We start from the raw sequence: 144,179 nt of genomic DNA on the forward strand, positions 1-144,179 counted from the left end.
GGAAAACTGGTCAATCACTTGTAAAAGAATGAAACTAGAACACTTTCTAACACCATACACAAAAATAAACTCAAAATGGATTAAAGATCTAAATGTAAGACCAGAAACTATAAAACTCTTAGAGGAGAACATAGGCAAAACATTCTCCGACATACATCACAGCAGGATCCTCTATGACCCACCTCCCAGAATATTGGAAATAAAAACAAAAATAAACAAATGGGACCTAATTAAACTTAAAAGCTTCTACACAACAAAGGAAACTATAAGCAAGGTGAAAAGACAGCCTTCAGAATGGGAGAAAATAATAGCAAATGAAGCAACTGACAAACAACTAATCTCAAAAATATACAAGCAACTCCTACAGCTCAATTCCAGAAAAATAAATGACCCAATCAAAAAATGGGCCAAAGAACTAAATAGACATTTCTCCATTCAGTGGATTATTATTTCATTCTTTTAGTGTCAAAAAGTTATATTTTTACTTTATAAAGATTTAAGCAGTGTGAAATGTTATTGTATTAATAAGACTGTGCGAAGTCACTCAATACTTTACACTCATTCTGAGTTATATGCCAAATATGAAACAATCAGTTTGAAAAATTATCCTAGTCTTGGACATAAGACAAGAAGATTGGGGGCACAACTTTTCAGTGTCTTTTGGGGCAAAATCTTCACAAAGATTATTAGGGTAAGGTACGGAGCTTCTCACAGGGATTCCCAGGTGGCACTAGAGGTAAAGAACCCTTGTGCCAATGTAGAAGATGTAAGAGGTGTGGGTTAGATCCCTGGGTGGGGAAGACACTTTGGAGGAGGGCATGGCAACCTACTCCAGTATTTTTGCCTTGAGTGTCCCATGAACAGAGGATCCTGGTGGGCTATAGTTCATAGGGTCCCAAAGAGTCAATCACGACTGAAGCGACCGGGCTAGATGCACCAAGTTTCTCTCACAGTTACTGTTAAATAAATGATTCAGATTGAGTGAAGCTATAATACTTTGTGAATTTGATGAATTTTTCACTAGTAATGCAAATAATTTATGCCCAATTGTACAGATAACCCAAAGTGAATGACTCTACAGGGAATTTGTCAGTTTTATATCTAATCTGGAATAATTATTCTAACTTGTTTTTTGTTATGTGACCTATAAATATACTAGTTTCTCAGTTCCTCTTGGAGTTGGTTATAGTATCTTAACAGCTATCTCTTTAATAGTGATTTAAATAAAGTATTTGTTACAAATTCACTTCATATTTGTCTGATGGTTTAAGAACTTACATTTTGGAAATCATGCTTTAACATTACTGATAGCAAAAATAGGTTTAGTCATCTATTAGCCAAAACATCAGTTAAGCTTTCTTTCACATTTAAACCAAAATTGCATAGTCATTAGAATTAGTTCACTGTCTTGATTTCTCAGAGGTATATCAATGAGGATTTACTGACAGAAAATAACTTCTGTTTTTTACTCTTTTTATTAATTTCATTTATGGAACCAAAGTTAGATGAGTATTGAGTAAAGGTAAATCTTCGTGGAATTTGACATTTTGTGTTTTAGGATGTTATCAATTGGCTGTGAACAAAGATTTATAGATATTTGGGAAATATGTAAAAAGAGGTACATATCCACATTTAATAGTTGAAAATTATAGTTTAATTATGTATTTTAGTGGATTAGTAAAACAGAGCAACATCAAAGTCAGCAGAATTAATCCTAATTAAATGCAACTGACTTTTTGAAGTTTAAGACATTAAACTCAAGATTGCATTTTGCTCTTCACACTTACATAGATACTCCCGCCTCAAGAATAAAGTATGAAATCTTTCTGGAAAATAACATCTGCAACATCAACAAAGAGAAGCATTTAAGGAACACTGGAAAATATAGGGCTTTAGAAAACTATATTAATGATTCTGTTACTACATTTTTTTTCACAGAAACTACAACTTCCAGTTTGATTAATATATGCTAAGTAAATTCTGTTAATGAAGAAACAAGTAGAAATGTGGTTTGCTACCAACAATTGTCAAAAACATTGCAACAATAAAATACTGTATATTAATTGCAGTTGTTTAGTCGCTAAGTTGTGTCTGACTCTTGCAACCCTATGGATAGTAGCCTACCAGGCTCCTCTGTCCACAGAGTTCCCCAGGCAAGAATACTGGAGTGGGTTGCCATTCCCTCCTCCAGGTGATCTTCCTGACCTTAGGATTGAACCTGCATCCTCCTGCTTAGCAAGTGGATTCTTTACCACTGAGCCACTTGGGAAATCTGTATATTGATTACCAGTGTATAAATATCTTTAGATATAAATATCTAAAGAAAATATTAACAAAACTATTTTCAATGTCTGATTTAATGTTTAAGAAAATAGAAAGCAACATTTTCAATATACATAATTTTATTCAAAATATAAGTTTGATTTGTCAAAATTAAACAGAACACTTTCACACTCTTCTTCCTTGCAATTATGCAAAATATACAACTAAGATATGGAGTGTAATAAGGATGAATTAGGTTAGTAAGCCCTTTGTAAAATACTGACAAAGAGGAAAATTCAGAGAGTATACTCTTCATATCCCATTAATATCTCCCAGCATGCTTTTTCTTTGCAAAGTTTTAGTATTTCAATTTTAATTTAGACACACATAGAGATAAGAGAGAAATAAATAGATATATAGAAATATCAAGCCTTGCTATGGGTTTGTGAATTAGAAAAAATATTTATTTGGGGCTTTTCCATATTTCTGCCTGTCAATATTTTTGTTTTACTCTCAGGAGACACTCCATGTAAACAATAAATTATTTGATGATATTTAAGAATAAAAATGTGATTTCCTTAAATAAAAATTATCCACAATTATGAGTCCAAAATCATTAATACATCTGAATTCACAACATGGCAACATGTCTTGAAATATCCAATTTATAACCTGACTCTTCACTCTTAATTTATTTTCAGGGAAAGATATAAACTTTATCATAGGTTCTTGGTTCCTTGGTTAAAAAAGTTTTAGTAACACCAAGAATGGATTTCCCTTTGTTTGGAACACAAGTATATATATACTAGTGTTACATCTCATTCATATGGAAATGTACTTTGTGCTTAATAGGAGCTTAACAAATATTTGCAGAGGAATCACAAATGTGAAAAATCTGTAGGCTCATTTCTCTGGTTCAGAATTTCCCTTTGGGTTCTTTCATCTTTTAATGGTTTCTTTTTTGTAAAACAGTATTTATATTAAGCAAACCTGGAAGAATTGTTCTCACATGGCATATAAATCCCAGGAGAGAAGATGCTGACCATCAAGTCATTTTTACCTTTGAAAGAAATTTAAAGTTCGAAAAATATTTGACAGTTTGAAGAATTCAAAGCTATAGAAGTAAAATGAGAATAGAATTTATAGAGTAGATTGATTCTGTATATTAAATATCAAATCGCCATCATTCAATACGATATCAAATTTCAGGATAATTATGAGCCCACCTGATTTTCTGGAAATTTTATCTTCAGAGAAATGGAATGATACGGTGTTATTTCATTGTTAGACATTAGGATGATTTGATTGCAGAGATGGCTTTTTAGTGTTTCCCAAGTATGCATAATAGTATCTTTTGGAAGACTTGAGTTACTCATTCTATATAGTATTATTAATTGTTTTCATAATGGGAAACTATTTTTTTAAGTTTTAAAATAATTCCCTTGAAAATGTTTATAATAACATAAACATTTCAATTTTGAAATACTTCTCTATGGCATCTATTTATGATTATTAAAATTTGTGGGTAACATTTTATTTCTTTTAATGTCTGTACCTAATTAATAGACATTAATCAAGACAGTTTTTTATCTCTTGATTATATATCCTGCTGCTAGGGAAGACAGGCTGTTACTGCAATGATTGATTATTTACAGAGGCAGACTTGATTTTAGACCACTTCACAATTTACTTTGAAGTTTATCACCAAGGTTTGTATTTAGTCTTTTTGACAACTGGCATATATTGGTGATTGTTTTATGTAACCTATTTAGCTACACATTTATGTGAAATTTAGCATTTTTTTTAGACCTTTGCTAACATGAACATAGCCAGGGAAATCATTGAATTTTGATTTGGCAATGCATTTATTTTCCTTAATAAGAAAATAGATATTACAAGCCTCTTTTAAAAACTCCTTTACAGAGGTTTTATTTTGAAATGTAAGATTGAAAACATGGTAAGAGATTAAGAAATATTTTGAGTGCCCTTTGCTAATAAAACCTACAATAAAACAGGTGGGGTTTGTTTGACTTTCATTTTATAAATGCTTTTTATCTTCTTCTTTTGTTTGTTTGCTATTCTCTAGCCTATAATTCACTTCTTCTGTCTCATAGTAAGAACTCATAATAATGGAATGTTACAAAAAGGAAAACTGTACTAAGTAAATCTTAAGTAATTTGAGATGTCATACAGGCTTTGACCTCCAAAGTAAGCAGGTCTGCTTGACTTCCAAAGAAAGATTGTCATGTTAACATAATAAAGGCATTGTCTTCACATCACAAGTATTGATATTATATACTAGGGGCCTGAGGTCAAAGAAAAATAGAATTTCTTAATTTGATCTTTGGTCACATGTTCTTTATTTCATAAGTTAAGATTTAAGAAATGGAGTGGTTGAGGAGTTTTACATCATTATAGACTCAGAAGCAAAATAGAAATTAGAAGTAATAACAATGTTTTAGAACATGCATGGTATGCACAATGGTAATACAATTCCTGGGATATGTATAGCGTTTGTATAAGGTTGGACGTGGATTTAGAATTTTGATACAGTAATACATTTGAAATAATTAGAAATCTGGATAGTAATTAAAAACATTCAGTCAATAAATTCAATAAATAACATTTAACTATGTATCAAGAACTCATTTAAATATTTGTATCAAGGATACTGAGCTTCCCTGGTGGCTCAGATGGTAAAAAATCTGCCTCACAATGCAGAAAATGTGGGTTCAATTCCTGGGACAGGAAGATTGCCTGGGAGGAAGGAATGGCTACCAATTTCAATTGCAAGGAGAATTCCATGGACAGAGGAGCCTGACAGCAGAATACAGCCCATGGGTAGCAAAGAGTCAGACACAAGTGAGCAACTAACACACACATACACACACATACACACACACACATCAAGGATACTAGAAGGCATGACTCAATTCTGTTTTTCATTTTTATTTACTCTGATTTCAAAAAGAGAATGGGCCCAGGCTCTCAAGATTGCTTTTCACCAAGAGCTCTTGAAAGCCTCAATATATGTGGACAATTGCTTAAATAAGAAGCTTAACCTGCTTGATGTCATGACTGTAAGACAACAAAATATTCAGTTTCATCACATGCAGCCCATTACATGCATTTTGTTTATATGTTATTGAATACTACTGTGTTCAAATATTCTTTTTAATTCATGTTGCTCTTCAATTAAAGGGTAGAATTTTATGTATTATAAGTTAGTATCATGCAGGAATGAATTACACTAGTACATTATCAGGGCTAGAGAAAAAAGAAAGATGATGTAAGCATTGATAGAGTGAGAAGAGAAAGGGATTATTTGGAAGCATGGGCAAGAGTGTGATCTTTGGGCCCAGGCAAACTTGAATTTGAACACTTTTCATTTCTAGGGTAAGTTACTCTTAATTCAGTTCAGTTTCTCAGTCGTGTCTGACTCTGCGACCCCATGAATTGCAGCACGCCAGGCCTCCCTATCCATCACCAACTCCCGGAGTTCACCCAGACTCACATCCATTGAGTCAGTGATGCCATCCAGCCATCTCATCCTCTGTCATCCCCTTCTCCTCCTGCCCCCAATCCCTGGTCATGTACTCTTAATTAAGTTAGTCATAATTAACTACTCTTAACTCTTAATTAAGTTACTTTTGTTGGCTTCAATTCCATCATTTAAAAGAGGAATTAATTGTTATTAGTGATTTTACCAACTTGACACTAAATAGACTTGAGAATTAGATCTTTTTTATTCTTATGGGAATACTATTGAAAAATTAAAACAATGAGGACAGTTTTGAAGCAAAAAAAAAAAAAAAAGAAACAAATAGGAAAGTAAGTATTTCCAGAAGTTTGGATTAGAAGAGAGCTTGGAAGATGACAAATCATAAAAACCATCAGGGGACTCTTACTACATCATTTCTTTTGACATATGTTACACTGCTTATAAAGCAAACAAACAAAAACCAAAATTGTTCATGATCCAAATAATGTCATAGTCCTCTTTTCTAGGCTTAGTGGTAAAGAATCTGCCTGTGGTGCAGAAGATGCAGGAGACTGGAGTTTGATCCCTGGGTTGGGAAGATCCCCTGGAGGAGAACTGGGCAACCCACTCCAGTATTCTTGCCTGGAGAATCCCATGGACAGTGGAGCCTGGTGGGCTACAGTGCATGAGTCAGACATGACTAAAGCGACTGAGCACATGTGCTTCTCTCTTAATATGTGCAATAGTATGCTGTGTGGTCTCCCAAAACCTCTAACAGGACTCTTGTGAAGCTAATTTCATTGCTAAAATATGATCTTCTACCATCTGATTTCTCTTCTTTGTCCTTTAATTTTTCTGCAAGTGATAAAAATCCTAAGAGCAGAGCAGAGTAAGACAGGTTTCTCTCCTATTTTGGAACACTTGCACTGTTAATCTGTTGGTTTTGTGCTTCAAGTCATCCTCCGAGTTCACCTACAGCTGTGAACAGTTTCACCTGAATCCTGCAAAACACAGAGATTTCCTGATTAGGTGCAGTGCAGATTTTGTTTCTGGGCGAGGGGGAAAACTGTTTTTAGTGTTATGTAGACAAGGATTTCAGGATGACCATAAGTATTTGTTCTTTTAAATGTTTAGTCAAATAAATCTGTTAATAAACATTGGAACCTTTTGAAACATTTATTTTTTTCTTTATTTCTATTTTATTTTGCCAAATTGACATTCATCTCTTTGATGTGGTATTTGTAAATTTGAGTTCTATAAACACACACTTTTATGTCTTTCATTTCGGTTTTCATAGAGTTTACCTTCTCCCATTTCATCTGTCTTTGTTATTTCCCAGGTGATATTCTGAAGATTGCATTATGTTTATTACTTTAACTTTTGTATGTCTTATCTAAATTAATGTGATATTTTGAAGTTTTGATTTGCAGTCAATTTGGTTCCTGCTCTAACTCTTTCTCTGGATATTTTATCTTTGTTCTGTACTGCACAGGTGCTAGGGTATCTTCTTAAGGATGATAGAATTAAATACATTAACTCAGTGACTTGTATAGATTAGTTAGAACAGATGTTCTTCTGTCACCACACCCTCCCAATAATGTTATTAACCCATAATTGGATAAAATTCCACTTCTTACGTCATGTTTTTTATTATCTTTTTTCTATTTTAGGCAACAGGTCTCAAAAGAAAGTCTAGTGCTTTCATATAGTATTAAAATAATTTAATAAATTCCCACAATATTTATCTTTGATATGACTACAGACAATTGGTAAATTTTAAGTGATAAACATACCTATACTCCATAAAATGTCTGTATTCTTAGAGGTAGAATGCTTTTTTCAAGCTTACATAGAAAGTCTTACAGAACTTTAATATCTCCATGGTTCTGTACATCACAATTTTCTTCTAACTAAAAATATTTTGGCAATGGAGCAAACAAAAAATATTAGGGTAAATCATGAAATCAAACCTGCTTTGTAATTATTATTCAGGACTTTGATTTGTAGAGACTAGGGGTTGTTACTAGAAAAAAATTTTGTTTGTGGGAGACCTAATTATTCCTTTTCATTCTCTTCATTGTAAAAAATTTGAGAGGATTGAATTAGGAAATGAAAGAAGACATGTTTACTCAATAATGATCATTAATATGACATTTCAGGATGAATTAGCAACTTCATGATATTTAGTGAAGGATAGAATGATTGTAACTTCAACAGATCTTGAGACATTTGTAGGAACTGACTAAAACATACATCCAGTAATACCTATTTAGGTGTTTCGTCCTCTATGTCAAGTCCTGGGTTGGCTATTAGGAGTGAATAATTAGATACTCTTATTGAACACAAACTTTATAATAAATATACATGTAAACATATATAATAAATATAATTATAAATTTGATTTTATCAATTTATGGTTTTCAGAATGCCTAGCTTTAAGTCTAACCAATTAAATTATTTAGTCATGGAAACAGTAGGTTCCTCCTGCTTTTAACTTTTTTTATCTTGCGGTGAAAAATGTGGACCCATATCACCCAGAAAGCACCATGTGTCTCCGGAGGTCATGGCATCATGGAGTTTTTAGCGCTAACTTTCTCACTCCTGGAAATTTAACGCCAAGTGTGTTTTAAGCACGTGTGGAAGGACTTTTGCACAAGAAAGTTCACCAGAAAGCCTTTGTATCTGTGAACTCTGGATGTGATCTCTGATATCCACAGCTGAGTAAGAGGAACAAGGAAGTCCAAAGGTGATATTGAACAGTCTTGGAGTTGGAGGATTGTCTGGCATCCTCTGATGATTTTCTGAGAACTGTAAATTCCTGCTGCTCTGTTAGCTAATTTCAGTATATCAGGATGGGGTTGCCTTCCCAGCAGCAGCCAACGTGATAGAAACCATATTTCCCTAAGTGCATGGGCGGTGGAATGAGCTCTGGATTAGAACCCCAGAGTATCGGCTTCTGCTGTTTCTTTTCTGGAACCTACGTCTCTTGGTGATTCCACGCACTCTTCTGATAAGCCTCCTGATACTGTGGGCTGAGGCTCTGAGGGAAAGAAATATAAACTGACAGACCAGGCATCAGTCCTGAACGAGGGGCTGCTCTCCTGAAGGGGAGTTGGCTTTACTCCAATGGGGTCAATTTACAATTAAATATCTCGTTGGTCTTTTTGAAGAATAATGACATCTGTTGTTGATGTGGTGGAGAGATATCACATACAGAGGCAGCAGAAGATGAACTACCCAAATATACTCCCTGCATTCAGTGATCTGTGAGGAGTATTTTCATGGCAACTGAAGTGGTGTCAGTGTTCACTAGTGATCCTTGTACATGGAGACGCAAGGTTTCACAACCCAATTATGGTGACTCCAGAATGCCCACTTTCAAATCGTGTAATATTATGCCCAGGGGAGATTTAATAATGTATGATGTGCAAAACATGTTTGGAAAAAGTTTATAGGACAGGTCTCTTTCATTACCAGAAGTCTGGGGCACTTTATTCTAGATATTAACAGGGGGCAGCTTTTGCAGTCCAAGGCTTCCTCCCACCCTCCCAATAAGAGATAAAATGGTGGCAGTTGTTCAGTTGCTAAATCATGATACTGCTACTGCTAAGTCACTTCAGTCGTGTCCGACTCTGTGACCCCATAGACGTCTGCCCACCAGGCTCTCCTGCCCCTGGGATTCTCCAGGCAAGATCACTGGAGTGGGTTGCCATTTCCTTCTCCAATGCATGAAAGTGAAAAAGTGAAAGTGAAGTCGCTCAGTCGTGTCCGACTCTTAGCGACCCCATGGACTGCAGCCTACCAGGCTCCTCCATCCATGGGATTTTCCAGGCAAAAGTACTGGAGTGAGGTGCCATTGCCTTCTCCAAATCATGATAGAGGTAGGCAAATAGCCCCAGGACAGGGACAGGAGATTGAAGTAAAAGCTGCTTGGTTGGCAGGAAGCTCAGGAAATTGTATGAACTGAAATAGTAGTGAGTTCAGAGTCTCGAAGTTCAGGTAGGATAGCATGGAGGATGCTGAGACCTCTGGGTTCTGACAGAGAATCTAGCTGGCCAATTAGTAGGATGTCCTGGGAAATCAAGAACGCCCTCGAGGAGGATTCTGGGAAGCTGACGTTGAGCCTCCTGAGGCGCATGCGCGAGGGTTGCTGCTACCCGACTCGGAACCAGCGCCATTTTGGCTGTGTGGCACGTGTATTCCTATCCCCGGGTTCCAGCCTAGGTGGTCCAGGCTCTGTTCTAACAGGGCATTTGTTCTGCAATTCTGCATTATTAGTTCTCTGCTTCGTCCCAGAGGAGACTCAGGTAATAGAGGGTAGAGGTGGGAAGAAGAGCTCGGACTCTTGCTGGTGGATAAGGGTGGAGCATTTCTTCTTCCTGTTTGAGTTTCTGATTTGGTTGTTGGAGGGACTTTAAATACTAACGACAGCCAGGGTCGTTGGGACCCTGCGCCAGAGAGCTTGAGAAATGCTGGCGCTTTGGGCAGGATTCCGGGATGGCACTGAGGGCTGGAATGGCACTGAGGGCCGGCCTATGCAAGGTGTTGTTTAGTCGTTACGTTGATTCAGACTGTTTTGCGACCCTTCCAAGGGACAAAAATTCTTTGCTGGACCAAACTTACTCACTTCTGAACCTCTTCTTAGACTAGCTGTGTGTTTCTTTGTAAAACCTGGTTTCCACAAGGACTCTGCTAGGTTATTTTAGCAAGATCAACTGTCCCCAAATTCCACCTGAGATCAGGTTCCTCACCCTCCACAATTCCACAGGTGGTGTCTCATTATGCTGGCTTACCTTCAGCGAGAATCTTATTTAGGTCCTTTTAGCCAGAATCCCTCTTAGCACTTCTATTTCATTAGTAATTTTTTGATCCATTTACTTGGTTGTAAATTCCTACTTGGCTGTGCAGTACTAGAAGTTGAGTACAGTCTCACAACCACTGAAATACAACTATCCCCTTGGTTTGCTGTTGTTTCTTTGCTTTTAAGCCTCTTCGCTTTTAGGAAAGACCTCCAGCAATACCAGTGTTCATTAACAGAAATTTGAAACAAATTTTTTCTTTTATGAAAACAGCAGAGTGTTGTTTGTCTTCCAGCCAATCATTTTTATAGAGGCAGCATGCCTCTATAAAATGGCCCTAGCAGCCATTTTAGATCACCCCAGTTTTTATAGGAATGCTATGTTTTCTGAAAGGAAAACCTGTATTCCACAGGAGTGGTCCTTGATTCCTATCAAGTGGTCTTGATAACTCACCAGCTTGAATGATGGCTTACTTACCATGATTTAAGAAAATCATTAAACTTTTTTCCCTTTTAACGGTGGTCAGGCATTTAAATGAGATTAGATGGCAGGTTTCTACTTTCACCTGTTGACTGCTTGAGTGCAGGCCGGTTGCTCTCAGCTGACAAGCAGCAAGTGGAGCTTGATTTTTTTGTTGTTGTTGTTGCACTTTAGTTGATTTACAATGTTTTGTTGATTTCAGGTATACTGCAAAATGATTCAGTTATACATATATTCATTCTTTTTCAGATTATTTTTTCATATAGGCTACCACAGAGTGTTGAGTAGAGTTCTCTGTATGATACTGTAGGTTATTGCTGGTTTTCTGTCTTACAAATAGTGGTGTGTGTATATTAATCCCAATCTCCTACTTTATCCCATCTCCCTGCCTCCCCCAGATTTTCTCTTTGGTAACCATAAGTTTATTTTCAATACTTGTAAGTCTGCTTCTGTTTTGGAAATAAGTTCACGTATATCTTTAAAAAAATTAGATTCCATTAATGAGTTAAAAAAGAAAAATGTGAATCTACACTCAATAAATTATAGTTTATCTTTTAGTTTTATATATGAGACTTGGTTGTGTTCTTTCAGATGAAAATGACATCTTTTAAGAAATTATATATGTCTATTGCAGTGTGGTTCAGAGTTTTCATACTTTTGTAAAGAGTTAAAATGATAAAAATAATGTCAGTTAAAGTAGAATTTAAGGCAATAGTTTAAGATCACATTGAATTAAAAAAAAATCTCTAATGAAGGACAAAACCTTATCTCTGGAAGACAATGTGTAAATAGCCCAGAATGTCTCAGATTTCTGAAGAAAAATCGACAGATTTTACTGTCTTCTATTTTTATAATGAAATCCTACAAATGTAATTATTCTGTTTTAGTATTGAGACTAATAAAAATGTGTTTTTTGAATGGATTAATGTAATGTTTGTTGGAGCAGTTTCAGGTTAACAGAAAAATTGGGGAGAAAGTGTAGATTCCCGTACTACTCCTTCACTTTCTCCACATTGTTTCTACTATTATTTACATCTTGCATTCAGTTCAGATCAGTTCAGTCCTCAGTCGTGTCCGACTCTTTGTGACCCCATGAATCGCAGCACGCCAGGCCTCCCTGTCCATCACCAACTCCCGGAGATCACTCAGACTCACGTCCATCGAGTCAGTGATGCCATACAGCCATCTCATCCTCTGTCATCCCCTTCTCCTCCTGCCCCCAATCCCTCCCAGCATCAGAGTCTTTTCCAATGAGTCAACTCTTTGCATGAGGTGGCCAAAGAACTGGAGTTTCGGCTTCAGCATCATTGCCTCCAAAGAACTCCCAGGGCTGATCTCCTTCAGAATGGACTGGTTGGATCTCCTTGAAGTCCAAGGGACTCTCAAGAGTCTTCTCCAACACCACAGTTCAAAAGCATCAATTCTTTGGCACTCAGCCTTCTTCACAGTCCAACTCTCACATCCATACATGACCACAAGAAAAACCATAGCCTTACTAGACGGAACTTTGTTGGCAAAGTAATGTCTCTGCTTTTGAATATACTATCTAGGTTGGTCATAACTTTCCTTCCAAAGAGTAAGTGTCTTTTAATTTTATGGCTGCAATCACCATCTGCAGTGATTGTGGAGCCCAGAAAAATAAAGTCTGACACTGTTTTCAATGTTTCCCCCTCTATTTCCCATGAAGTGATGGGACCAGATGCCATGATCTTCGTTTTCTGAATGTTGAGCTTTAAGCCAACTTTTTCACTTTCCACTTTCACTTTCATCAAGAGGCTTTTTTTATTTCCTCCTCACTTTGTGCCATAAGGGTGGTGTCATCTGCATATCTGAGGTTATTGATATTTCTCCCAGCAATCTTGATTCCAGCTTGCGCTTCTTCCAGCCCAGCATTTCTCATGATGTACTCTGCGTATAAGTTAAATAAACAGGGTGACAATATACAGCCTTGACGAACTCCTTTTCCTATTTGGATCCAGTCTGTTGCTCCATGTCCAGTTCTAACTGTTGCTTCCTGACCTGCATACAGATTTCTCAAGAGGCAGGTCAGGTGGTCTGGTATTCCCATCTCTTTCAGAATTTTCCACAGTTTATTGTGACCCACACAGTCAAAGGCTTTGGCATAGTCAATAAAGCAGAAATAGATGTTTTTCTGGAACTCTTGCTTTTTCGATGATCCAGCAGATGTTGGCAATTTGATCTCTGGTTCCTCTGCCTTTTCTAAAACCAGCTTGAACATCTGGAAGTTCATGGTTCACATACTGCTGAAGCCTGGCTTGGAGAATTTTGAGCATTACTTTACTAGCATGTGAGATGAGTACAATTGTGTGGTAGTTTTAGCATTCTTTGGGATTGCCTTTCTTTGGGATTGGGATGAAAACTGACTTTTTCCAGTCCTGTGGCCACTGCTGAGTTTTCCAAACTTGCTGGCATATTGAGTTCAGCACTTTCACAGCATCATCTTTCAGGATTTGAAAGAGCTCAACTGGAATTCCATCACCTCCATTAGCTTTGTTCATAGTGATGCTTTCTAAGGCCCACTTGACTTCACATTCCAGGATGTCTGGCTGTAGGTCAGTGATCAAACCATCGTGATTATCTGGGTCGTGAAGATCTTTTTTGTACAGTTCTTCTGTGTATTCTTGCCATCTCTTCTTAATATCTTCTGCTTCTGTTAGGTCCATACCATTTCTGTCCTTTATCGAGCCCATCTTTGCATGAAGTGTCCCCTTGGTATCTCTGATATTCTTAAAGAGATCTCTAGTCTTTCCCATTCTGTTGTTTTCCTCTATTTCTTTGCATTGATTGCTGAGGAAGGCTTTCTTATCTCTCCTTGCTATTCTTTGGAACTCTGCATTCAGATGCTTATATTTTTCCTTTTCTCCTTTTCTTTTCCCTTCTCTTCTTTTCACAGCTATTTGTAAGGCCTCCCCAGACAGCCATTTTGCTTTTTTGTATTTCTTTTCCATGGGAATGGTCTTAATACCTGTCTCCTGTACAATGTCATGAACCTCATTCCATAGTTCATCAGGCACTCTATCTATCAGATCTAGGCCCTTAAATCTATTTCTCACTTCCACTGTATAATCATAAGCGATTTGATTTAGGTCATACCTGAATGGTCTAGTGGTTTTCCGTACTTTTCTTCATTTCAGTGTGAATTTGGCAATAAGGAGTTCATGATCTGAGCCACAGTCAGCTCCTGGTCTTGTTTTGGTTGACTGTATAGAGCTTCTCCATCTTTGGCTGCTAAGAATATAATCAATCTGATTTCGGTGTTGACCATCTGATGATGTTAGTGTGGTACATTTGTGACAGGTGATGCACCAGTATTAATGCATGACTTTAAGTAAAGTTCATAGTTGATATCAGGATTTATCATGTTGTAATGTTTTGGTTTGGCCAATTTATTTCATGATGCATCTACCATTATGGTATGATACAGAATAATTTCACTATGCATAAAAAAAAAAAAAACAACTGTTCTCCATTGACATACCATTTCCTGTTCACCTGAACCACTGGTGATCACTGATGTTTTTTACTGTCACTATAGTCTTGCTTTTTCCAGAATGTCATATAGTGAAATTATGTTGTATGTAGCCTTTTTGGATTGCCTTCTTTCACTTACAAATATGGGCTTAAAGTTCCTTCATGGCTTTTTGTGACTTGATAATTTATTTATCTTTATTGCTGAATAACATTTGATGGAATTCAGAGCAGGCCACCTCCCAAATATGCTAAACTGGCATATTTATTATCTGAAGTGAAAATTACTTGGGAAACAACTTATAAAGAAGGACCCTGTGACCCTCCTCTCTGACCCCTGAATACTGATAATAAATCTCTCGTGTGCCAAATAACTTCCCTATACTAGGAGGAAGATACACTTCATTATGGCCAAAAAGAAGGAATTTGGGGCCAAAAAGTCTGTGTAAAAAAATTAGTTTCTTCAGAAGTCCCCAAGCCTAGATTTCTTTGTCTTGTTATCTGAAAATTTTTTGTTTGTGTGGAACATATATAAACAACCTGCTTTTATCACTTTTTAGGTTCCTTATCTCTGGGTCCTTTGTATGTACAAAGTTAAATTTGTTTGTTTTCTCCTGTTAAGTTGCCTTGTGCTCATTTAATTATTAGAGCAGCCAAAACATTTAAGAGATGTAGGGGATGATCCACACACTTCAACATATTCCATTGTAAGCATGTACCAACAACAGTGTGTTTATCCCCTTACAAGGACATCTTGGTTCCTTCTAATTTTTGTCAGTTGAGCAATAAGAGAATTGGTTCTTCCTGCTTTATATCTCTTGCAAAGAAAAATACAAATATATGCTCAACATATTATTGTTTATATTTTAAGTCTGTTATATCTTGTTGGTTTCATCTGTTGTTTCGGTTATGATATTTCAGTTGGAAGAGATACTGATTTTTTTTTTTTTTTAAAGCTGTGTGTATGTTGTGGATAAATCTCCTGTAAAAATTCAGGTGCTGGTTTATGCGTGGACATAAATTGTCACCTCACTTTAATAAATATCAAGGAACATTATTTCTGGATTGTACAGTAAATCTATGTTCAGTTGTCTATGAAACTGACAAACTTTCTTACAAAGTAGCTGGACCATTCTGCCTTCCCATCTGCAACGAATGAGAATACCAGGATTTGAGTTTGCTAGTGTTTGAGACTTTGGCCATTCTAATAGGTTTATAATAGTATTTCAATGTTGTTTTAGTTTGTAATCCATAATAATATATAATGGTAAATATTTTATTGTATGCTTATTGCCATCTATATATCTTCCTTGCTGAGCGTTTGTTTTGAACTTTGTCCATTTTAATTTTTTAAAATTCACTTTTAAGAGTTACTTGCATATTTTGAATAACATTGATGATCAGATATTTGTTTTTCAAAGATTGTCTCCCTTTCTTTGGCTTCTCTCTTCTTTTTTTTAACAGTGTCCTGTGGAACATTTTTTTTTTTAAATTTTAATGAAGTCTAATCCAAAGTGTCTAATTTTTTCTTTCATAGATTGAGCTTTTTAGGTGTTATCACTCTAAAAAATCATTACCAAAACAAGCTCACTGAGTTTAGCTTTAATCTTATTTTCTAGAAGTTTTGTAGTTTTACATTTTACTTTTATGTAGACTCACTTGATAATTCACAAGATAACCTGTTGGAATTTTGATTTAAGATTGCATTGGATCTATAGATCAGATATGGAAAAATTTGTCATGTTAATATTGTCTTTTTGTGTGTGAACCTGTTACAGCTGTGCATTTATTTAGATCATCTTTGATTTCTCTCATCAGAGCTTTCTGTTTGCCTCATATAGACATTACAAATATTTTATGAAATTTATACCTAAGTTTTTCTTCCTCTCTCTGCCCTTCCTTTCCTTCTTTCCTTTGTTTTTTGAATTTTTTAATTGGAGGAAAATTGCTTTACAACATGTTGGTTTCTTCTTTCTCCCCCCCATCCCCCACATTTTTATTTATGCTAAATGTAAATGATGTTTTGTTTTTTAAATTGGAAATTCCTACTGTTCATTGCTTGTGTATATCTCTATACAAAAGTGTTAGCTTCTTTGTATTTATAACCTGAAACTTTGCAATAATAGGTTTTGTTTGGTGTTTGTTTTCTATTAAGATTTTGTAGATAGACAATCATGTAGTCTGTGAAAAAAGACAGTTTTACTTATTCCTTCTTCTAGTTGTTCACCATTTAGTATGAGGTTAGTTATATATTTTTTAGTTGATTTTTAAATCAAGGTGGAGAAGTTCTCCCTTTGCCTAATTTCTGAGTTTGTTTATCATGAATTGAATTTGTATTTTTTTCAGATGATTCTTTTACATCTAATCCCATGACCATGTGATGTTTTCTTCTTTAGCCAGTTGATGTGATGGATTACCTTAATTGGTTTCTGAACGTGTAACCAGCTATACATAGCTGAAAAAAATCCCACTTGGAGAGATTATTTTTATAAAATAATAAATACTTTTATCATTATTTCTCCATTTTATTATTAACTTGTTGTTTGTAATATTTAAAACGTCTCGATTTTTAGTCACCAGATAAATGTGTACACATGTGTGTACCCTCTCAACAAATTTCTGACACTCTAAAATGAAAAAGAAGTAGCTAGAAGTTAATCTGTAGTATGTTAAGTGGAAGGGCAAAGCTTTCATGGTTTCTCTTTTTGAACAGTTATTTTTTTAATGTTGGAAACACTTTGAAGAATTACATATGTAGCAGCTCTTTAAAAATGAAAGTTGAAAGTGGTAGAGTCACTATATCACTGTCTCATGAGAATAATTCTATTTCCTTATGTAAAGAAGTTATTACAAAAGCAAAAATCTGGGAGGCCTTCTGAGATGTGATGATGTTACATGCTTTCCCTCACATTAGGTATTTGTCAGTCATTTACTTGCTTTGTTCTTTGCTTTCTTGAAATTGTGTTCCCTTTCTTCGTGTGCTTCTTGTAATCACAAAGGACCTGCCATCTAAGTGAATAAATAGTCCTCTCTTCCAATTGATTAATGGAAACCCAGAAATCCTGTTAGCTACTGATGAATAGTAACAGATACTTTGCATCTTGTGGCATCAGAGGATTAGAGTGGACCACTAGCTCAAAGAAACTGGACCATTTAACAAATATGCCTGCACTCAGAAGCATGCATTGTAATATTTATGGATCCTAAAAGAGATGACTAACTTTGATATATATGTATATATACTGTTATTCTGCAAAGGTTCTGTAGTGATGAAATGCCTTTGAAGAAAATTGCATAGATAAAGTCAATAAGAATACATGAAGGCCACATTTTTCCCTAGAAATGGAAGAGGGTTGTATTGAAAGCTGCACATTACTTCAGAACAACAGGAGGATGAAAACCCTGGTACACAGGATGATTGTTTAGGTGAGATTTTTTTCAAGGCTCCATGACCAACCAAAGTTTGAAGTATTCACTGTTGTCACATTCAGGCTGTTTCGTAGGAAGAAATTAAATCAATTTGAATTTTGGTTTTCTGAAATTTCGAGAGAAAATAAGCAAAAAAATAGCAAGAATCTAGCTACTTAAACTGCTTGGGAGCTGGCAGTCTCACTCACTGTTATCCTTCTCCTGCAGTTTTAGGATATTGCTATTCTCCAGTTGCTAAGTCCTATCTGACTCTTTGTGACTCCTTGGACTGTAGCCTGTCCTCCACTATCTCCCAGATTTTGCTCAAAGTCATGTCCACTGAGTCAGTGATGCTATAATAACTCACAGTATACTTATTTATAAATTAATTAGGGTAAAATGTGTTCTTAATGGAAGATATTAATCTACCTTTAGATTCAGCTGGTAATTAGTTTGAGTAAGTTAGGAAGGGTCACATGCTGTAATTCTTCACAGGCATCTTGTGAACATATTGAGTTTTCTGTAATACAAAGAATAAATCCCCTTTACTACCTTATATTATCAAATTCAGTTATAGAGATGACAGTTGATGATACATGGTTAATCCATTTGAGAGTGGCAGGCTCTTGAGTGCATTTTCTTTTTCAAAAAGGAAGTGAAAATTGTTATTTTACAACTTTGAAGGTAATTCTTAGTGGATTGTGAAATGGGATGTTGATAAATTAAGACTATGAAATATGAATACAAACACATCATTTATTCTACTGTTTATGTTAAAATAACCCATAGAATCTTATAAATCAACTTTAATAGAATGCAATTCAAAATCTCCAAAATTATGTCACTACTTGCATTTGGTTGTAACTGTAATTGCTAAGTGATCCAAGATGCTGGCGACTCCCACTGATTACTTCAGATTATTGACACAGTTTTGTTTTCCTCCCATAGTACCTAGGGCTGACTTATGAAACTGCAAGGATATTGAGGAAATAGCAATGTGCAGTTTCCAAGGCGAGGTTATAGTAGACATTGCAGTGTACACTTTTCCCTCTTATATCACTTGTTCGGTGGAAGCCAGCTGCCATGGCAGGAGGACCTCTCAATAGCACCATGGAGAAGGCCACATTGCAAAAAACTGATGTATTCTGCCAACATCAGCAGGAACAAACTTTGTAGGAAGCAGACCCTCCAGTGACAGTCAGACCCTTAAAGGACAGCACCACAGTCAATATCTTGATGTCACGTGATGAGACGCAGATAGCCAAAACTGCTTCTGATTTCCCGATCCACAGAAATAGTGAATAATAAGTATTTATTGTTTAAGCTTCTATTTTAGGGAAAAACTTGTTGAGCAGTAATAGAAAACTAATAGCAGTCTGTTAGTGAATAATTCCATGAGAATGATAGTAAACTGGGACTTCACTCTATATGTGTGAACTAGCTAATTATTGATTTGTTAAATTTTGTTGACATTTTTCTAAAATGTGTATGCTGACCACGTTCTATGATAATGTGAGGAGCATTTGGTCCATGCTTAGTGCTTTGTCATAGGTGTACGTAGCCTAAATGGCCTAAAGACACTGGGGCTCAATCCACTTAACAGTATTGCTTTTCTGTTGCTGATAGTTTACTGAGATACCCTTGTTTTCTTACTGTGTGAAACATTTTGTTTGGTACGTTTTGGTACCCGAACAATACTGTTTTACTCTTTTAGAGGAAGCCATATGTGTTATTTATTCATTGTATTCTTTGCTGACTCTCCATGATTAATATATACATTTTTCTTTCCCTAGAAATGAAATTATGTGTATTTTACAGTCCCATTCCTATTTAACTATTCATTAAATTGTAACTTCCTTATTAAAATCAAAGGCAGGCAATCATTATTATCCATGTAACATAGTAGCCAGCCTGTACTGACATTTGATAAGCATTGTGATAATGTTAAAAGTTTAACATTATCTATACAGCAGACATGATGTTTACATTCATTGCTCATGTAACACTCATAGTAGCCTCCTATTCAGCATTGAGTGTGTGTTTTTATTCCACTTTTAGAGATAAGGAAGCTTGAGTTTCTACCTAGTACACATTGACCAGAATTACTTGACCAGTACAGAGGAAACAGGAGTTCCTCTTAGCCATAAATTATGTTCCAAAGCTGTTTTTTCAGAAATACGAAAACTGGGGATGTTAAAAATTCTTTATTTTGAAATTTAGACATCATTTTTTGCCAGGTTTCTATGCCTAATGAAATCTGCTTTCTGAAAATTTTTCATTTGTTCCTTCATTCTTTACATGTTCATCCAGTGCCTATTATATGGCATGTTTTGCATTGGCTTCTGGAAATAGTCAGCAAGAAAAGAAATGATCTGACTTTGTGGAGCTCATAATTTATTAGAGAAGAGCTTTTAATCAAGAAAATACACAAGTATAGAAGTGTAGTTAATTATTTTAGTGCTTGAAAAGGGATGTGTAGTCCTAAGTGAGTGTATATACCCAGGAGTTTTGTCCAAGATGTAGCATCAGACAAGGCTGAACTTAGAACTAATAAATGAGTTAGTGTTGTCCATTCAAAGGGAAGATGGAAGTATTTTCTGGCAGAGAGAACATTGAGTGTAAAATGTCTAAAGATCAGATCTGATCAGACTGGGGAAAGAGGAGGGAGCTTTGTTTATTTTGGTTTATTAAATCTTGCCAAACACACACACACACACCCCCTTGGAACTACAGTCCTCCAAGGAGATTTTTCTAAAGTTCATTATAAATAGCGTGCGAAACAATAGTGATGTAGATAGAGTAGTGGGAAGGCCAGTTTCATAGTACAGAAAAAAAAAAAAAAGCTGAGATTAGAGAACACCAGAAATTACACCTTTTGAAAAAAAAATCTAACTCCACAAATTTCTCCTGGAGAATGTTTGACAGATTGTGGCCAACTATTAAAGATGTCTTATTTTTAAAGAATTATCATGTTCAAAAATAAAAGGGAAATGCATTTAATTAAGAACATGTTATATTTTAATACTTAACATCTAAAAACACTTTTTAGGCAAATATATTTTAAAAGACATGAAAAGGTGTGGATTTTAGAGTTTTAACTGAGAAGTTAAAATTTTTACTGGCTCTAAACATCCAGTTAGAGCCAAAATAATTTGGAAATGTCACATATTGTGTTTAATAGTTTTGTTAACTGCTGCCAGCATCTCAGGTATATTTGACCTATTTAAATCATAAGTGATCACTCATGAATGGTGCCACAAGTAGGTACTAGTAGGGCTAGATGTGAATTGTCAGTTAGCAAGAAAACTAGAAAATATAAAAAGCTAAGCAACTGAAATATGAAACAAACTAAAATTAAGTCAAATAAATCTTGAAAATAGATCTCCTACAAGAAGAACACAGTTTACAGACAAGGAACTGCTCCTATGAAAATTTAATTTAAAAACCAGAAGATAGCTCTGCTTCTCTTTAGAGCCATTATCACCCATCAAGAGTGTTAATGATATCCTGAGATCCATGTGTCAGCATAGATCATAAGCATAACTTATGATGATATGATGAACACAAGGACCATTTCAGCCTATAATATCAAGAGTGTTCAGCAGATATGGTGCTTTTATTATGGGATATTTTCATAAAGAAGGAAATTGAAACAGCTTTAATAGGAAACAAATCAATTGCAGAAAGAGATACATCATGCTCAATGAATCTTAAATAATGATCATAATATTTATTCAGTACAATCATTTTTAGCATCTTTCTACATTCACTGACTGGCACGTTTGAAAGGTACAATCTTTAAATTATATATTTTAATCCAGGCGACTTTATCAAGCTTTTGTATTTTCTTTCTGAGAACATATCACATTATTTATGATGCTTCTGTAAATAAAAAGTCAAATGATTACTAAAAAAATTAAAAACAATCAAACAAAATAAACCACATTGTGTTCTGCAAAAAATTGAATAAAGATATGTCTTAAGTGCCTATTATAATTCATCACTGAGAAATATGCAGAATATTTGGACCCAGTTAGAAAATTAAAATATTCAAAGTATTCTAAAGTAAATCAATCCAAAATAACCTTGAAGATATTACACATTAAGAAGACAAATTATAACAAATTTAAGAGATAAATGAAAATATTCTCCAGTCATAGTTCTTAGAACTTTAATATTAAATGCAGAATAACTAAATAAAAAGAAGAAACAAAGATATTTATATTGCAATGATTTTTTATTTAATAGCAAGAAAATTTAGTATTAATGCTTGTATAGTATCAATATTTAAGATACAGTAAATTACTTTTGCTTTACATGTGTGGCTTAACTATTTGTGGCTGAAAATTATCATATTCTCTGTTTACTGCTTGTAGATCACTTGAAGTAATACCTATCCTACAGGAGAAGACTCTTGAGAGTCCCTTGGACTGCAAGGAGATCCAACCAGTCCATTCTAAAGGAGATCAGTCCTGGGTGTTCTTTGGAAGGAATGATGCTAGAGCTGCAACTCCAGTACTTTGGCCACCTCATGCAAAGAGTTGACTCATTGGAAAGGATTCTGATGCTGGGTGGGATTGGGGGCAGGAAGAGAAGGGGATGACAGAGGATGAGATGGCTGGATGGCATCACCGATTCTATGGACGTGAGTCTGAGTGAATTCCGGGAGTTGGTGATGGATAGGGAGGCCTAGCGTGCTGCAATTCATGGGGTCACTAAGAGTCGGACAGGACTGAACTGAACATTTTATTCAGTCTCTTAAAACTTGTTTTTTTTCTCAGTTTTGTCTCCATAAATTTTGTCAATAATTGTATCCTGCTGCTGCTAAGTTGCTTCAGTTGTGTCTGACTCTGTGCGACCCCTTAGATGGCAGTCCACCAGGCTCCCCTGTCCCTGGGATTCTCCAGGCAAGAACACTGGAGTGGGTTGCCATTTCCTTCTCCAATGCATGAAAGTGAAAAGTGAAAGTGAAGTCGCTCAGTCGTGTCCGACTCTCAGCTACCCCATGGACTGCAGCCTACCAGGCTCCTCTGTCCATGACATTTTCCAGGGGAGAGTACTGGAGTGGGTTGCCATTGCCTTCTCCCAATGATTGTATGACCTCTCACTAACTCTGATCTTAGCACATCAGTGAATAATAACTTTAAGAGTAACTTTAATAATTTCTGGGATATTTTTCTTTATTTTAAATGTTTTACATCTTTTCATGGAGGGCAGATGTGCCATCAGAAATATAGAATGCTTAATTAAAGCATAGATCTGCTTAAACTGCATTTTTCCACTGACATCTTTGTTCAAATGGGCAAATCTGAATCAAACATTTAAAAAGAACTTCAATTAAACCACTTTCTCAAAATTTTCTTACTTTGTATCTTTAGATTATTTTGTAGTTTTTACAAAACTAGTTTATAAATAAAACAACCCTGGATGTGATTGCTGTCTTCAGAAATACTCTATGATCTTTAGCAAGCAGTCAATATAATAATTTGAAGGTAATATGCTAATAAATCAAAACCCTTAATGTTTTTAACGTGGGAAGGTAAATGCTATAATATGACCAGAATATAATATAATAAATATGATTTCTCAAATTTTTAATAACTAATGTATCACTATTTTTAATCAATTGACCAAATCAACAATTCTCTTCTAAAATCTAGACAATAAGTCACATCATCAAACAACATAAGAATTTTATAGAAAGGAGTAAAATTACAGATAATTTTGTTTTCTGGTGTTGTCTTGTATGTATGTGCATGCTGGGTCACTTCAGTCATGTCTGAGTCTTTGCAACCTTATGGACTGTAGCCCAACAGGCTCCTCTGACCATGGGATTCTCCAGGCAAGAATATCGGAGTAAGTTGCCATGCCTTCCTCTTGGAGATTTTCCCAACCCAGGAATCAAACTCATGTCTCTTACATCTCCTATATTGTCAGGTGGGTTCTTTACCATTAGTACCACCTATTGTCTTCAAGTCAGTCATTCAGTCATGTTTGACTCTTTGCGACCCCATGGACTGCACAAATTTAACAGATACAAATTGGTATATGTATTTGTATCACCAACTCCCAGAGCTTGCTCAGACTCATGTCCATTGAGTTGGTGATGCCATCCAACTATCTCATCCTCTGTTGTACCCTTCTCCTCCTTCCTTCAATCTTTCCCAGGGTCAGGGTCTTTTTCAGTGAGTCAGTTCTTTTCATCAGGTGGTTTTAGATCGCCATAATCAAGGTGCTACAATTTTTAGGTAAGGTAGCTTAGTTTTCTATAAATGGCTTTATCATTGTAAATTTCCATCAGTAGTGGATGTGTTTGAATTTCTCACTGTCTTCATCAACTCTTGTAACCTTTGTTATTTTTTCTTTTTGATGATTGCCATTCAGACAAGTTTGAGCTGATAGCTCATAGTGGTTTGTAATTTGAATTTCCTTGCTGATTTGCGATATTGAGCACACTTTGCTATACACGTCGGCCATTTGTACATCTTCTTTGGAGAAATGTGTATCCAAGTCCTTAGCCCATTTTTAAATCAATTTCTTTCCTTATATAGTTTTGAAATTAACCCCTTATAAGATGTATGATTTGCAACTATTTTATCCCATTCTATGGGTTGTCTTTTCATTTGTTTGTTTCCTTTGCTTGCAGAAGCTTTCTAGTTTGATAGAAAAGGAACTTTTCTATTATTTGCTTTTGTTCACTGTGTTTTTGGCATTAGTACTATGAGATCATTGCAAAGACCAATGCATATAGCTTTTATACTGCATATTCTTCTAGGAGTCCTACAGTTCCAGGACTTACCTTAATGTTTTTAATTTATTACACATTGATTTCCTTGTATAATGTAAGATAAAGTGTTCAATTTACATATATATATTTTTGAATCTAGATATATAGTTTTCCTACCACTAATGTACAAGTTTCTAAAAAACTAAACATGGAGCTACCATATATTTCAGGAATCCAACTTTTGGATATTTATCCAGAAGTATTGAAATCAGGATTTTGGAAAAAAATATTAGTGCCTCCATATTCATTGAAGCAATGTTCATAATGGTCAGTATGTGGAAGCAGCATAACTGTCCATGACAGAAGAAAGGGCAGAAGGAAACATAATACACATGCACGATGGAATATTCTTCAGTTTTTAAAAAAGTAAATCATGCAACGTGCTACAACATGGATGAATCATGAGTATATTATAAGGGAAATAAGCCAGTCACGAAATACAGTGCTCTATGATTACATTTATATGAGGTTTCTAAAACAGTCAAACTAATAGAAACAAAGCAGAGAGCAGAATGGTGGTTGCTAGGGGTTGGAGGAAGGGGGAAATTGGGAGATGCTAATCAAGAGGTGTAGTGTTTTAGTTATGCAAGATGGATAAGTCCTAGAGATCTATCATACAGTATTTTGGTTATAGTTAACAATATTTTATAATAGTTAAAATAATCTGTGAAGAGGATAAATTTCATGTTAAGTGTTCTCTCTATAATAATTTTTAATGAACTAATTAAATTCCCAGAGAATATTTACAATTGTCAAATAATTAGGTTTTGAAGTATAGAATATACATGGTAACAGGAGCAAATTTCTATTCCTGTCACTCTTTGCAAAGTGTCAGTGGTAGTATCAGATTAATATTTCCTAGTAAATTAGGAAATGTGGACTCAGTGAATAAAGAATATGTAGATTATAGAATTTCAACAGTGATGATGTTCCAAAGAAAAAAGTTTTCTCAAAGAGTTGTTGAAGCTTGACAAAGAACAAAAAGTACCAAATTATGAATATATATTTGAGTTCCTATCATGTATATGCTGGTGCTGCTGCTGCTGCTAAGTCACTTCAGTTGTGTCCAACTCTGTGCCACCCCATAGACGGCAACTCACCAGGCCTCCCTGTCTCTGGGATTCTACAGGCAAGAACACTGGAGTGGGTTGCCGTTTCCTTCTCTAATGCATGAAAGTGAAAAGTGAAAATGAAGTCACTCAGTTGTGTCTGACTCTAGTGACCCCATGGACTGCAGCCTACCAGGCTCCTCCATCCATGGGATTTTTTCCAGGCAAAAGTACTGGAGTGGGGTGCCATTGCCTTCTCTGCCTACCATGTATATACTCCTCTTTAAATGTGGAAACATTGGGAAGTGTAAAATACACCTCTCGACATCAAAGACTTTGCAATCTAGAAACACAGAGGTTGGATAATAACAAGAAAGATAAACAACTATGTAAGGCAATGTATTTTAATGGTGTCTAATGAAGATTAGTGAGATTATGAACAAAGCTAGTGGAGGTGATGGAATTCCAGTTGAGCTATTTCAAATCCTGTAAGATGATGCTGGGAAAGTGCTGCGCTCAAAATGCCAGAAAATTTGGAAAACTCAACAGTGGCCACAGGACTGGAAAGGTCAGTTTTCATTCCAATCCCAAAGAAAGGCAATGCCAAAGAATGCTCAAACTACCGCACAGTTGCAGTCATCTCACATGCTAGTAAAGTAATGCTCAAAATTCTCCAAGCCAGGCTTGGCAGTACGTGAAAGGTGAACTTGCAGATGTGCAAGCTGGTTTTAGAAAAGGCAGAGGAACCAGAGATCAAATTGCCAACATCTGCTGGATCATGGAAAAAGCAAGAGAGTTCCAGAAAAACATCTATTTCTCCTTTATTGACTATACCAGCCTTTGACTGTGTGGATCACAATAAACTGTGGAAAATTCTGAAAGATATGGGAATAACAGACCACCTGACCTGCCTCTTAAGAAACCTATATGCAAGTCAGGAAGCAACAGTCAGAACTGGACATGGAACAACAGACTGGATCCAAATAGGAAAAGGAGTACATCAAGGCTGTATACTGTGACTCTGCTTATTTAAATTTTTATGCGGAGTCAATCATGAGAAATGCTGAGCTGGAAGAAGCACAAGCAGGAATCAAGATTGCTGGGAGAAATCTCAATAACCTCAGATATGCAGATGACACCACCCTTATGGCAGAAAGTAAAGAGGAACTAGAAAGCCTCTTGATGAAAGTGAAAGAGGAGAGGGAAGAAGTTGGCTTAAAGCTCAACTTTTAGAAAATGAAGATCATAGCATCTGGTCCCATCACTTCATGGGGAATAGATGGGGAAACGGTGGAAACAGTGTCAGACTTTATTTTGGGGGGCTCCAAAATCACTGCAGATGGTGATTGCAGCCATGAAATTAAAAGACGCTTACTCCTTGGAAGAAAAGTTATGACCAACCTAGATAGCGTATTGAAAAGCAGAGACATTACTTTGCCAACAAAGGTCCGTCTAGTCAAAGCTATGGTTTTTGCAGTGGTCATGTATGGATGTGAAAATTGGACTGTGAAGAAAGTTGAGCACCAAAGAATTGATGCTTTTGAACTGTGGTGTTGGAGAAGACTCTTGAGAGTCCCTTGGACTGCAAGGAGATCCAACCAGTCCATTCTAAAGGAGATCAGTCCTGGGTGTTCTTTGGAAGGAATGATGCTAGAGCTGAAACTCCAATAGTTTGGCCACCTCATGCGAAGAGTTGACTTATTGGAAAGGACTCTTATGCTGGGAGGGATTGGGCACAGTAGGAAGAGGGGAGGACAGAAGATGAGATGGCTGGATGGCATCACCGACTCAATGGACGTGAGTCTGAGTGAACTCCGGGAGTTGGTGATGGACAGGGAGGCCTGGCGTGCTGCAATTCATGGGGTCTCAAATAGTCGGACACAACTGAGTGACTGAACTGAACTGACCTTCTGAGTTTCTGATAATTTAATATTAATCATTAATCTGTTTATTAGTTTAAGTTTTGAGAAATGTAGAAAAGATTGGATTGACTGCTTAAACATATGTATTCTAATTTTAAATCTATTAATGATCAAAAAGTGATTGGGAAATTTTGTAATCCTGAAGTTTTGAAAGACAATATAGACTAATTGCTCATGTAAAATTGATCATAGCTAGTTATGTATTTTGGACGGTGTACTAAGTCTCTATAATAAAATGAAATGCTATTGGAAGAATATACCTTGTTATTTTTTAAACATTTTGTACCCCCTAATGCCTCAACCTATAGTTTGCACTCAGTAAAGTGAATAGGACTTGTTGAACTAGTATACTTAAAGTACACTTTTAAATTAAACTACCATAACCTTGGCTATACTTCAGTGTCAGTAAATGCCTACATAAAAATAAATTCTCTTTCATTAAATACTCTTCTTATTTCCAGAAAATTTTAAACTAAGTATATTCTATGATCAACTGGCCTTACTGCTGTATAAAGACATGTTCCTTTTGAAACAAACTGTTGCACTGTATTTATTGTCTCAGATTAGTCATGATCTGAAGGTACATTAGAAGGATCCTAGGTTCTTAATAGAATCCAGGTCATTCTAGTTTAAAAGAAATTACTTGAATGTAAGTTGGTGTTGAAATTCAGCTCAGGAACCCCAACTCTTGCTGGGGTGATGACTTAGCCATCATCCCAGCAGCCTCTCCCAGGCTTTCTTTTCACTCATATTGGATGCATAGAGTTACAGGTACCCAGGAGAGAATAGCTTCAATATTATATGTGAGGAATATCTCAAGAAGTGAGTAAATGCACAGTCATACACTTATCTTATTATCAGTAGTGGTAATATAACCATTTGACACCATCGCAAGTACACATTCTTAAGTACTCAATACCTCAGTCACTGTTGATCAACCAGCATCTTTAAAGTGAAAAAGAAATGAAAAATCCTCTCTAGACAAATATAATAGCAATCTAATAGTGAGTGAGAAAGTGTCACTTAAGTGAAATGTGAGACAAGTTAGCTTGCACTAAATGTATATGTTACCTAAGAGTTTTGCTTTGATTTAAAAATTAAAAAGAATAAAGATATATTAAATCTTGTTTTTTTAATCACAGCACTGGTTATAGTCAAAATGGCAGTTTCTTTATAAGGTCCTCTCCAATTATGAGGTATAATTTTAATATTTTTTAATATTAGATTAGAATGTTCTTTGCTATTTTATAAAAATTTATAATATTATTTTCAGTGTAAATATTCTAGGGATACAGTGTGTTTCTTGTACAAAAAATGTGTTTCTTGTGTTTTATAAATATTAATTGTCCTTGGATAAATATACAATTTGCCTTTTACCACTCAGTATTTCTAGATACTCTTTTCTTAAACTAACCAGATATCTTGACAAAGCTATTTAGAAAAAGTATGATTCATTTGAAAATCTTCACTGGCTAATTATCTCTTTGTTTATACTTTCTTTCTTGCCAACCTTCTTTTATGTTTATAGCATATTCGACTTGATAAGAGGAGATCAAACATAACAGTCAATGACAGTTTTATTAGCAGCTAAGTTTTTGTCTTTGTTATAAAACTGATGCTGTGCACTAAAATTAAGTCTGAGGGAATAGATTCAATTAATGCAAAAATGTTATTTCTTGTCAAAATAATGAAAGATTGTAAATTCCTTTTATTCTAACAATCACTTACTATCAATTGTTAGCCCCCTTATGTTATACAGTTTAAACATCCAGTGAATTACAGTTTTGTTCCAAATAATGATTTTTTGAAAAGATAATTTAAAAATCTCTAGAATTCCATAAAATTGACTGCAAATAACCCTCTCATCATTTTTCCTGAGACTTTCTATATAATATAAACAGTTAACTATTGTCTTTTTATTTTATATTTTTAATTTTCTCATCTTTAATTAGTATTGTCATAACAGACAAATGAAGTATCCTTCAGAATCTGCAGCCTCTTTGAATTACATACATGTTTCTTCCCAGCTAAAACACATACTGTATCCATCTAATCTTTCTAAACAATAATTGTTCTCCAAAGAAGAGCCACATGTATCTTCACATATCAGTTAATAACCTCTCTTCTTGTAATTGAGTCACAAAAGGTTGAGTCTTTTACAATTTTTGAGAGCTCCAACAATTAAATGTTTTTATTTTTATTCTGTTTGATGTTTTATTGCTGTAACTATGTGTGACTCATGCACTAGAGAAAAGGGTAATGTGCTTCTGAAACGGCTAAATGCCCCACAGTGAAACACTGGTCCTATATCAATTCATCTTTCCTTTGACTTTAATACTAATTACACAATTATGTTATTTTACTAAAAAGGCCAGAGGAAAAAGACTGATAATCAGAGAAGTTAATTTTCAAGTGAAAAGGTCAAGGTCATGTGTAATTATTTTCCTTTAGAATTCTGTTCCTCTAGGGTTAAAAAAAAAGTATTAGGAAAAAATCAGCTAAAGAAACTCAGATACAATGTACCCCTTTAAATCTGGAATTTTGCAGAGAAGAGTAGTAGCAGTAGAGAAAAGGCAGTACTAATTTTGACAAAGGCAACAGGAAATGGTTTGGTGAACTATGACCCTATAGTAAAACTGAAGTCTAACCACATCCGGATATGTTATGAGATATGGATTTGAACATTACCTCATCCTGAATTCTTTAGGCACCCATGGTAATCTGTTTTTGCACCTGTGAACTGCATAAATAAAATTTTGAAAATTTATTATTTTACCTGTTTTTATACTTTAACACTTGTAGACCTCCCTTGGAGTTCAGTTGGGAAAGAATCTGCCTGCAATACAGGAGACCCAGGTTTGATTCCTGGGTTGGGAAGGTCCCCTGGAGAAGGAAATGGCAACCCACTCCAGTATTCTTGCCTGGAAAATCTCATGGACAGAGTAGCCTGGGGGCTACAGTCCATCGGGTCGTAAGAGTCGGACATGACTTAGCGACTAGACCACCACCACCATAACCACCATACATTAACACATACATGCATGTGCATTATTGCTAGTTGCTTCATTTTGTAATAATTATTTCCTAGAAGTGCTGAAATTAACATTTTACCCTATACTGGCACTATGAGTCTACATTCCTTATTTTGTTGAATTCTTTTTCCATGATTATATAACCCATTATGAGAGCTGGGAAGAAAATAATTTTCTGTGATTTAGAAATTGGTTATGTCCAGGCATTTTGGTATTATGTGCATCAATGGCTCATAGCACCAGTGCAGATACTTTTTCTTTTGGAGAGCACATGCCTTCTTAATTCACTACATTTAGCATTCTTGAGATGTGACATTTTTTCTTCATACTACTCTCATATATTTCTCATATTCCTTCCAAATTGTGAATATATTGCCTGGTTTCTATCTGAATATAGACAAAAGAGATGAATCATAAACATATTTACTGTATGATTCCAGCTGAAACTAAAAGACACAAAATTGTACTTAAACAACATGTCATTTAAAAGGCATTCACTAATTTAAAATCATGATAAGTTGAAAAATTGTGTTGGCTTTTCCTTCTGAATAAAAAAAGACTTACTACATATTTTTATTTCGATTTTCTTTCCAAACTTTGTGTATTTTGATGTTTCTGTCAGAATATGGTAAGTAACTACATTTCTTACAGGTATATTTAATACTGAACCCTGTTGATGCATGGTTGATGATGGTAAAGAATTTTATGTATACACTGACTCTATCAGATAATTTAGAAAATGCATAGCTTTTAGAAAGTCATTTGAAAAGTAAGCTCTGGTTCCTTATTCTTCAGTATTGTATTTCAGTGGACTTGGGAGGAAAATTTAAACTTCTAAAAATTTCTAAACTTCTAAAGACTTTCTTTTTCTGTATTTGCAACTCAGAAATTTGTGTTCTACCTATATACATGTATCTCAAAGTCAGTGAACCATAGAGAGACAATGTTAGGCAAGACTCAAAACTAATTTCTTGCAATATAATATTAAAAACTGAAATTTTAAAGCAACTCTGTTTTACTTTTAATCATCCATACATACAATGCTTTACTCATGTGATCAACATAGTCTTTCATAGACCGTTCCAGCTTCCGGTAGTGGCCAGCAATCGGATTTCGTAGACAGTAGATGCATGTATCATTGCACTTTCTGCCTCTGTAGTCATGTAGTGTTTTTTTTTTTTTTTTAAATGTGTGTGCTCTGTATACCTGTGCACAGCCTTATTGTAAGAAAATTAGTTCCTGGATTTAGAACTTACCCTAAAATTCAGTATGAACTCAACCAATTACCCCAGCAAAGATTCTGTTCCCAAATACAGTCATAATCTGATGTTCTATGTGGACATGAATTTTGGAGGACACTATTCAGTCTTCCACAATATTCATGACAGTATTTCTTCAAAATGGTAGATATAATTTTAGTTTAAATTATATGGAAATTATTAAACAAGTAGAATATATTATTATTTGCATATACATTAAATATAAATTTTGTATGCTATATAAAATGTTTCATGTTTAAATATGTATGTTAATACATAATATTTAATGTTAAAATATATGTTTAAATATTATATATGTTAAAATATAAATCAAAATATTTTTGCTTTACTTTTTACGATAAAGATATAGAAGCCAAAAGACCGTTATTAAAAATACATTTAATTTGTTCACTTTAAATTCTATTTTATATGATTTGTTGGGGGAAATTATCCAACTGATATAAATTATATTTCTTTCTAAGAGCTGTATTACTTTTACCAATTTTTTTTTATTGCTATTCAGTTCATTTCAGTTCAGTCTCTCAGTCATGTCTGACTCTTGGCAACCCCATGAATCGCAGCACGCCAGGCCTCCCTGTCCATCACCATCTCCCAGAATATTCACTCAAACACACGTCCATCGAGTCAGTGATGCCATCCAGCCATCTCATCCTCTGTTGTCCCCTCTTCCTCCTGTTCCCAGTCCCTCCCAGCATCAGAGTCTTTTCTAATGAGTCAACTCTTTGCATGAGGTGGGCAAAGTACTGGAGTTTCAGCTTTAGCATCATTCCTTCCAAAGAACACCCAGGGCTGATCTCCTTTAGAATGGACTGGTTGGATCTCCTTGCAGTCCAAGGGACTCTCAAGAGTCTTCTCCAACACCACAGTTCAAAAGCATCAATTCTTTGACGCTCAGCTTTCTTCATAATCCAACTCTCACATCCCTACATGACCACTGGAAAACCCATAGCCTTGACTAGATGGACCTTTGTTGGCAGAGTAATGTCTCTGCTTTTTAATATACTATCTAGGTTGGTCATAACTTTGCTTCCAAAGAGTAAGCGTCTTTTAATTTCATGGCTGCAGTCACCATCTGAAGTGATTTTGGAGCCCCCAAAAATAAAGTCTGACACTGTTTCCACTGTTTCCCCATCTATTTCCCATGAAGTGGTGGGACCGGATGCCATAATCTTCGTTTTCTGAAAGTTGAGCTTTAAACCAACTTTTTCCCTCTCCTCTTTCACTTTCATCAAGAGGCTTTCTAGTTCCTCTTCACTTTCTGCCATAAAGGTGGTGTCATCTGCATATCTGAGGTCATTGATATTTCTCCCAGCAATCTTGATTCCAGCTTGTGCTTCTTCCAGCCCAGCGTTTCTCATGATGTACTCTGCATAGAAGTTAAATATTGCTATTAAGAATTAGTAAACCATTTTGATTTAAGAGCGTAGATCCTGGTGCTCAGAAAATCTCAGGTGAATCTAGGGTCTACCATTTTCCAAATGTGTGTTTTTGTCTCCATTCAATATGGCAATATTAACATTTCCTAATTCATAATGTTATTATGTAGATCAAATTATGAAATCAAAAAGAAATCTAAACGGCATTAGGAAATACATATTACAAATGAAAACCAAGCTTTGCATCCTGAAGCTAGTTTTTTTTTAATTATTAATTACCTACATGGTCAAATTAATAATTAGGCAAATTTTTTTTCTGTGTTCTCATCTGTATCATTAACATGATGTTGAAAGTTTGTATTCGGATGTAGATTCATTGTTGAAACTGAAACACTTCAATAGTGTTTGAAATACACATACTTCCCAATACATTTATTTTGAAGTTGAAATGTAAACAAACATATGGAGACTTCAGACCTCGCAAAACCAAAGGTTATATTTATATTGATGATAGGCTTATGGTATGATTAGAAGCTAAACAAACATTCAACACTAAAATAATAAGTGTGATGAACGAGTACAATGTTTGCAGCTGTGAACAATGTAATATTTGCCTCAGTCAACTGAAATGGTAATCACATTTTAAAATGTTTATATAAATTTATGAGAAGAAGCATGATGGTAGAAGCAGGAATTTTTCAAGTAAGAGAAATCTGAACTTGACCACTACTGTGTGGGTAGTTCTGAGCAATTTAACATTCTGAGCTTCATTGGCTTTATAGTTAAAATAAGGATAATACTGTTACTTGCAGGTCAAAAATGAGAGTATGTACAGAGCACCTGCTACTTGGTACAGATGTCTGGTAGGCAAACACTAAACTATAGCTATCTTTATCATTTATGTAAACTCCCAGGTGTAATACAACCCTCATAAAGGACAGTGCTAAGAAGAGTATTGCTAAACTCACTTTTTTACATTCATATTGAACACTCTTGTAGCTATAGGAAGTTCAGACCCAGTGATACTAACCTTTATAATTTGATGTTTTACTCTCATATATTATTTTCTCTTAAACATGAGGTAATATGTTAATAGCACTCAAGGGTTAAATATAAAGACTGAATTATAAAGAAGGCAACAATCCATTTTAAATTCTGTATGATTTAAAAAACCCAAATTTGTTATTTCAACAAATGAGCATTTGCATGCAAAAAAAAAATCTAAATTCAAACCTCATACCTTTCACATAATTTTACTCAAAATGGAAATGGATCATGGACATTAATATAATGTATAAAGCAAAAACTCTTAGGTAATGTGGAAGAAAATCTAGGTGACCTTGACTATGGTAATGATTTCATAGATACCATGAAAAGCATAATCTGTAAAAGAAATAAATAAGCTGGATTTCATTGAAATTAAAAATGTATGCTCTGTGAACTACACTGTCAAGAGAGTGAGAAAACAAGTCATTGACTAGGAAAACTATTTGCAAAAGATACATTTGATAAGCATCTGTTATCCAAAACACAAAAGAACTCTTAAAACTCAATAATAACGAAACAGACCACATGATTAAAAAAAAATAAAGGGCTGAAAAGCTTAACAAACACTTCATTAAGGAAGATATACAGATGGTAAAACAGCACATGAAAAAGTGGTGCAAATCATATGTCATTAGGAATGTAAGTTAAAACAACAATGGGATACCACTACACATCTGTTAGAATTCTTAAAATCTGGAACACTAACAATACATGCTGGTGAGGATGTGGAGTAACAGAAATTCCTGTTCCTTGCTGGAGGAACTCCAAAGTGGTACAGCCATTTGGAAGACAGTTCAGTATTACAAAGCTACACACACTCCTGTGGTCTGAGATTTCTTCTCTTTAGTATTACCCGAATGAGTCAAAGGTGGCACTACTGGTAAAGGACCTACGTTCCAATGCAGGAGATGTAGGAGACTGGAGTTTGATCCCTGGGTCCAGAAGATCCCCTAGAGAAGGGAATGGCAATCTACTCCAGTGTTCTTGCCTGAAGAATGTCACGGACAGAAGCTAGAGTCTGTGGGTTTGCAAAGAGTTGGATACAACTGAGCAACTAACAAATGAGTCAGAAACCTCTGTCTACATGAAAACTGGGCACAGATGTTATAACTTTTTTATTCATAATTTCCCAAACGTGGAAGCAACCATAATGTCCTTCAGTAGGTGAATGGGTAAATAAACTGCAGTACATCCAGAAAACTGAGTGTTATTAAGTGCTATAAAGAAATGAGAAACAGCAACATTCTGTAAAGCATTATCCTTCAATAAAAACAAATTAGAAAAGAAATGAAGAATCAAGCCATGAAAAAGTATGAAAGTTTTAAATACATATTACTAAGTGAAAGAAATCCATCTGAAAAGGATACATACTGTATGATTTCAACTATATGAAACTCTGGAAAAGGCAAAACTCTGAAAGTAGTTAAAAGATCATTTGTTGCCAGAGAAGGATGAACAGATAGAGCCAAGAGGATTTATATGGGAGTGAAAACATTCTGTATAATACCATAATAGTGACTATATATCACTGTACATTTCTCAGGAACCATAGGATGTACACCATCTACAGGGAATCCTAATGTAAACTGTGGTGTTTGGCTGATAAAAATGTTTTAATGTAGATTAATCAATTATAATAACTGTACCACTCTGGTAGAAAATGTTTACAGTGGTGGTGGCTGGGTTTTGTGGGATCAGTGGGTATATGGGAACTCTGCATTTTTGGATCTGAACTTAAAACTGCTTTAAGGAAAATTTACTTGAAAAATATAATCCTTAGTATTATAAAACTATTTTTCTAGGATTCAGATAATGAATTCATTGAAATAATGATCTTTATCATAAAGTACTAGTGGTAATGAACCTGCTTGCCAGTGCTGGAGACATAAGAGACACGGGTTCGATCTCTGGGTGGGGAGGATTCCCCTGGAGGAAGGCATGGCAACCCCACTCCAGTATTCTTGCCTGGAGAATCCCATGGATAGAAGAGCCTGGGGGGATATAGTACATAGGGATGCAAATAGTTGAATACGATTGAAGAGACTTAACATGCACGCAGGTAGATGTAGTTACTTCACGTAGAGGTCTTAGAAAATGAAATAGTGAAAATATCGGATACCATAATCTCTAACAACACTTAAATTACATACTGTTTGTATAGGACTTAAAGTTTTAAATCAATGAACTATGAGAACTATATATTTTGTATTATTTTGTCAATGTTTGATTCTCAGAATTATGAAAGAAATTAAATGATTAATTATATTTGAAAACATAAAGAATATTAATAGTAATTCTGAATTTAAAAGTATGGCTTCAGCAGTATGTGAACCGTGAACTTCCTGATGTTCAAGCTTGTTTTAGAAAAGGCAGAGGAACCAGAGATCAAATTGCCAACATCCGCTGGATTATGGAAAAAGCAAGAGAGTTCCAGAAAAACATCTATTTCTGCTTTCTTGACTATGCCAAAGCCTTTGACTGTGTGGATCACAATGAACTGTGGAAAATTCTGAAAGAGGTGGGAATACCAGACCACCTGATCTGCCTCTTGAGAAATTTGTATGCAGGTTAGGAAGCAACAGTTAGAACTGGACATGGAACAACAGACTGGTTCCAAATAGGAAAAGGAGTTCGTCAAGGCTGTATACTGTCACCCTGCTTATTTAACTTATATGCAGAGTACATCATGAGAAACGCTGGACTGGAAGAAACACAAGCTGGAATCAAGATTGCTGGGAGAAATCTCTTATTGAGGTTATTCCTCAGATATGCAGATGACACCACCCTTATGGCAGAAAGTGAAGAGGAACTCAAAAGCCTCTTGATGAAAGTGAAAGTGGAAAGTGAAAAAGTTGGCTTAAAGCTCAACATTCAGAAAACGAAGATCATGGCATCTGGTCCCATCACTTCATGGGAAATAGATGGGGAAACAGTGGAAACAGTGTCAGACTTTATTTTTCTGAGCTCCAAAATCACTGCGATGGTGACTGCAGCCATGAAATTAAAAGACGCTTACTCCTTGGAAGGAAAGTTATGACCAACCTAGATAGCATATTCAAAAGCAGAGACATTACTTTGCCAACAAAGGTCCGTCTAGTCAAGGCTATGGTTTTTCCTGTGGTCATGTATGGATGTGAGAGTTGGACCGTGAAGAAGGCTGAGCGCCAAAGAATTGATGCTTTGGAACTGTGGTGTTGGAGAAGACTCTTGAGAGTCCCTTGGACTGCAAGGAGATCCAACCAGTCCATTCTAAAGGAGATCAGCCCTGGGATTTCTTTGGAAGGAATGATGCTAAAGCTGAAACTCCAGTACTTTGGCCACCTCATGCGAAGAGTTGACTCATTGGAAAAGACCCTGATGTTGGGAGGGATTGAGGGCAGGAGGAGAAGGGGACGACAGAGGATGAGATGGCTGGATGGCATCACTGACTCGATGGACATGAGTCTCAGTGAACTCTGGGAGTTGGTGATGGACAGGGAGGCCTGGTGTGCTGTGATTCTTGGGGTCGCAAAGAGTCGGACAGGACTGAGTGACTGATCTGATCTGATCTGAATGAGTTTCTGCCTGCCACATGTTTGTGTTGTCCAATTAGTATTGTTGTCCAGTATGCCATGAGTATTCAGTAATTTTCTAGCTGTATTGTCAATGTGTTTTTATAACATTTTGAATAATTTAGAATTATATAACCTGTGTCTAAAATTACTCAAACTTACATCTTTTCTTCCATGAAGTGTTAAGTGTGCCCTACCTAAACACAGAAACAGAAAAATGTACGAAGGGAAGACATACATTTCTGTGATTCTCTATAGCCTGTAAATAACGTAAGGCAAAATTTTAATTCATGTATTTGTAAAATGAAAAAATTAGATAAACTATAGATATTTATCTTGTGCTGATACATGGAATTGTGTTTCCTGCATCATAATGAAATGTCTTCAAATATATATTTCCTAAACCAAAATACTTTAGAAGTCTAGGAATGGGCCCATGGCATATCCATGAAAGCCTTCATTGAGGAAATCGTGTATAGCATTTAAACTGATCTTATCCTTCTATAGTCATTGTTCCTCTGAAATTTATTGTTCCTTTTCAGATACTACCATATATCAATATATTAATTTTTAACAGTATGAGTCATGAAAACATAGTAATGGAGACTTGTATATCCTTAGAGTAGTCATAATACCAAGTAAAAGGATAAAAATACACTTAACATCCACTCACTAATTATAAAATCATCACTGATAACACCACAAATTTAAAATCAGGCATGTTCATCTTGGCAACAGAATGATTCATTTTGTATATAATACTTGTTCAAGAACTTTATAACATCAAATATGATGACATGACAATTAAATTCCTGGAGATTTTATATGAAAAAATTAACTCAAAATACCGTACTAATTTACTAGTAATTTTCTCACTGGTAGTGCCTTCATGATGCAAGAGGCAATACTTATTTGCGGAACTTCAGGTTTTCTGCTTTCCATGTTTCAAATTTCTGAAATAAAAGTTCTCTACTTCAAGTTTGTAATTTTAAATCATTTTACTTGGAAATGCATCATGTATGTATGTGTGTGCAGTTTGTTGTTTTGAATTGTTCAATTTGTATTCACTAATTTACTGAAGAACATTCACTAACAGCAGTATTTGTCTGTTTGTTTATACTCTCAGCGCAGCTACATCTGACCATCTCCCCTTTTCTATGTACATAATAGATGTGCGTGTAATAAATAAGTTCAATTTTTAAAAAGATAGATGTGTTCTATAAAAGAAATAATGGAATATATTTCCATATAAAACAAATTTGTTAATGTAATTTTAATGATATAGTTATCTTTTATAAGTTGATAATAAACAACAGTTCTATATTTTATTTATTGTAGTTATAAATCTCAGGGAATATTTGGACAAATATCTGTATTTCAGTTTGTATGGAATTGAAAAGGCACAAAGATAACTATATTTTTAATCACTTGTCTTCTCTTCATCAAAGAGATCATTCTTGACTTGGCTGCCCGGATATAGGGTCACTTCTTGTAATTGGCCTTCCGGGGTAGCTCAAACAGTAAACAATCTCTCTGCAATGCGGGAGACCTGGGTTCGATCCCTGGGTGAGGAAGATCCCCTGGGGAAGGGCATGTCACCCACTCTAGTACTCTTGCATGGAGAATTCCATAAACAGGGAAGCCTGATGGGCTACAGTCCATGGTTGCAAAGAGTTGGACACGATAAAGTGACTAACACTTTGACTTCTTTTAATTGTCTCCTTTCTTATTATAAAATAGTGTCCATTTATGATATCCCACCTTCTCAAGAAGAAAACTGTGGCCACTCATATTTGACATAAAAGTGTTCAGGGAAAAGAAATAGAGAAGAATCTTTAAATTCATTTTAAAACCATTTCCCAATTACCAGGAGATCCAAACTTCTCTTTCTAAATGGTCAGCGTTTTCTGCACATGCATAACTCTTTTCATGTAGAGAACAGCTTCTGCTAAAGATAATTATGTGGAAAGTCTTATAAATGGGAAATACTGTGATCTTCCCTTCGATATGTATTTGCTTATGTTAAAGAAAACAGTTTATTGTCCAACAACTTTGAAATGTATTTACTATTATTCTTTTAAAAATACCTTCAATTATACATCTACTAGGTATCATAGAATAATATTATGAATAAATTATATGATGTTGAGACTATTTACCCATCATCTACCTATTTATTAGTTTTCCAAAAATCTCTGTATGTAGTCATTTATAAAAGGTGCTTCCCCTATGGCTCAGTGATAAAGAATCTGCCTGCAGTGCAGGAGACACAGGTTCTATCCCTGGCAACCCACTCCAATATTGTTGCCTAGAAAATGCCGTGGACAGAGGAGCTTGGTGGACTACAGTCCATAGGGTCGCAAAGAGCTGGACATGACTGCAGTGACTTAAATACTAACAGCACGCATATATAAATGTATAATTACTTACATATACATAAATATATATATCAGTATATTAAAATATGCTTTTTAATGACCAGGGGATAGCCATATCACTTTTTTCAATCCTGGTTTGAAACTTAAGCCTTTTAAAGTAATTGGATCAGGCAGCTTAAAGGCCACTAAGATGATCCATTTAGTTATTATTTGATTAGGAAGGAAAAATGTCCCTCTGTGGTTTAAGATTGATTCAAGAGGGAGAATCAGAGTTACTGATATATTCCTTTTTTATATGTTATGATTATCATCCTAGTATGGAGATCAATGGAAGATATTTGAAGAACACTCTTCAATTCCCAGTAAGTATTTTAATGGTAATTGTGTGAAAATAATTCATTAATACAGATTCATACAATTTATGTATAACAGATTGACAGAATCGAAAAGATTTGATCCAGTATGATTATACACTATTATCATGTTACTACAAACATCCAAGATTCAGACATTTGTGAACAAAGAGTAACGTTTAGTTAAATAAAAAAAAAACAAAACAACTCGAGTGATGAAAAGTCTCTTTTAAGAAAGCCCAGGTATTTGTAAACGTTGAGCATACTGAATTATGATTTGGGATTTTGAATCTAACAATTGCAGAAAGAGACCACTTTAGCCTTGTAGGTAATAAACCAGGCAATATAATAAAAATTATTCTGTAGGTGAGGGGGCAGGGAGAATAATAAGAAATACAGGTAAAATAACCAAAGTTCTGAGTGATTATCATAAGTCACAAGACCTGTTAAAAATTAAAGATCATCACTGGAGTTTCCAACTCTCAACTACTTGTAGTAGGGAAACAAATTACATAAGAAAGGTTCTATCGTGAAAGAAACAGCTAAGCTTTAAAAATCTCTTACTCTTTGGAAACTGTAATTATTTCTGCATCATTGTAAATAACATCAAGACTCCATAGGGTTTTATTGGGTTGACGGATAAGTTCTTTCAGGTTTTTTGTAACAGCGTACAGGGTTGATGTTACATAATTAGGGGTTATACCTAATTTGAAAGATATATTTACATGACACCATAGACAACTTTGTTCTGTCTTTGATTTTTAAGTTGAGTGAATATTATTACTTTTGGCAATTAACAGTAAAGATTAAAAAAAAAAAAGTATATTTACCTCACTCAAAAGAGAAGAATGTTCCTCAGGACATGGCTCTGTCTGCATTCATGGATCCATTCCAAAGATCCTGCAGGCAAGTGAGGTCTGATACTTCTGTGCACTTGATTGGAATCAGGAAATGCTTGCAGATACTCTACTGAGCAGAAGTGCAGTAACATGAATTCTGCTCTTGTTTTGTTCTTTTCCTTAGAATGTAACATTTAAATTAATGCTTTGGAGGGTTTACTGTTCATTACTGTGCTGAGTACTTTTAGTGGATAAACATATAAAGTACTATATACGAACCTAGATTTCCCTTTAGTAAACATTACTTAAAAAAAGATTTCCCTTGTTTTGATTTCCAACCTTAAAGATTAATGAAGAAATGTAGATTTTCAATGAATCTTTTAATTATTAATACATAATTTGTTATTGCTTTATATTAGTATATGCAATGATTTTTTAGAAACCTAGTGATATGATGTCATAATAGACCCATAACTGTTCTTCATACATTCCACACAGGCTCCTCCTGTTTTTATTAAAAGAGAGGTCTTCTCTTTCATAATCAAAGAAAGAAAGTATATTTATCTAGTGACACAGACAGTTGAATGTTGAAAACCAACTCATTTAATAGAACATTCATGAATCACTAAAATAGTATAAAGTAAATTAAAAACATCCTTTCTAATAGAAAATATGTTCCTTCCTAACCCTGTGCATGCATCTGAATGGTGAACACCACAGAACTAAAATACCTTGATTAATTATAGTTTGCCTTGTGAAAATTTTCTGTATAATTGATTCTGTAACCAGAAAGAAGACAATTAAATCATTTGTACTTGTTTTAAGTAGGAAAATTATTTGCCAGAAAGGGAAAATTATGGGCCATTTAGTTGGGCTCCATGACAATCACATCCTGACACTGAAAGGCCTTCTCACACCTGGTAAAGAAAATGCTCTGTGTGTGTGACAACAAATAGAAATCCTGTTTTTGTGTGTTTGTGCCTAAGTGCCTCCATGAATGTGCATGTGTTAATCCTAACTGGACTGAATTACAGATCAGACTAGTTGAAGAAGCACATATAAAAAAGGGTTTTCATTTTAGTTTTATTATAGTGAGCAGTACTTTTAATTTTCTTGAAAGGCACCCAAGAATAATTACCTTTGTGAACCAAAAATATACAAAACTGTACAGAATAAATAGTTCATAAAAATCTAGCTATACTTTCTTGTAAAATAAAGCTACATTGTCCCACTCTTGAGGCAACTTAAACCACTTACCCTTAGACGTGCCTTTTGCTACTAATTTATGGCATCTATCAGTGTACATCAATAAAAATAAAATATTTTTCCTATTTTTTTACACCAGTGAATTATTACTTGACACAAGAAACATATTTCTATCTCATTATTCAAATTTACAAAGGATTAATGCTATGAAAGAATCCAAACTAACGATAGATGCACTAATCATATTTACAGTTGAATATCAGTAGCATTTTCAAAATATCCCAAGAGTAAGAATTAAACTTTGAGCACAAATGACATACCTTAGTTCACAGCAGCATTAACAAGAAGATTGTCCACACAAAATGTGCAGAAAAACCAAAATTTTTTCTTCCTCATTCCACCTGAACTGTTAATCATTCTTATTTTTAAATTCAGAAAGCATTTCAGTGGCATTTTTTAATTCTCAAAGTTTCAAAGTTTTGAGCCACTCATACCCTATGTAATTCAACTTCCCATTTTTTCTTTTCTATTACTATTTGTTAATTTTAAAGTTCCAGTTCCTTTTGCCTTTATTGCAAGAAAAGTTGGTGTATCTAACAACTTACACTTTTGTAAGTACATATAATGATTTTATAAACAATACATGTCTTACATATTATAACTACATTTACTGTTAGAGTTTTCAAATGACAAAAATCCAATTCTATTTAATCCATGGGTAATATAACTCAAGAAATTAAGGGTTAAATATTAAACCCTTTTAGATGTGCAAGAGGACATCTATGAAACACTTTACTTATATGGGAAAATATTAATATAATCCTTGAATGATTTACATGCAAGGACTTATTTTATTGGGGATAGACAAAATTGCCTGAAGACAATGCAATGGCTTCTCCCAGTGATCCCTGAGTTTCTTTTTCTTTTCCCATAGGATTGCTGCTGTGCTTAAGTTCTGATTGATGACACACTCATATAAGGCACTTATATACAAGGTCTGGACGTAAGACAGAATCACAGCATTTCTGCAGAAGCCCTTGAACTCTCTATGTTTGCTGCTCCAGGACTTCTAAGTAATCAGGTTCAGCATGTAAATTAGCTTTCAGCTCAAAATACTCATTTTTAGTCTGTTCCACTAATACCTTCCTTGGCCTTGAGTACAGTAATGTCTCCATCAACTTTAACTCTTCATGGGCTCCTGGATAATGTACCTCCGTATCAGGCTGAAGTTGAGCAATATTTTTCCTTAGGTATTCTGTGATTCCCAGTTGCTGAAGTTCCCTTTCTTTCTCTAAAATGTTCCTATATAATGAACTGGCATCCTGGAAGGTTAAAAATTCAGTGGATTGGTCGGTGGTTTTGTACTTCATATTTGAACCTGTGAGTGGGGAGTGGTTTTCTCGTTCTAAAAGACTTCTTTGGAGATGTTTTGCATCACTTCCCTCTTTCTCATTTCTTTCTTCTTCTTCTTCCAGATGCTTTGGGCCAAAGGATGGGCTCCTATAGACATGAACCATGGGGCTCACCATGTGCTGCTCATAGAGTGATGCTGTGGGTCTTTCAGTAGTATGGTGAGTTGTTTTATGGCCGTACATGCTATACTGGAGATGCACAGGACTGGTGTCTCTCATCTGCTCGTCTGCTTGTTTCTTTTTGTATCTTCTCCTGCGGTGGAGAACAAGAACCACTATCCCTGCAGCACAGAACACAATAGTTATGAATACAATCAGCAGACCTAGTATTAAAACAGATAGTGGTACAGCATCAGTAAGTGATTTAAAAATAGTATCAGCTGTAGTTGTGGTTGTAGGAGTATTGACAATGATGTAACTAGTCTGAGTTGGCAGGGATGGGTTATTGACTAAACCTGGGCAAAGAAGTTCGCTATTGAGTGCTTTCAATTCCTTTTTGTGTAAGTGCTCTGGAGAGGTGCAGAGTATTTCATCTGTCACTGTGTTCTTACTTAACTTTTGTATCCATTGCTGCAATCCAACCAGGTCACAGGAACAATCCCAGGGGTTGTCCTCAAGGTCAATCTGGGTCAGTAAATCAAGGTCATCCAAGATATTACTTACAGGTAGATGAGTAAATTGGTTTGTTTTAAGGTTTATCCTCGTAAGAGGAACCCCTGAAAAAATATGTGGTGGTAAAACTTGTAGGAGGTTGTTGTTTAAATAGAGTACTTTCAGTTTAGGCATTGGGTTGAAGGTTCCAGGTAATATTTCCTTAACACCATTGTATTCAAGATACAAATACTCAAGATTGTGGAGACCAAGGAACATACCTCCACTCAATTTGGTCAGGTGGTTACCATTCAGATAAAGCTTTTGTAATCTTGTTAAATTCATAAATGATCCTTCTTCAAGAACCTCAATACGATTGTTTCCCAAGTGAAGCATTTCCAAAGTGAAGTATTCCACTAAGTCAGACTTCAGTAATGTATGAATGATATTCCCTGCAAGAATAAGCTTTCTAGGATTTTGTGGAGGAGGTTTCAGATCTGATAAACTTTCAATATTGCGCTCCTGACAGTGTATTAGAAGTCCTGATGGGGAGAGTACTTTGCAATTACAAGGAATAGGACAGTAGAGTCCCGGAAGTTGAGTGGATGGCTTTGTAATATAAGGTATTAAACCTGGTGCTTTGGTGGGTGGTTTTAAAAGAGATGTGGTCTTGGCTGACATGTGACTGTCGCTTATTGAAGAGGTTACTGCCAGATGTAATGATCCAGAAGGATCCTCGTGTTCTTCGTATACTGGTGGAGTGGGGCAAATTGATTCCTTTTTCAGCCGGCTTAGTATGCTTCCTTTGAAAAATGGAGGGCTGTTACATACAACATCACCAATTACAGACTGTGGGGGCATGTTTTCCAACCAAAGTTTTAGCTGTAATAAGTCACAATTGCAGGCCCATTTATTGTCCTCCAACTGGAGATCCAATATTCGGCCAATGTGTTCTAAAAAACCAACATAAGGCAATGTTTGCAACTGATTTCCACGAAGATCTAGATGCGTTAGAGGAACAAATCGAAATATGTTTGGAGGAAGACTCTCGATAGCATTGTCATTTAAAATTAACACTTTAAGTCTGTTGAGCTTGCTAAAGGCACTTGGTTCAATCACTGTAATGAAATTGTTATCTGCTTGTAGGAATTCCAGGTTTTCCAGTCCATGGAAGGTATCCTCTTTAAGAATTTCTAGAGAATTGTGATTGATATGAAGTTGCTTAAGAAGGCCAAGGCCATTAAATGCACCAGTCTCAATATCTGCAATATTGTTAAATCCAAGGTGTATTGAGATAGCATTGGTAAGCCCAGAAAAGTCATTTGTGTGAAGTACTGTCAAGCCGTTATTTAATAAACTTAAGTGGAAAGGTCGTGATGGTGGCACACTTATTTGGGATAACTTCTTAATACCTTTCTCTTCACAATTTATTAGCATCGTGCCGTCTTTTTCCTCACAGTTGCAAAGAGAGTCACAAGAACCTCTGGCTGAGGCAGAGGGCATTGGAGATTGGGACTGTGAAGATATACAGGCAAGGAGAGATGAATACAAGAGATGAATCCAGAGCTTCATGTTGTCATGTGATGGATCTGATTCTGTAAAATACAATGCAATAGCAATAGGCTTTAGTGGCCAGCAGCAGGGAGGAGATGAAGCTGACATTTTCAAAATGATGGGTTTTCTCCTAATAGGCAAGATATTGATTATCTTAAATACATAAGTGCATTGCTGAGTCTACACTTTCTTTTATTTTTTACAAATATGACCAGTAGATTTGTTTTACTTTTAACTTGCATTATGATAACAATTTAAAATTTAGGTCAAGGATAACTTCAAGTATATCAATTTGTGTTCATATCACCAACTAATTGCATTTTAACAGATGTGAGGGGTGTTGGCTAAATGGACCATTGATAACTTGATATGATGCAAAGGTATGTATTTGAGAAGACCTTAACTTTTTCATTTTTTTAGCTTAAACTAGATGAATCTTTTTTTATATTTATTTTTAATTGGAAGACAGTTGCTTTACAATAATATATTGCATTGGTTTCTACCATATCAACATGAATCAGTTCCCTCTCTCTGGAAACTCCCTCCCACCTCCCACCCCTCTAGAGATAGCCAGAAGCAGAGAAACCTGTAGGAAATTCAAAAATGATAGAAAGACTGTATGTATGCATTTCCTTTAGTTCTATTTTTGAACTGGATATCACAATATAACATCTAATAACTGTGTTTAACCTGCTTTGGTTTTGGCTTAAGATATTAATTCCATTATTTATTTAAAAAAACTTGAGAAACATATGTCTATGTAGTAAAGTAAACCTTTATAAAAGAATTTTAACTATGTTGTCTAGGGTAGTTTGTATAAACCTAAGTATCAGATATATATGCTTAAAGGTATCCGTTCAAATTTCACACTTTAATTTCTAGAGGTGAAATATTCACTGTTACTTTTAAATTATTCTGTGGATAAGGTTAACATCATAAAAACTAAAGAAGAAAAACTGACCTATGACACACATTTCTGGCTCTTACAAAAGAAGGAACAATACCTCATATAAACTTCTAATAAATGACTTCCTAATGAGGTCTTGAACCAGGCTTTAGGGCACTGAATATCTCATAATTAAGCAGCTGATCTTTATTGTAAGGCTTAATGATGCAAACAATGAACTCTGAAACAAACTTCACTCTATAAAAATATTTGAAGATCTCTCTGATTTGATAAATAAAAAAATGACAGTTCAGGATAACACATCACATATCCCAACTCCTTAAAAATTCAATACATGGATCTGAAACAGCAATTAAAAGAAATTCTAACTCTAAAATAACAGCAGTGGTGTGGTAAATACTTTGAACTCTAATGTATCTAATTTTATTACCTTCTTTCAAATAGTGCTTTTTAAATTTAGACTAAATTCAAACATAAACAAACACCACATCTTGTAACTATTCAAATTTTGGAAATGATAGATGCTTTCATTTGTCTGGATAGGATGTAAACAGTAATTTTGAATCTAATTAAAATTCACAGTCAGGTAATACATCCCAATACTGAATCAATAATCTCAAAAGTAAACTTCCATTCCATGAAAATACACAGTCTTATTGAAAACATGTATAGTATGAAGTTTCTGAAAGGTAGAAGACAACCAAAGACATGAAACATTTGAGTAGTGCCTTTCTATATGAAGGGAAAGTTAGCTGACTGAATGTTTCCAAAGGGAAATAGTTTGGTTTTAAACAACTCTGAGGGCTATGCTTAGAATCAAGCAGCTTGGGGTTGGAGTCTTCAACTTGTGGATTAGCTTCACAGCTAATCTCCATATTTCTCCATAGATGACCAAGAAAGAATACTCTTTCTTTCACCAGACAACGCATCTTAAGAAGATAGTGAATAACTTCCAGATGAGAATTTCTTGTTATTTTTATCTCACATGCATTTTATGCTCTTCAAAAGGTAGTAGGGAACAGTTTCTAAGGTTTTCAGAAATACACATAAATATTAAAAGTGGTTCTATGTTGATAGTATAGAGATACTGTGTTAAAGAGGTAAAAAACAATCTCCATTTACATATTTTCAAGTTGGGAAAAAGTAAAAGTGGTGTGCAATATACAAAGAATCTTTTGATATTCTGCTTGTATTTGAGATTCAACAATGGTTTTTGGAAGTAATCTTTCCTTCACAGAGCACACATAGGTTAGTTTCCAATAACAAACTGCATGCTGTAAAAGAAATAGTGGCAGATTATTTTACGTCTTCTCTAAAGCCAGCTGTTAGTCTAGATGTCTGCTGCTCACAGAAAAACAGGCATCTGCTACCGCATTAACTTGTGCCAGTGAACAGGAAAGAAACTGGATATCCTTTAATGCAAAGTTCTTTTTTTAGAGAGGCAAACATATATTCAATCACTTTAGAATAATGCAAAAATAGGTATAAGGAAATCCTGGAAACATTCATCTTACCTGTAAAGCAGAGACTTCCTGACGTTATCTGTAATGCACAGCTGGAAGAGATGTTCAAAGTAAATTCAGTTTCTTTATTAAAAAAGAAAACACCAACCACCGTGTTCTTTCTTCTCAAATATCACTTTTTGGCAAGTTCCATCGCTTCATAAAGTTAAAACCTCTGGTCCAAGACAAAATGCTGAGCATTTCATTGAAAACATTTCAAGCAGACTGCATACTAGATCATCCTGAAGCAGTTGTCCTTTTATTCCCCAATTAAAATTCACGGCATACTTCACAGCTATGCTGACTTTTTTTGCATATAGTTAACCATTTGCAAGCTGCTACATGCAGTAAACAAACAAGATGTTTAACAGAGCTGAGATTGATCACTCTTGCTTTCTTAGGCTGTAGATCCAAGCTGCAGCACTGTTCTCCTTCCTCCCTTTCTAGTCTTTCTTGTTAGCTCAGTTTGTTGTTAGTCAGATTGCCAAGGGCTGCGAGGTAGGCGTAAATAAAGAGACTTCTTGGCTTTTGACTCAGCCTTTAAGCCCTTCCCCATCAGAGCGCTTTAATCTGCCAGTGTCATTTAACACAAGAGACAGCTCCACCTTGGGACTCAACTCCTCCTCCTGCAAACGGTCTTCCTCTCCGTTTAAATACCAAATATAGTGCAAGTGAATTTTGATGCAAATAATGACATATGTTTAATAATATTTTGCTACTACAGCAGACTAAATCATACACTAAAGTCTCATCTAGCACAGTATTGTACTGTTAGCACACATGTTCAGAAAAACTGCAAGCATGATACCTATAGCTCCAGTTTTATTTTTTTTTAACTGGTACTCTAGGTTGAAATTGTGTACTAATTAAATCTTAAAATGTTAGCATGAACCGCTTTCCTGAAATACTTGTAGTTTTGTATTTACCATTTGAAAAGCAATTTGAAGCCTCATGTCTGAGACTCTTAAATTTTATACTTCATTATTTCTTTCCCTACAGCTAGTGTTCAATTATGAGACTAGAAATGAAGTTTTTTTTTTTTTTTAGATAGATAGTATTTATTTGGAATGGAAATATGATCATTTAAAAATGCATGCAAGAATCTTAATTATACATGGTTTTCTTTAGTTGAAAACAACTTATCAGTCTCAAAAATATGAAATTGTCTTTCCAGATAAAATGAAACAAGCATCTTCATCATGTAGTGATTTCAATATATAGCAATTATAATAACCTGATTTTTATGATACTAACTCTGGGAGCATTTTTTCCTAAAATATAATATTTGATAAGTTACTTGTTTCTTCAGCTCTTAAAAGTTCCTGAATTATCACCAATGAAACTCTCAACTGTAAGATTCTTTATTTCCCCAAATGCCTGTGTTTTAAAAATCACTCTTCTTTACCTACATTCCAAGAACCTGAACTTTTTCCACAGCCAAAATTAATACACTAAATGCTGTCGTTGATTGATTTTGAAACAGTATATGTTTAGAAACTCTCTTGCCTATAGGTTCTAGAGGTTACCTATATTTTATTAGGTCCAATTTCAGCAACAGCTATTCTTTTTAAAAAAGAGGTTATGCAGCTTATATTATTAAAACAGGAAAATATAAGATTAGGTTGTTATTTAATGATTGTCTGCAGTTATGCACTCAGATTCACAAAGTTCTCACATCTGTGGAATAGTTGTTTTAAAAGCTAAGGATTTTAAGGCAATTTCTAATATTCTCAGTTTCCTATATTATACAGTTTCTCATACATTAAGTTCATCTTTTATTTTAATAGCATGTTTTTTAAGGTAGAAAGAGATTATAATATGGATGAGAGTGTGGAGATACAGAGTAAAGATAAGGAATGAGATAATAAAGGGAATAAAAGAATAAAAGAAGGGAATTACTTTTTGCCACAGTCTACTGCTAGCTGAGGGTCAAGTTAACTTAAATCAGTCTAATGCTTTAGATAGGTGGTGACGAAAAATAGAATCAGTGAGAAAATAAGGAACTAGAATAACTTCCCTCCCAACACTGTAGACATAATTCTCCAAATGCATTCACTTAGGTTTTAGAGGTAAAATCACAGGAGAAAAGCTCTGAAGTACAGTCTGTGGTGGAAAAGCTGTTCAAATAGCCATATGAGAACAAATGGAACGAAATTTTTTGTAAATTGAATATCTTCTCCAGCTGGAGGATGTGTTGATTTTATTCATAATATATACCTAGCATATATTTGATGTTATTTATCTTTAGTCTTTTACCTATATGTAACATGTTATTTTTTTTCATGTGTAAGTTACTAGTTAACTATACAATAGTCAGAGGGGAAAGAAGTGAATAAAAGCCTTTGGAATAACTCTCTTTGTTGGGAACATAAAGGTTAAGGTAAGCATTCTGTTTGAGAAGAATTCTTTAACTTTTAACTTAATTCAAAGGGGTAATATTGATAATGCATTACTTAGTATTACCTCAAACTTAATAGTATACAACTTAACACATTCACAATGAAGTGAAGTGAAGTGAAAGTAGCTAGCTGTGTCTGACTCTTTGTGACCCCATGGAATACACAGTCCATGGAATTTCTAGGTCTGAATACTGGAGTGGGTAGCCTCTCCCTTCTCCAGGGGATCTTCTGGACCCAGGAATTGAACTGCGGTCTCCTGCATTGCAGGCGGATTCTTTACCAAAGCCTAGTAGCTAAATCCACAGATCCCTATCTTTTGTTAACTGTAATTCCTCAGTTGTTTCACTCAGTCAATAATGCAGCCATCCTTTCCAAAATGCTCATGGCCAGTGTGTTAATTATTGTTGCATGCATGCATGCTAAGTGGCTTCAGTCATGTTCAACTCTTTGTGATCCTATGGACCAGCCCATAGCCCACTAAGCTCCTCTGTCCATGGGATTCTCCAGGCGAGAACACTGGAGTGGGTTGCCATGCCCTCCTCCATGGAATTTAACATTTGTAATTTCCAGTGATTACATGGAAAAGTACTTTCCCAGCATAGCTTGCTCTAAGTATTAATGATAAATTTAAGTGATCATAATAAACACTCAGTGTTAGTAATTTTTCCATGTAGTTTACCCCTGCTGCTAAGTCGCTTCAGTCATGTCCGATTCTGTGCGACCCCATAGACAGCAGCCCACCAGGCTCCCCCATCCCTGGGATTCTCCAGGCAAAAACACTGGAGTGGGTTGCCATTTCCTTCTCCAAGTTTAGCCCTACTGACTCCATATTGGAACATTTTAAGGTATAATCATTTTTAATGATATCTTCTAAGTTATGCTTCTTTAGAATGTGCATCTTAAATAGTAAACATGAAAGTATTCTAGTCACATTGAAGAGTACCAAACAGTCAGAGGAAATATGCCAGTTTGTGTTAGTTCCTTTAGGGTGACAGCATGTGTAAGGCAGCGCAGTTCATTCACTGTCAGGACTTTGGAGAAGGCCTCTCCTTCCCTGCTTATATAGGTAGTGGAGGGGATCATCTTACAAATGCAATGTGACAAAGACCAGATGAAAGAATATTTTATCAGACTGATAATGTATATGGAACAAAGAGAATGAAAATACCCAAGATTGCTCACTGGAAAAAGGAAAAATAAAAATAATAGTGAAAGATTTTTTAATTCTGTTTAGGTCTAGTTCTACCTCAGAACATCTCTCCACCTTTTTTGTGCCACATTTAAGTGGTAAAGTGAAGATGTATGTCAGGTTTATTTTAACTTAAGAAAATGGAAGGTTTGAAGAGAGAAGCTTTTTGTACCAAGTGTGGTATAGTCTGCACCTGTGTGCTCATTTGTGTCTGACTTTTTGTGATCCCATGGGCTGTAACCTTCCCCAGGCTCCTCTGTCTACAGGTTTATCCTTTCAAGAATACTTGAGTGGGTTGCCATTTCCTCCTCCGGGGGATCTTCCCATCCCAGGGATGGAACCCACGTCTCTTGAGGCTTCTCCATTGACAGGCAGATTATTTACCACTGAGCCACTGACAAAGCCGCTGGTGTAGACTGAGGCATATTTCGATACTCTGAAGTTAGAATGTATAAAATTTGCTGAATCTTTCGGGATGATAATACTACAGATGGACTTTGAATATGTATTGGTGATTTCATACTTTTAAGAAAGAATGTAAACATTGAGGAAAGAATTTAAAGAAATTATTCTAAGCAAACATTTTTAAAGTACCTATATCATTATCATAAAAGAAAAAACGCAATACATATCCTTGAGAAACATATTATTGTGGGCTCTATTTGCTCTGTACTCTCAGGGAATTACAATCAAATTCATGATAATACTATTGAGGTTGAATCTTACAAATATTTGCAAATGATATCTAAATGTATAGATACGCAGAGATCTTATACACTAATTATATATATTTTATTAACATTTTCTTATTTCAAATTAAGATTTCTTTAAAATAATAATGAGGTAAAGTCTACTTGAAAAAATTTTACTTATATACACAAATGTCATTCATAGAAAATAATAGTAAAAGAATGAATTATCTATCTTATGCAATGCCATGTTATACAGTAAACTCTGAGTTTGATTCCCAGATATTGAACTTAAGATTCTCTTTCACATTTCACTGGAAGAGAGGCCCCAAACTCTTTACTGTAATTACTTCTTTTTTGGTTCTGTTAGAATCAGAACATAATGATTATGGATACCTTCACTTCGGACAATAACATGCAATTTAGCTAAAGGAATATGACCTTTGTATGAGGGAGAATAGATTTTTCTCACATGTTAGCAGTAACATCTTGGTATTTGAGGACATTTGCACACATTCATGAAGAATAATGTCTTCTCAGTGAAAAGTCTATGCATCTTAGAAAAAATTAGTATGATAGATATACTTTCTAAATTGACACATGAAGGAGTGTTTAGGAAACTTGCCTTTTGCACTGAACCTTTAATAAAAAGGTTCATTTGTTATTTAAATCTTAAGTTTCCTTCATGCTCAATTTGATCTGAGAGAAAAGGTTTAAACTAATAATGAAATTGCCTTATTCTGGCAGGCTTTACAATAAAACTTCCTGTTTTGATTTGAAATCTGTTGGCACAAAGGAACTCTTTGATACCATTGCTTAACCTGGCAAAACTAAAAACAAAACAAACACTTTCTCCTGGAAGCTTGGACTGAAAAGTGGTCTTCTCTTCATAAAAAAAAAAAAAAAAATCCCCTACTTTAAATGGATGACTAAGACTTTTTTCAAAACAAAAAAAAAAGGTTACAAAAAACAGCTAAAAATTGTTGATGGATATTTCTATGATGAATATTGAGGAGTGTGTAAGGGAACAGGTCCAGTGGGATAATGGTAGACACTGTGTGTTATTGTATTGATTGTAAAGATTCATTGAGGGAAGGCTAGTGTCTGCTTCATAGTTTTCCCCAAGTATCAGAATTGCACTTAGAAAACAGTCAAATGAGTAGTTATTCAAGTCAAATAATTTCTTTGTATGTTTTCACTATCCTGCGATCTTAGGACATTTACTGCCTTGTTCTCAGGAACATATACAGATTTATTTTAAAATATATGTCCATATAACAAAATCTAATGCTAAAAGTAAACATTGAGAAAAAAAAAATTATCCCCATGGATCTTCCCAAATGTTGTCTTACATGTATTTTAACACAACCTGTGTGACTAAATTACTTTGGATTCAGATGATTAATAGTAATGGTAGATAAATACCACTGAATTGAATATGCATGATAGGTTTAGTGGACTATCTACAGGGAATTTTAAATTCTTGGGTGTCTTCCTATTGCCACTCACCATTTGGACCTCACTGTCTCTTACTAGCACATATTGCTGTGTCGCTGAAGGATGCAAACTTAATTTAATACTTTTAATTTGTAATTGTGATATTCAAGCATTTTTATAAAATGTCAGTCTCATTTAGTTCATTTTACTTCAATAAGATAAAGCTATGACTATCATAACCTTGAATATAATGTATATATATATATAGAGAGAGAGAGATAATTTTTGTTACAATTAGATCTATATTCTATAAAGAAAGAAAATAATTGACAAGGTATACATGTTTGTTGAAAAATCTAAGTATATAGTTCAACAGATGACTCATTTTTTATTTTGCATTTTAACTCAGTAACAGTACTGTTAATATAAAAGGACACTAAACTATTGATGTCATGGCTGGAATATTAATATTTACCAAGAAAGTGAATGATTAATTATTAGTGACAGACTCCACTGAATAATGTTGGCTTATTTTGTTAACGGAAATCATGCTGAAAAACTCTAAAACAAAATAAGAAATTTTACATTTTGCTATGTAATATTTTTCAAAGTGTTACAGAACTTAAGAGAATTAACTTTTGAGTTGTAAATAATTTACTCAGATAGCCAGGGAAAACTATTCCTTTAGAATCAATCTATATACATGTAAAAAATGCATTGATCATTTACCTACACACCCATATGAAAATAAACATAAATTTTTTATTAATTATCCTTTTGATGCTTTTACCATATACTTTTTCTTATATATCTGGAATATCTTCTGGAATAATTGCAGCTTTTTTATGACATATTTTGAAAGTATACATATCCCATTGAACATTTCTATGTTTACTTTATGTTCAGGAAAATAAGTGAAGTATTACTTAAAATTTTCATGTATTCCTGTATCGAAACAGGACATGGATAATTTGGTACAGAGTAAGTAACAAATACTAAAAAATATTAGCACTTAAGAGATTCTAATAAAAATTAAGACCTAAGAATCAGACAAACCATGGAGTGTGGTGCCATTGCCCTCTCCGATAGTAAGTTATAACTTGTTTAAATTGGCAGACAGCCATTTTTTTTTTTAACGAAGGGAAGGACAGAGGGAAGAATCAAGTTAATTTTAGATATATCATATCAGATTTCTAGGGGAAATAAAATCTAATCTTCATAAAACACTCATTTGAACTAAGAAGGACTTCTAGTTCCCTTAGCATCAAATAGTATTAAATTTGAAGTCACATGACTGTAGAAAAGCAAATACTCCTTGAAATATTTTACAGTTTTTTTTTTGGCTAATTATAATCAGAGGCATTTTTAAAAAGTAGTTTTATATGTACCTGTAATGTAATCAAACTTAAGAGCATTAAATTTTAGAAATTTCACAGCTTTAAACATTTTTTTAGCCTTAAAGCAATGTTAAAAACACAGTTTATCTAGCTTAAAAACAGAAGAAATTCAAAATAGCACTTACCTGCTCTTTCTTCCTATATACAGAAACACAGGCTTTCACCAAAACATTAAAAATCATGGAAATTAGTAGAAATCCTTGATATGGGGGGAGGGATGAAAATAAGGATCTTCAATCTAAAAGTAATCTTGAATATTGGTATAATATTGATAAGAATTAGGAGACATTACTAACACGTCCCTTGGTTTAAAGCTTTTTCTCTCTTTCAGCACCCTCTAGTGGGTACTTAAAAAACTTTTAACAACTGAAAAATTGGCAAGTAGGCTAAAATTGTTCAAATTTTACTCTCTACACATGCAGTTTTTTAACCTTAGGTATTTAATATTAATAACAAGTAACATTTTATACAATTTTGAGCACTCCCCATGTCTGTAACTAATGTGATCACTCTAATTATAGTAACACCTTTACTCTTTGAACAAACGAATTCCACAATTATTATTACAGTAGAAAATTTGAGCAGGAATGTTATTTGTACAATGTTACAGAACTGGTAAGGGCAAAATCTAGATTTTTAATTTACCAAGTTCATTTATGGCTTCAGAATTCATTTTTTTCATCAGATAACATTGCTGCTGCTGCTGCTGCTAAGTTGCTTCAGTCGTGTCCGACTCTGCGACCCCATGGATGGCAGCCCACCAGGCTCCCCTGTCCCTGGGATTCTCCAGGCAAGAACACTGGAGTGGGTTGCCATTTCCTTCTCCAATGCATGAAAGTGAAAAGTGAAAGTGAAGTCCCTCAGTCGTGTCTGACTCTTAGCGACCCCATGGACTGCAGCCTACCAGGCTCCTCCGCCCATGGGATTTTCCAGGCAAGAGTACTGAAGTGGCTTGCCATTGCCTTCTCCAGATAACATTGCAACTTAGCACAAATATTTTAATAAGTGGACATAATTTATAATGAGATCAGGTGTTAATCATCTACATAAGAGGAACAGATTTGAAAAGAACACTTTTGTTTGTCTTTTTAAATAAAAAATAGTTTTCTAAAACATGTCATTCAATGTGTAAACTTTATTGACAGTTGTGGGCAAATCATTGCATAAGTGGAAAACACAAAGATGAGTTATTTATATTTATTCATGCATATACATATATGTGGAGATTCCCCTGGTGGCTCAGATAGTAAATAATCTGTCTGCAATTTTGGAGACCTGGGTTTGATCCCTGGGTAGGGAGATATCCTGGAGAAGGGCATGACTACCCACTCCAGTATTCTTGCATAGAGAATCCCACCGACAGGGAAACATGGAAGGCTTCAGTCCATGGGGTCGCCAAGAGTTGGAACAACTGAGCGACTAACACATTCATACATATATATGGCTCATACATATTTAGATGTATCTGAAAAACTGTAAGAGTGATGAGATGTGTGTATAAATAGGTTCTACAGCATATTCAGTTCAGTTCAGTCGCTCAGTCATGTCCAGCTCTTTGCGACCCCATGAATTGCACCACGTCAGGCCTCCCTGTCCATCACCATCTCCCAGAATATTCACTCAAACTCACGTCCATCGAGTCGGTGATGCCATCCAGCCATCGCATCCTCCGCCATCCCCTTCTCCTCCTGCCCCCAATCCTTCCCAACGTCAGAGTCTTTTCCAATGAGTCAACTCTTTGCATGAGGTGGCCAAAGTACTGGAGTTTCAGCTTTAGCATCATTTTTTCCAAAGAACACCCAGGGCCGATCTCCTTTAGAATGGACTGGTTGGATCTCCTTGCAGTCCAAGAAACTCTCAGGAGTCTTCTCCATCACCACAGTTCAAAAGCATCAATTCTTCGGCACTCAGCTTTCTTCACAGTCCAACTCTCGCATCCATACATGACCACTGGAAAAACCATAGCCTTGACTATTACATTATGCTAACTATACTTTCTTCTTCTAGCTCTATGTCAAAGAGAACTAAGATTAGGTATAAAGACTGGCCTTAAAAGGAAATTGGTTTACATCAAGTATTCTCTGCTTACTCTAGATATGCCTGAGGGAAGAGCCTCTTGTGAAGTATACAATCAGAAGGTCTTTGGATCAGAGTCATGTTTCATGTTCTACATCACAGGAGCTCTGTATTCTTCCTGACTTAGAGTGGACCTCATATATTTCTTAAAGTTCCCCAGGTAGATACATAGGATTTCCTTTATAATATTCATGTCTCCCTCCATCCCACCCACCCCAGTCCATAATAGATAACGTGTATCTTAGTAATTGAAGGGGTGAACATGTGCCAATGATGTCAGTGGACATCCACCATACCCCTGGATTCTCGAAATAACAAACATGAGCAGGATTGAGATTTGCGGGAACAAGCCCAGCAGGCATGACAAAGTGCTTAAGTGTTATCAGTTTCTTTCTTTCTTTTTTTACAATTTTGGACTGTTCCGGGTCTTCGTTTCTGTGCGGGCTTTTTCTAGTTACAGCATGTGGGCTTCTTGTTGCAGTGGCTTCTCGTCACAGAGCATAGGCTGTAGGATGCGTGAGCCTCAGGAGCAGTGGCACCTGGGCTTAGTTGCCGTGTAGCATGTGGGATCTTTCAGACCAGGGATTGACCAGTGTCCCCTGTATTGCAAGGCAGATTCTTAACCACTGGGCCACCAGGGAAGTGCTATTATTGATTTCTGATCACTTAGTTCTTCTCACAGCAAACTTAATAAGTAATTTAATACTGCTTTTTATTGACCTGAGGATTGATTGTACTATTCTATTCTTTGTTAAATTCCTAAAATATTGAACTCTTAACTTGTTATTATGGGGCTCCAGCATGCAGTTGCCTGGATTTCAGCCTGTAATCTTCTATTTCTGACTGCCTGCTGTGTGGACTTCAGGCTGCAGCATTGGATGCACAGACAACATCAGCAATATGGTGACTACTTGACTAGCTCCCAAGATTGTGTGAGATCACTCCTTTAGACAAATTCGTTGATCTCTATACTCCTAACATTGTACAGGAGACAGGGATCAAGGCCATTCCCATGGAAAAGAAATGCAAAAAAGCAAAATGGCTGTCTGGGGAGGCCTTACAAATAGCTGTGAAAAGAAGAGAAGTGAAAAGCAAAGGAGAAGAGGAAAGATACAAGCATCTGAATGCAGAGTTCCAAATAATAGCAAGGAGAGATAAGAAAGCCTTCCTCAGCGATCAGTGCCAAGAAATAGAGGAAAACAACAGAATAGGAAAGACTAGAGATCTCTTCAAGAAAATTAGAGATACCAAGGGAACATTTCATGCAAGGACAGGCTCAATAAAGGAAAAAAATGGTAGGGACCTAACAGAAGCAGAAGAAATAGGAAGAGGTGGAAAGAATACACAGAAATATACAAAAAAGAGCTTCATGACCCAGATAATCATGATGGTGTGATCACTCACCTAGAGCCAGACATCCTGGAATGTGAAGTCAAGTGGGCCTTAGAAAGCATCACTATGAACAAAGCTAGTGGAGGTGATGAAATTCCATGGGAGCTATTTCTAATTCTGAAAGATGATGCTGTGAAAGTGTTGCACTCAATATGCCAGCAAATTTGGAAATCTCAGCAGTGGCCACAGGACTGGAAAAGGACAGTTTTCATTCCAATCCCAAAGAAAGGCAATGCCACAGAATGCTCAAACTAGCGCACTATTGTACTCATCTCACACGCTAGTAAAGTAAAATGCTCAAAATTCTCCAAAAAAGGCTTCAGCAATACGTGAAATGCGAACTTCCAGATGTTCAAGCTGGTTTTAGAAATGGCAGAGGAACCAGAGATCAAATTGCCAACATTTGTTGGATCATGGAAAAAGCAAGAGAGTTTCAGAAAAACATCTATTTCTGCTTTATTGACTATGCCAAAGCCTTTGACTGTGTGAATCACAATAAACACTGGAAAATTCTGAAAGAGATGGGAATACCAGACCACTTGACCTGCCTCTTGAGAAACCTGTATGCAGGTCAGGAAGCAACAGTTAGAACTGGACATGGAACAACAGACTGGTTCCAAATCAGAAAAGCAGTGTGTCAAGGCTGTATATTGTCACCCTATTATTTAACTTATATGCAGAGTACATCATGAGAAATGCTGGACTGGAAGAAGCACAAGCTGGAATCAAGATTGCCGGGAGAAATATCAATAACCTCAGATATGCAGATGACAGCAACCTTATGGTAGAAAGTGAAGAGGAACTAAAAAGCCTCTTGATGAAAGTGAAAGAGAAGAGCGAAGAAGTTGGCTTAAAGCTCAACATTTGGAAAACTAAGATCATGGCATCTCGTCCCATCACTTCATGGGAAATAGACGGGGAAACAGTGGAAACAGTGTCAGACTTTATTTTTTTGGGCTCCAAAATAACTGCAGATGGTGATTCCAGCCATGAAATTAAAAGATGCTTACTCCTTGGAAGGAAAGTTATGACGAACCTAGACAGCATATTAAAAAGCAGAGACATTACTTTGCCAACAAAGGTCCATCTAATCAAGGCTTGGTTTTTCCAGTGGTCATGTATGGATGTGATAGTTCGATTGTGAAGAAATCTGAGTGCTGAAGATTTGATGCTTTTGAACTGTGGAGTTGGAGAAGACTTGAGAGTCCCTTGGACTGCAAGGAGATCCAACCAGTCCATCCTAAAGGAGACCAGACCTGGGTGTTATTGGAAGGACTGATGCTGAGGCTGAAATTCCAATACTTTGGCTACCTCATGCAAAGAGTTGACTCATTGGAAAAGACCCTGATGCTGGGCGGGATTGGGCCAGGAGGAGAAGGGGACAACAGAGGATGAGATAGCTGGGTGGCATCACCTAGTCAATGGACTTGAGTTTGGGTAAACTCCGGGAGTTGGTGATGGACAGGGAGGCCTGGCGTGCTGCAATTCATGGGGTCGCAAAGAGCAGACATGCCTGAGCGGCTGAACTGAACTGATACTCCTGTTGAATCTTGACCAATACACTTAATAATACTTTGGATAACCTATAGATTTTAGTTTTTTTTTTTTTTTCTTAAATGAATTAGGGGGCATATATTTAATTCACTTATGTATTCGTTTATGTATTAAACCATCTAATATTAAACAATTACCATTGTAAATGGTAGTTTATATCACTTAGTAGGCAGGATCATGTGGATTGGAATATATAGAGAGGTATATTTCTTATATATGATGTATATTGCATTATATATTTTTATTATTTAGGGATTATATATTAATGTATATTATCATGTGCTGTGCTAAATTGCTTCAGTAGTGTATGACTTTTTGAAGCCCCATGGACTGTAGCCCCGCCCCCCCACCCCTGGCTCCTCTGTTCATGGGATTCTCCAGGCAAGAATCTTACAGTGGGTTGCCATGCCCTCCTCCAGGGGATCTTCCTGGAGGAGATCAAATGCATGTTTCCTGCACTGCAGGCAGGTTCTTTAACACTAGCGCCACCTGGGAAGCCTGTATATTATCATGCCTATTTTTAAATCTTTAAATATCATATCCAGATAGTTATTATATAAATATTAAGCAAAGATTCTAGTTGTTTGTTTAAACTTAATATTGTATGAGCAAAGTAGAACAGAGTTTATTTGTATTCATTTAAATACATATAGACTTTATATATAATATGTATATATTATATATATAACGGTAGCATCATACGGTGATAGTAATTTTAACAATACACTGAGTGTAAATTTTTATATGTATATATATTATATAGAGAGATAGCATCATACAGTGATAGTAATTTTAACAATACACTGAATGTAAATGCTTAGTGTTTTAAATTGATCTAAATTCTCTTAACTAGAAAGATTACAGATACCTATTACATTTCTAGTAAATATATTTGAAAACACATCTTCCTTTTACTATAAGTTTTAATATATAGGAGATTTGAAAAAAGTGTAAAATTGAAATAGTGCCTTTTTCTTTGTAATTAAAATATGCATCCTAATATATAGTGAACCATATTTTCAGAAAATAATTCACAATCTTCCAGAGGACTACTCATTATCTTGTGTTCTGATGTTATCACTAACATCAGTTTATCTTCGCAGTGACCTCAGTGTCAATCCTTAGAACCTCTTTATTTTTACCAATGCAGCTTTCAATTTATTTTGAAATTCTGTTGTTTCTCCCTAAATGTTTATTCTTTCTCACATTGGTTTTTCATTTTATCCACACTATTTATTCAGCTGTCTTAATATTTCTTCTTGCATACACTTAGGATACTTTTTTAATTCAAATTTTTCTTGTGTAGATGTGTAGATGCTACACATCGCTACATTTTTTATTTACTAAGCCTGTTTCCTACTGCTCACAAATTTCAATGAAAGAATTGAATTTGTTGTTGTTGTTAGCTTTGAATTTTCTGATAGCTTAGAAATAGACTTTTTGGGACTTAACTGTTTCCTTCGATCTTCTCTTTTCTCACCTATTAAAAATACTCCTCCAATACCTAAGAGTTACATACGTGAAGAACTTAGGGAACACCTCTTTAATGCCTCAAAAAATATTAATTTCTCCTTCTCCTCTGTCCTATAGCTTTTACCAAACACTTATGCTTACTATTTGAGTCTTTTATTTGTTTCTGTCAATGACTATCTTCTCTTTTAAGTTGTTTAGAAATTTTTCTTCTAACATTTCCTGCTTGTGTACTAACATAATTTTGAAATATTTTATAGTTCCCTCAGAGATAAAAATATAAAAGAAATTTGTTAGGCCACTACAAAAAGTGAGACATAAAAAGAGTATACGCTATTTTAAGTAAATGCTTTCAATACAAGTAAATTCACAACATCCTTGTGACTTTAACATAATTGATTATTGGTTGGCAAATTAGAGTGTTAGTTGGAAACTTGTATCCATGTAGAAATAAAAATAGATTTATATTTTCCAGTAGGCTTCTGGCAAAAAGTAATTAAAATGTTTTATGAATTTGAATATATGTTCAATAACATACAAAGCATAATTTAATTCTACTTATTTTATTAAAATATATCACATTGATCTATCAGAGGCAAAAGTTACACTTTTTACATTTTCTTCCTTGAAACCATGCAGTAGAAACATATGGGTCAAAAACTGACTACAGTACCCTTGAACAGTGTCAGTGGCTAGAGGGAATGACCTGCCCTTATCATCTTCAGACTCATGAGCAAATGGCTGGCAAATAAATTCACGCACAGGTCATTAAGATTTTCTGTGTGTTAGTTGCTCAGTCATGTCCAACTCTTTGTGACCCCATGGACTGTAGCCCACCAGGCTTCTCTCTCTGTGGAATTTTCCATGCAAGAATACTGGAGTGTGTAGCCATTTCCTTCTCCAGGAGATCTTCCTGACATAGGGATTGAACCCAAGTTTCCTGAATTGCAGGTAGATTGTTTACTGTCTGTGCCACCGGGGAATTTCTACAATTTTATTAATCTAAGGACTCAACCTGGCATTAGAAATTCTACATAATTTGACTCCTAAATGCTTCCACACTTCTTACATGCCTCCATGTATATCTAGCAGTAGATCATACTTAGAGTTGATTCCCTCATTTCCTCTCTTTCCTCTATTATTTGCTTAAGCTGTTCCTTCTGACTGAAATACGTTTTGCTTCCTTTTGCTCATTTTGCCTGTCAAAGTCCTTGCTCTCGCTTAAGACTGATTTTGAATGCAGCATCTAGAGGAATACTTGATTCTTCTTTACTCTGTCATTTGAATTAACTGGTAGAAATTAGGGTTGTTTGTTCTGCTAGTGGAGAAAACATTCTTCTATAATGGGAGCTTATTAGAAAAATTCTTCATAAAGTATAAGAACATAATAAAACAATTCACAATATGAAGTACTTAACAAGAGTCAAATTTTAATCATTCTGTATAGAATAATGTTGCATCTAAATGAAAACTACATCAGTCTTTCCAATGAGAATGATACGGTGTGTGTATATTAGTCGCTCAGCCGTGTCCGATTCTTTGCAACCCCACGGACTGTAGCCCACCAGGCTTCTCTGTCCATGGGATTCTCCAAGCAAGAATACTGAAGTGGATTATCGTTCCCTTCTCCAGAGAATCTTCCCAGCTCAGGTATCCAACCCTGGTCTCCTGGATTGCAGGTGGGTTCTTTACCATTTGAGCTACAGGGAAGTCCTGAGAATGATAAAAACCCAAAGGAAAACTGCAGCCACTAATTTCGTTATAATTAAATTCAATCTTACACTTCCATTTGAAGTCATGAAAGTAACCTTGCTCCAAAATACAGCTGTGTGGTGCCAGTATTATCTCATTTTCCACCGTTCATTTTGTAATATCCTTTTTAGGAAATATATGTGATTGGGATGGTATTTTTTTTTCCTCTAATATATGCTTTAATGAAGAGTTGAAAATACGCTTAAAATACCACTATAATAACAATCATGTATGGATGTAAGAGGTGGAACATAAAGAAAGCTGAGTGCCGAAGAATTAATGCTTTTGAACTGTGGTGTTGGAGAAGACTCTTAAGAGTCCCTTGGACAGTAAGGAGCTCAAACCAGTCAATCCTAAAGGAAATTAGTCCTAAATATTCACTGGAAGGACTGATGCTAAAGCTGAAGCTTCAATACTTGGGCCATCTGATGTGAAGAACTGACTCATTTGAAAAGACCCTGATGCTGGGAAAGATTGAAGGTGGGAAGAGAAGGGGACAGCAGAGGATGAGATGGTTGGATGGCATCACCGACTCAATGGACAGGAGTCTGAGCAAGCTCGGAGAGATGGTGAGGGACAGGGAAGCCTGGCATGCTGCAGTCCATGGGGTTGAAAAGAGATGGTTGTCTGTCATCACCAACTCAATGGACATGAGTTTGAGCAAATTCCAAGAGTTGGTGATGGATAGGAAAGCCTGGTGCGCTGTAGTTCTTGGCATTGCAGAGTCGGACACAACTGAGCTACTGAACTGAATAGTTAACTATTTCCAATTAAATTTCATGATGACAAAATAAAATAGATTTGATATCAGAGAAATGCCTTATTATATTAATTTTAAAATACTTGATTAAACTTTAGACTCCTAAACCCAAAAAACCTATTATAAAAATAATTCTCTCATACTTTAGAAGTTCTCCCAAAATATTTATTTTCTTATTTTGCACTGGATATTTCCATAGAAGATCAGGTCACATGCCTGGTGATTCTTGAAGTCTGCTGTTATATACCTATTTATTGGCATAAAGGAACATGAATTTTGGAAAAAGACCATTTTGCTGATTAATATGTGTGTGTGTGTTTTAGGTCTATTATGACTTTTGTTTCCCAACAGTGACCAGGCTAATACACCATAACTTGCAAATATATTAGTTAAAATTATAATTTCATTTTGATCACACTTACTGAAATCTTTAAATGAATAATTAGCTATTATAATAAAACCTAAAACACAGAGAAATGTTATACTAGAATAACTATATTGTACAGGACACAAACATGTAAATTGCATGTTTAGTATTCAAGTCATATCAGACACATTTGTGTTTATCATACACAAATTATTATACAGTATAAATGCAGAGTATCAGAAATGTTTTAGGTAATCTAGTTTCATATGATAATAATTGCATAATTGCATATTTTTCATGTATTCATTACTTCAATAAATATTTCTCAAATTCTAAAAGTAGTAATGATAATAATTTAATAAATATATAGACAATTTTTAATGGGAGATTACTACTCTGGGCACTTAGTGTATTTCAATTTTTGAAAAAGTTCCACAGCAGCACTATAAAAGACAATATTTTTATTCTCATTCTAAAGATAAGGAAAATTATATTAAGAAAGAAAAATAACTTGCTGAGGGTCTCACAGCTAGTAAATAACAGAGACAGCCATTCCAGTCTGGCTCAGGGTAAAAAAGCCATTCTCTATTGCACCAACCAGTTCTGACAACATATAACATGCTTAAGATGGGTGTTATTTAATATTTTACTGTGAGTTATTTAAGTAAAACATCAGTGATATTCCTATTGGCATAATGGATATTCAGGTTTTCTAAAGGACTTTGTTGGTTTTGAAACAGATTCTGGGGAAAAGACGTTTTAATAAAATAAAGAAGGTATTTTCTCAGGAAAATTAAGTTCAAAATAGGAGTCTAATTGCCTACAAAGCATTCTGCAAAAGATGTGTATTGAAAAATATTTAATTTGTAGTTCAATATCTCCCTCTGCTGTTAGAAAACACTAATGAAAATTGTTTAAGCATATATGTTTACTTAGATGTTTGACTGTCTTTATACACTTAAAACATCAGAATACATTAAAATTTTCATAAGCTTTCTTTTATTCTGTGTTGAAATTGTGATTCTTATATTAAAAAGTCTATTCCTAACTCTTAGACATTAAACTGATAGTAATAATAATTTATATCATTAATTTGCTCTCCTGAAAGATTATGGCTGTCATAAAGTTGTTTTAGGTATTCATTCTATCTAGCAAGTATTACAAATAAAAGAAGAATGCAAACTTTTTCTGTTATCCCAAATGATAAATGTTTTCATCCATACTAATTTGAATTGGAATACTAATTTTCTTCCATTATAAGTTAAAATTTAGGGGAAAATTTCCAATTCCAAAGATTTACAGGATAAGAAATTACTGTAACTAAACATATAATTTTTAAATAGCTACATAAATAAATTGACAGGCTCTAAATACAATTTAAATAAAATTTCCTAATAATAAAGAATAAGAATCACAAACAAGAACCATAGATCATATAAATATATTACATAACTTCAAGCATTTTTCTTTCTGAAAGTATAACACAGATATGAAAAGGAATATAACATTTTTTATTTTCTGTTAAGTGTTTTATAAGCTATTTCCTAAAATTATGTTTGTCATCAGTAGTTGAATGGATAACATTTAATACTCTATGACAAATCAAAAAACCTAGAAATTTGAAGATTAAATAAGTAGAAAAATTAAGTACTTTTATCAAAGGACAGAGATATATAGCAATTAAATTAATCCAGATTAATCTAGGGGAAAAAAGCATAAAATTATTTGTAATCTGGTGAAATATATTTCATAATGAAATTAATATATTATTTATAGAAATACCTAATATTATGGTTTAACATAGTGAAAGCTAAACTATACCTATTTGCTCCCATTTTTACATCTGGTTATGTAATCCATGACCTCTTTGTAACAGTTTTTGTTCCTTTGAGCCAAAGGGCCAAAAACTTTACCCACTCTTCGTTACTCCTTCCAGCAATCTAACTGTCTGCCTTGGATTCATTGTGCCTTCCTTTGAAAGAAATAAATGCCTCTCCATTTTCTTTTCCACTTAAATCTTCATTGTGATGGTATAGCTATCATTCTACCATGCAGACCTCTAATCAATTTCTCTAATTTCTTCTTCAGCTATTCACTTCCTCAGTCACATACTGTTCCTTGTCACAGTCACTAAATGCCTCATCTTTAATACATGAATTTAATTATGAAACACTCTTTAGTGGTTTGATAGTTTAACACCCAGCATCCTGGGAAGTAACCATACAAATCCAAAAAAAAAAAAAAAACAGAAAAAATAATGAGAAAAAATTTGGTACATGCTATTTGCCAGATTTTCTGGCATAAATATTCCCAGACCATCTAATTAAAAGATAATATTTTGAAATTATTGGGTGTAGAGTTATGAAAAGAAGCACAGAATCACACAACCAAGCCAATTCCAGCACACAACTAATCTCTCTGACTACAGTCTGCATTCCAGTCTCCCTGTTTGTTTAAATATTCCCATTACAGCTTATTTTAAACCCCATGTGAATTTCTAGTTAATTTTTATAGTCCAGTTTATCTTAATTTCCTATAATAAAAATAAATGTCTTGCTTGCATGCACTCCAGTGCAGTTATTTCTAGCCAGGAATCTGTCCTCTTCACAGTGATTAAAAGGTCCTATCTCTGTACATTGTGGTGGTTACAAATTTTAAAGCCTTCAAGTCCCTCACTTCTAGTTATGGAAATAGGGAAAAAGAGACAGAATGTGAAAGATTGCCAGAGAACTATAAGGCAGACCCAGAAGTGGTATATATCATTTTCACTACTTTACATTGGAGGTCTTGATGAACTAGATATTTGGTAGAAACTATGTGTCACTAGTTAGAGAAGGAAATGACAACCCACTCTAGTATTCTTGCCTGGAGAATCCCACTGATAAAGGAGGCTGGTGGGCTGCAGTCCATGGGGTCGCAAAGAGTTGGACATGACTGAGTGGCTAAACAACAACAGCAGTCACTAGTACATTTTGTTTATTGCAACTGACTGATTTGTTTTTGAAAGTTGTTGTTTTTCAGTTGCAAAGTCATATCCGACTTGTTGCAACTCCATGGACTGCAGAATACCAGGCTTCCCTGTCCTTCACTATCTCCCAGAGTTTGCTCAAACTCACGGCCATGGACTTAAGGATGCTCTCTAACCATCTCATCCTCTGCTGCCCTTTTCTTTTGCGTTCAGTCTTCCCAACATCTGGTCCTTCGCCAGTGAGGTGGCTCTTTGCTTCAGGTGGCCAAAGTATTGGAGCTTTAGTTTTTAAATAACAGTAGTAATATTTTGTATTCTCTTTGATTAATAATCACAGAACAGTTGCTTTTATCTTCTGATGAAACATGCTAAGTTCCTATTTCCCCTCAATTTGAGAGACTATATGATTAAATTCCCTTTGAGAACAGGAAAAAAAAAAAAAAGCTATGGAAAACTGTGTCTGCCATGAAGAAGAATAAGGATGATGAGAAATATAAAAGGTAAAATGTTAGGACCATAGATCTTTGCTGCTTTACCCCTCTTTTCTCAACTCATTTCTTAACCTTGAAGAAGGGCATATACGATAATCCAAATAAATACCAAATAGCATAGAATGTGGAATCAACTAGTGATTCTTTTCTCTGGATATGATGTGGAAGGAGTCAAAAGTCCTTAAGACTCACATCCATCTATGTAACTATATTTGTAACTGTGGAAGGGTGATATAAGCCTAAGTAAACACTCATGTCTGAACTCATTCTTGTGATTTTTATGATATAATGAAGTTCTCATGTACTTTTAGGAGATGATTTATAGAAAATAGAAATTTAAAAAATGGTTGATTTGTAATTTGGGGACATAGTTTGATTTGAGAATTTAATACTGCACATAAAATTGATTTTTGTTCTGGCATTTATGGAAAAATGAGTCATAATATGGCTTCAGTTCAGTTCAGTTGCTCAGTTGTGTCCGACTTTTTGCGACCCCATGAATCACAGCACACCAGGCCTCCCTATCACCAGTTCCCAGAGATCACTCAGACTCAAGTCCATCGAGTCAGTGATGCCATCCAGCCATCTCATCCTCTGTCGTCACCTTCTCCTCCTGCCCCCAATCCCTCCCAACATCAGAGTCTTTTCCAATGAGTCAACTCTTCACATGAGGTGGCCAAAGTACTGGACTTTCAGCTTTAGTATCATTCCTTCCAAAGAAATCCCGGGGCTGATCTTCAGAATGGACTGGTTGGATCTCCTTGCAGTCCAAGGGACTCTAAAGAGTCTTCTCCAATACCACAGTTCAAAACCATCAACTCTTCGGTGCTCAGCTTTCTTCACAGTCCATCTCTCACATCCATACATGACCACTGGAAAAACCATAGCCTTGACTAGACGGACCTTTGTTGGCAAAGTAATGTCTCTGCTTTTCAATATGCTATCTGGGTTGGTCATAACTTTCCTTCCAAGGAGTAAGCATCTTTTAATTTCATGGCTGCAGTCACCATCTGCAGTGATTTTGGCACCCAAAAAAATAAAGTCTGACACTGTTTCCACTGTTTCCCCATCTATTTCCCATGAAGTGATGGGACCAGATACCATGATCTTAGTTTTCTGAATGTTGAGTTTTAAGCCAACTTTTTCACTCTCCTCTTTCACTTTCATCAAGAGGCTTTTTGGTTCCTCTTCACTTTCTGGCAGAAGGGTGGTGTCATCTGCATATCTGAGGTTATTGAGATTTCTCCCGGAAATCTTGATTCCAGCTTGTGCTTCTTCCAGTCGAGCATTTCTCATGATGTTCTCTGCCTGTAAGTTAAATAAGCAGGGTGACAATATACAGCCTTGACATACTCCTTTTCCTATTTGGAACCAGTCTGTTGTTCCATGTCCAGTTCTAACTGTTGCTTCCTGACCTGCATACAGGGTTCTCAAGGGGCAGGTCAGGTGGTCTGCCCTGAATTCCCATCTCTTTCGGAATTTTCCACAGTTTATTGTGATCCACACAGTCAAAGGCTTTGGCATAGTCAATAAATCAGAAATAGATGTTTTTCTGGAACTCTCTTGCTTTTTCGATGTGTGTATATATTTGTGATAGTGGGGTGTTTTTTTTTGAAAAACATGAAATATATATGAGATTCTGATAATTCGAGTTGTCATTACTAAACCTTTCGAAGGAAACTAAGCTTATGATTTATACCCGGTGAAGATTAGCTGCTTTTGTATATTCCGTATCCTCCCAACACCATGGCCAAGTGTATATGTAACTGAAGATCTCTTTTTGGTTTTCTTCTAGAGCTGAAGTACTTGAAAACACATAATGGATCAGGCTACAAAAGCTACATGGTAAGCTTTTTCTTTTTCTTTTTCAGGTTAGCCTGTGTTGCACAGTCCAATTAAAGATTTAAGATCTTGAGGACCTGCCTCCCCTCAGGTTAGTGTTTTTCTTTATGGTAAAGTTTTAAAACTAGAGGTACGTGAAAGGAATTTTAGCAATATAAGTATATAGAGAAGGCTGTCTACTCCCAAGTTGACTCTGGAGAAGCTATGTGCATGGTGTTTAAGTGTGGATCTTGTAATCCCCCAAACCCTGAGTAATGCCTAAGGTAACTTGGGTTTCCCCAATTTGTGTCCAGGAGAAGACATCATAGAATGGAAAATTTGGGGCATAGCAGACTAATTTGAGTGAATCTTTGAAATTTTACTCTTGCTTTATTTCCATTTTCATTTAAGAGTTTTGCCTGCTCATTTCTCCAAGATGCAGAAATTGGCAGCCTTAGCTGAGATTGTTAGGTCTGGGTGGACATCAGATAACAGGTAAGCTGTTGAAAGTACAAATTGACTGTCCAGCTGTCATCCGTCCCTGTGCACTCCCTGTCTTGTTTCTCCCAGGGAGTAGACAGTACCTCCAATACCAAAAAAGTTGACCTGTGCACTGGCCACACAAGATTACTGATGGTAGTTTTGTGGTTCCTGGCACTCTTCTGTCTGTATATAAAACCTCTTCTCTCTCTAGATGAGTCACTAAATAGCTTAAATTTTATTTAAAGTTAATTATTCTTATTTAGTTGGGACTGCTTCACGTTTAGGAACCCAAATTGGAAAGAAGGATGTTGAGCTTCTTTATATCTACATGGAACTCCACTTACTCTGCCACCATTTGCATGCATCCGAAAGCAATAGGGTCTGTGTGTGTGTCTGTGTGCCTCCCCATTCACACACAGAACCATATTGTTTTTGGATGCATGCAAATTGGGATCGGCCTAGTAAAGAGAGGTCACTTCCCTGGTGGCTCAAATGGTAAAGAATCTGCCTATGATGCAGGAGACCTGGGTTCAGTCCCTGGGTTGGGAAGATCCCTTGGAGAAGAAAAGAAGAACCCACTCCAGGATTCTTGCCTGGAGAATCCCATGGACAGAGGAGCCTGGGGGGCTACAGTCCATAGGGTCGCAAGGAGTTGAACACAATTGAGCAACTAACATTTTCATTTTCACCTTCGCTGGTAGCAAAGGCAGGACTTCATTGAAGGTAAGTGATCTGTTATTCCTCTGGCATTTTCAGATGCTTAAAGTTGACTCTTTAACTTGAGGTGCAAATTGTGACTTATTTTATGTTCCTGCTTTACTACACACTCTGTGATATGGAAAATTGTGTTTCTCCAACTTCCTTCTTCTGTTTCTTCCTCTTGTAGTTGCTTTCTGAGGTCTCTTCTGGTCTTATGCTTCCAAGAAGGTTTTGAGGACAAAGAACTTTAAAAATGGCTACAGACCTCCTAGTTCCCTCTTAGCAAAACACTTGGTTCACGGAAACTCTTGGAGAGATTTCCTTGAAAGACTGTGGAGATTCTAGTCATCGTTCATGGAGTTCTCTTCTCTTACTCTGTCATTAGAGACCTGTCTTTTATCGTCTTCAACTTGCATTTCTAGGTTTGTGATTGGCCCATGTCCACGTCTATCACTTCAAAATCACGGGGCACACGTTATGAGTGGTCTCCTTGAGCCCCTTCTCATCACAAATTAGAAAAAAAATAAATTGTATATTTCTCCTTTCCATGGAAATTAAGAAAATGTCACAGAATTACAACATTTTCCAAAGAAGTGATCTCTCCCTTCAGAATATACGTTTATACCTGAAGGCTTATGATGACTCTGGTCTCAAAACAGATTTCTGCACCTTTATTGTTTGTCTTACGTACGTTAAGTACCACCTTGTTTTGAGTCTGGGGATCCTTGCCAAATATTTACTTATCATGGTGTTCTGATACCTCAGCCAAAAGTGATTTGGAACAAGTCACATTTTAACAATGTGTTACAACATTAAAATTAAATGATAATGTGATATCATCTAAGAACTTTAACTCAATGTTTACACCTGAGCTCCAGTTAAATATCAGTTTGATTTGATGTGCATTCTTTTGTCATGTAAATTCTTGTCCCTTTTATTTATTATGTCATTTTAGCTCCAGAAGATATAGAAGAAATTCTACAGCAGAAATAAATGTGATAGAATGTATAGGAGATACAGAGTGGGGAAAAAGAAAACTTAAAACCAAAATAATATCTGACAGGTAAAAAAGAGAATATAGGGAAGGACATGTCCTAGTCAAATCTGTCATGACCTTCTTCTGAGCATGGAGGGATGTATTAGAAAATTTAAATGGGAATCCAAAGGCCAGGGTCTTTTTCTTCCATCTCTGTTGGGGGCTGTAGGAAAAGATTATATTTCCATTAAAATCACGTGACTGCAACAGTAAATCCCTGCATGATGCCTTCTAAAAAGCTAAACAGAGCCAACTATCTCATTAAAAGACAATGTAGAAATAGAATAAGTGAGATAATCCACGACAAGAATCAAAGAGAATCCAGTGGACTAATCATATATTTAAGTCTTACTGTCCGCATTGGCACAGATTGCATAACCCTTTCCCTATACAGATAGATGCCCTCTTGGAAAGGAAGAGGTAGAGAAAATCCATAAGATTGAGCTTTTATCTCTATTATAAATAAAGAAATAAACTTAGGTGATACAGTTTTATTTAACACTTCTTGATGTGAATGGTCTTCTTTTGGGAAACTACAAAATTCAGGATAAGGCAGGAAGTTTTTATAGAACAAAGAATAAAGACGAAGAAAGGGAAAATAGGAAATACCTGATTGGCTGAGGGTACACAGTTAGTCTTGTTTGCAGTGGGAAAGCCTAGATTAGGCTTGATGTTTGGGGATTGGAACCCTGCATATACTATACTTCTGATCAAGCAGAGCATTTAGAGGGACACTTTGATTATATATTTAAATCAGTGCTTTAATTTCTTTAAGCCAATGAAGTGGTGTGCTTTATAAATTCATTTTGGTAATTCTAACTGAAGGTAGAGAAAATATACATCTATAACGTAGGAATGTAGACATATATAAACACACAGACACAAACAGAGGTCTTACAGCTTTCCTTTTAATATTTTAGCCATGGAAAAAATCCAGTAATGCAAAAGTCACCAGGTTACAAAAGAACGGTTGTATTTAAATTGAGTTTCTGCCAGGTAGAATAAGTAATGGTTACCGGTTCAGATGATACAAACCTTTTTTCTAATATTTGTGGAGAAGACTTCAAAGATTTTTCATTTGCTTAGTTTCTGAATAGATTTCTCTCTGGATTTTTTTCTTCTGAAGTTTGTTCTTTGAAGAAATGTCTCTTAGTTCCTAGAGAAGACTTGCATCTCAAAGACACAAAGAAAGAATGGAAGTTCCTCTGAGAAGGACTTTTGTTTCTGGAGCACAGATTTTTTACAGTACATTCAAGGGGAGGGTTTAGGATTGAGAAAAAAATAGGCAGGTTTTTTCTGTTGTACCAGTCTCAATTTTTCAGACAAGTTACACAAGTTGTCTGCAATTTGTAGGACAGATGTTTTTTAACTCCTCAAAGAATTGGGTTGCAACCCAAATTGCATTTTCTTCAATTTGCTTCTTTACATCGGAGAGAAGTCCTTCAACTAAGATAGAAATCAGATAATGCCTACATTCTAGATTAAGAGTTGCTTGCCATTGGAATGTTTCCCTCTGGGTTAATAGTTTCATTTTTTCTTAGAGAAGAAGGCCTAAAGAAAAAAATCAGGTTTTAGTATCAGCTTCTGATTTGGCCAGCTTTAGCTGGGACAGCCAAGAAATATTGCTGGCAGAATTGAATGACCCAGTAAATGAGAGAGATGTGCTTAAAGAGGGTGCAAAAGATACTACCTTTTTAAGATGTACAGCCACTTCCAAAGAGGCAAAAAGACTTAAACCTGAGAACTGACAGGAGTCCAGGGGACCCACACTGCAAATAAAGCAAAATTCACATTCCTGTCAGGCCATACCTAATTACAGTTGGTACCAAACCCACATTTCTTTCCTTGTCATGTCTTTGGATCCCCAACCAGAAGGTTGAGGTGCCTGCATTTGCAAGAACTGACAGTCTGAGTGCCCCAGGTTAGCAGAAAGCCAAGCCACCTTCTCAGGACAGAAAATGAAACAAACAAGAAATATTTTTAGCCTTCCCTGGAATGGAATATTTATCCCTGGGAGAGAGAAGAATCAATAATCAATACCGGGCAATGTGAAATTTTATCTTCTTCTCTCAACTGGACACTCCAGAGATTCGAGAGAACTGACTTTGGTAAAAATTCTCACTCTTTGCTAACATATGCTAGTTTTCTTAAGATCCCATCTTAGGATCACCAAAGTGAGCCGGGTTTAAAGTAAAGAATGTAGCCCCAGTAACTAAAAGAATATGGCATGGTTTTTCATCAGTGTTAATTTTAGCTTCTCCTTAATTATTTAAAGGAACAACTGGTAGCAGAGTTCTGTTAACCCTGGGAGACATTCATATGGGGCTTCCTTCAAGGCTAGATTGGGAGCGTTCGAGTTGGTATTTGACCAAAGTTTCAAGGACAGTCTTTCTTTTCCCCCAGTGTCCTAGTTGATTGAAAATAAGACACAATTTTTTTTCTGTCAGTGCTTCGATGGTGGACCCCTGTGAGGGTGAAGTAGGGGGAGGCGCAGGTGTTTTGTTTGCAGCTTTGCAGCTGCTGCTGTTGTGAAACTTCTGTTTCCAGTTTGCGATTTCTTCAGAGAGGAAAGGGAGTTCAGATAGAAGGCTTGTAGACAGAATATAGAAGGATAGAGGGGAGTAGTGGGATTCGTGTTAGTATTATAGTCTCTTATTTTCAGTATCTATTGTGTCTTTAACTTTGCACTAATCTTTTATTATGAATCTTTCAGTTAAGCCGTTTTGGAAATTTGAAGTCTTTTGGAGGCTTCTGAATGTCCATGAAAATAAGTATCCCGTTCAGTTTGATTTGAGGAGCCTTGCTTGCAAGTGCACTTCTTAAATGATTGGTCTTGTCTGATTGGAACATTCCCATCATAGCCATTGTAATATGTGTAGATCAGAAGTTAGTATGGAGAATGAAGGGTACGGGTACTCAGTGGTGTTTATTCCATTACTTCAATCCCTTGTAGTTACAGTTTTACATAAAGGAAATTTCAAGTTTTCTAATTATATATGTTGAAGTATGTCTCTTGAAGAATTCTTTGAGTTTTGTCTTTGGTAGACAAAAATGTATGCCTGTGTCAGCATGAAATAAATATATATCCCAAGAGTGGAAAGAAGATGTGATAAAAATGAAAAGTCTTTATGATGCACTGAATACTTTCAACCTGATGAGTCCTTTAAGTATGCTTTGCTGCTGCTGCTGCTGCTAAGTCACCTCAGTCGTGTCCAACTCTGTGTGACCCTATAGACGGCAGCCCACCAGGCTGCCCTGTCCCTGGGATTCTCCAGGCAAGAACACTGGAGTGGGTGCTTTGGGGAATGCTAAATTTGTGATTATGTGCATGGAGGAATTATGGGCAAAATCAGAAGATGCTGTTTTCAAGGAAATTTCCATCAGATAAAGTTTTGGGTGGAAAGTTTACAAGTCTTACTGTTGTTTTTGCTTGTTTGTTAAAATGTGACAAAGTGTGCACCAGAAGAGAAAGGTACTCATTTCTAAATACAATACAGAGCTCCTCTGGAGCTCAGATAGCAAAGGCACACTCAACATGAGAAGAGCACCCCCCTGATTATGACGAGGTTACCTCAAAGTAATGGAGAAGGCAATAAAAATGTGAAGCTACAAAAAGGAGAAGTACATGTAAGACTGACATGATCAGATTGGCTTGTGGGCGTCAGATGTTGATGCTGAGAGATGCTATAGAAACCAGTAGAAACATGCTGGGGGATATTACAGTGGTCTGAGATTGAAAAGGAAAATTGACTTGTTTTAATCTGCAGGTTAGTAAAATTGAGGAATATTTAAGTAGTAGTATGTACCTTTGGAGTTTAGGTATGTTTAATCATGGCTCTTGTTTTCGGATATTTGATATATTACTAAAAAGCCCCCAGTTAAATTATTTACTGCAACCATCTAATTATTGGTATTGCATTTTATCTAATCGGAATGAGTTTCCTATAAGGGCATTCTCGTTAGAGGTGATGTGTATGTATACAGACTGCCTTATTTTAAAGTGAACAAAATATGAAAAAAATGTGGTTTCTTAACATGATAAATTTAATTCATATGGAAATTGATTTGTATGGAATTATTCCAAATGAAATTTAAAAGGTTTTGTTCTATTATGTTAATTATTATTGATTATTATTATCTTATTTATACTTATAGAGCTATAATTTTATAATGCCATTTATAATACTAGTCTTAGCATATCATTTTGCATAACAAGTGGTAGGTCTGTTGAGGCACTAAATACACAGGAATTTTTTTTCTTTAAATATTTCTTAAATATTTCAGTAAGATGTATTATCCGTTATTATTATTGTATTAATAACATCAAATTCATAAATATATCAGGTAACAAATGCTATTGAATTAAATTATTTGAATATTAATAATTTTTTAAACAAAATATAATATTGGAAGTACTGCCATCTGCTGTAAAAGAGCTATCATAGCCATGAGATAACAGTGTGGTAATGGTTCTATACTTAATTGAAGAGAATACTGTACAAGAATTCCAAGTTACCCCAAAACTTATATAAATTTAGAAAATAAATCATTGAGATAGAATATTTTTTTAAAGGCTTCAATATTTAATTTGTAAAATATATCAATTCACCAATAGCTTTTGACTATAAAAACAGTCTGTCACTTCCCAACAACTTTCAATATATTGCACTGTATCTTCTGAAGAATTAGAGCAGTCAGTTTTTCTACATTATCAGATCAAGAAATGGATGTCTATGTCTGATATCACCAGTTTTGCTTGCTTCACAGGTAATTACAAGTATAATTTTGAAGATTGGTTACTGGTAGAAAAGTCTTATTTATGTGAATTACACAGGTCTCCAGATGTATGTATTTTTAAATTTGGAGGAAAAAAAAAGAAAAAAAATAAATTTGGAGAAAAGAGTACATCTCGGAGAAAAGAAATTGAGAGGTTGAAAACAAGGAGAAAGACTAGAGATATAGGCAACATTTCAATGTAAAGTTAACTATACTTTAGATTTATTTTAATAGAATATAAAAACAGATAAGAGATACTGACACAGAGAGACATTGCTTTAGACAGTGGTGGGAAATTTAAGTAGAGGGACAACAAAAATTATTAAATCCATAATTTATCACAGCTTTAAACATATTACATTTGCTCATCTTGAATGTTTGAGTTTTGTTGGCATTAACAAAAGATGATTGTAATGAGGAAAAATAAAACATGTTAAAGAAAATTCATAGTTGTTATGCATATCTAAAGTTACACGGACAAAAATTAGAGAAGAAAACATACTGTGAGATTAGAAAAATATGAACATTTTTCAGCCCTCTTCTGGGTAAATACTATCAAAAAGTACAGGAGTAAGCACAGAGTTAGTGCATATATGGGTGGAGAACCACCTATTGAAGAAACCTGACCACTGACGTGAGTGAGGGGGATTTGCGTGTCAACTGTCAGTTGCATGTCTCTTTAGAAAGTGTGAACAAGTATTTAGGAGATTATGGGGACAGACTATCTGAAAGTGTCAGACTGTTAAGAAAGTGCCGACCTGGAAATCAGACTGACTTGGATATGCCTCTTGATTCTTCAAAAATTTATTTAAACATCAGGAAAATCCCTTCCTTTAACCTTAGTACACTCCTGAGGTGTCTCAGTGGTAAATAATCCACCTGCCAATGCAAATCTAACAGTCATGTTAGATTGCCCCCTGGAGGATAATTTATGGTTGAGATTTGCCCAAGACAAATCATTCCCAGTAAGGAAGTCTCCAAGTGGAGAAAAAAAAAGTTACAGACACTGGAATCAATTTTAAGGTAACTAGTCCTCTACAGATACAAGGTAGTATCATGCAATGGTTAAAAGAGGAACTAGAATGCCAGCAAAACTATGTAACCTTGAAATTCTATTCACTCTGCTAATTGCCTTATCTATAAATTGGGATAATAAAATACCTATTTTTTGATTTTTTATGAATGTTTGATTAAATTTAAGTTTATTCACTGTAGTTCATAGTATAGAGCTTGATGTTTGATAATACTAGATATTTAACTATTTTTATTTTCTCATAGCACAATAGAGTTATTAAAAAAAAATGATGGGGCTAGATATCATTTACCTGCCTACCTTCCCATTTTGAAAAAAAAAAAGAAAAAAAAATTGAATATAGCACTTTTTTTTACCAGTGGTACAGCCCTGAAATATACTAAAGAGTAAGTTTCCAGTCATTTGTTTCTGCCATAGCGAATGCCTAGCTCAATGAAAGAGTATGTGTTACAATTAGAATCAGGTTTATAATTCCATGATCATGTTTAGATGTTAAGTTTGACATATCTTGTATGTGGTATGCTCAGACTTTTTGTTCTCTATTACACTTGCATTTCACTGAACAAAATATTTCTCATGATTATCATTGATAAAAACAAAAATTAAACTCACATATTTTTATTTAGGATATCTAATTCTGTCCATGTTTTAAAAGAGTTGTTCAGTTGTTAAGTCTTGTCCAACTGTTTCAACTTCAGGGACTACAGCACACCAGGTTTCCCTGTCTTTGACTATCTCCTGGAGTTGACTCAGACTTATGTATGTCCTGGAGAATCCCAGGGAGGGGGGAGCCTGGTAGGCTGCCATCTATAGGGTCGCCCAGAGTCGGACACGACTGAAGCGACTTGGCAGTAGGAGCAGTATGTCCATTGAGTGTGGGATGCCGTCTAACCATCTCATCCTCTGCCACCCCCTTCTCCTCTTGTCCTCAGTCTTTTCCAGCACCAAGGTCTTTTCCAGTGAGTCAGCTCTTTACATCAGGTGATCAAAGTATTGGAGCGTCAGCTTTAGCATCAGTCTTTTCAACGAGTATTCAAGGTTGGGTTCCTTTTGTATTGACTGATTTGATCTCCCTGCTGTCCAAGGTACTCTCGAGTGTCTTCTCCAGCACCACAGTTAGAAAGCGTCAGTTCTTCAGCGCTCAACTTTTTTTATGGTCCAGCTCTCATATCCATACATGACTACTGGAAAAACCATAGCTTTGACTATACAGACTTTTGTCAGCCAAGTGATGTCTCTGCTTTTTAATATGCTGTCTAGGTGTGTCATAGTTTTTCTTCCAAGGAGCAAGTGTCTTTTAATTTCATGGCTGCAGTCACCATCTGCAGTGATTTTGGAGCCCAGAAAATAGTCCATCACTGTTTCCATTTTTTCCCCGTCTGTTTGCCATGAAGTGGTGGGGCCAGATGCCATGATGGCAGTTTTTTGGATGTTGAGTTGTTGTTTTTTTAATTTTAATTTTTAACTTTACAATATTGTATTGGTTTTGTCGTATATCAACATGAATCCGCCACAGGTATAAGCCAGCATTTTCACTCATCTCTTTCATCTTCATCAAGAGATTCTTTAGTTCCTCCTCACTGTCTACCGTTAGGGTCATGTCATCTACATATCTAAAGTTATTGACATTTCTCCCAGCAATCTTGATTCCAGCTTGTGATTCATCCAGCCTGGTATTTTGCATGATGTCCTCCACATATAAGTTAAATAAGCAGATTTAGGGAACATTCCTAAACATTAGAATTCTGACTAACCCACTTTAAGTCCTGTAAATTCAAATAATGCAAATATTAGTCTTCAACAGAGTGAAATCCTTGTGAAGCACCTCTGTGGCTCTCAGAACTGTATTTCACATGCAACATCTTTCTCTGCACTGACTACTAAGCACCAGTGCTGAATATTTTCTTGGCTTGGTTATGATTCATACCCTTTCCTAACAATAGCATCTATCGAGGTCTTAGCTAGAGATATTTTTATTTTCTCTGAACTGGGATTTTCCAAAGCTTGAAAGTTTGGGATCTTCATTTGAATAGCAAGTGATAAGAAGACTGCATTACAGATAATGAGGACTGTATCTAGGGGCCAGAAGGAGAAGGCTAAATTGATGCAGAAGCTTCCACAGTTCTGGTAAGAGCTACTAGAGGCTGAGTGAGCAGAGGAGGATCATCAGTCTTAAGACACAACAAAAGATCCTGAATATTTATCCAACTGCTAAGACTGAGAATTCATTCATATATTACAATGTTTTATGCACCTTATTCAACTAGGGAGACCAAAAAGGAGTCAGGAGGGAGATTAAATGAGTTACAGAAGATGTTCAGTGTATTTGTGATCCCTATACATCTGTGACACTTCTCTCTCTTAGTTTTTGTTTTAATTATGTCGTGGTTTCTCAGTTCACTGCATTAGCCCTTTAATAAGGAAATTTTTCAGGATTTTGTGTTCAGATATTTTGTAAAGTGAAGGGGGAAATTTATTTTTCTCATTAATGAAATTTTTTTAAAAAAGCACTTATACACATCTAGTATATTATTTTCAGTCCTTCTTCTTGGTATAATTACGGCACATAATTTCTTCATGTATATAATTTAAAAGGGAAGGATGTTTGGGTACTAGAAAGTGTAACATTAATTTCTAGCTTATACGAAGCACAAAATAGCAATAGTTGCTCTTTTGAATGCAGTCACAATTCATTGACTCTCTATTATGAGATTTGATCTTAAGGAGATCAGTCTGGTGGACTTCAATCATGGTAAATTCTATAGCATGATTTTGTTATTAAGCACACCATCTAGAATATACATTAAAAGGACTGATATTCATCTACAGCTGGTATTTGTCAAGAGAAATGTGATGTAAAAATTGCTTCCATCTTTATGAGGCACCAATGGTTTTAAAATACTGTTTTTGGGAAGATATCAGTATGCTGTTTAATGTACAGATGACTCTAATATAAAAAGAAAAGCAGTCTTTACTGTTTTGACTTTGCTCAGCATTGAATTAAGCAGATGATTTTCTAATGATTAACATTTGTTTAAATGTAAGATGATTTACATCTGTCTAAATTTTTAAATGCATTAGTTATTATTTAAAATTATGGATTAAATAAAGTAATATTTTCCAAATACATACAGATTGGTTACAAAATTATCAAGCAAAATGATCTATCTCTCTAATTAAAATTTTGAAGCAAATGAATTCAGTTCTCTTAAGTGTTACACTCACTGTCAAAAACTAGTGAAACCAAATATCTACACACCATAGGTGTAAAACTAACACACACACACACACACACACGTAAAGCAAAAGTGGTTATACAATGACTTAGTTGTTTTTATTTTTCTCATTTTTACAACTTCATAAGCTGCAGTTTTTATGTTTTTAGTCTTTCAGTAATTCCACAGAATTTAATTTTAGTTTCTTAACACTGTAAATCTTATGGTATTGAAAGGGAAGGAAAAATCTCATAAACCAGGTGAAGTTGCAAATTCTGTCTCTGTGAACAATTTATTCCTGATTATTATGAATGGCTTTCCATTTTATAGATAAATTTATGTCAATAGAAATACACAGCTCTCATAGAGATTTCATTTTATGTAATATAAACTTTCTTCTGAGATTGTCTAAGTTCATTCATTTCACCAGTACTATTTCTTTAAGGGCTTCCCTGGTGGCTCAGTGGGAAAGAGTCTGCCTGCCACTGCAGGAGATGCTGGGGATGCAGGTTCCATCCTTGGGTCGGTAAGATCCCCTGGAGAAGGAAATGGCAACCACTCTCATTTTCTTGTCTTGGAAATCCAATGGACAGAGGAGCCTGGTGGGCTATATAGTCCATGGGGTCAGAAGAGTTGGACACAACTTCGTGCATAAACAACAAGAACATTTCTTTGAAAACTACTACACCATATCGCTGTGGTCAGTTCCCTGGAGGATCATGGTGGAACCCAGGCTGTGTGTCATGTGTAGACACATGTGAATTGTTCATCACATTTAAAATGATTTAGGAGGCACATATGCAATTCTTTTTTCCTAAGTAGGCAAATATGAAAACTGAATCATAGTTAAATAAAGCTGGAAAAAATAGGCATTGTATTGGGAAATGGAGGAAATGATATGTATAAATAAAACCCTACACAAATTCCAAGAGTGTTTACCACATACTAAATTATCTAAAGTGCTCAGAGGAAACACTGCATTCACAGATTTAAGATAGCAATGGGGAAACCTGTAAATCTAAAGAGAAAGTATAACGTGTTTAAATACATATAAGCAAAAACATGGAATTTCCAGTATGTTTGTAATAGTTAATTTGAAGAGAAAATGCCTGAACTAAAATTAGTAAAATAATTGTGTATTATTTGTTAAAAGAGCAAAACTTTATTAAAAGACAGAAGATCATGTCTGGACTAATTTGAAGCATATTACATCTCAGAAACTAACACTGAGAATTGTGAGTTCTGTTAAAAATTAGTACATAGTTCCCTGGTGGCTCAGAGGTTAAAGCATCTGCCTGCAATGTGGGAGACCTGGGTTTGGTCCCTGGGTCGGGAAGATCCCCTGGAGAAGGAAATGGCAACCCACTCCAGTATTCTTGCCTGGAGAATCCCATTGACGGAGGAGCCTGGTAGGCTGCAGTCCATGGGGTCACAAAGAATTGGACAGGACTGAGTGACTTCACTTTCTTCCTGATGTAAATATAAAGTAGTAGTTGAGTTGATAATTGTTTTACTGGGGGTGGAAATAGACTAAATAGCAAACAAATTTGCCCCCTGGGTAGGGGGGTGGGGAAGAACAGAAGAAGGTGGGGAACTAAGTCTTGTCTATAAAAAAAAAATATTCATGGTTTGAATACAAGACTGTCATGGTTTGAATACAAGACTGTCATGGGTTGAATACAAGACTGACAAGTAGATAAAATATATAGAAGCATAAACCCAATAAAATAAACCAGGAATATTTGTGAATCCAGGAATAAAAGTAATTAATTGATTCTTTTATATTAGATTTTGCTCTTATATTTTAACTGCTATGTAAACTACGTAAAGAAAACTAAATAGCGAAACTATTTTTATAATTTTTAAAATAAATGAAAGCTCAGAAAAATTAAATAACCTGAACAAATCAGCTTATAAATATTATCAAAATCTGAATCTAGAAAATCTGGCTTTGGAAATTGAGCCCATTACCATAATACTGTATCATCTTTAGTGTTTAATAAATATTGCATTTCTTACTACATGGAGAAATGACAGGATATGTAACAAATTGTTAGGAATAACACTCTTATCCATTTACCAAAATAGAAATCAAATAGACAAAAATTAAAACTCTAATAAATAATAAGTGTTGTATTTCTGCCTCATATCATGTACTTGATAACCTTTAGATGGGTTAAAAAGATAAATTTAATAATTTTATAATCTTTGAATCTTAAAATATATAAGGACTTTTCTAAGTAAGACATACCATGTAAGAGGGTCAGTAACTTAGATCCCTGGCATACAGTACTTAATACTCATTTGTTGAACAAAAGTAAGATTGAATGAATGAAATAGATGAATAAAGTAGGATAGTTGTTATATAACTTTATACATATTTTCTCAAGGGAAGATTTATTATCTTTTTCCTCCTAAGTAATCTTCTTTTATTCATGTCTTATCCTAAAAGAATGACAATAGTATTTAAACTGTTTTTAAGACTCTCTGCACATAATACTGGGGATCAGTGATAAGTTTTAGGTATTACTTGGTCACAGGTTCAGACATTACATTTGTCTGTGCAAGGTACAACAGGTGGTATCTCAACTAATCAAGTGAGTCTGTCAGAAGAGTATTCTGTATATCCAGTTATGACTAGGAAAAATGAGAGATGGAAAAGTTAATTTTCTTTTCAGAATGATTCTATGGATAAGGGAGGCCCTGTGACACCCCCTCCCCAACCAATCATACACAGAACTTATATGCAGGGGCATCCATTTAGGATATAGCTTTGATGGCAGTTAAAATTTAAACTTCTATAAGGAAAATTGGAGTTTGAGTTGGTATCATCTGTTGGCATAATACTGTGTATAAAGACTCTCAGAGTAGACCTGAATAAGGGGAATCATATAAGGCACTGACTGGATTTGTTTAGAATACTCTGAAGATTAAGGACTTGCCTTTAAAGTTTATCTAAATCCTTAATCCATTCTAAGAAGATTCCACTGAATCTTTGTGGACCTTACTGTCCTATAGTTCTTGCTACTTCATGCATCGACAGACAGACAGACAGACAGACACACACACACACACACACACACAAATGAGTGCATTGCACAAGCCAAACAATGTTTTAGAATTCTTGACTTTTTTTTTAGTTCTTTGTAATCCAAGTTTTCAGTCATAATGCAGTTTTTTTTTAATTATAAGAAATCTTCTAAAATTTTTAAATTGTTATATATTCTTATATAACTACATATAGAAGTATCAGTGATGTGTGTGTATGTTTATGTAAGCTCATGCTTGTAATAATTGGTTAGAAAATATATGGGAGATTGTCTCATTCAAAAAGCAAATGAAATTATCAAAACATTATACAAGCAGGCGCACACACACTTTTCACACACTTCTCAAACTCTAGGATATAGATTGACTTGTTTTAATTTATCTTATGTTACCATTATATAAGAAAAATACTATACTGAATCCAGGAAAAATAAAACTAGGATCAGTAGAAGCAGTTTATTTAAAACAGACTTAAATTTAAGTAGTAACGTAAGAATAGCTTGAAAACTTTCTGCAGAATATTTTGAAAAATTTTAAATGAGAGTTTTATTTGTTTTTGTTTTCCTAAAAGCCAGAGAAACTATCCTTTTCTGAAGTACGTTTATGTGATTGCTTAATTAATATAGATAAAATGAAGATGAACTAGTCATTAACATACAATTAATTTGATTTTATTTTTTTTGAAAGAAAAGTTAGTTACAATGCTGTAAGCTTTGCTATGTTTTTCTCCTTGTACTAGTTGTAAAAAGCCAGAAGTCACTTTATTATTCTGCAATGCTTTTTAAATTAATTCCTCACCAGCAAGTTCTATAAACCACGCTCCTCAAGTATGTAATAAACCATCATGTGTTTAACTGCATCTAGATCACAAAAATGTACAACCATTTTCTCATTGCTGTTACTTCTAGATGAATTAGAGTGTTATCTTCAAGATTCCTTAACCAACATCATGTTAAACATTGTAAAACAAGTTCTTAATCTTTACTTCACATCTTTTCTTCATGTTTAGCTTTATGATCTCTAAAACAAAAAGCCTTTGAGGCATTCTTACTAGGCTGTTTATCCTCTTAGATAGAAAAAAAAAAAAAAAAACCTTGAAGAAAAAGAAGTTATTCATACCATTAAAAAGGTAGAGAGCAAAATTAAAATGTGAATAAAACTCAGTTTTACTTTATCCTGCATATTGCTTTTTATAACCTCCAGCAACTTAGAATAGCCATAATGCATAGTATATTTGCACAGATAAAAGTGATGGATATATTCCCCATTAAGATTCTTACCTCAAAGGACTGCTAAAACTTTTTATTTTGGGGCAGAATAATAAAAAAGTATTACGATCAAGTTTCAGAACCCTTTTTTATTTTTCCAGTCTCTTATTTTTCCTTTTAATTTTTGAACTTTCAGTAAAAGCAACCAGAAGGCTATGAGAAGTAGCATAATAGACAATGAAGGTTATATGTATTGGCTAAGCAACAAAATAGTTGCTCTCTTTTACTGGCTATTTATTTGCAAAATAGTAAATGGATTATTCCTTATCTATAAATCTAGAACTGAAAGCAAATATAGAATACAAAAATGGCTTTAACCCAATAGGTACCTAATAGTATCTATGACCTTCCATTTTAAACTTGAGTTTCAGACAGACATGCTTCAGATGAAATATTGCAGTTCTCACTGTCTTTTAAAAAAACAATATTATCACTGTACTGGCAATTCCTTTTACACTGACAGTAGAATTACTAATACTATTATAAGGCTGTCTGAAACTGCTCTCTTCTAAGTTGGTAATTTCCCTTTTTCGTTTAATATCTTTTACAGACTCTCTTCACTCTAGAGGTTAGCAGTTCATTTCCATTGAAATATTCATTGGAATAATAGTAGTATTTTCAGGACCTGAGATGCTGAAAGTAACATAAGAGAACATGTTGAAAGCTTTTGTTTTATTTTAGATATTTGCTAGAAAAAAAATTTGATATCTCTTTTATGCTAAGTATGGAGAAATCTATAATAAATTGATAATATACCACCAGGTATTATGCAAAACAATATATATGTGTGGAGAAGGCAATGGCACCCCACTCCAGTTCTCTTGCCTGGAAAATCCTATGGACGGAGGAGCCTGGTGGGCTGCAGTCCATGGGGTCGCTGAGGGTCGGACATGACTGAGCGACTTCTCTTTCACTTTTCGCTTTCATGCATCGGAGAAGGAAATGGCAACCCACTCCAGTGTTCTTGCCTGGAGAATCCCAGGGACGGGAGCCTGGTGGGCTGCCGTCTCTGGGGTCGCACAGAGTCAAGACATGACTGAAGTGACTTAGCAGCAGGGTCACACAGAGTCAGACATCGGAGAAGGCAATGGCACCCCACTCCAGTACTCTTGCCTGGAAAATCCCATGGACGGAGGAGCCTGGTGGGCTGCAGTCCATGGGGTTGCTGAGGGTCGGACATGACTGAGCGACTTCACTTTCACTTTTCACTTTCATGCATTGGAGAAGGAAATGGTAACGCACACCAGTGTTCTTGCCTGGAGAATCCCAGGGATGGGAGCCTGGTGGGCTGCCGTCTCTGGGGTCGCACAGAGTCAAGACATGACTGAAGCGACTTAGCAGGAGCAGCAGAGTCAGACATGACTGAAGCAACTTAGCAGGAGCAGCAGAGTCAGACATGACTGGAGCGACTTAGCATGCATGCATGCATTGGAGAAGGAAATGGCAACCCACTGCAGTATTCTTGCCTGGAGAATCCCAGGGATGGAAGAGCTTGGTGGGCTACCTTCTATGGGATCACACAGAGTCGGACACGACTGAAGCAACTTAGCAGTCACATCTTACCTCTAGTAATTTTATAAAAAATATAAATAATAATAGTCACATCTAATCTCTAGTAATTTTATAATATTCTTATAATTTCTCATAGAAAGATTTTTCAAAAAGGAGGAAAAAATACAACATGAAATTGTATTTTTCAATACACAGATCTGACGTGACATGTATTTTCCAGTTCAGGCTGTGGCTATCTAAAATGGTCTTAAAACTGGTATATTGTGATCTGGTTTGAAAGGTACAGGAAAGACTCCCATGCCTTTCAAGTAAGTTACATTTATTCAAAATTGTCAAGTTATGTTTGTTCAAAATCAAAATAATCTAAAACTTGCTATTATGGAGGACAGTGTAGAGCGATATATCTCAATAGTTTTTGCTCAAGCCATTCCTTCTGCTTTTGGCATCTGTTTGTCACTTGTGATTAGGCTAGGATAAAATAATCATCAAATGAAGTTCTTGTTTTAATCTGATTTCATAGTGCAATGATGATATGTGAATAGCTTTCATGAAAATACAATAAAAATATCTACTTTGTAGATTTTTTGAGCCTCCATTAAAGTAAAAGAAAAATATCCACTTTGTATATTAGCAAAAAACGTATAAACTCGTGTACTTTGAAGTGTATAGTACATTGATTGTGCATTCCAAAAACACCTGTCTGAATTCTTATTTTGGAAGAACATAAATTATGCTATTCATAAATACCTTATTCAACAGTGTTGTTTGGAAAATAAGATCAAGTTTATAATAGTGCAACCACTCTACATGCAGGACCTTCAAATCTAAACATACAGGAAAACCAGATGCACCAAACTGGTGCATGTTTGCTTATTCTGAAGATAGATATATACTAGTATTCAGGAAAACGCAACCAACAAAACAAACAAATCTTTGTATTAATTCATTGAAGACTCAGCTGGGCAGATATCTCAGTGTATTAGCAGAGCATGTCTGTGAAAAAATAGAAATAATAGATTGGCTGTGTCTCTCTCATTCACATTTCCCTCTGCTTCACCCTTAGAGGATGTATTTATAAATGCTGTATTGCCTGTCATTGACTCCAAAGTGCCAGTTGCTCCCATCAGAGTGTTCCACATCTCACTGACTATTGTGTTATACATTTTCTTCTAAAGTTCCTTTTCTTCAGTTCAGTCACTCAGTCGTGTCTGACTCTTTGTGACCCCATGGACTGCAGCACACCAGGCCTCCCTGTTCATCACCAGCTCCCAGAGTTTACGCAAGCTCATGTGCATTGATTTGGTGATGCCATCCAACCATCTCATCTGTTGTACCCTTCTCTTCCTGCCTTCAATCTTTCCCAGCATCAGGGTCTTTTCAGATGAGTCAGTTCTTCACATCAGGTGGCCAAAGTATTGGAGTTTCTGCTTCAACATCAGTCCTCCCAATGAACACTCAGGACTGATCTTCTTTAGGATGGACTGGTTGGATCTCCTTTCAGTCTAAGGGACTCTCAAGAGTCTTCTCCAACACCACAGTTCAAAAGCATCAGTTCTTTGGCGCTCAGCTCTCTTTATAGTTCAACTCTCACATCCACACATGACTCTTGGAAAATATACCTTTTACTAGATGGAACTTTGTTGGCAAAATAATGTCTCTGCTTTCCTTCAGTGTCATTTAAGTTTTCTGTGTCATTTTTCTGAAGAACTTAACTATCTTCTAAGAATTAAGAAATTACATAATGGTAAGGGAAGTATGGTCAGTTTTCATTCCAATCCCAAAGAAAGGCAATGCCAAAGAATGTTCAAACTAACGCACAATTGCACTCATGACACAGGCTAGCAAAGTATTGCTCAAATTTTCCAAGCTAGGATTCAATAGTAAGTGAACCGATAAATTCCAGATGTTGAAGCTGAATTTAGAAAAGGCAGAGGAATCAGAGATCAAATTGCCAACATCCATTGGATCATAGAAAAAGCAGGAGAATTCCAGAAAAGCATCTTCTGCTTCACTGACTGTGCCAAAGCCTTTGACTGTGTGGATCACAACAAACTGGAAAATTCTTCAAGTGATGGGAATACCAGACCACATTATCTGCCTCCGGAGAAATCTATGTGCAGGTGTAGAAACAACAGTTAGAACCAGACATGGAACAATGCACTGGTTCCAAATTGAGAAGGGAGTACCTCAAGGCTGTATATTGTCACCTTGCTTATTTAACTTATATGCAGAGTACATCATGCAAAATGCCAGGCTGAATGAAGCACAAGCTAGAATAAAGATAGTGGGAGAAACATCAATAACCTCAGATATGCAGATGATACCACACTTACGGCATAAAGAAACAGGAACTAAAGAGCCTTTTGATGAAAGTGAAAGGGGAGATTGAAAAAGCTGGCTTAAAACTCAGCATTCAAAAAATGAAGATCATGGCATCCAGTCCCATCACTTCATGGCAAATAGATGGGGAAACAATGGAAACAGTGAGAGACTTTATTTTCTTGGACTCCAAAATCACTGCAGATGGTGACTGCAGCCATGAAATTAAAAGATGCTTGCTCTTTAGAAGAAAAGCTATGACAACACTGGACAGCATATTAAAAACCAGAGAATCACTTTGCTGACAAAAACCCGTATAGTCAAACCTACGGTTTTTGCAGTAGTCATGTATGGATGTGAGAGTTGGACCATAAAGAAGGCTGTGTTAAATAATTGATTCTTTTGAACTTTGGTGTTGGAGAAGACTCTTAAGAGTCTCTTGGCCTGTGATGAGATCAAACCAATCCATCCTATATAAAATTAATCCTAAATATTCATTGGAAGGACTGATACTGAAGCTGAAGCTCCAATACTTTGGCCATCTAGTGCAAAGATCTGACTCATTAGAAAATACCCTAATGCTGGAAAGATTAAAGGCAGAAGGAGAAATGGACAAAAGAGGGCAGGATAGTTTGATGGCATCACTGAATCAATGGACATGAGTTTGAACAAGGGAGATGGTAAAGGACATGGAAGCCTGGTGTGCTGCAGTCCATGGGGTCATAAAGATTCGGACACGACTGAACAGCTAAACAAGACAGCAAATTGGAGTATATAATACTGAGTTTATATGTTATTTTACCTTTCATGTTTATCATCCGCTTAATAAGGTGTATCATTTACATGAAATAAAGTGCAAATATCTGAATTGATCAGTTCAATGATTTTTGGCAACAGTATACATCTGCAGGTACCACTATTACTGGGTATATTAGAATGTCCAGTTGAAGAGAAACAGTTGGAGATAAAGATAGATATAGACATATAGGTTATATATATATATATATATATAGACAGATATATAAAGATACAAATACATAAAGAGATTTATTATGAATTATTTGCATTTAAGATTATGGAAACTGGGAAGTATTATGATTTTCTAACTGCAAGCTGGAAACCCCCAGAAATCAACAGTGTATAGTGTATTTCTTGTCCAAATCTAAAGCACTGAGACCCAGAAGAGCCAGTGGTTTCAGTACCTTTCTGGATCCTAAGGCACCAGAACCAGGGCACCAGAATCTTGATGTCCACAGGCAGGAAAAGGTGGGTGTCCCAGTTCAAGCAGAGAGCAAATTCACGCTTCCTCTTTCTTTTTGTTCTCTGATTCTCAGTGTATTGGACGAAGCTCACCTGTTTTGGAAAATAGTTTCCTTTCATCAGTCTGTTGGTTCAAATGCTGATCTCTTTTGGGAACACTCTCAAAGACACACTCAGAAATAATGTTTTACTATCTTCACCTACTCAAGTTGACACATAAAATGAACCATCACCAGGGCAGTGTTTGTATTTATCCTGTTTGAGTTTCCTCAGCTTCAACAAACTTGTAGATGTCTTTTGTCAGTTTTTGAAGGCTCTCAATTGTTATGTCTTTATTTCTTCTGCCCCATTTTATTGCTCTTTTCCTGTTTGGCAACCGAGTTTTATATTAAGCTATATTACATTCCATCACAGATCTCCAATTTTGTTTTTTAGCCATTTTTTAAAAACATTTTTGTAACAGATTTTTGAAAATTATTAATTCAATTTCAATTTTCCACCTTTCAGTACATTTTTAAAAATTCATTGGTGAATTCTTTATTCATGATATATTTAACATTTTTTCCATTCTTTGTATTAGTTTATTTGTCTCTGATAACTTCCCTGTATCATAATATACATTTTTCACAATTTTTAGTATGTATTTTGGTATTTTTATTTATAATTACTTTAAAGTCACCTTCTGAGAACATCAGTATCAAGGAAATCTCTGTTTCTGTTTCTACTGACAGCTTTTCTTATGACCATGTGTATATGTTCTTACTTATTCCTGTGTATTGTGGTACTCGGGTAATATTGTTAACCTTTTAAAATGACATGCCCTTTCTTGAGCCAGATTACTTTAGTGGAGAACTGAATCAATCTGATCATTAGTTGGACAGGATTGGGATGTTTGTTAATGTTTAATTTGATTTGGTTTACAAATAGGTTCAAATACTTTTAACAGTGATATCAGAATATTCCCTTCTCTGGGAAATATGAGGTAAGATGAGATTCAGTAGATCTTTTTGTCTCTATTGCTGAGTCTCCATTTTGTGCTCTAGAAATCTCCTTATGCTCTATACCCTACTGTCAGCTTTCCGTTCAAGGTGCAGTTTTTCTTTCTCTTCAGTCTTGACTATGCTTTCTCTGCCCAGAAACATGTTTTTGAAGGATTTGTGTAAGAGGGGTTTCACTCAGCATTTTTATCGTCTCCCTGTTTGGTAGATTTTCCTCTTCTCAGCGCTCTTCCAGTGATGAGAAGAACCATAGGTCTCTAATCTCTTATTGAATGTGGATCACTTTCTCTAAGTATTTCTCTTATTTTTTTGCATATTTGTTCTCTGATGATTTCAGTGAAGCTAGGATATCTATGTGGCTCTGGCTTCAATGTGAAAATTGCAGTGTGTTGCCACAGTCTAGACCACAGAAGGAACGGGTCTTTTTCCCACACACATACACACTTTTGTTGTTGTTGATAACTTAAATAATTTATTAGTAAGACTGTCCATTTATTTAGCCACAGATGATTTGAAGCACTCTGGCTAAGAAACGATCTTTATGCGTAGCCACTTTCCACCATTTTAGGACTGGTATATAACCTACTCTGAATATCTTCAGAAAAGGAAATTCCATGTTATTTTAGATAAATGTGGAATCATTACTGCAATCTAGGCATTTCCTTTTGTGATCTTTGTTCTGTTATTTTTGGTGTTTAATATATATTTAGTATCTTCCTTGCTCTTACATATGATTATTAGATTTAACTTGTGACTGTACTCTAGAGAATACCTTTCTCAAGTGATATTCTATTTTCTTTAGGTGTTCTTGGTAAGGAATTACTAATTTTTTATCAATCTCATTTTAAGCTGTAATAGAGTTACCCATGATTTTAATACAGTCTATTTCTTGCTTGGTTTCCAATCAGGAAGAGAAAAAAAAAAAAAAACAGGAAAAGGACAAGTGAGCTCTCATGGTTCTCAAAAATCATACTTCAGTTCACTTCAGTCGCCCAGTCGTGTCTGACTCTTTGCCACCCCATGGACCGAGGCACGCCAATCCTTCCTGTCCATCACCAACTCCTGTAGTCCACCCAAACCCATGTCCATTGAGTCAGTGATACCATCCAACCATCTCATCCCCTGTTGTCCCCTCCTCCTCCTGCCCTCAATCTTCCCCAGCATCAGGGTCTTTTCAAATGAGTCAGCCCTTCGCATCAGCTGGCCAAAGTATTGGAATTTCAGCCTCAGCATCAGTCCTTTCAATGAACACCCAGGACTGATCTCCTTTAGGATGGACTGGTAGGATCTCCTTGCAGTCCATGGGACTTTCATGAGTCTTCTCGAACAGCACAGTTCAAAAGCATTAATTCTTCGGTGCTCAGCTTTCTTCAGAGTCCAACACTCACATCCATACATGACTCCTGGAAAAACCATAGCCTAGACTAGATGGACCTTTGTTGACAAAGTAATGTCTCTGCTTTTTAATATGTTGTCTACATTGGTCATAAATTTCCTTCCAAGGAGTAAGTATCTTTTAATTTCATGGCTAAAATCACCATCTGCAGTGATTTTGGAGCCCCAAAAAGTAAAGTCTGACACTGTTTCCACTATTTCCACATCTATTTGCCATGAAGTGATGGGACTGGATGCCCTGATCTTAGTTTTCTGAATGTTGAGCTTTAAGCCAAACTTTTCACTCTCCTTCACTTACATCAAGAGGCTCTTTAGTTGTTCTTTGCTTTCTGCCATAAGGGTGGTGTCATCTGCATATCTGAGGTTATTGATATTTCTCCCAGCAATCTTGATTCCAGCTTGTGCTTCTTCCAGTCCAGCATTTCTCATGATGTACTCTGCATATAAGTTAAATAAGCAGGGTGACAGTATATAGCTTTGACATAACTCCATTTCCTTTGGAACCAGTGTGTTGTTCCATGTCCAGTTCTAACTATTGCTTCCTGACCTGCATACAGGTTTCTCAATAGGCAGGTCAGGTGGTCTGGTATTCCCATCTCTTTCAGAATTTTCCACAGTTTATTGTGACACAGTCAAAGGCTTTGGCATAGTCAGTAAAGCAGAAATAGATGTTTTTCTGGAACTCCTTGCTTTTTCGATGATCCAGCGGATGTTGGCAATTTGATCTCTGGTTCCTCTGCCTTTTCTAAAACCAGCTTGAACATCTGAAAATTCAGGGTTCATGTATTGCTAAAGCCTGGCTAGGAGAATTCTGAGCATTACTTTACTAGCATGTGAGATGAGTGCAATTGTGCAGTAGTTTGACCATTTTTTTGGCATTGCCTTTCTTTTGGATTGGAGTAAAAACTGCCCTTTTCCAGTCCTGTGGCCACTGCTGAGTTTTCCAAATTTGCTGGCATATTGAGTCCAGCACTTTCACAGCATCATCTTTCAGGATTTGGAATAGCTCAACTGGAATTCCATCACCTCCACTAGCTTTGTTTGTAGTGATGTTTCCTAAGGCCCATTTGACTTCACATTCCAGGATGTCTGGCTCTAGGTGAGTGATCACACCATCATGATTATATGGGTCATGAAGATCTTTTTTGTACAGTTATGTTTATTCTTGCCACCTGTTCTTAATATCTTCTTCTTCTGTTAGGTGCATACCATTTCTGTCCTTTATTGAGCCCATCTTTGCATGAAATATTCCCTTGATATCTCTAATTTTCTTGAAAAGATCTCTAGTCTTTCCCATTCTGTTGTTTTCCTCTATTTCTTTCCATTAATCACTGAGAAAGGTTTTCTTATCTCTCCTTGCTATTCTTTGGAATTCTGCCTATCATTTATTTTTTGTCATTTCAATTTTAAGGAAAAGGATGTTCAGATCAGATCAGTCACTCAGTCATGTCCGACTCTTTGCGACCCCATGAATCGCAGCACGCCAGGCCTCCCTGTCCATCACGAACTCCCGAAGTTCACTCAGACTCACATCCATCGAGTCAGTGATGCCATCCAGCCATCTCATCCTCTGTCGTCCCCTTCTCCTCTTGCCCCCAATCCCTCCCAGCATCAGTCTTTTCCAGTGAGTCAACTCTTCGCATGAGGTGGCCAAAGTACTGGAGTTTCAGCTTTAGCATCCTTCCTTCCAAAGAAATCCCAGGGCTGATCTCCTTCAGGATGGACTGGTTGGATCTCCTTGCAGTCCAAGGGATGCTCAAGAGTCTTCTCCAACACCACAGTTCAAAAGCATCAATTCTTCAGCGCTCAGCCTTCTTCACAGTCCAACTCTCACATCCATACATGACCACAGGAAAAACCATAGCCTTGACTAGATGAACCTTTGTAGGCAAAGTAATGTCTCTGCTTTTGAATATGCTATCGAGGTTGGTCATAACTTTCCTTCCAAGGAGTTGAGTGTCTTTTAATTTCATGGCTGCAATCACCATCTGCAGTGATTGTGGAGCCCAGAAAAATAAAGTCTGACACTGTTTCCACTGTTTCCCCATCTATTTCCTATGAAATGATAGAACCGGATGCCATGATCTTCGTTTTCTGAATGTTGAGCTTTAAGCCCACTTTTTCACTCTCCACTTTCACTTTCATCGAGAGGCTTTTGATTTCCTCTTCACTTTCTTCCATAAGGGTGGTTTCATCTGCATATCTGAGGTTATTGATATTTCTCCCGGCAATCTTGATTCCAGCTTGTGCTTCTTCCAGTCCAGCGTTTCTCATGATGTACTCTGCATATAAGTTAAATAAACAGGGTGACAGTATACAGCCTTGACGTACTCCTTTTCCTATTTGGAACAAGTCTGTTGTTCCATGTCCAGTTCTAACTGTTGCTTCCTGACCTGCATACAAATTTCTCAAGAGGCAGGTCAGGTGGTCTAGTATTCCCATGTCCTTCAGAATTTTCCACAGTTGATTGTGATCCACACAGTCAAAGGCTTTGGTATAGTCAATAAAGCAGAAATAGATGTTTTTCTGGAACTCTCTTGCTTTTTCCATGATCCAGCGGATGTTGGCAACTTGATCTCTGGTTCCTCTGCCTTTTCTAGTGAGTAGTTATATTAGATGGGTATTTATATTAGACAGGTATTTAAATACCCATTAAATATCAAGTCTGTTAATAGAATCTATTTAACAAACATAATAGGTATGAAATGTGCATGTGTGAGACTAACTGAAAAATGTATGGCCCAGTACTCCCCTAACACTTCAGTTGGGGTCATGATATTCCCTTTCCTAAAGCTGCTAAATGACCCCCAGATTTTCCTTTGTTTATAAAAAAATGTTAGATCCATTTTGATCATCTTCCTTAACCCCATTATATTCTCATAGTAACTCTTCATTAAGAAAAGATTTGGAATCGTCTGGCTTTACTTTGGAAAATCCTATATTCACTATTTTTTTTTTCCTTGACGTGGTGTAAACAGCACTTGGTTTTACATTCTACAGCATGCTGAGAAAAAGTTCTCAAAGTACTGAAATATTCATGTTGTGATTCATTGCAGTCATTCTCTAGTGCCTTCTGGGTTTTGCAAGAATGAAACAAAGAGGAGTTATGTAAGTATCAGCAGTATTGGGGCTTTTCAAAATAAACTTATAAATGAAATATTTGGGAACAGTTTGTGTTTGTCAAAGATAAACTACTAAAACTAAGCAAATTTGGTAATCTCTTAGACTTTTGTAAAACACCTAGACAAAGAGCAGGTTATTATTGTAATAGTTAAACCTAGGTAACTCAGATAAATATTGAGGGACAATGCTTGAGAATATTATTTCTATTTGTAAAATTAGATAAACATAATGATTGTACATATTTAAGGGCCATATCTATCATACAATAAAAACACGATAATACATTTGGGTTTTATTATATCCTTTTAATTATTATCCATGGCAGCAAAATTATTAGGTCTGTGTTTATTAAATATATTTTATGTCAAAGAGATTAAAAAACCAAGGTCAATTAAGGAGTGATGTCACCAAGATGGTAAAGAAAGAAACCCCCAGCCTCAGCCCTTCATGGATACCAATCACTAAGCAACTATTCATGAACAAAAAATGCTTGGGAGAGCCCACGTAATTGACTTCAGCAAGCCAGTGGAATGAGAAAACACCAAGAAAAGTCACAGAAATAATGGAGGAATCACAACCTCATGTTTCCTGCATTCTCTTGCTCCCAGGCTGGCAGAGCTCAGTGCTGAAAGAAAGCTCACCAACTACAAGAGATTCCTTTGCTGAAAAAGTGAGGATGAGATGAGAGACCAGCTTCTCCAAGGCACCACTCAAAGGACCTGCTTTGGTCTAACCCCACCCAGCCACCAGCGAAGCTGAGACAAGCAGAGGAAGCTAGGAAAAGGAGGAAGTGCAGCAGCCACCCAGGAGGAACTGGGGTTTCCAGTGTCCAGCTCTGCAGAGGACCCCCAGAGCTATTGCCACTGTGAAACCAGGTCCAGGATAGCTGCCTCCCACTCTTGCAGATTCCGTCAGCTTTCACCCCACGGGTATTTGTGTTGGCAGATGCCCACCACCTGAGTCCCCAGTCCTGCTTTGCTCTCTCTGCCCTCAGTAGGCCTAGGATCCACATGGCAGCAGCCCAGGCCTCAGTGGCTGGATGCATGCAGGATGCTAGCCTGCAGTCAACCCTCCCTGCCTGGCAGACCCTTGACATCAGCCCTTCCTGTTGCTCACTTGCTCCCTGCTGCCCTGACCTCACTGGCCTCTCCTCCACATGTGTGATCACAAAGATCCTATAGTTGTTTGAGTGCATGTTGACAGCCTCCACAACTGCTTGGGAGCCCGCATTCACTCCTTTCTCTAGTCCCTGGGTTTGTGCCATTGGATTCAACTACAGCTGAGCTCCCAGCTAGGGGCAAGGGCTGGGGCCAGCTGCAGGCTCACTTGCGGTTGTGGGGACCCTGATGTACTTTAGTGGCTGCTGCATCTCTCCATATGCTCAGGACAGTGCAGGCTGGTGCTGGGAATCAGACCAGGGGTGAGCAGATGCAGCTGGAGGGGCTTGCTGCAGGTGGTGGAGGTCTGGAAAGGAGACAGGGAGGTAGAATGTGGTGCCACAAGCAACTGAGCATGCCCCTGGTCATTGGTATGCATACCTGTGGCTACAGGGTCTCCCTGCAAGCTAGAATTGGCGGCAAGGGGTGTGTGTGTGTGTGTGTGTGTGTGTGTGTATTTTCTATTGTATCCTTTTTGCTTAAACCACAACCTGGGGCAGAATAGACAGAATAATTGTTAATATTGATAACACTTTGGACGTATTATTTCTGTTTTACAAAAAAACTTTAAAATCCCATCCAAACTAAAGGATGAAATGTAAGGCACATATTTAGAATTTGCAGTTCTCTTATTCCTGTTTTGCAAATAAAATGTAAGATAATCATAAACAAAGTCCTTCACAGTGAATCAACTTTTGAATTTGCTAAGTTGGTTATCATTCAGTAAAATGGTAATATAGCAAATGTAATTTCTTCTAATATGTAAAAACTAAATTTTCAAATAAATTACTAGTCCTTCTCTAAATAATTTAATAACAGAAGAATATGGCTTAAACAGCAAACCTCCCTTAAGAGTAGATCTGATTTCATTTTCAGAAATTATGAAAATTTGCTTCAGTGCTTGAGTACACTTTGTATACATGCCTTGTTTGGAAGCTAAGTTAATTTAATAATAACATTTAAAAGTGTAGTATTAGAGAAATGTATAATCTTATTTTCTTTGATTTACCCATAAAATAGTTGCCTTAGATATTAGCCTAAATGATTCCTCAATCATCTTTTATGTATTTAAGTACATCCCTGCAGATAAAAGCTTAGATTTTTCTACTTCAATATTCCCAAAGCATGAGGCTAGCAAAGACTATCAGCATCTGGAGACAGCATATTCAGACAGATTGGTTCAAGATGAGAATAGCAGCAGATGAGAAAAGGACAAGGATTTAAACTACACAAGTTCACAAATATGGTGTTCACTTAGTACACATGAGGAAGTTGGAACTCATGATGGTTAAATGACTTACTCATGACACAAGAAAATGATAACCATCAGATATGAGGCTTATGTTTGGACTACATGATGAAGGAAGACTTGATCATAAATTATTTTTCCCCAAATAGTGTAATGACCCTACTAAATTCTAAAAGAATTTGTTCTAAATAGTAGAACAAAACCATTGTGCATGTGTGTATGTGTGTAGTGTGTTTGTTTAAATATATGTGCCTGTGTGTTTTGTGGTAGAAGTTTAGAGGCATTGATTCCAAAATAAATCATTTCTACGTGTATATAGTAGCATTCGTAGTCCCCGTGGTATCTTATAGGATTACTGGACTGGCCTTTCTACTACTTCGCTGTACCCTCTGTCTCTGGCCAGAGTATGTTCACTCTCCCACATCGATGATGGTACTAGAGACTGGTATCCATTACCTATGCATGATATACTCATAATGTGTGGAAAGAGACAACTTTAGTAGAAGCGATATGCGTTAGTTATTTGCTTCCTTTTTCTTCCCACCATCTCTTCCTTCTCTTCTCCACTTCCATTTGTTATCAGACATTACTGAAATTCTTCACCATAACTGCAGTATTCTAGCACCTGAGAAGTACAGATGAGTATGATTTATTCTAAGCCTTTAGAAACTTACTATAGAGGAGGAGATGGGAATAGTGGTTTCTAATATACAAGTGTTCTAATTAATTGACAATTTATGCTTTCTAATCTGTAAAGATTTGGCAGAGATTAATACTTGATATTTACCTGCAAAATTACTAAATGAAAATAAGACATACAGATAATTTTTCTAAAGGAATTAAATAGTTTATCAGTTTAGCTTTTTAAATATTTTATCAATTTAAGTTTTATCAGAAGTTGCCTGATCCTGTTGAGATGTTCACCTGGTCATTTTAGAAACATGTTAATTCTCTTCCCTCTCTAAAGGGCAGCAGGTACTCTCTGGTAAATTGTCAGGAGTCAGGTCTCAGCTTCAGACCCTGACATGTAAATCTCTTAAAGACACAGACTGGAACAATCAAACAGCCATTCAAGTTTGGTGCAAGAGCAGTAGTTGTACTATGTAGCATTTCTTTATAATGGTTCTTGAGGTAATTGTGACCATTTTATATTAAATTTTTAGGAAAAATTGTTATCATGTTTCCTTAGTTTTATATGTAATCTCTGACAATGTTATATATTTTTATTACTAAACATTTGAAAAGTAAATTTTCAGTTGTTGTTGTTCAGTTGGTAAATAGCATTTGAATCTTTGTGACCCCATGGATGCAGTATGCTAGGCTTCCCTGTCCTTCAGAATCTCCTGGAGTTTGCTCAAACTCATGTCCATTGAGTCAATGATGCCATCCAACCATCTCATCCTCTGACACCCCCTTCTTCTCCTGCCTTCAATCTTTCCCAGAATCAGGGTCTTTTCCAATGAGTCAGCTCTTCCCATCAGGTAGCCAAAGTTTTGAAGTTTCAGCATCAGTCCTTCCAGTGAATATTCAGGGTCGATTTTATTTTGAATTGACTAGTTTAATCTCCTTGCTGTCCAAGGGTCTCTCAAGAGTCTTCTCCAGTACCACGATTCAAAACATCGCTTCTTCAGCACTCAGACTTCTTTGGTCTAACTCTCATATTCATACATGAATGCTGAAAAAAAAATAACTTTGACTCTATGGATGTTTGTTGATATCTGAGGTTATTGATATTTCTTCTGGCAATCTTGATTCCAGCTTCTGATTCATGCAGCCTGGCATTTCTAATGATGTACATTGCATATAAGTTAAATAAGCAGAGTGACAGTGTACAGCCCTGATGGACTCCTTTTCCAGTTTTGAACTAGTTCATTGTTCCATATACAGTTCTAACTGTTGCTTCTTGACCTGCATACAGATTTATCAAGAGGCAGGTAAGGTCATCTGGTATTCCCATCCCTTTAAGAATTTTCAGTTCATTGGGATCCACACTGCCAAAGGCTTTAGTGTAGTCAATGAAGTAGCTTTACTTTTTTTTTTTTTAATAATTCTCTTGCTTTTTCTATGATCAAATGGAGGCTGGCAATTTGATAGCCTTTTCTGCCTTTGCTAGCCAATCCTCTGCCTTGTTTGAGTCCAACGTATACATTTGGAAGTTCTCTGTTCACTTACTATTGAAGCCTAGCTGAAGAATTTTGAGCATTACCTTGCTGCATGTGAAATGAGTGCAAATGTATGGGAGTTTGAACATTCTTTGGCATTTCCTTTCTTTGGGATTGAAATGAAAACTTGGCTTTTCCAGTCCTGTGACTTCTGCTGAACTTTCCAAATTTGCTGGCATACTGAGTACACCTCTTTAAGAGCATCATCTTTAAGGATTTGAAATAGATCAGCTGGAATTCCATCACCTTCACTAGCTTTGTTCATAGTAATGCTTTCTAAGCCCACTTGGCTTCTCACTTCAGGATGTCTGGCTCTAGGTGAGTGATCACACCATCATGGTTATCCAGGTCATTAAGACCATTTTTATATAGTTCTCTGTAATCTTGCCACCTCTCCTTAATCTTTGCTGCTTTTCTTTTACTCTGGGTTTTTTAAATTCAATTTTCACTTGTTGATCAATTGTCTTTTCTCTAGCAGTGTGCCCTTGAAATTATAAATGTGAACTTAACAAAATGAATTGCCTTTTGAATAGAATTAGTTCTTTATGTGAACAACAGATACAGTTACTTGTTCTTCACTTCACCTTTACACTGAACAACTACTGTGTTCAGTGTAGTTCAAAGTTTGCTATACAGCTACTGTTTTGTTGTTGTTGTTGTTTTTTTTTTTTTTCAAAATCCAGCTACCATCTTATATTAACATTTACCAGTATAACTCAAACCTCCTAAATTTTGATAGATCCTTCCGTTTGTTCTTCCTGTTTCCATTTCTAAGTTCTTAAAATACTATTTTCCCAGCAGCCAAAGTTATCTTTAAACATATATATATATATATATATATATATATATTTTCTCATTATCATAACCCTTCCTTGCACAATTCCCCCAATAGTTTTCCTTTGCAGTAGGTATAAAAAGCAAACATTTTTTCATGGCCTACAAGATCATCTAGTTTTTGCCTATTTCTCTGCTACCTTATACTACTTTCCTTCTTCATCTCTTTTATCATATACACAATAAATTCCCTTCTCTTTGTTTAATTTTTTTTAAGTCTTTATTTTATTTGTTAGAATATTACTTCTGTTTTATGTTTTGGTTTTTTGGCCATGAACCGTGTAGGTTCTTAATTACCCGACCAGGCATTAAACCTGTTCCACCTGCATTGGAAGGCAAAGACTTAACCACTGGAATTCCAGGGAAGTCCTTCTCCTTCCTCTTTTAATGTATCAAGTGTGTTTCTTTAGAGACCTCCTCTAACACCCCCAACTAGAGTCACTGCTTCATAACTCTTCTTAACTCATTGTCTTCATGAAATATGTCAAAACTTGTTTTATCTAGTTTACTTCCTAGTGTGAAAATGGTATCTCTTCAATAGATCAGGGACCTTTTCTATGTTGTTAGGTGCTAAAATCCTGGTAAGTTAGGTGATTCATGGTATATGATAAGCATTTATATCATTTTTAAAGTAAATTTATTGGATAGAAAGTGAATAATACAGTGTAACTTGCAGTGTACATTGTTTTGTATGGCATCTGTAGAAACTGTAGCTCATTTCATTAATGTTTTATGTCTCCCACACCCTGCTCCTCAAATACCTATGCCCTGATATAGTCAACTCCCCAAGTATGGGCAGGACCTGAATTTATGATAGGGTATGGCCTCCATGGTTAGGTTATGCCCTATGACAGTGTGAAGGAATTTTTCAGACGTAGTTAAGAAAGCTACTCAATTGGATTTTAGCTAATAAAAAAGAGCAGAATTTCCTAAAGGTCGTGCTCTAATAAGATGAATCTCTGAGGATGGAAGCAGTAGCAGTTGCTCTCCTTTGGGTTTGTTGGTGATAAATGATTCAAGGACACAGGTTTATATTCCGTTTTGTTATTTCAGCATAACCGAGGGCATTGTCCTCTTACACATGTTCAAATCTTACTCATGGTAACAAGAAGGCACTAATTGAATTTAGAGACTTCTCTTATTAGAAGCTAACACAGAAGAAGAACAAAGAATAGAAAGTTTTGTCTAATCTAGTATCTTTGTAGATCCAATTAATAAGCTTTAAATAAAATAATAAAGTTGATTTAAAATGAAGTTTTATTCCTTCAATCATGTATCATTATAAATAGAAGAAAATGCAGAATATCCCTTTTTTTAAAAAATGAAGTCCCATTAATTTGTGAGATGAAAATTTGAGATGAATAAAAATCTTGCATTTCTGTAGAACAGTTTTATTACTTTAAAATGTTCTATTTGGGTATTTGAATTAAAGTCATCTAATTATAAAGGACTATGTATTCCATTTGATATTAAATTTAATATCATTTTTTTCTAGACAATGAAAACCCAAGGCTGTTAAATGTCAGTTACATTCCTTAGAATTTTTGCTCCACATTTAATTTGTCATTTTTCAGATTTTATACAGAGCAGAAATCTTGTATAACCTTAGAAACTTTAAACAATTACTTGATTAAGGCTCTTCAAACATGCTTTATAATTTTATAGCCAAGCTTTCATTTTAGGAATGTTTAAAAGTTCATCTTTCTTACAAGCTACAAGCCAGAGAGTAATTATGTTGATAGAGAAAATATGTGATTTCCAACATGAGAGGAATTGTTTCAGTTTTCTCTTTTTTGAAGTAATATTCTTCCTGATCTGTGAAAGTAAGAGTAAAATAGTATAAAATGTGTCTTTTGGTTTTAAATTCTGATTTTTTCCCCTTGTTATTTGTTTTTTCAGTAGAGTGAGTTTGTATGAACTATTTCAGTCAAATAAATTAGTATCAGATAGTAATAATACCTATTTTTTTCAGTTAAAAATGTATTAGAAAATAGACAAAAAAGTTGGAAATGGGAGTTAAATTCTTCAAGTACTATGTAAAAAAAATTAACCTTTTCCCTGATTTTTCCAAAGTTTTATAATAACTCATGAAGATCATGAAGATTGGAGACAAGCCATCTTCTGTCTTCCATCCTGAATTTACACTTTAAGAAAGTAATTTCAAATTAAACAAACATGAAGGATAGTATTCCAAAATGTTCCATGAATTTAAGTTTTTAACTTGTCTCTGATCCTATCACTGTTCACCTAAAAATGGTCACTTGGCAGACTTATAAGATTACTTATAAGTGCATCTGTTACAAACCCATTGAACTGAGATTTAAATAAAATATAAATTATATATCTATACATTCTATGTGTATGTTTTATACATATATATTTATATATGCATATATATTTTTAACATATAATATATTTTATGTATGCCTCCTACCCAAGAGAACATTAGAGCTTATATTATAAACCTTATTTTTGTAGTTTGAGTCCTTTTGAGATAACTGAATGTGAAGCAGATTGTTATAAGGGGAAATTGTTTTCCATTTTTTATATATTTTTCTCACAATATAAATAAGATTTTTGACTTTTCTATTGTATTGTAGTTATTACAAAGGAAGTATAAGAGTCAGCGTTATTTTTCTCATCACTAAGTTACATTGTAGAACATTTAACTCAAAAGTTTTAGAGTTGCCCACAGTTTTACATCAAGTTAGTGTTAGAATTTTAATTAAATTCTATGACCATTCTATTTGAATAATGAGACTGATATAACTGCTACTCTTTATACATGACATAAATATCTTGTAGGAAATAGTAGAGGAACACAGGCAATATTGCTTCCAAAATGTTGACAGATACAGTTTGCACAAAGGCTTTGGGGGGAGAATAATTAAAATATTCTGTTTACCAATACAAGGATAGAGGACATAGATCGTAAGGAATGTTAGCCTCAGAAACTTGTCATTTCAAATCATTAAAAACCAATTGCTCAGGGAAAGGATTAAAAAAAAAGTTTGTGTTTGAGATCATACTTTGCAACTACAGCAGCTTTGCATTCATTTATAGGATAAATGTTTATTCCTCAGACTTGTCTCTTCATGTTCTGTGATTGAATTCTGATTCTTTCTGGAGGACAGTCCTCATGCAGAGTGTTCAAACAGAGCATGCTTTTCTCCATGGGACTTTCTATCTATGAAAGTAAAACGGGGAGGGAAATCCTCCTTGTTCCTCATTGCTATTTTTAAATGAATTTTTTAGAAGTCTCCATCTTTTATTCACACATCTTCAGACTCCCTAAATCTCTTGGAATTCTCTGCTGACAAGCATATTGCACCTCTGCCTAAAAACTTTATTTCCTTCTCATTGCCATTGTTTTCATTACAACTCATTTTATAATTGCTGGTGATTTTAGCATCTACTGATTGACCCTTGCAACAGCCTGGCCTCTCAGTTTCTTTACCTCTCATTAATGGTGTAGTTGCTTTGCAACAACTCTGAGCTTCTGAGTATAACCTGAAACCAAGCTCCCCAATAAGAGAAGGGGAAGGAGAGGCTAAAGAATAAGGCAAATCGCTCCAGGTTGGTAGATAGACCTTACTTAAGAGGGTTGTCCTGGATAGCTATGAGACAAGCAGATTCTCTACTCACCCCTTAGAATCTTAAAAGTTTATATAGTTTAACTGAGTTTATTCATGTAACTACTCTAGTAGCTTCAATACCACATTTCTGTTTCAAGCTTCTTTCCTTAGGGCAGATTTTGGAAATGGGAAAGGCAAGCAGAATGAACATTCCAATGATGGGCTTGGGTAGGAGGGTGGCGGGGAGCTTCCAGTTACCTGGTTCTGGCTTGTGGTCACGTCATTTGATCCTTCTCCTCCTCCAACCAGTGGTCCACCACTCTAGCTTGCACTCCTGAAACTGTGTCCTTACAAATAATGATGTCACCTCAACTGTTTCAACTTTATGTATCTTATTCTTCACCTGTAACCTCTTACATGTATATTTCATTCCCTCAGTGACCTTGAGAGTTCTCATACCCTACCAGGACGAGTTTACTGCAGAGTCTACCACTTTTACCTCACCACTTGGATATATCCACTCTCCTAATATCCCAGTTTAAATTTTTGCAGTGATTTATAATTACCATTTGTATACATCTCCAGCCTCCATATATCATTCTATCCCATATTATACTTATTTTGCATTATCACAAGTCTAGCTAATTAGCTCTTCATTATAGTGCCTCACCATAGCACATTTTCCTGTGTAGTTGAGTAGAGATGGAGAAAACACAGGCTGACTGATCTCATTATATATTTGTATTAGTAGAGTTCTTATGGTGAGTAGCAATCAAATTTTTCTTTCCTTATCTGTTCATTGTTCACTCTCTTCAGTGATTTTCTTTCAAACCTCCTCTCTCTTTAAAGTTCTGATAACTTTCCTCTATTCTCACTGTTGCTTCCCTCATAGCTCAGTTGGTAAAGAATCCGCGTGCAATGCAAGAGACCGTGGTTCAATTCCTGGGTCAGGAAGATCCCCCTGGAGAAGGGATAGGCTACCACTGCAGGATTCTAGGCTTCCCTTGTGGCTCAGCTGGTAAAGAATCTGCCTGCAATGTGGAAACTTAGGTTTGATCCCTGGGTTGGGAAGATCCCATGGAGAAGGGAAAGGCTACCCTCTCCAGGATTCTAGGGCTTCCCTTGTGGCTCAGCTGGTAATGTGGAAACTTGGGTTTGATCCCTGGGTTGGGAAGATCCCATGGAGAAGGGAAAGGCTACCCTCTCCAGTATGCTGGCCTGCAGAATTCTATGGACTCCATAGTCCATGGGGTTGAAAGGGTTGGAAACGACAGAGTGACTTTCACTTTCACATTCTCACAGTTGGGTGATAATACTGACTTTTTAATTAGGGTTAAAATATCATAAAATTTGCTATCTTACCCAATTTTCACTGTAAAGTTCAGAAATGTTATATATATTTACTTTGTTGTAAAACCAATCTCTAGCACCTTTAACTGACATTATCCAGAAAGAGTAATAATTAGAAGTGAACACCCACCAGAACCTCACTGCAAACCAGCGCCTTTTCCCACATACCTGCATTGATCACACTCTCAGTTTGGTCATTCTACTTGAGATACTCAAACTCATGAAAAAACTAACACTTTCACATGTGGAGTATGTCTGTTCCTACTCTTATTTCAGAGCATGAAAACAGCACTTCTCTTGCCTTGGCTTCCTCTCTGCTTGATCATGCCCATCAATAGATATGCTATTCTCTGCCATATTAAATACAACTTTCTTAACTGTACTTACCCTCTCCATCTATTACTCTATTTTTATTCTCCTCTTAAAAGCAAACAAAAAAATTCCTCTTAGATGTACTGTATATTACCTGCCTCCAATTTGTTTGTACCCATTCTCTCTCAATGTGTTACCAGTACCTTTTGCTGCTACCACTGTTAAGAAACCTCTCTTGCAATACCACCAGTGTTGCTAAATGTGAAGTTCATTTCTCAGCCTCTACTTCAATTAACATCAATAACATTTGCCATAGTCTTTCATTCGTTCTTCTTACACATTCTTAGAGTATGTCTTAGAGATGCCTTAGACATTCTTACACATGTCTTCTTAGACATTTCAGTCATTCTTCTTTACTGGTTTCTAGAACCTTCTGCTTTCTAATTTTCTTGCTCTCTCATCAACTTCCCCTGTCAGGCTATGTTGTTAGTTACTTCCAATTTCCCAAACCAGTTAATACTGGATGCCTTGGGGCTCAATCCTGCCATATCCTGATATATCATACATATCAGATACCTATCTATTGACTTAAGTTGAAATTTATTTTAGGATATTCAATAAATATACAGTATACCAGTAGCTCATTCCTTTCTATTACTAAATAATATTCCATTTTGTGGAAATAGAATGATTGTTGTTGTCACCTAGTCATGTCCTGCTCTTTGCGACCCCATGGACTGCAGCACGCCAGGCCACCCTGTCCTTCACCATCTCCCGAGTTCGCCTGAGTTCATGTCCATTGCATCTGTGATGCCATCCAGCCATCTCATCCTCTGATGCCCACTTCTCCTTCTGCCCTCTTATCTTTCTTAGCACCAGGGACTTTTCCAATGAGTGCACTGTTCATATCAGATGACCAAAATACTGGACCTTTAGCTTCGGCACAGTTCTCTCTCTCTCTTTGCGTTTGATGGAAATTTAGGTTGTTTCCACTTTTTGACTGCTAGGAACAATGCTTTTAAGAACATCCCTACACTAAACTTTGTGTGAACTAGTGCTTTAGTGCCTCCTAAGTTTGTAATTTCTGGAATATTTGGTAGGTTTTTTTTGTTGTTGTTTGTTTGTTTGTGTTCTTTTTTTTTTCCCTGTTCCATTTTTGTGGGATTTTCCTTTCTTTCTCCTTCAGCTGCCACTATTTTGGACTGCTTTTTCCTATTGTAACTACCTAACATTTCCCCCTCAGGATATCAGTTCAATTCAGTTCAGTTGCTCAGTCAAGTCTGACTCTCTGTGACCCCGTGTGCTGCAGCATACTAGGCCTCCGTGTCCATCACCAACACCCAAACTCATGTCCATTGAGTTGGTGATGCCATCCAACCATCTCATCCTCTGTCATCCCCTTCTCCTGCCCTCAGTCTTTCGCAGTATCAGGATCTTTTCAAATGAGTCAGCTCTTCATATCAGGTGGCCAAAGTATTGGAGTTTCAGCTTCAAAATCAGTCCTTCCAATGAACACCCAGGACTGATCTCCTTTAGGATGGACTGGTTGGATTTCCTTGCAGTCCAAGGGACTCTGAAGAGTCTTTTCCAACACTACAGTTCAAAAGTATCAATTCTTTGGCACTCAGCTTTCTTTATAGTCCAACTCTCACATCCATACATGACCACAGGAAAAACCATAGCCTTGACTAGATGACCTTTGTTGACAAAGTAATGTCTCTGCTTTTTAATATGCTGTTTAGGTTGGTCATAACTTTCCTCCCAAGGAGTAAGCATCTTTTAATTTCACGGCTGCAATCATGATCTGCAGTGATTTTGGAGCCCGCAAAAATAAAGTCAGCAACAACTTATACTGTTTCCCCATCTATTTGCCATGAAGTTATGGGATCAGATGCCATGATCTTAGTTTTCTGAATGTTGACTTTAAGCTGACTTTTTAACTCCCCTTTTCACTTTCATCAAGAGGCTCTATAGTTCTTCACTTTCTGCCATAAGGTTGGTGTCATCTGCATATCTGGGGTTATTGATATTTCTCCTGGCAATCTTGATTCCAGCCTGTGCTTCTTCTAGCCCAGCATTCTTCATGATGTACCCTGCATATAAGTTAAATAAGCAGGGTGACAATATGCAGCCTTGACAGCCTTTGTTGGTGGTTGTTGACATACTCCAACAACTAGTCTGTTGTTCCTTGTTTATTTCCAACTGTTGCTTCTTGACCTGCATACAGATTTCTCAGGAGGCAGGTTAGGTGGTCTGGTATTCCCATCTCTTTCAGAATTTTCCACAGTTTATTGTGATCCACACAGTCAGAGGCTTTGGCATAGTCAATAAAGCAGAAATAGATGTTTTTCTGGAACTCTCTTGCTTTTGCAGTGATCCAGCAGATGTTGCCAATTTGACCTCTGGTTCCTCTGCCTTTTCTAAAACCAGCTTGAACACCTGGAAGTTCATGGCCCATGTATTGCTGAAGCCTTGCTTGGAGAATTTGAGCATTACTTTAGTAGTGTGTGAGATGAGTGAAAGTATGCAGTAGTTTGAGCATTCTTTGGCATTGCCTTTCTTTGGGATGGGAATGAACACTGCCCCTTTCCATTCCTGTGGCCACTGCTGAGTTTTCCAAATTTGCTGACATATTGAGTGCCGCACTTTCACAGAATCATCTTTTAGGATTTGAAATAGCTCAACTGGAATTCCATCACCTCCACTAGCTTTGTTCGTAGTGATGCTTCCTAAGGCCCACTTGAATTCACATTCCAGGATGTCTGACTCCAGGTGAGTGATCTCACCATCGTGATTATATGGGTTGAAAAGATGTTTTTTTGTATAGTTCTGTGTATTCTTGCCACCTGTTCTTAATATTGTATGCTTCTGTTAGGTCCATACCATTTCTGACCTTTATTGAGCCCATCTTTGCATGAAGTGTAATGATATGGGAGGCCCAATTCTTTGGGAATAGGGGCATCAAGTTCTCTCTGTCCACTTCCTGCTGAACTGGAATGGTAGGGGGCATTGGGCCTCCTCATCTTGCTATCTCAAGCCTCAGAGTGCTTATAGCAGTGTCCATCTGAGGATGAGTGATATTTTCCATGGTTGGGTGTAGTTTTTTTTTTTTTTAATTATTTATTTTAATTGGAGGCTAATTACTTTACATTATTGTAGTGGGTTTTGCCATACATTGACATGATTCATCCATGGGTGTACATGTTTTCCGCATCCTGAACCCCCCTCCCACCTCACTCTCCATTCCATCCCTTAGGGTCATCCCAGTGCACCAGCCCTGAGCACCCTGTCATGCATCAAACCTGGACTGGCGATCTATTTTACATATGATAATATGCATGTTTCAGTGCTTTCAAATCATCCTACCCTCACTTTCTCCCACAGAGTCTAAAAGTCTGTTCCTCATATCTGTGTCTCTTTCGCTATCTCGTATATAGGGTCATTGTTACCATCTTTCTAAATTCCATATATATGTGTTAATATACTGTATGGGTGTTTTTCTTTCTGACTTACTTCACTCTGTATAATAGGCTCCAGTTTCATCCATCTGATCAGATCTGATTCAAATGCATTATTCTTAATAGCTTAATAATATTCCATTGTGTATATGTACCACAGCTTTCTTATCCATTTGTCTGCCAATGGACATCTAGGTTGCTTCTATGTCCTAGCTATTGTAAACAATGCTGTGATGAACATTGAGGTACACATGTCTCTTTCCATTCTGGTTTCCTTGGTGTGTATGCCCAGCAGTTGGATTGCTGGGTCATAATGGCAGTTATATTTCTAGTTTTTTAAGGAATCTCCACACTATTCTCCATAGTGGCTATACTAGTTTGCATTCCCACCACAGTGTAAGAGGGTTTGATTCTCTAGGAAACAACATTTTGCAAAGCGACTGAACCATTTTACTTTCCTACCAGCAATGGATTCGTATTCCCGTTTCTTTATATCCTCACTGTCATTTGCTTTTATTTATTATAGCCATTCTTGTAGTGAAACATTGAGTTTTGATTTGAAATGTTAAGTATCTTTTCATGTCCTCATTAAAAGTTTTTATACCTTCATTAGTGAAATGTCCAATCATATCTTTTTCCCATTTTTTTTTATTTCTCATTAGGTGTTGTTTATCTTATTATTGTGTCAGAGTCTTTATCAGATATGTGTTTACAATTATTTTATCAGAGTCTTTTTTTTAAATTTCATCTTCTCAGTAAGGCATTCCCTAATCATATTTAAAGTTGAAATCAGCCTAAAACTGGCTATCACCATTTGCTTTGTTATTTTAAAATATATATATTTCATAGTGTCATCTAACATAATACAGTTTTATATATTTATTTTGATGTCTTTGTCTCTTTATTAGAATATGAACTCTTTGAATAAAATATTTTATCTCTTTTTAGTCACTGTTTTCTACTTGACACATTGCAGACTCATTATAATTATTTGTCATTTGAAGGAAATGGTTCAAGAAATGCATGCAGAGTAAATGTCCTTAAAATAATAGTGCATTATTCCTTTTTTTATTGTAAAATAATGCTCCTCTTGTATTTTTACTGCAGGGCTGTGTTTAGTTCCTGCTGAAAGGCTAGCCATTGTGCATTATAACTAGCATATATAATATCAAATTATGTTACTAAGCATGGTGCATTCATAGAAATTTAAAATTTGAGGCAATGCATAAGGAAATATTATGTATATATAAAATGATTTCAGCTGTCCAAATAATTTTATTATGATCTTGTTTTTTAAACTCTTTTCATAAACAGGTGAAATTGATTAGTATTCAGTAATGTACAAGACACTTATAACCTTTTGCCAAGCTTTAGAAAAATTAGTATTATTTTCTCGTTTTTATCTTGCAGCTAGTTCTACAACTAAATCAATCTTGAGTTTGTTTTTAGCTTCCTGCCTACTTAGGTTTAGAACCAATCTATTACAAGGTGTCTGAGGTTCTTTTCTGGATTCTAAAGTAATCTCATCCCTAATGCTTTCGTACAGTAGCCATTTACTCTTCTTCATAGAGTGGGAAGAATAACCTTATACTTTACTTTTCTAATAAAACATTTCTTGGCTAGGAATTTCAAACAGGAGAAGAACTGGGCTATCTCATTCAGACACATATGCAGTACACTTAGAGCACCAACTCATTCTCAAATTAATTTTTGAATGGCTGGTTTTATATAACATGTAGGAAAAAATATATATTTTAAAATATTTTTAACACAAGAGAGAAACACTTTTTGCTTCCTCCAGGGAGAACTTAAAGTAAGTAGATTTTTTAAAATGGAGTTCTTTCAGTTTACTGATAATAAATGTGAATAAGTCACTTAGAGATTTATGTATCAATTCTGGCACTTAACAAATAGAGGTGACAATATTTAGCTAACTTATTGTTAGGTAAATGAATAATGTATGCTTCATATGTTATTTGCTCAATACATTAGAACATATATATAAATGGATGTCCTTTTCATTATAGGGGACTGGAATGCAAAAGTAGGAAGTCAAGAAACACCTGGAGTAACAGGCAAATTTGGCCTTGAAATATGGAATGAAGCAGGGCAAAGCTAATAGAGTTATGCCAAGAGAAAACACTGGTTATAGCAAACACCCTCTTCCAACAACACAAGAAGACTCTACACATGGACATCACCAGATGGTCAACACAAAAATCAGATTGATTATATTCTTTGCAGCCAAAGATGGAGAAGCTATATACAGTCAGCAAAAACAAGACCAGGAGCTGACTGTGGCTCAGAAAATGAACTCCTTATTGCCAAATTCAGACTTAAATTGAAGAAAGTAAGGAACACCAGTAGATCATTCAGGTATGACCTAAATCAAATCCCTTATGATTATACAGAGGAAGTGAGAAATAGATTTAAGGGACTAGATCTGATAGAGTGCCTGATGATCTGTGGACGGAGGTTCATGACATTGTATAGGAGACAGGGATCAAGACCATCCCCGTGGACAAGAAATGCAAAAAAGCAAAATGACTGTCTGGGGAAGCCTTACAAATAGCTGTGACAAGAAGAGAAGTGAACAGCAAAGGAGAAAAGGAAAGATATAAGAATCTGAATGCAGAGTTCTAAAGAATAGCAAGGAGAGATAAGAAAGCCTTCCTCAGCAATCAATGCAAAGAAATAGAGGGAAACAACAGAATGGGAAAGACTAGAGATCTCTTCAAGAAAATTAGAGATACCAAGGGAATATTTCATGCAAAGATGGGCTCGATAAAAGACAGAAATGGTATACACCTAACAGAAGCAGAAGATATTGAGAAGAGGTGACAAGAATACACAAAAGAACTGTAAAAAGCTTCACGACCCAGATAATCATGATGGTGTGATCACTCACCTAGAGCCAGATATCGAGGAATGTGAATCGAGTGGGCCTTAGAAAGAATCACTACAAACAAAGCTAGTGGAGGTGATGGAATTCCAGTTGAGTTATTTCAAATCCTGAAAGATGATGCTGTGAAAGTGCTGCACTCAATATGGCAGCAAATTTGGAAAACTCAGCAGTGGCCACAGGACTGGAAAAGGTCAGTGTTCATTCCAATCCCAAAGAAAGGCAATTTCAAAGAATGCTCAAACTACTGCACACTTGTACTCATCTCACACTCTAGTAAAGTAATGTTCAAAATTCTCCAAGCCAGGTTTCAGCAATACGTGAACTGTGAACTTCCAGATGTTCAAGCTGGTTTTAGGAAAGGCAGAGGAACCAGAGATCAAATTGCCAACATCCACTGGATCATCAAAAGAGCAAGAGAGTTCCAGAAAAACATCTATTTCTGCTTTACTGACTATGCCAAAGCCTTTCACTGTGTGGATCACAATAAACTGGAAAATTCTGAAAGAGATGGGAATACCAGACCGCCTGACCTGCCTCTTGAGAAACCCATATGCAGGTCAGGAAGCAACAGTTAGAACTGGACATGGAACAACAGACTGGTTCCAAATAGGAGAAGGAGTATTTCTAGGCTGTATATTATCACCCTGCTTATTTAACTTATATGCAGACTACATCATGAGAAACGCTGAACTGGAAGAAACACAAGCTGGAATCAAGATTGCCAGGAGAAATCACAATAACCTCAGATATGCAGGTGACACCACTCTTTTGGCAGAAAGTTAAGAGGAGCTAAAGAGCCTCTTGATGAAAGTGAAAGAGGAGAGGGAAAAGGTTGGCTTAAAGCTCAACATTCAGAAAACGAAGATCATGGCATCTGGTCCCATCAGTTCATGAGAAGTAGATGGGGTAACAGTGGGAAAAGTGTCAGATTTTATGTTTTGGGGGCTCCAAAATCATGCAGATGGTGACTGCAGCCATGAAATTAGGAGACACTCACTCCTTGGAAGGAAAGTTATGTACAACCTAGATAGCATATTCAAAAGCAGAGACATTACTTTGCCAACAAAGGTCCATCTAGTCAAAGCTATGGTTTTTCCAGTGATCATGTATGGATGTGAGAGTTGGATTGTGAAGAAGGCTGAGCGCCGAAGAATTGATGCTTTTGAACTGTGGTGTTGGAGAAGACTCTTGAGAGTCCCTTGGACTGCAAGGAGATCCAACCAGTCTATTCTAAAGGAGATCAGTCCTGGGTGTTCACTGGAAGGACTGATGCTAAAGCTAAAACTCCAATACTTTGGCCACCTCATGCGAAGAGTTGACTCATTGGAAAAGACTCTGATGCTAGGAGGGATTGGGGGCAGGAGGAGAAGGGGAGGACAGAGGATGAGATGGCTGGATGGCATCACTGACTCGATGCACGTGAGTCTCAGTGAACTCCGGGAATTGGTGATGGACAGGGATGCCTGGCGTGCTGCGATTCATAGAGATGGACATGACTGAGCAACTGAACTGACTGATATACACTGTATTTTTCAAACCACCTATTGGAAGATTTTTGACTAATAGATTGCAAAACAATTTTCTCAATTACATTTGATATAAAATGATCATAATGCTACACTTTTATGGAGATGTTTTAGTTTTCCAATGGTAGTATCTGGTATATATTATAGAGAAGTGAGAGACACAAAGAGAGAGAAAGGGACTTTATTAAGTTACTTGATGATATTTAAATGAAAATAACATTTTATAATACATTTTTAAATTACTTTTCTTCACATTTTGTTTGGTCACAGATTACAGGTTTTTTTTTTTTTTTCATTTCTGTCCTTAAATATCGTCATAAAGAACAAGTTCATGAAATTGCTTATGCTATCATGTTTTATGTTTGTGAAAAATACAGTTGCAGACACACATACACACATGAGGTATGATAAAATTAAGTTTAAGGAATTTAACATGAATTTGGATATAATATTTCAAAATTGTTTCTCCTTATTTAACCAAGTTACAAATATACTTTTTCTAGGTTTACTTATACAGATAAGATTAATAATATTAGATTTGATTCTAGCAAAAAAGTCTAATTCTAAGGAAACTGAGTATGTGGACTCTTTTCACTTAGTTTACTGTTCTTTTAATATAGTATATGTGTTCTAAATGCTTGAAACCATATTATCTATGATAAATTTAACTAAAATACCCTACATATCAGTTAGTAGAACTAATAATTTGTTTGAATTCGTGAAAAACAATGTTATTTATAATTTTTAGGCAAATAACGTACATTCCAATATGGAAATTCATATTCATTATCTTAAAATTTAGTTTGCTTTCTAATTAATTTTAAAATGCTTTTTTTCCTATGATATCATAGACATATTTATGGTACTATTTCCCTGGGCCTCCAAATTTAAAATGTGTTGTATGTTTTGTGGATAATATTTACTAAGTAATTAAAATTTCTCAAAATAAGTTATAATATTATAAGATTTTTGATAATATTTATTCATAAGTTGAAAAGTCAACCAATTCATTTTCTTGAAACTATTACAGTTAAAACTTTACCAGGAAATGTCTAATAAAATTAAATCCAAAATTTTGTTTTTCTTTCATATTTAAAATTTAGATTTATTTTTTATTGACTAGCATTTGTTCATATAACATAATGTAAATTTCATGTTGTACTTTATATGTCTACTTATATATACCCTACAGCATGCTTGCCACCAAAAATTTAATTTCTATACATCTCTACAGTTGCTCTCCTTTGTTCATATCACCCTCCCCTACTCCTTCGATTCTCTTTTCTCTGTATCTACATTTTTTAAACTTAGCACTTCAAAGAGAGCAGCTTATAACTGTTGTGAACAGCATGATATTATATATTTTAGATATTGTTCTGTAAGTTAGCATTTTTAAAAGCAGAAAATACAATGCTTTCCCTTAATTAATTTGCAGTATCCCTAAAGAAAATCTTGTTTTGTGAAGTTAGCTCATGTGGCTTTCACTTAGTAATACATCCCCCAATTAAAACCGTTGAACAAGATGTTTTGAACAATGAAATTATATAATACCATATATTCACTGTCATGCCAAAAGTATTTGCACTTTGTCTCATTCTCATGAATATTTGTCTTCTTTTAACATGTATTTATGTATTTTCTAACATTATTTATGTATTCTGATAAATCATACTACTGATTCAATGTATTGTAATCATTTCTCAAAAAAGATAATTTTTTAATATTTTATATTAAGTATTATGGTAGTAGCTAAACTATTTTATTAGAAAAACATTGAAAAATAAATACTGATTTTTATTTATAGAAATTTTTGAAAACTTATGATTATATTCAAAGCAGAAAATGACCTGTTATGAATAGAAAGATAATGAAATTTTTAAAGAGTAATTTCCACTTGGAAATGATATGAGATCATCTTTAGAGGGCAGCACCTAACTAGGGAAACAGATACTTCAGGTATAAGAAGAAATTTGAGTACATGTTATAGCTGCTAAAACTGACAGTTAAAAGTCAGTTGACCATTAAAATAAACACTTATTCACAATTCCAGTGTAAAAAAAGACTAAATAACAGCATCTGATAGTAACCTAAATTGTTAATGAAATTAAAAAAAAAAACACAGTTTATTAAACAACACTACTGGTTTAAAGCATATGTAATTTGTCAGTTAATATTAAAGCAACATTGAATAAATTTTCTTTACTCCTAGCTGGGTAATATATAGCAATAGTAAGCCAGGCATTAATAACCATGTTTTATGGAAAGGAGAGAGTAAGAAGGTATTTCACATTTAATATTGATCACAGCAAAAAATTAAAAAGAAGATACAAATAGTGCTGTGAAATGAATGAGGCTCTGCCTATACACTTTTTATAGTCTAATGAGACTAGAATTTTGAAACATGAGTCAGAAACTTGCTCCATATTACTTGAGTGAAAAATAGAAAAAAAATTATCATTAAGAAATTATACCGGTAAATGTTTTAATAATTAATTCATTAAGCCTGCTCACATTAATGAAACAATTCTTCCATCATTACATAATTGTGTAATGGGATTATTGTATCTGCACACAATCAGTATTTCTGAAAATCACTATATAATAAAATGATCTTCTGAAACTTTCTGTAGGTGATGACAATCCTTTTTTGAAGCTTTTGAACTATTAAAGACAAACTGCTGCTGCTGCTGCTGCTAAGTCGCTTCAGTCGTGTCCGACTCTGTGCGACCCCATAGATGGCGGCCCACCAGGTTCCCCCATCCCTGGGATTCTCCAGGCAAGAACACTGGAGTGGGTTGCCATTTCCTTCTCCAATGCATGAAAGGGAAAAGTGAAAGTGAAGTCTCTCAGTTGTGTCCGACTCTTCACGACCCCATGGTCTGCAGCCTACCAGGCTCCTCCATCCATGGGATTCTCCAGGCAAGAATACTGGAGTGGAGTGCCATTGCCTTCTCCAACTAAGATACTTTAAAAATTATATAAACTGGCCTATAATAAACTTGTGAAGTGAAGTTGCTCAGTCGTGTCCGACTCTTTGTGACCCCATGGACTGTTGCCTACCAGGCTCTCCGTCCATAGAATTTTACAGGCAAGAGTACTGGAGTGGGTTGCCAGTTCCTTCTCCGGGGGATCTTCCCAACCCAGGGGTCGAAGCCAGGTCTCCCAAATTGTAGGCAGACACTTTACCATTGAGCCACCAGGGAAGATCTAATTATCTTAATGCTAAATATTACAGACAGTGTGTGTTATTACTTATTAGGATAAATTAATCATGTACATATGTAATTAAAAATAATTTACTATCTCTCCCATCAGTAAATTATCAAAACTACCACACAGAGCAGCTTCTTATCCATTTGTAAGTTCAACAAATATTTAGTGATCATGTAAGTGTGCTAAGGATTCCTAGGAGCTGAGGATTCACTGATATCCAGGACTTTACAACATAGGTTACTGTCTCATGAAACACTTATTACCAGTCTTCTCATTTTACTTTTAGACAGGATGTGTGTGTGTGTGTGTGTGTGTGTGTGTGTGTGTTTGCTGACAAATGACTACAAACTGGCAGTTATTTGGACTGCCTCATCGAGGAAAAACTGTATTGCTTTTTAGCAAAATTTGGTACATATTACTCATATAGTCTAATATTTTAACCAATTTGGGATAGTAGAGAAAGAATTTTTTATAATATTCTGTGCTTATGCTGCTACCTTTAAAACCACTTAAAATAATTTTTATTTTGCTATGTGGTTAAATATAAAGCAATTAATATGTCTACATTACTCCAACCCCTAAATCTAATTATGGATTTTAGTTGGTTGTCATAGCTTATTAATAATGCATAATTAGCATTATGTAATAATTTAAGAAAATCTGTATTTAACTCAGTTTTCCTTTAGTTCTTTAATTAAATTCTCATTTTAAAATATATTGTTTTAAGAGCATTACTTATTACTAGTTACAGCAACTAGCCTGGTTTAGAGATTTAAAATTCAGACATTATATCAATAGACTAGTTTTTACTGTTCTCTGCATTCAAATGAAGTACCAGGCACACATGTAAAACTTAGATGAAGATGAAAGGGAGGTTTATTAAGACATTTATCTCCATGAAGAAGGCAAAATCTTGGCCTGGTCAGGTTCTCATATTATTATTAAGTGACTATAAAATGCAGATAAGCTTTTATGTTGTCAAAATATCAATTTTAATGCAATGCATGAAAGATCCAGTGTGAAGCTTAAAGTTGACTAGTATGATCTACTATCAGATCATTAAAAAAGAAGAGGTATGCTTCAAGTATATCTTGTGCTCTTCTTGATAAATAGCCCCACAGATTATAAAGCAGTTATTTTATTGACATGGAATAAAACTTGCATCAGAAAAGAGAATAACGTGTTTTGTTTGTGTCTTAATATTAGCCTGCAAAGGAAGTGTATTTTTTGTCATATTATTATTATTAATTAGAATTACTTAGCTTGAGTGACTTGTAATTAACTTTTGAGTTACAACATTTGCCCTTTTAGGATTATTTCTCTCTCCATTGCTAAACACTGTTGTGAGATATTATTTATCTAGATTGAAACAACAGCAAGTTTATTTTTAAAAATAGAATATACATAATCAAAGAATAAATACAAGCTGATTTGTGAAACAAATATTTAAACATAAAATAAAACAATAAAATAGGATTTAAAATTTTTAAAAATATGAAACAATACAGTGTATAGCTATATGTTTATCTTATTTTTTATACATTGCTGTTATTTCATCTGATTTTTAAGTGTTTGTTTTTTACCAGACTCTATGCCACATGCCTTTGTTATCACTTGTATTCTCAGAAAGTACTTTTTCCATAAAGGAGTCCTGTATAGTGGAAATAATATTTATAGCGGATTCATGTTGATGTATGGCAAAACCAATACAATATTGTAAAGTAATTAACCTCCAAGTAAAATAAATTTATATTAAAAAAAAGGCTAAGTTTTCCTGATTTTTTCTTTTCCCATATCTTTAATTTTTCTTATAATTTCTTCACCGTTTTGGTCATAGTAAAAGTAGGAGAGTAAATGTTAACTCTTAGAAAAAGAAAGATGAAGAATAGTTTTAGGATAGGAAGGGGAAGTCATTTTCTGAAGGGGGTAGGCATGAAAAGGAAGAGATAAGCTGAACAGTTACAGAAAGCAACCAGTGACATCTATGTATCCTTGCTGTGCCCTCTTGTGCAAAATCCATTGGAGAAAATTTATAGATTTATTTGGGAGAAAATCACATAATAAGAGCTTGTTCTCTTTATTTAAAATCTCAGAGAAGATTACCACACAGATGAATCCTGTCATCAAACAGAGGCTATGAAATAGAGCAACCTATCAAATAGGCTATCAAGCAGAGCAGGATGGGGTAGGGGGGTGGGAGGATGTGAGAGCTAGAGGCACTTGCTGGGTTCCTGCTCCTGACTCGCTCTTGGTAGATGTGTGACACAGGTAGGAGGCAGAAGTATCCACAGGACACAAGCAGGCATTGATATTAGCTGTTTTACTGAAGGTCAGTTTGCCAGCTAATGAAAGTGAGGCATAGTTAATTAGTAATGAAAAGCTACAAACTGAGCCATTGGACTGATGATGAATTGAGAATTACATTAAAACTTCAATAAGATTTACAAGACTGTTAAGTGTTGAATTAGGAAAACCCATAGGCCCCAACTGAGCTAACAGAATTTCATGGATCACAGACTTCACCATTGCTCACATGCTTACAGAAATGAACAAATTAGCCACCACACAGTGGAACTCAGTGAAGATACATATTGGTTTGCACAAGAGGGTTCATAGCACCTACAGCTACAACAGGGGGCTTCCACCATCATAATGGTTTACAAATTGGATCTAAGAAATTTCAATCTTGTTTTCAAGTGTATTTATAGAACATAAATGAATGGTGACATTTAAATTACTGTTATGCATATCACAATTTCTATGGAAAAGTATTAGAAATTGCCTGTTTTCAAATACAAATCTACTCGAGACACATGCAAAGGAATTATAAGAAAAAATAGTTACTTGTCAGATTGTAAGCATACACATCCATGGCAATCAAGGGCACCATGAAATCGGAAATTATATTCTAGAAGAATCCAACATCCCACCAGGAAGTTCTAAGCATAATGAAACCTACTAGCTGAACTAATACATAAATCATTTAATTAACTAGTTTTACACTTAAATGTGTTTTTTATTGACAATTTCTTGAAAATAACATTGATAAAAAAATCTAGGGAAAAGGTTTTATAACATTACTATAAACAATACTTAGGGAATCTAGCATTAAATAGAAATTGGTTATCAATGATTACTGGATATAAGTGGTGGATGTGGGGCAACTTTGGAAGTGTCTAGAGAGGTGAAACTCTAATCTCGGGATCCAGAATTAGGAAAACAATTCTCCAATCAGATCAGATCAGATCAGTCGCTCAGTATTGTCCGACTCTTTGTGACCCCATGAATCGCAGCACCCCAGGCCTCCCTGTCCATCACCAACTCCCAGAGTTCACCCAGACTCACATCCATCGAGTCAGTGATGCCATCCAGCCATCTTATCCTCTGTCGTCCCCTTCTCCTCTTGCCCCCAATCCCTTCCAGCATCAGAGTCTTTTCCAATGAGTCAACTCTTCCCATGAGGTGACCAAAGTACTGGAGTTTCAGCTTTAGCATCATTCCTTCCAAAGAAATCCCAGGGCTGATCTCCTTCAGAATGGACTGGTTGGATCTCGTTGCAGTCCAAGGGACTCTAAAGAGTCTTCTCAAACACCACAGTTCAAAAGCATCAATTCTTCGGCGCTCAGCCTTCTTCACAGTCCAACTCTCACATCCATACATGACCACAGGAAAAACCATAGCCTTGACTAGATGAACCTTTGTTGGCAAAGTAATGTCTCTGCTTTTCAATATGCTATCTAGGTTGGTCATAACTTTCCTTCCAAGGAGTAAGCATCTTTTAATTTCATGGCTGCAATCGCCATCTGTGGTGATTTTGGAGCCCCCCAAAATAAAATCTGACACTATTTCTACTGTTTCCCCATCTATTTCCCATGAAGTGATGGAACCAGATGCCATGATCTTAGTTTTCTGAATGTTGAACTTTAAGTCAACTTTTTCACTCTCCTCTTCAATTTAATCAAAAGGATCTTTAGTTCCTCTTCACTTTCTGCCATAAAGGTGGTGTCATCTGCATATCTGAGGTTGTTGATATTTCCCTACGCAATCTTGATTCCAGCTTGTGCTTCTTCCAGCCCAGCATTTCCCATGGATGTACTCTACATATAAGTTAATAAGCAGGGTAACAATATACTTGACATACTCCTTTTCCTATTTAGAACCAGTCTGTTGTTCCATGTCCAGTTCTAACTGTTGCTTCCTGACCTGCATATAGGTTTCTCAAGAGGCAGGTCAGGTGGTCTGGTATTCCCATCTCTTTCAGAATTTTCCACAGTTTATTGTGATCCACACTCAAAGGCTTTGGCATAGTCAATAAAGCAGAAATAGATGTTTTTTCTGGAACTCATCTTTTTTGATGATCCAGCAGATGTTGGCAATTTGATCTCTGGTTCCTGTGCCTTTCCTAAAACCAGCTTGAACATCTGGAAGTTCAAGGTTCATGTATTGCTGAAGCCTGGCTTGGAGAATTTTGAGCATTAATTTACTAGCATGTGAGATGACTGCAACTGTGCAGTAGTTTGAGCCTTCTTTGGCATTGCCTTTCTTTGAGATTGGAATGAAAACTGCCCTTTTCCAGTCCTGTGGCCACTGATGAGTTTTCCAAATTTGCTGGCATATTGAGTGCAGCACTTTCACAGCATCACCTGTCAGGATTTGAAATAGCTCCACTGGAATTCCATCACCTCCACTAGCTGTGTTCTTAGTGATGCGTTCTAAGGCCCACTTGGCTTCACATTCCAGGATGTGTGGCTCGTCAGTGATCACACCATCATAATTATCTGGATCGTGAAGATCTTTTTTGTACGGTTCTTCTGTGTATTCTTGCCATCTCTTCTTAATATCTTCTGCTTTTGTTAGGTCCATACAATTTCTGTCCTTTATTGATCCTATCTTTGCATGAAATGTTCCCTTGGTATCTCTAATTTTGTTGAAGAGATCTCTAGACTTTCCCGTTCTGTTGTTTTCTTCTATTTCTTTGCATTGATCGCTGAAGAAGGCTTTCTTATCTCTCCTTGCTATTCTTTGGAACTCTGCATTCAGATGGGAGTATATTTCCTTTCTCCTTTTCTTTTTGCTTCTCATCTTTTCACAGCTATTTGTAAGGCCTCCCCAGACAGCCATTGTGCTCTTTTGCATTTCTTTTCCATGGGGATGGTCTTGATCCCTGTCTCCTGTACAATGTCACAAAGCTCTGCCCACAGTTCATCAGGCACTCTCTGATAGATCTAGGCCCTTAAATCTATTTCTCACTTCCACTGTATAATCATAAGGGGTTTGATTTAGGTCGTAACTAAATGGTCTAGTGGTTTTCTCTACTTTTTTCAATTTAAGTGTGAATTTGGCAATAAGGAGTTCATTTTCTGAGCCACAGTCAGCTCCCGGTCTTATTTTTGCTGACTGAATAGAGCTTCTCCAACTTTGACTGCAAAGAATATGATCAGTCTCATTTCGGTGTTGACCATCTGGTGATGTCCATGGGTAGAGTCTTCTCCTGTGTTGTTGGAAGTGGGTTTTTCTATGACCAGTGTGTTCTCTTGGCAAAAGTCTAATAGCCTTTGCCCTGCTTCATTCCATATTTCAAGGCCAAATTTTCCTGTTACTCCAGATGTTTCTTGACTTCCTACTTTTGCATTCCAGTCCCCTATAATGAGAAGGATATCTTTTTGGGTGTTAGTTCTAAAAGGTCTTGTAGGTCTCCATAAAACCATTCAACTTCAGCTTCTTCAGCATTACTGGTTGGGGTATAGGCTTGGATCACCATAATATTGAATGGTTTGCCTTGGAAACGAACAGATATCATTCTGTCGTTTTTGAGATTGCATCCATGTATTGCATTTCAGATTCTTTTGTTGACCATGATGGCTACGCCATTTCTTCTAAGGGATTCCTGCCCACAGTAGTAGATATAATGGTCATCTGAGTTAAATTCACCCATTCCAGTCCGTTTTAGTTTGCCAATTCCTAGAATGTCGACATTCATTCTTGCCATCTCCTGTTTGACCACTTCCAATTTGCCTTGACTCATGGACCTAACATTCCAGATTCCTATGCAATATTGCTCTTTATAGCATAGGACCTTGCTTCTATCACCAGTCACATCCACAACTGGGTATTGTTTTTGCTTTGGGTCCATCCCTTCATTCTTCCTGGAGTTATTTCTCCACTGATCTCCTGTAGGATATTGGGCACCTACTGATCTGGGGTGTTCCTCTTTCAGTATCTTATCATTTTGCCTTTTGATACTGTCCATGGGGTTCTCAAAGCAAGAATACCGAAGTGGTTTTTCATTCCCTTCTCCAGTGAACCACATTCTGTCAGACTTCTCCACCATGACCTGCTTGTATTGGGTGGCCCCACACGACATGGCTTAGTTTCGTTGAGTTAGACAAGGCTGTGGTCTGTATGATCAGATTGGCTAGTGTTCTGTGATTATGGTTTCAGTGTGTCTGTCCTCTGATGCCCTCTCACAACACCTACCATCTTACTTCAGTTTCTCTTACCTTGGACTTGGGTTATCTCTTCATGGCTGCTCCAGCAAAGCACAGCCGCTGCTCTTTATCTTGGATGAGGTCGCCCCTCCTGACCTTGAATGTGGAGTAGCTCCTCCTAGCCCTCCTGTAGCTGCACAGCTACTGCTCCTTGGATGTGGGGTAGCTCCTCTTGGCCACTGCCACTGACCTAGGGCGTGGGGTAGCTCCTCTCAGCCGCTGCCCCTGACCTCAGACATGGGAAATGTTTAGTCTTATTAAATATTCTTCTTCAACTTTACAAATTTTAAAATTCTTGAAAATCTTGGAATCATATAACATTGAAAATAATTTGGATATTTCCTCAATTGGTTTCTGTTATGCTGAACCATATTTCCAGCTGTGTAAGCCATATGTTCTCCAGTATCTGTTGACAGAAAACTAGTATTTGTAATTTAAACTTGAAATGTTACATAAATATTTGAACATTCAAAACATGCATGAAGATTTTTTTTTTTTTTAGTCTCGGCCCCTGACAGGAAGGGGTGCGAGGGCCCTGTGATCGTCAGGTAATTGCCATTTCCTCCGGGAAACTCCATCTTCACACAACGGCTATCACGGTCTCAGTGAACTCATCGCGCATGAAGATTTTTATCTTACTTACTTGAAAACTATAGTCAACAGAGTTGATTTCCCTCAAATCTTCCCATGGTTTTGAAATTCTCCTAAGCATGCTAACTTTCATTTTGTTTACATCCTATTTGGCATCATATTAACAAATTCTAAGGGCCCCTGATTCTATTCTCCTTATTTTCTCATTGTCTTCTACTGATGAAAGATATTGGTTATAGAATCTGTGGTTGCATAATGTGGTTAGGATGCCTTCCATGGGCTTCTCCATTTGTTGTAGACAAAAGTATGTACATGAGAAACATGGAAGGTGTAGACAGTTGCATCACAGGCAGAATGGCTCTATCTTCAGATTTGGGCACTTCATTCTCTTTCACAAAGTCCTGAAAGGCTAAAGTTTTTCTAATATTTTACTTGAGTTATGATATAAAAGTTAATAGTATCAACTTGTGAACTGAACTCTCAGCACTATATGTTGGTTTCTAAAATAGTCCCTGATTACTTTGCTTGTTTATTACCCTCACTGTCATCTGATAAATTTTGTACAAGTATTATCTATCATTGCAGATAACTTATAGTATAAAAATATGCAGATAGAGGATGTCCTCGCATTATTTGAAGAGGCCATTCTATGTTTCAAAATGATACAGTCAAGCAGGAACTACTATTTCACCTGGTCACTGTCCACTAAGAAACATAACCTACTCTCAAATTTGTTATTTTCTGTTTTTAATACCCTGAAACACTGTCTTTAGTTGCATCCAGTTTTTCGCTCACTTAATTTTATTCTCATGATTCCAATGATCTTTCTCCTTTGATCAATTTAATCTTTCTCAGTGATCTTAATTCCCATGTTTAATCAACAGGATATTGATAATTGACTTCTTTGCTGGCACCTCTCTTTTAAACAGTCCATATCTGAAGGTAGTCCTTTTTCTTTCACTTTACCCTGAATCACTTCTCTGTTGCAGAAGCAGAAGCCACTAGGAATGAGCTAATATTCTACAAACTCTCGTGTGATAACAACCGTGATCATACTTCATGTGGTGAGCACTAACTGGTACGGACCTACTCCAGGTCAGGGAAGGTGGGTTGCGCAAAGAAGGCAAGAGCCCAAGGGTCTCATATCTGGCAGTATTACCTGTTTATGTACATTCCTGGTGTATCCCCTAATTCCTGCACCTTTTAACAATAATTTTCATTGGCATCCTCCTTAACTGGGATCTTGAAAATTTGTAGTTGCTCTGAATTTAACCTTAGTGTCTCTTTATCTAGACAGTCCTAACTGTGTGCATGTTATGTCACTTTAATCATGTCCGACTCTGTGCAACCCTATGGACTGTAGCCCACCAGGTTCTCTCCATGTAACTCTCCAGGCAAGAATACTGGAGTGGCTTGCGATTTGCTCCTCCAAGGGATCTTCCCATCCTAACTATCCCATATCTTCAAATTCTGTCTGTAATTCTCTGGTTGAAAAATATCAATGCTAATTCCAATTGTTTTTTATGATTCCAGTTTAGGCAACTAACACTTCATAGCTTCTTTCAGTGTCTTGAAGTTAGTTGAGACCCAGTCTAAACTAAATTTGTTTTTAACCAGTCAGGTCCTTATGAAGAGACCAATATCTGGGGAAATGGCTGTATTTTATCCAGAGATCCTTATGCTACTTTTACAACTAGTAAATCACCAATCTCTTTCAAGTCTTCCCTTTTATCTGTAGATGTCCATATATTCCCACTGATACTAGTTCAAGCTTTACCATGTTTTCCCAACATGATTTTAACAACCTCTAAACATATTTCAATATATTTGTCTTTTTCAATATCAATTATGTTTATAGAGCCGTTATTGTGATAGGTTTTGGATAATAAGACAAATACCAATTCTTTGCTTTACAGTACTCTCTGACACAAGCTGCTAGTGGTGTAGCAGTAAGAATCTGCCTACAATGCAGGAGACCTAGGTTCAATCCCTGGGTCAGGAAGATCCCCTGCAGAATGGAATGGCAACCCTCTCCAGTATTCTTGCCTGGAGAATTCCATGGACAGAGGAGCCCAGCAGGCTACAGTCCATAGGGTCACAAAGGGTCAGACCCAACTGAGTGACTAACACTTTCACTTTTCATTCTCTGACAGCTTGTTATTCTTAAGATAAATTTTAAAGATTAATAAACCCTAAAATTTCTGTATTTATCTTGCTTCTGTCTATTTTCTGGACAGCCTATCATTTCATTATGAAAGCAAGGGTACTCTTAACGGTTTTAAATTCCTTGTGAGTAACAAACTTGCTCGGGATTCAGGGCTTTTACACCTAATATTTCCTTTGACTTTAGTATTGCTCCATTTATCCTTCACTTGAATACTATCCTTCTTTTTGTGAGTTCATACTCAAAGTCACTTTATCAAAAATGTTTCTTCTGATTTTTCCTAATACTATGAAAGGACCATATTGTTTGCTCTTAATTCAAACTGCTTTCTTTTTGTCACTTATTAAATACCTATATTGTGTTTTTTTTTTTTTTTTTTTTTGTGATTACTGATTAAGTACATCTACTCCTAGAACTAAATAAAATAAATTAAAAAAAGCCCTTTTCATTATATGGGACTGGAATATAAAAGTAGGAAGTCAAGAGATACCTGGAATAACAGGCAGATTTGGCCTTGGAGTACAAAATGAAGTAGGGAAAAGGCTAACAGAGTTTTGCCAAGAGAAAGCACTGGTCATACTAAACTCCCTCTTCCAACAACAAAAGAGAAGATGCTACACAAGGACATCACCAGATGGCCAATACTGAAATCAGATTGATTATATTCTTTGCAGTCAAAGGTGGGGAAGCTCTATACAGTCAGCAAAAACAAGACTGGGAACTGACTGTATCTCAGATCATGAACTTCTTATTGTCAAATTCAGACTTAAATTGAAGAAAGTAGGAAAAACCACTAGACCATTCAGGTATGACCTAAATCAAATTCCTTATGATTATATAGTGGAGTGGAAGTGCAAATAGATCAAGGGATTAGATCTGATAGATAGTGTGCCTGAAGAACTATGGATGGAAGTTTGTGACATTGTACAGGAGGCAGTGATCAAGACCATCCCCAAGAAAAAGAAATGCAAAAAAGTAAAATGGTTGTCTGAGGAGGCCTTACAAATAGCTGAGAAAAGAACAGAAGTAAAAGGCAAAAGAGAAAAGAAAAGATATACCCATTTGAATGCAGAGTTCCAAAGAATAGCGAGGAGAGATAAGAAAGTCTTCCTCAGTGATCAGTGCACAGAAATAGAGGAAAACAATAGAATGGGAAAGTCTAGAGATCTCTTCAAGAAAATTAGAGATACCAAGGAAACATTTCATGGAAAGATGGGCACAATAAAGGACAAAATGTTATGGACCTAACAGAAGCAGAAGATATTAAGAAGAGGTGACAAGAATACACAGAACTATACAAAAAAGATCTTCAATACCCAGATAAGCATGATAGTGTGATCACTCACCTAGAGTCAGACATCCTGGAATGTAAAGTCAAGTGGACCTGAGGAAGCACCACTACAAACAAAGCTAATGGAGGTGATGAAGTTACAGTTGAGCTATTTCAAATCCTGAAAGATGATGCTATGAAAGTGCTGCACTCAATATGCCAGCAAATTTGGAATACTCAGCAGTGACCACAGTACCAAAAAAGGTCAGTTTTCATTCCCATTCCAAAGAAAGGCAATGCCAAAGAATATTCAACCTACTGCACAATTGCACTCATCTCACATACTAGTAAAGTAATGCTCAAAATTCTCCAAGCTGGGCTTCAGCAGTATGTGAACTGTGAACTTTCAGATGTTCAAGCTGGTTTTAGAAAAGGCAGAGGAACCAGACATCAAATTGTCAAGATCCTCTGGATCATCAAAAAAGAAAGAGAGTTCCAGAAAAACATCTATTTCTGCTTTATTGGCTATGCCAAAGCCTTTGACTGTGTGGATTACAACAACCTGTGGAAAATTCTGAAAGAAATGGGGATACCAGACCACCTGACCTGCCTCCTAAGAAATCTGTATGCAGGTCAAGAAGCAATAGTTAGAACTGGACATGGAACAACAGACTGATTACAAATCAGGAAAGGAGTACGTCAAGGCTGTATACTGTCCCTGCTTATTTAACTTATATGCATAGTACACCATGAAAAATGTTGTGTTGGATGAAGCACAAGCTGGAGTCAAGATTGCCACAAGAAATATCAATAACCTCAGATATGCCAATGACACCAGCCTCATGGCAGAAAGTGAAGAACTAAAGAGCCTCTTGATGAAAATGAAGGAGGAGAGTGGAAAAGTTGGCTTAAAACTCAACATTCAGAAAACTAAGATCATGGCATTTCGTCCCATAACTTCATGGCAAATAGATACGAAACAATGGAAACAGTGAGAGACATTATTTTCGGGGCTCCAAAACCACTGCAGATGGCTACTGCAGACATGAAATCTAAAGACACTTTCTTCTTGGAATAAAAACTATAACCAACCTAGAGAGCATGCTAAAAAGCAAAGACTTTACTTTGCCAACAAAGGTCCATCTAGTCAAAGCTACAGATTTTCCAGTAGTCATGTATGGATGTGAGAGTTGGATTATAAAGAAAGCTGAGCACTGAAGAATTGATGCTTTCGAACTGTGGTGTTGGAGAAGACTCTTGAGAGTCCCTTGGACTGCAAAGAGATCCAACCAGTCAATCCTAAAGAAATCAGTTCTGAATATTCATTGGAAGGACGGGTGTTAAAGCTAAAACTCTAATACATTGGCCACCTGATGCGAAGAACTAACTCATTAGAAAAGATCCTGATGTTGGGAAGGATTGAAGGAAGGAGGAGAAGGGGACAGAAGAGGATGAGATGGTTGCATGGCATCACGTACTCAATGGACATGAGTTTGAATAAGCTTTGGGAGTTGGTGATGGACAGGGAAGCCTGGTGTGCTGCATCCATGGGGTCACAAACAGTCGTACAGCCCTGAGTGACTTAACTGACTGAGTTCCTAGCATACTTAAGTTCTACTAAAGAGTCACCTTTACTATCAGCATCAGTATAACAATTTTTCAAGCAATATTTGGAAAATGAATAACTGGATTATTACTCTTGTAGTAAATAGTATTTCTGCTTTGACTGGTAAAATATTAATGTTACAAGATATTTTACTCCAAATTACATCTAGAATGTTTGCTTCTTTTAAAAGGAGAATATTCAAATATCTACAATTAATCCTAGTGATATACCTTGTTTGAATTTCTGATGTTGTAATGATAATACATGAGGAGTACCAGCATTATCCCAGGTTCAGGGACTCCTGAACTGAGGGTTAAGTGTGAAGTGACATGAAAGTTGCTTAGTTGTGTCCAACTCTTTGTGACCCCATAGACTATACAGTCCATGGCATTCTCCAGGCCAGAATACTGGAGTGGGTAGCCTTTCCCTTCTCCAGGGATCTTCCCAACCCAGGGGTCAAACCCAGGTCTCCCGCATTGCAGGCGGATTCTTTACCAGCTGAGCCACACTGGTATTTGGCCTTCCAGAGACTTAGGGCAATTCTGCATACAGATCGTTTGGTCAACTTCTGAGACTGAAGCTGTACATTAGTGTTATAAACCTTAATAAAAGTTACTACTATGCATTGAGATATAAACAGAATCCTGATTAATGTTGATAAAGAAGAATTAGGTTTTAGTTCTAATTTTTAGTGTTTGGCTGACTGTTTTGTGATGTCAGTGTCATTAAAGTGAAAAAATATTATGTTGAACAAAAACAATTCTGGCAGAGGTTTTATTAAAAAAGACTGAAACATAAAAAAGTAATAAATCAATTATTTTATCTATCATCTGTGATTCTATATAAAATCTCATAGATGAGAGGGCTATATAAACGCATGCTTTGGTTGAGATTCTTTATAAAATTTTTTTTCTGTAAGCCCTGCAAAACTTTTGTATACTGTTTTGTATACCTAGAAATGATGAGATCATTCATTAGCAAATCCTTTTTTTAATTCTAATAATGAATGTTCAGATGTGAAATACTGATATATTTAATAAGTTGCATGAATGTATGAATCACTTAAACACATTTTGAATAAAGAGTATTTGATCTAGAATAGAGAAATATACTTAGTATTTATAAAGAAAAGTAGTATTTTGGCATAGGACTTCTCTTTTGCCAGTCCTTTTAATTGCCCAGAGTTGACTTTTCCCAAGTATATTTGAGAAGCTTTTATTTTTAACATTATTTATAATTTTAAATGAAAAATAATAAACTGCTTGTAATTAGTGGAAATTTTCAGTGTTAAATTATTGGTATACAAATACCATGGAAGAAAAGTTATACAAATATATATCTTTAGCTTCGCACGTCAACAAAGACACATATACACTTATATTAATAAATAGCGTTAATGATGGAAATATTTACTCACAGTTTTTATTGTTCTATAGGGGAATTTTGAAACCTTTAAATCACTGATCCTTGGTAACATCACCATGTAATGTCAGTATGATTGCATAGAGCACAGATACTCGGATGAGAATACCTTTCCTGAAAGGAGAAAAAGAAAAGTGTTTTTTTAAGAGTTTTTTATTAAAACTTTTAAAGTGCAATAAATTAAAAAATTACTATATTTTACACACAGTTAAAAATATGTATGTGCAACATAATTTTATATTAATATTACTTATTGATTACTACTGAAATTTAATTCCTTTTTTTCTCACTGTGATTTCTTCTTACCTGTCTTTACCTTCTCTTTTCCTTTCAGTGTTATAATGGATGACAATTGAAATTAAGTCTGTGACTTGTAAACTTACCAGTATTCTGGAATGTGAATTACCTTCTTAAATAACATCTTTTTGTATATGTAATATGTAATATATTATTTTGAATACCATAAAGCAGTAGCATAATGTCAAGAAGACGTATTACCACACTGACAGTCTTCAAACCACCAGGCATCATTATTCGTAAATTTTGAATGACAGTGAATAAGACTATTTTCCTGTATATAACGTACAAAGTGCATTAAAAAAAAAAAATGAAAGCAACTCCAGTCAACATCCTGGAGAAGGGAAAGGCTGCCCACTCCAGTATTCTTGCCTGGAGAATTCCATGGACTGTATAGTCCATGGTCGCAAAAGTTGGACAGGGTGGATGAGCAACTTTAACCTTCACTAGCCAACCAGCTATGTGCCTTTAACTTTTATCATCATGATGGAACTGGAAAGTGAGCTTATAGTGGTATTTGGCTATCTCTGTAGCTCCCTGCATTATCTCTCTAAGTTCTCTCTCCATGTAATTTTTATTCTACAGATATTTAAACAAAAACTCAGGTTAATTCAGTGGGATTCCCTTTAAAAATAAAAATCATTTGCTTCTGTAGAGAACACTGAGTAGCTGTTCCCTACTTACTTTGGAATAATTTCTGTTCTAATGACTGGAGAAATGTCTCTCAGTCTCCTACATATTTTATCTGGTTCTAAAATCTCCATGTTAGATGGGAATATGTTTTGATCTAGCTACCAATTAAGTATGAAAATATTCATCATAATATTTATTCCCTACTCCCTTTGTCATCTGGGAAGGAGTATTGGAAGCTTGTATTAATATAAATGATGTAGTTAAATATCAGGATTTGTGAGGAGGGACTTGTGGGTTCAGGTACGGGCTTATCAGTTTCCAGTCCACATTAAACTGATATTTATCCATGCTCAAATAATTGGTGGTTGTTTCTGGAATGTTTGTGCATATATACCTGAAAAAAACAAGGTGACTTACTTGAGAGTAAGTGAAATGATATCTAATTATATTCCTGTCCAACTCCAATGTTAAAATGTCATAGTTGATTATTTTTAAGATAAAAGAAAATTGAGAGAGTCATTACTATTTTGAAATAAGACCAGGACATAGATTTACAGCAGAAAAGAAAACCATTAAGTAGATGAGATCAATAGATGTCAAGCGCATGAGAGATTCTTGTGACACCTTAAGAAAAGTTGTGACTTTTAGCTATAGACAAAAGAATTTATAAATGTAATCCAAAATACTTCTCACTTAATTGACAAAGAAAATGTAAAAGCCTGGAAAGAAATGAGTATTCGCTCATGAATTACAAAGTGCCATAAGTTATCCTTAAAACAGGCTAATTTGTAAGTATATTCTTGGTTAAAATGAAGTTGGTTGCCTCTCCTAAAATATACTAGGGTTGTTTAAAAAACGTTCTTCAGTTATAATTCTGTATTTTATCTCAGTAATATGTTCAGCTCGTGACTATATATAGCCTCATTATGAAGTATAAATATTAATTGATTGTTTTTCCCTCATTTTAAGCTTATTTAAATTTACCTACATCAGTTCTTTTAATCTTCAGCTTTGCTTTCAAGCTGAAAGCAAATTTCTAGTCTGGAAACTTATAAGGTAACCATAAAATTAATACACACCTTGAATATTGATTACTATACCCTTTCTGTCTGAGCTTCAATCTCCTAATTTATAAAACAAAATGGGACAACAAAAAAAGACAGAATGATAAATGTCCACCTCACCCAAACAAAGGCATGTATCCCAAGTTAGACAATAATTTAATCCTCTAAAATTTTAAATAATTAGCAGAGTGATGCCAGGGCCAAGAGAAAAACTGTTGAAGATTATACATGTATTATACTCTATCTCTTCATCCATCTGTCTAACTATCATCTATGAGTGAACATTTCCTGTTGCTTAAAACAGAATCTATCTACCACTACTAGCTTCTGACTATTGCTAAGACTTATGCTCAGTTCTCAGGAAATGTGTACACTGGCTGATAATTCACAAAAAAATTGTTTTTTGCTTAATTATGCATAGTTGATTTTTGGTGTTTGCAACTACAGAACTCCAATTAATAATTTTTGGAAAAGTTGCCTTACTCATTCATTGACTTACTAATTTATTATATGTTTATTCTGCTCTTATTTTATTTATTTATTTATTTATTTTTTAAATTGTGTTGTTTGAAGATGTATGGACTCTGGCATGAACAAATCATTTTAAAGAAAGATAATTTTTTAGAACATTCAGATAGCAATCTCAGAGTCTTGCTTACAGATGTTTGTATGTATGATTTTAAAAATAGACCTGTTTAATTAAAAAAAAAAATAACTGATTATATGCTCTGACTGTTGGAAAACCTGAATGTAATAGCATAAACCTTGATTCTCTTTGCTCAAGCAAAGGGGTAATAATGTTAAAGACAAGAGCTTAACTATTATTCTAGTGTTGAATTTTAAAATTACTATGAAGACAGAGTTTTTAATTTATTTAGTTCTAGGTGCCAACAAGAATTCTATACCAACTATAATTTTAAAAGGGAAAATATATCTTTTTAGAAAACTGCATTCTTATGAAGCTTGATAGATCTACAATTTGGTTGAATAATCTCCATTTTTAAACCTTTTACTATATAAACTTTATAATATAAAATAAAGCAATAAATAGAATTTCAAGCCTCTCAAATGTTACCACTACTGTATTTCATGTTTTTGATTTTCATAGGTGAAGGAAGCCTTTAATAATGCTGATTACATTTTAAATGTGGAGAATTTAAAATTTACCTGATGGCATTTTGTCCTATATAAGTCCATAATATTTTATATTTTCTTTTAACTGCCATAATTAAAACCATAAAAAGATCTGTATTATTATATAAATGTATGCTGCTGCTAAGTCACTTCAGTCGTGTCTGACTCTGTGCGACCCCACAGACGGCAGCCCACCAGGCTCCCCCGTCCCTGGGATTCTCCAGGCAAGAACACTGGAGTGGGTTGCCATTTCCTTCTCCAATGCATGAAAGTGAAAAGTGAAAGTGAAGTTGCTCAGTCGTGTCCGACCCTCAGCGACCCCATGGACTGCAGCCTACCAGGCTCTTCCGTCCATGGGATTCTCCAGGCAGGAGTACTGGAGTGGGGTGCCATTGCCTTTTCCATATAAATGTATAGTAGTCAATATTGTACTCTCTAATAATCTGTGCAGATTTCTATAATACCAGTGTTTTAATTGATTTAGACATAATTTATTCTAGCTCTGTGATGTTTTTCATCATTTTATTTTGTGAATTTTATGATTATACCTGAATTTTAAACATAGCACTTAAAATACATATTTTTGTCCTCTTCTAACATGGCAATTTTCTTCCAAATTGCTTTGTTTATGAGAACAGAGCATATGCTTAGTTTTCTCCCAGTATGTTCTATAAATCTGACAAAGTTGAGAAGTAAAACTCCAGGAGTACCACTATGCAAATTATTGTTGTATTTATACTAACTTGTTTTGAACATATTGGATGATTAAACATATTTTTCTCATAAAAGATACAAACTTTAGTTCTAGAATATTAATTGCAAAAAAAATGTGAAAAAGTTAGATGAAACTTTGGATCCCTATTTTACTGCTATCCTTAATTAGCGAAATATATTGAATGTGATTACAAGGACCACATTTTCATTACATAAAAGATATTCTCTTAAAACATGAATGTTAAACTGACTAGAATGAAATCGAATTTTTTACAAAATTATTTATGAATGAAATACTAAATTCTATTCAATATTCACATACTAAAAAGTGAATATTTTCTGTATAAAGATGTATTGCCAATAGAGCCATTTTTAAATTTACAGACTGAAATGAGGAAAACATACAAAATTAATAATCATTTCAGTGTAAATATTATTAGTTATTTTGATAATTGTGAGAAATATCATTTCACACACAAGTAATCTCATGTTAATAATGCATGCTCAGAAACTCAGCTGTGTCTGACTCTGCGACCCAACAGACTGAAGCCCACCATGCTCCTCTGTCCATGGGATTTTCCAGGCAAGAACCCAGGAGTGGGTTGCCATTTTCTCCTCCAGCGGATCTTTCCAACCCAGGGATAAAAACTTGTGTCTTCTGTGTTTCTTGTGGTGCAGTCAGATTCTTTACCACTGGGGAAGTTGTGAAATAAATGTGTTGTGGTTTCACAAGTTATTTGAAGTTATAGAGCACAGAATTATAACACATGATGCATTTCTATAATTTGCTCTTTCATATGTGATTGTGGATAACAAATACATGGCTTATGCAGTCAACTATTCAGTCTTTGTTGGTCCTCACATTCTATTTTTGATAGTATTTGTATAGCAATGGGGCTTCCAAGGTGGCACTAGTGGTAAAGAACCCACCTGCCAATGCAGCAGATATAAGAGATGAAGGTTTGATCCCTGGTTTTGTAAGATCCCTTGGAGGAGGGCACAGCAACCCACTCCAGTATTTTTACCTGGAGAATCCTGTGGACAGAGGAGCTTGGCAGGCTACCGTCCATAGGGTCGCACAGAGTTGAACACAACTGAAGTAATTTAGTATGCACACACATATAGCAATATTGTATTAGCAGCTTTAGCTGCTAGGTCTCTATTTTAAATAAACATTTGAATGTTCTTCTAAGCATCTCTGTTTTTGCCTGCCTGCTCCTTCTAATACTATTAACTCCTCAGGCAAAACTCATATCCTCCACTTAGTCAACGTTTTAGAAAAAGCAACTCTTTCTAGCTCCAGGAGTTGTCATTTGACTCAGAATTGGCCAAAATATATGTTCCATTACACTGCGTATAGATAGTTGTTCATGGATGAACATGAACTTGAAGCAAGATCTGTCAGCAAAGGAGACTCATAATTAGTTGATTTTTGGAACAGTGTAAGAAAGAGTTCCATTTTCCAGTGGTGTTTCTGAGAGAATAGGAAGCCTTCTTGGGGCTGGTGATAATCATCTCATTGTTAGAAGGGGAAGTCTTTTCTTGGCTCTTGCCAACACAAAGGATAGGAAAGCTAGTGATAAGAGAAAGCAAACGATAAACACGAAGGTAGTTTTTCCTGGATGCAGTGGTGCCAGAAATAGAAAGATGTTCTTTCCTTGGGTTTTCAGTTATCTCAATCAATCAATTTTACCTATGTCAGTTTTAGTTGTATTCTGTCATTTGTGATCATTTTATTATTAAATAACATCTGTATATACCCTTGACTGCCTTATTGAAATTGAGATCCTGATCTCCCAGCTCAGTGCCAATTTTAGCCTCTCTTATCTGCAGTCCTTATGTCTGCTTGCTAGTGAAACATCATATTCTGTTATGGTCTCTTCTACCGTAAACTTTAATCTATGGTGAATGGAGCCTGATACTGTTTTTAATGACACTGGTGCACCCTGAGCCTTTCATAGCCTCAGTGTATGGAGGATCTTCTAGATCTTCCAGTGGAAAAGAATCTCAGGTGGGTCCTCTAGTCATTAATAGTATATTCACTTGAACAGTGGAAACAGTGAGAGACTTTATTTTGGGGGGCTCCAAAATCACTGCAGATGGTGATTGCAGCCATGGAATTAAAAGATGCTTACTCCTTGGAAGGAAAGTTATGACCAACCTAGACAGCATATTAAAAAGCAGAGACATTACTTTGCCAACAAAGGTCTGTCTAGTCAAGGCTATGGTTTTTCCAGTGGTCATGTATGGATGTGAGAGTTGGACTATAAAGAAAGCTAAGCACCGAAGAATTGATGCTTTTGTTAACTGTGGTGTTGGAAAAGACTCTTGAGAGTCCCTTGGACTGCAAGGAGATCCAACCAGTCCATCCTAAAGGAGGTCAGTCCTGGGTGTTCTTTGGAGGGTCTGATGTTGAATCTGAAACTCCAATACGTTGGCCACCTGATGCAAAGAGCTGACTCATTTGAAAAGATCCTGATGCTGGAAAAGATTGAGGGCAGGAGGAGAAGGGGACGACAGAGGATGAGATGGTTGAATGGCATCACCGACTCAATGGACATGAGTTTGGGTGGGCTCTGGGAGTTGGTGTTGGACAGGGAGGCCTGGCGTGCAGCAGCTCATGGGGTCGCAAAGAGTCGGACATGACTGAGCGACTGAACTGAACTGAAGCACATACTTCCTTGTCAGAGAGTTGCCAGTATTAGCATTTCAAGTTAGTTTAGTTTGTGACTCTTTCGGTATTTTCAGTTGCCCTCTCTTGTGGTTCTCATGAGGTATTGAAAGGTATTATTTGGGAAATTGGGCCAATTTCACCAATTTCACCATTTCATCACTCTTTGAAAAATCTACAGATTTTTCCTTTACCATTTTTATCTTTCAGCACTCTTGTTAAAAATCTTCAGAATCTAATCCCGTGGGTTTTGTTGCAGCTTTTTCCACTGTGTGCTGGCTAGATGTTCTAGATGTTTTTGGATAATGTCCATTATCAGGCCTCCAGATTGACTATTTTTAAAATTATATTTATTTATTTATTGTCTGTGTTGGGTCTTTGTTGCAGCAAGGGCTTTTCTCTGCTTGTGGCAAGTCAGGGCTACTCTTTAGTTGCAGTGCATGAGCTTATCACCACAGTGGCCTCTCTCGTTATGGAGCACAGGCTCTATGACACTTGGGCTTCAGTAGTTGCAGCACATGGGCTCTGTAGTTGTGGCTTCTTGTAGAGCAAGGCTCACTGGTTGTGGCACACAGGCTTGGTCATTCCGTGGCATGTGGGATCCTCCTACACCAGAGATTGAACCTGTGTCCCGTACTTTGGCTGTCAGATTCTTACCACTGAGACACCGGGGAAGCCCCTCAGATTGATTGTTAACTGCAGTTTAACCTGAGTTAAACTTAAGAGCCAAGAGGAGAGACAAAAGCTGTTTCTGAGAGGAGCTCATGTTCTTTTGTGAAGAAAGATTTCATGTTATCCACCATTCAGTTCAGTTCAGTTCAGTTCAGATCAGTTGCTCAGTCGTGTCTGACTCTTTGTGATCCCATGAATCACAGCACGCCAGGCGTCCCTGTCCATCACTACTCCCGGAGTTCATTCAGACTCACATCGATTGAGTCAGTGATGCCATCCAGCCATCTCATCCTCTGTCGTCCCCTTCTCCTCCCGCCTTCAGTCTTCCCCAGTATCAGAGTCTTTTCCAATGAGTCAACTTTTCGCATGAGGTGGCCAAAGTACTGGAGTTTCAGCTTCAGCATCATTCCTTCCAAAGAAATCCCAGGACTGATCTCCTTCAGAATGGACTGGTTGGATCTCCTTGCAGTCCAAGGGACTCTCAAGAGTCTTCTCCAACACCACAGTTCAAAAGCATCAATTCTTCGGCGCTCAGCCTTCTTCACAGTCCAACTCTCACATCCATACATGACTACTGGAAAAACCATAGCCTTGACTAGATGGACCTTTGTTGGCAAAGTAATGTCTCTGTTTTGAATATGCTATCTAGGTTGGTCATAACTTTCCTTCCAAGGAGTAAGCGTCTTTTAATTTCATGGCTGCAGTCACCATCTGCAGTGATTTTGGAGCCCAGAAAATAAAGTCTGACACTGTTTCCCCATCTATTTCCCATGAAGTGGTGGGACCGGATGCGATGATCTTCGTTTTCTGAATGTTGAGCTTTAAGCCAACTTTTTCACTCTCCTCTTTCACTTTCATCAAGAGGCTTTTGAGTTCCTCTTCACTTTCTGCCATAAGGTTGCTGTCATCTGCATATCTGAGGTTATTGATATTTCCCTAGGCAATCTTGATTCCAGCCTGTGCTTCTTCCAGCCCAGTGTTTCTCATGATGTACTCTGCATATAAGTTAAATAAAAAGGGTGACAATATATAGCCTTGACGTAATCCTTTTCCTATTTGGAACCAGCCTGTTGTTCCATGTCCAGTTCTAACTGTTGCTTCCTGACCTGCATACAGATTTCTCAAAAGGCAGATCAGGTGGTCTGGTATTCCCATCTCTTGAAGAATTTTCCACAGTTTATTGTGATCCACACAGTCAAAGGCTGGTATAGTCAATAAAGGAGAAATAGATGTTTTTCTGGAACTCTCTTGCTTTTTCCATGATCCAGCGGATGTTGGCAATTTGATCTCTGGTTCCTCTGCCTTTTCTAAAACCAGCTTGAACATCAGGAAGTTCATGGTTCACGTATTGCTGAAGCCTGGCTTGGAGAATTTTGAGCATTACTTTACTAGCGTGTGAGATGAGTGCAATTGTGCAGTAGTTTGAGCATTCTTTGGCATTGCCTTTCTTTGGGATTGGAATGAAAACTGACCTTTTCCAGTCCTGTGGCCACTGATGAGTTTTCCAAATTTGCTGGCATACTGAGTGCAGCAGTTTCACGGCATCATCTTTCAGGATTTGGAATAGCTCAACTGGAATTCCATCACCTCCACTAGCTTTGTTCATAGTGATGCTTTCTAAGGCCCACTTGAATTCACATTCCAGGATGTCTGGCTCTAGGTCAGTGATCACATCATCGTAATTATCTGGGTCATGAAGATCTTTTTTGTACAGTTCTTTGTGTATTCTTGCCATCTCTTCTTAATATCTTCTGCTTCTGTTAGGTCCATACCATTTCTGTCCTTTATCGAGCCCATCTTTGCATGAAATGTTCCCTTGTTATCTCTAATTTTCTTGAAGAGATCTCTAGTCTTTCCCATTCTGTTGTTTTCCTCTATTTCTTTGCATTGATCTCTGAGGCAGGCTTTCTTATCTCTTCTTGCTATTCTTACCCTATTCCAATTTGTCACCAATAAACTTGTCAACAACCAAGTATATCTCAGGCTTGTTCGTGCTTCATTTATCTCAAGCAACAGGACCTTCAACACCAGCCTGCCCCTGGATTATTAAACTCAAAAATTTTATATTACCACCTTGGAAAATAGTGACAAGTCAGGTTCTCTGACAGTAGATGTTCAAGTAGATTTTCAGGTTCAAGCTACCTAGTAGAGATTATCACCTTTGAAAAAAAAAGAGAGGATAATTTTGGACAGAGGAAGAGTTTAAACTCAGATGCAGGTCTAACAAAGTATTGGCTATTTTGGTAGAGAGCCCTCGGACAAATTTTCCCTTTAGAGTTGACAGAATTGGGTTGAAATCACCCAGTATTTATACTCTTTCCTAGCTCAGTCACAGGATGGCACCTCAACCCCTAATCTAGGAACAGTATATTGTTGGGAATAGTGGCTTTCTATCACTGAGGAAGCCTCTGGCAGTACTGAAAGCTGGAAGTTGTCTGCTGAACAATCTTACCAAAGCTGTACAGAAGTCCTACTTGAAGAGAAATCTATATAGAGTCTCTTTCCACACACTCTACAGTTTGGTTGGTCTCTTGTAATTGCAAAAATACTTTACTTATTAAGGGTTTCCCTGGTGGCTCATGGTAAAGAATCCACCTGCAGTGCAGAAGACCTGGGTTTGATCCTTGGGTTGGGAAGATCCCCTGAAGAAAGGAATGTCTTCCCACTCCAGTGTTCTTGACTGGAGAATTCCATGGACAGAGGAGCCTGGAAGGCTACAGTCCATGGGATTGCAAAGAGTCAGATGTGACTGAGTGACTTTCACTCACTTTTGTACTTATTAAACCCAGGTCATTTAAACAGATAGGATGTTTGACTTGCAGTCAAAGTTTTCTCTGTGTTTATGATTTTGGTTTCCATATTATAAACACAAAGTTAACATAAGTATATATGTTAATATAATTTGATAATAGTAATAATAATGAAATAGTAATAATCTCTTATGTTTATAGTGAATGTTCTGTTTTACAAAGGAATTTCTTATTTGGTACTCATTAAGGACAATACACCGAGTAGACATCATTATCATTCTGCAACTTTTAATTTCAGATTTACTGATGGAGATTACCAATTTAATAAATTGTAATATCATAGATCAAACTTAGAACTTCCAAACTCATGAACAGCTTATCTTTTAATACACTATTGAGTGTCTTAATAAACTCTGACTTACTGTAATCAGAATACTTACAAATATTAAAAACATTATTTTAATCATAAAATTATAAATAGATTCTTTTGTGGATAACTTAGATGAATTGACACATTTTCTCATAAGATTAAATATTAACTGTTGTTTTTATTAACATTCTTATGGACTATTTTTCAGGAGTCATGCCATAAATATTAAACTGAACACTAGCAAAATATAATCAACAAATCTTAATGGTTTTAGTTATATAACATGTAGTTCTGAAATAAATCCTTAAATAACTGGATCTGTTCTCTATTCAAAAACTCACACCTTTTCTCTTTTTCAAACCTAGCTTTTCTTTGTTACTACCATATTAGGGGGCAAACTCTTCTTTTTGCTTTTTCTTTATTCCTTCTTCCATTGTGTTTGTGTGTGAGGTGTGATTGTGCAATTTCTATTCCAGGATTGATCAGCATAATCTTAAAAAAATTCAAATCTGCTGTTACTTAAGCAATATGAAAATAATAAGGAAAACATTTATAAAGAATATTGTTTTCATATAAAATTATACAAGATGGGTCTTATGATTACTTCTTGCACCAAGATACAGCTTCACTCATGTGCGTTAATTGCATGTAATTAAGAGACTGAATATACAAACAGGTGAGAGCTAGACAATATGTAAAAATAAAACTTTGATCCCCTGCCTGGGGCAAGTTATCCAAGAAACCAGCCCTTTATAATAAATAACTCAGGAAGCCAGCTTGCTATCAGTTGAACCTAAAGGAAGCCAGATTGCTATCTCTAGTGACAATTCAGAAAGTGAGGTAAACAATAAATTCTCTAACATTTGGTCCCAAATGGTCAGGGCTTGTTTATAACCAACATCTTCCTAATTTTGTCCCCACTTTTAACTGAGACCAATCAGAGAAAGTCAAATATGCATCCCTTACCAATCACATAGCTTTCCCCTCTTCTAGTACTTCTAGTTACACAATTATACCTTTCATATGTCAACACCCTTCCATAAGGACATATTTGAAGCCCATCACTTCTATAAAGTGCTCCCATTCCTCTGCCTATCTTTGAATCACTGCAACAAGCATATGATAGTGGTTGACTATCTTATAAGCTCTAAATAAATAAGCTTTGCTCTTTCAGTTGGTTGGTCTTCTTTTATATCTATAGAATCTTCTTAAAATAGAGATTGCCACTTTCTTCAGAATGTTTTAAACTTTCTAAACTGTATATAGAATATTCCAAAGGCAATTTTTTTTTTTCTTTTGCACTGACAGCTTCTTCCCCAATTTCATCTAAGTAATGTGTAAGTTGGTTTGCTGCATTTCTTCTTTCATGCCTGTACTCTTAGGACTTACTATCAGGGGCTTCTCTAAGTTTTAAGGACAGCCTGACATTTTCATAATGCATCTATATAATAAGTAAAGACTTCTGCCTCCCATGGACCTCAGAGGGTATCTATGTCCTTTTCATGACTTTAAAATTTAATATCTGATATGAATCAGAGCCTAAGATCCAAGGTTTGGAATTTCATCTCCTCCCTTTACTGGTTGTCTTGCTCAGTTTTAGTGTTCGAGGAATAGAAAACAGGAACCATGGTCCTAGTCTCATAACTTCATTTTCCCTCATGACTTAATTTTCTTTCTTTGAAGAATTAACAGTTATGTAAGATTCACCAGGACAGCACCATTTAAGCATGCCTCAAATTATGCCATGATCTTAATTAAAGCAAATTTCCATTAAAAATACATTTTCTTTAGGACACTTAAAAGTTGTTAATCTTTTAAATGGCCCCAAAGGACCCCTTAGAATACTATCTAAGGCTTCAAGAAGAATGGTAATGTTAGGCAATGTAAATATTTTTAAAGTGAGAAAATAAAGGCTCAAATAAATTATGTAAAATGCCTAATATCCTGTCGTAGAATCTTC

The 144,179-nt window shown here is 35.9% G+C and overlaps 2 protein-coding genes across 12 annotated transcripts; one reads left to right on the plus strand and one right to left on the minus strand.

Moving 5' to 3' along the window:
* The first annotated feature begins 9,214 nt into the window (after nt 1-9,214).
* Nucleotides 9,215-118,171, plus strand: LOC147361817 (uncharacterized). Of its 11 annotated transcripts, none has more exons than XR_015137674.1 (9): nt 9,864-10,050; nt 22,296-22,564; nt 40,658-40,703; nt 43,674-43,820; nt 44,215-44,310; nt 70,442-70,491; nt 70,879-70,962; nt 96,566-96,617; nt 97,241-98,462. XR_015137674.1 is itself a non-coding variant. In XM_086328612.1 (8 exons), the coding sequence occupies exons 1-3, from the start codon at nt 9,760-9,762 to the stop codon at nt 43,700-43,702; spliced, it is 366 nt and encodes a 121-aa protein (XP_086184738.1). In that variant the 5' UTR covers nt 9,215-9,759; the 3' UTR covers nt 43,703-43,820; nt 44,215-44,310; nt 70,442-70,491; nt 70,879-70,962; nt 96,566-96,617; nt 97,241-98,462. The 11 variants fall into 11 exon arrangements, 6 of the variants coding, with proteins under 6 accessions (XP_086184738.1, XP_086184737.1, XP_086184740.1 ...); XR_015137673.1 differs by lacking the exon at nt 70,442-70,491 and adding an exon at nt 70,518-70,579 and having other exon boundaries at nt 9,886-10,050; XM_086328612.1 differs by lacking the exon at nt 22,296-22,564 and having other exon boundaries at nt 9,215-10,050.
* Nucleotides 42,598-49,332, minus strand: SLITRK6 (SLIT and NTRK like family member 6). The gene is made up of 2 exons (XM_086328610.1): nt 48,718-49,332; nt 42,598-46,337 (listed from the first exon to the last, which is right to left on the minus strand). Exon 2 carries the CDS (start codon nt 46,312-46,314, stop codon nt 43,786-43,788), a length of 2,529 nt encoding a protein of 842 aa, XP_086184736.1. The 5' UTR covers nt 46,315-46,337; nt 48,718-49,332; the 3' UTR covers nt 42,598-43,785.
* Nucleotides 118,172-144,179: the final 26,008 nt, after the last annotated feature.

This window comes from Bos grunniens, chromosome 12 (assembly GCF_055505025.1).
Source record: "Bos grunniens cultivar Pamir isolate PY7600 chromosome 12, Bosgru_T2T1.0, whole genome shotgun sequence".
Classification (NCBI taxonomy): Eukaryota; Metazoa; Chordata; class Mammalia; order Artiodactyla; family Bovidae; genus Bos; species Bos grunniens.

Bases quoted from the DNA above. Each gene is read 5' to 3' on its own strand.
- LOC147361817 (XM_086328614.1), top strand. From the start codon at position 9,760: ATGCTGAGACCTCTGGGTTCTGACAGAGAATCTAGCTGGCCAATTAGT. The intron at 10,051-40,657 runs GTAATAGAGGGT...TTATCATCCTAG, and splicing joins TCGTCCCAGAGGAGACTCAG to TATGGAGATCAATGGAAGAT. The intron at 40,704-43,673 runs GTAAGTATTTTA...CTTTTCCCATAG, and splicing joins AGAACACTCTTCAATTCCCA to GATTGCTGCTGTGCTTAAGT.
- SLITRK6 (XM_086328610.1), bottom strand. From the start codon at position 46,314: ATGAAGCTCTGGATTCATCTCTTGTATTCATCTCTCCTTGCCTGTATA.